General features: G+C 41.6%; 5 protein-coding genes and 1 pseudogene across 6 annotated transcripts in view; 1 reads left to right on the top strand and 5 right to left on the bottom strand.

The window, feature by feature from the left end:
- Positions 1-12,050: 12,050 nt before the first annotated feature.
- LOC115783571 (nicotinamide/nicotinic acid mononucleotide adenylyltransferase 1-like) lies at positions 12,051-21,706 on the bottom strand (annotated as a pseudogene).
- On the bottom strand, positions 15,887-21,030 carry LOC115783735 (nicotinamide/nicotinic acid mononucleotide adenylyltransferase 1-like). Of its 2 annotated transcripts, none has more exons than XM_030734703.1 (3): positions 20,587-21,030; positions 17,432-17,535; positions 15,887-16,795 (listed from the first exon to the last, which is right to left on the bottom strand). In XM_030734703.1, exon 3 carries the CDS (start codon positions 16,779-16,781, stop codon positions 16,395-16,397), a length of 387 nt encoding a protein of 128 aa, XP_030590563.1. In that variant the 5' UTR covers positions 16,782-16,795; positions 17,432-17,535; positions 20,587-21,030; the 3' UTR covers positions 15,887-16,394. The 2 variants fall into 2 exon arrangements, with proteins under 2 accessions (XP_030590563.1, XP_030590564.1); XM_030734704.1 differs by lacking the exon at positions 20,587-21,030 and adding an exon at positions 18,876-18,910.
- A 431-nt stretch (positions 21,707-22,137) lies between the features above and the next one.
- lzic (leucine zipper and CTNNBIP1 domain containing) lies at positions 22,138-25,251 on the top strand. The gene is made up of 7 exons (XM_030733715.1): positions 22,138-22,367; positions 22,624-22,748; positions 22,913-23,048; positions 23,174-23,272; positions 24,188-24,283; positions 24,440-24,521; positions 24,600-25,251. Exons 2-7 carry the CDS (start codon positions 22,648-22,650, stop codon positions 24,653-24,655), a joined length of 570 nt encoding a protein of 189 aa, XP_030589575.1. The 5' UTR covers positions 22,138-22,367; positions 22,624-22,647; the 3' UTR covers positions 24,656-25,251.
- Positions 25,252-27,415: 2,164 nt separating this feature from the next.
- Positions 27,416-66,564, bottom strand: clstn1 (calsyntenin 1). Its single transcript, XM_030732985.1, is given in 27 exon segments — positions 27,416-30,746; positions 30,748-30,864; positions 33,284-33,468; positions 33,996-34,131; positions 34,232-34,394; positions 34,602-34,636; positions 34,638-34,694; positions 34,696-34,772; positions 36,854-36,896; positions 36,898-36,972; positions 36,974-37,022; positions 37,024-37,064; positions 37,066-37,099; positions 38,290-38,438; positions 38,801-38,958; positions 39,953-40,003; positions 40,360-40,522; positions 40,650-40,771; positions 42,117-42,365; positions 42,483-42,668; positions 42,938-43,087; positions 43,824-44,032; positions 45,650-45,845; positions 47,423-47,452; positions 49,726-49,848; positions 65,939-66,257; positions 66,392-66,564. Coding segments are annotated over 26 exon segments (2,958 nt in total). The 5' UTR covers positions 66,021-66,257; positions 66,392-66,564; the 3' UTR covers positions 27,416-30,668.
- Positions 66,565-91,162: 24,598 nt separating this feature from the next.
- Positions 91,163-118,317, bottom strand: ctnnbip1 (catenin, beta interacting protein 1). Its single transcript, XM_030734808.1, is given in 5 exon segments — positions 91,163-95,049; positions 106,150-106,174; positions 106,176-106,241; positions 106,798-106,912; positions 118,183-118,317. Coding segments are annotated over 4 exon segments (246 nt in total). The 5' UTR covers positions 106,894-106,912; positions 118,183-118,317; the 3' UTR covers positions 91,163-94,990.
- Positions 118,318-120,840: 2,523 nt separating this feature from the next.
- pik3cd (phosphatidylinositol-4,5-bisphosphate 3-kinase, catalytic subunit delta) overlaps positions 120,841-122,238 on the bottom strand; it is an 18,675-nt gene continuing 17,277 nt past the window's right edge. Inside the window, 1 exon segment of the mRNA XM_030733347.1 lies at positions 120,841-122,238. This exon segment is cut by the window's right edge and continues 477 nt beyond it. The gene's annotated coding sequence lies outside the window, so the exon portion shown is untranslated.

Here is a 122,238-nt window from a genome sequence, read left to right as displayed (position 1 = left end):
GCAAACAATGGAGGCCCCACACACAGACTCTGTAGAGCTCAAAGCAGCCAGAGCGGCTGCCTTAGAATCCCTGTGCAGAGGAGACAGCAGGAGCAGATCAACCAGCTCCAGGAGCAGCTCCTCAAAGCTCAGAGGCAGCTTGAAGAGGAGGCTCCAAAACGTAAAGAAGAAGAACAAACAAGCCCGCTGTGAGATAGCAGAGCTTAAGCTAAGCTCTGCACCAATGAGGCCCTTCTTAAAGAAAATGATCACAAACCAAGAAGAGAAAGAGGCCATGTTACCATCCTAGATGGTCCAGAGACCCAAAGTGAGACACTGCGGGAGACTCTGGAGAGCCATCAAGAGAAGGAGGCCGGTGTTAAACTACAGGGTCCAGAGGAAATACCCAAAAAGAAAAAGAAGAAGCGTGGCTGGCTGCGTAGACTATTTACTTGTGTCAGTGCAGCGTCCTCATAATCTCCTACATAACCTCATTAAATACAACTCAATATCAAGAGCAAATAACATTCACTTTGCTCCCCCCGCGGTCACGGCAGATGGCTTGCCCTCCCTGAGCCTGGTATCTGTCCGAAGGTTTCTTCCTTATCAAAGGGAGTTTTTCCTTCCCACCGTCGCCACGTGCTGCTATAGGGGATCGTCTGATTGTTGGGGGTTCTCTTTGATTCATTCACTTTCATGTACAGTACCAGTCACCTTAGGACACACTCACCCATTGACATAAAAGGGTGAATGTGTGAAAACTTAATTGAATTAAAGATGGTTTGTAGGAGATTGAACGACAAAAGGAATTATTCATTGAATTAGGGAACATGTACAACCATAAATTGGACAACAAATTACAAAATAAAACAATTGGCTTTAAAACAAAAATCTGCATTGTGAAGACTTCTTTTTTTTTAAAGCATTTCAAATGTCAAATTACAGAAGCTTCAAAGCAGAAATAACTATGTTTAAAGTCTGCTTAAAAAAATGGTTTGTTTTTTTTTCTCTGTGGACGGTTTTCACTGCATTTGTTTTGTTGATGCCTTTTGGAGTATTTCAGTAGAATTACCAATCAAATAATATTCAGCCAACTCCACTTTACTGACTGCAAGGTGCCCAGGTCATCATCCCTCCACCACCGTGCTGGCAGTTGGTATGAGGTGTTTGTGCTGATACGTATGCTGTGTTTGGTTTCACCAAATGTGGTGCTGTGCCTTACGGCCAAACATCTGCACTTCCCTCTCCTCTCTCCAAAGGACGTTGTTCCAGAAGTCATATGGTTTCTCCTGGCAAACAGGCCAAAGCAGTCATTCTTGTTAGGTCTTTCTGTAATTGTGCTGTCACAAATATTAACAGCTATCATGCTAACTGAGGCCTGTAGAGTTTGAGATGTAGCTCTTGGGTTTTCTGAGGTTTCTCTGAGCATTGCACAGTCTTTTTATAATACTTTATTGTAAGTTTTTAAGGTTAAAAAAATTAAAAAAAACATAAACAATATATCAATATACCTTTCTCTTCCCAACCCAAAAATAAAAAAAAAAAAAAAGTATTTCCAGGAAAACAAGGCCATACCACGGTGATTGGACTGACAGCAATATAAAATGTACTATGTAGAGTCTAATAGAGGCACTAGCATAGTGCCCACATAAGTCAAATAAGGCTGCCAGATCTTAGCAAAGGTTTTATAATCGCTTCTAAGAGAGTAGGTAATCTTTTCGAATGGAACACAGCTATTCATCTCTGAAAACCACCTGGAAATATAGAGCTGGGAGTCAGACCTCCACGTATATAGCTATACACTTTCTGGCAACGCATAGAGCCAATTCCAGCAACTTCTGTTGACATTTTCTTAATTGTGTACCCAGATTTGTAAAGTCTCCTAATAAACCTACCTGAGGATCAAATGGAAATGACAGCCCTATAAGTTTTTGACATAATATCAGAGAAGTCCTGCCAGGAGGTGCTTACCTTTGTGCAGTTCCATGTGCTATGCAGGAATGAACCCACTTCAATGCCACATCTAAACATAGATGCAGCAACTCTGGTTTATATGTATGTATTTTATGTGGCGTAATGTAGGTTTGATGGAGAAAATTATAATGGGTCAACCTGTACCTACTATTAATGGTTACATTTAGACATTTTTGACATAATTCAGACCATAGTTCTGGATCAATTGCTACATGTAAGTCAGTCTTCCACCTCTCCCTTGACTTGTGTACCCTGGCTTTGAAGCAGCACACATTAAGACAGAATACGTCTTTGAAATAAAGTGAGGCAAGTTCCCTTCATAAAGCAGTTTCTCCAGGTCGCTTAAAGGAGGTAGGGCCATATTTGGACCCAAAGAAGTTTTGTCCAGTGAAATAGCTATGAGTCCATTCTGTTTCAAAGGTGTGCGAGGTGAAATAATGTTCTCTAGTCCAATAGCTTTGCGTGCTCTATGCCACATATTAATCAAATGAATTGAAACAGGGTTATCCGTTTTGTTAGCAATACTTGAGGGGGTCCATTTATAGAAAAAATGCGCAGGTGAACTTTCTTTAACATCATGTAGACTCATGCTAATCCAGGAGGGTACATTTTCTTTCTCAAAGTAAACGGGAACAAATCTCATTTGAGCAGCTAAATAATACTTTTCCAATTTAGGTAGCATTGCACAGTCTGAGCTTAGGGTGAATCTGTTGGGACATCCACTCCTGGGAAGATTGTGGCATCATGTTAACAGAGCTGAAAGCTTCAGAGCAACAAACTGCCAAAGCTTATACTTTTATAGAGGTGCTCACACTCACTGATCATCAGTTAATCAAGTGCATTTGATTACCCTCTTAAATTCCTGTGGAAACGGTCAAGATTGACTTAGTTTTTGGGACACAGTTGCTAAAATGATTTTCTGTAGCTGTCAGCATCATAAGATAATTACAGTTTAAATAGTTCAAATGTGTCGCTATTTTGAAAAAGGGTGTTAGAGAAAGAGTTTCATAAAAAAAGTTGAATTAGCTTTTGCACAAAGTACAGTTATTTTATAAGACATGCACTTAGTGTGGTTAGGTTAATTGGTGATTCTAAATTGTTCATAGGTGTGAATGTGAGTGCGAGTGGTTGTCTCTGTCTTTGTGTTGGCCCTGCAACATGCTGTCAAAGATGTCCAGGGTGTACCCTGCCTCTCACCCTATGAGAGCTGGGATAGGCTCCAGCCCCCCACGACCCTGCAAAGGATATGCAGAAGAAGATGGATGGATGGATGGATGGATGGATGGATGAGCTTCACTGGTTGTGTGGACTGACCATTGGTCTACAATTTCAAAATATTAGTCCAAAACCTGTGGTTCACCTCTTACATGCAGTCTAAGATTGGATGGACATCTTTAAAAGCGCCATATCTGACCGTTTGTGCAGGCTGGTGGGGGGAATGAGGCTGGCACATGCCGTGTTGCTTGGGAGATTCTTTGCCCGCCACCACAGGGTGTATGTCTGATCCACGATCTCCAGGATGTCACCTCTTCTGAAGCTCATGCCTGCGTGGGCGCAGGGGGTGGTCGGGTCCTGCTGAGGGCTGTAGTCGGTCATGGCCCGCACATAAAACTAACAAGCAAACAAAACAACATGTTTATAGAGTGTGTATACTTTTCAGAGGTTTGATTTACTGACCTGGGGCCGAGACGGCACCTCCCTCACCCTCCGCGGCTACACAGTCACAGAGAAAACACACAGATTACAAACACCATCTGCGCTTTATCATCATCATCATCATTATTTTTAATTAGACCTCTGACAGAGATTACACACAATACAGCCTTTTAATTAAACTCTACATGTTTTCTGCCCCCAAATTCACATTTAGGGACAAATAACACCAGTTTCCATTAATATAACCGTTATATGTGACCGGTTCTTGCCTTTGAGTCTCCTGCATCCATCACCATCGTGAGGCCGTGCCCCACTCTGCATGTGACTCTTTAGGTCACCTGAGGCAAGGTGTAAGTGCGTGGGAAGGTATGTCAAGACTGTATTGTAGGTGGCTGACTGCTGGTGTCGCAGGGGCAAAGCAGGAGAGATATTTTCTCCAGGTGCAGAAGTGGATCAATGAACTCACCACACACTGGGAAAGCTGACTGTGAGAGCTAAATATCTGCAACACATTTCCATTTGTTTTGCAATTTTCGAGTAGGGTCGTGCTTTAAAACTAGCTGCACAAGCTGATGAATGACCTCTTTTTAGTTTCAAAGAACCATGAGGGGTACTTCCCAAAATCTGACCTGCACGGGACAATCCGCTCAGTGTCTCTCAGTCGTGCTGGTTACCGTGATTACTGCAGAAGCACTGAACTAGTGTGACACGAATACTGCAATTTGAGTTTGGACTGCAAGCTCAAGTTGCAAATTGTATGTATCAGTGTACATTATAGTTGAAGAGTATCAGCAGAATTCCTTTTTGGGGGGGGTGGGGGGGGGTGCAGTGACTTTACTGGGCTGTCTGACACTGATGTGTGATGAATGGCACAACCTAGACCTTTGAGTTTATTAAGAATACACACAGACACACGTACACACAAAAGCAGTTTGCTTCGGCTTTACATGAGATTTATTTTTTCTTACATACATTTAACCTTCATTTATAGATGTTCTTACATGAAAGAGGAATTTACAAAAACAAAGTGCATGATGGACAGCACAAGCTGCACCTGTGTCTCATTTTTCTCATAGCTCTAAATATCTAAAAAAAAAAAAAAAAAACTTCTTTTTTCAGCCAGCTGAAAGGCAGTATAAACATTCTTGATGTTTATTGCAGAGACCAACACCAACAAGCTACAGAGCAGATAGACCAGTATCTGATAAAAGTATTGCAGCGATACCATCTTGTGGTGTAAATTCATACCCTGACAGGACAGAAGTTTCCACCTGGACTGAGTATTTCAGTGGCAGGGACGTTACCGGATGTAACTCTCAGTGTGGATTTTTTAGTCAGGGTTTTACAGTGATGGATCTACTACATAACGCCTTCTAAAGCAAGGCCTCCTCCAGATATCCAGCTCTTCATTCGTCTTCTCTTGTGTTTGAAACTTTCTTTAAAACCTGCTTGCAGACTTGCCCTTCGCAGAACAGCTCCTGAGGAGAAACCATCACAAAAAAATGAATAATTACATTTTTATTAAACATAAGTGATTAACACAAGTTTTAAAAAATGTTTTAACTTAGCATAAAAAGTAAGGAAATTTGTGATTGGTTGATTATTGTTTTGAGCTTCTGGTACACCAGATGCTGACAATTTTTTGTCAGCAGTTTTTTTTTGGCATACAAAACCTCCAGCACAGAGTTTACCTACTATGTACTTTCATTTCTTGCTTCTAGTGATTTCCACATATGACTGTCATGACTTTAATGATTTGCCTGTCAGATTGGCATAAAATGGAGGCTCTGAATACTAGAACACACAATCTTCATTTTGAAAAATCTTTTTGTCCCTGTGGGGTTTTGTGGTTTTGTGACTAATGACAAATACATTTCTAATTTCCAATGAGCAGTGCTTATTTTGCTCGCCATCCTTTGAAGTTGCAGATGGCATGTCCTGAGTGAATGCCCCTTGAAACCTGTCCTGTACAGACTTCCAGTTTGATTCTACACAATATAGCAAAGATCCCAAATGGATAGTGTTAAATAAACTTATATTCTCTTAAACTTGAAAGTTTTCTAAACTCCCATTGTTGCATCATGATAGATATTAATATGACAAAGAATCTGTCCAAATGTGGTTGGGCAAACAGAAGTTATTTTTATAGATGTAAAAAGAAAAGATGTTGAAGCTGAAGCATTTCTTGAAGTTTATGAGCTGCTTGTGTAAGCTTTCCTGAAGTTCTCTGGTAGAGATGGTCTTCCTATTGGCAATTTAGCATGTCCTACAAAATAAAAGACTATTATTTAAGTAGGTTTGTTGGAAGTTTTATTTTGAAAGAAAAACATATTCCCTGCCAAGTCTCTGACATTCCGTTTGCACTCAGTTGTGTTTGATGTGCCTCCATTCCATTTGCAAATGGAATGGAGATTCAAGTCACTGAACACATTAACCATCGTGATGTCATAATGCTCAGTCTATAAACAGGTGCATTCTGTTTGCTCAGTGTGCTTCAGAACTGTGAACCCTTGAAAGGAGGAACACACAACGAGCTGGCTGTGAAAGCAAACGCAAGAGACACGCAGAAAATGCAAGAAAGCACCAACTCCAGCATGCAAAGAACAAACCCTTCTCCAGAAGAAATCATGTCAATGGACATCGGCAGACCCATGACAAGAAGCATGTTCAAGAAGCTTCAAACTGCCAACTCAAACCCTGGAGAAATGAACCCTGGGCCAGGTGTAGGGACTCCATCGGGCGCTGTCGGGCACAAGGCAAGAAATGCGCAGTGGAACCCAAAGCCCAGGCAAAGAAACCCTGGACCCAGCAAAAAGACTTGGCATCATCAGGCCAATGCCAACTTGAGAACCAATGATGGCAGACCTCCCTGTAACGACAAAGAGGAGATCGCTAGCCTGAAAGCCCAACTGCAGCAGTCTCTGCACATGCAGCAAAGTAGTCACTACAAAATGGTAGCTGCAAACCACAAAGCTGCAAATTACAAGGCCCAGTTGGATTGGGTTAAGCTGCAGTTGAAATGCTGCAGAGAAAATGCTGAGAACACAATTCAAGTTCTCCAAGCACAGCTGGAAGAGGCTCGCAGGAACAGACCCGAGTCTTACACGGAGGAGAACTTCAGAGCTCAGCTGAGTGAAGCTCCTACCGAAGGCCCTGCTAAGACTCCCATGACTGGTGAACCGGATGTTTCCTGTGATGCACTGGAGGAACTGAGCAGCCACCATGCTGCAGAGCTGTGTGTGGAGGCTTCACCGCAAACAATGGAGGCCCCACACACAGACTCTGTAGAGCTCAAAGCAGCCAGAGCGGCTGCCTTAGAATCCCTGTGCAGGAGACAGCAGGAGCAGATCAACCAGCTCCAGGAGCAGCTCCTCAAATCTCAGAGGCAGCTTGAAGAGGAGGCTCCAAAACGTAAAGAAGAAGAACAACAAGCCCGCTGTGAGATAGCAGAGCTTAAAGCTAAGCTCTGCACCAATGAGGCCCTTCTTAAAGAAAATGATCAAAACCAAGAAGAGAAAGAGGCCCATGTTACCATCCTAGATGGTCCAGAGACCCAAAGTGAGACACTGCGGGAGACTCTGGAGAGCCATCAAGAGAAGGAGGCCGGTGTTAAACTACAGGGTCCAGAGGAAATACCCAAAAAGAAAAAGAAGAAGCGTGGCTGGCTGCGTAGACTATTTACTTGTGTCAGTGCAGCGTCCTCATAATCTCCTACATAACCTCATTAAATACAACTCAATATCAAGAGCAAATAACTATTCACTTTGCTCCCCCCAGCCGGTCACGGCAGATGGCTGCCCCTCCCTGAGCCTGGATCTGCCGAAGGTTTCTTCCTTATCAAAGGGAGTTTTTCCTTCCCACCGTCGCCACGTGCTTGCTCATAGGGGATCGTCTGATTGTTGGGGGTTTCTCTTTGATTCAATTCACTTTCATGTACAGTACCAGTCACCTGTATGACACACTCACCCATTGACATAAAAGGGTGAATGTGTGAAACTTAATTGAATTAAAGATGGTTTGTAGGAGATTGAATCGAACAAAAGGAATTATTCATTGAATTAGGGAACATGTCAACCATAAATTGGACCAACAAATTACAAAATAAAACAATTGGCTTTAAAACAAAAAATCTGCATTGTGAAGACTTCTTTTTTTTTTAAAGCATTTCAAATGTCAAATCACAGAAGCTTAAAAGCAGAAATAACTATGTTTAAAGTCTGCTTAAAAAATGGTTTTGTTTTTTTGCTCTGTGGACGGTTTTCACTGCATTTGTTTTGTTGATGCCTTTTGGAGTATTTCAGTAGAATTACCAATCAAATAATATTCAGCCAACTCCACTTTACTGACTGCAAGGTGCCCAGGTCATCATCCCTCCACCACCGTGCTGGCAGTTGGTATGAGGTGTTTGTGCTGATACGTATGCTGTGTTTGGTTTCACCAAATGTGGTGCTGTGCATTACGGCCAAACATCTGCACTTCCCTCTCCTCTCTCCAAAGGACGTTGTTCCAGAAGTCATATGGTTTCTCCTGGCAAACATGCCAAAGCAGTCATTCTTGTTAGGTCTTTCTGTAATTGTGCTGTCACAAATATTAACAGCTATCATGCTAACTGAGGCCTGTAGAGTTTGAGATGTAGCTCTTGGGTTTTCTGAGGTTTCTCTGAGCATTGCACAGTCTTTTTTATAATACTTTATTTGTAAGTTTTTAAGTTACAAAACATTAAAAAAACATAAACAATATATCAATATACATTTCTCTTCCCAACCCAAAAAGAAAAAAAAAAAAAAAAAGTATTTCCAGGAAAACAAGGCCATACCACGGTGATTGGACTGACAGCATTATAAAATGTACTATGTAGAGTCTAATAGAGGCACTAGCATAGTGCCCACATAAGTCAAATAAGGCTGCCAGATCTTAGCAAAGGTTTTATAATCGCTTCTAAGAGAGTAGGTAATCTTTTCGAATGGAACACAGCTATTCATCTCTGAAAACCACCTGGAAATATAGAGCTGGGAGTCAGACCTCCACGTAATAGCTATACACTTTCTGGCAACGCATAGAGCCAATTCCAGCAACTTCTGTTGACATTTTCTTAATTGTGTACCCAGATTTGTAAAGTCTCCTAATAAACATACCTGAGGATCAAATGGAAATGACAGCCCTATAAGTTTTGACATAATATCAGAGAAGTCCTGCCAGGAGGTGCTTACCTTTGTGCAGTTCCATGTGCTATGCAGGAATGAACCCACTTCAATGCCACATCTAAAACATAGATGCAGCAACTCTGGTTTATATGTATGTATTTTATTGTGGCGTAATGTAGGTTTGATGGAGAAAATTATAATGGGTCAACCTGTACCTACTATTAATGGTTACATTTAGACATTTTTGACATAATTCAGACCATAGTTCTGGATCAATTGCTACATGTAAGTCAGTCTTCCACCTCTCCCTTGACTTGTGTAACCCTGGCTTTGAAGCAGCACACATTAAGACAGAATACGTCTTTGAAATAAAGTGAGGCAAGTTCCCTTCATAAAGCAGTTTCTCCAGGTCGCTTAAAGGAGGTAGGGCCATATTTGGACCCAAAGAAGTTTTGTCCAGTGAAATAGCTATGAGTCCATTCTGTTTCAAAGGTGTGCGAGGTGAAATAATGTTCTCTAGTCCAATAGCTTTGCGTGCTCTATGCCACATATTAATCAAATGAATTGAAACAGGGTTATCCGTTTTGTTAGCAATACTTGTGGGGGTCCATTTATAGAAAAAATGCGCAGGTGAACTTTCTTTAACATCATGTAGACTCATGCTAATCCAGGAGGGTACATTTTCTTTCTCAAAGTAAACGGGAACAAATCTCATTTGAGCAGCTAAATAATACTTTTCCAATTTAGGTAGCATTGCACAGTCTGAGCTTAGGGTGAATCTGTTGGGACATCCACTCCTGGGAAGATTGTGGCATCATGTTAACAGAGCTCAAAGCTTCAGAGCAACAAACTGCTAAAGCTTATACTTTTATAGAGGTGCTCACACTCACTGATCATCAGTTAATCAAGTGCATTTGATTACCCTCTTAAATTCCTGTGGAAACGGTCAAGATTGACTTAGTTTTTGGGACACAGTTGCTAAAATGATTTTCTGTAGCTGTCAGCATCATAAGATAATTACAGTTTAAATAGTTCAAATGTGTCGCTATTTTGAAAAAGGGTGTTAGAGAAAGAGTTTCATAAAAAAAGTTGAATTAGCTTTTGCACAAAGTACAGTTATTTTATAAGACATGCACTTAGTGTGGTTAGGTTAATTGGTGATTCTAAATTGTTCATCGGTGTGAATGTGAGTGCGAGTGGTTGTCTCTGTCTTTGTGTTGGCCCTGCAACATGCTGTCAAAGATGTCCAGGGTGTACCCTGCCTCTCACCCTATGAGAGCTGGGATAGGCTCCAGCCCCCCACGACCCTGCAAAGGATATGCAGAAGAAGATGGATGGATGGATGGATGGACGGATGGATGGATGGATGAGCTTCACTGGTTGTGTGGACTGACCATTGGTCTACAATTTCAAAATATTAGTCCAAAACCTGTGGTTCACCTCTTACATGCAGTCTAAGATTGGATGGACATCTTTAAAAGCGCCATATCTGACCGTTTGTGCAGGCTGGTGGGGGGAATGAGGCTGGCACATGCCGTGTTGCTTGGGAGTTTCTTTGCCCGCCACCACAGGGTATATGTCTGATCCACGATCTCCAGGATGTCACCTCTTCTGAAGCTCATGCCTGCGTGGGCGCAGGGGGTGGTCGGGTCCTGCTGAGGGCTGTAGTCGGTCATGGCCCGCACATAAAACTAACAAGCAAACAAACAACATGTTTATAGAGTGTGTATACTTTTCAGAGGTTTGATTTACTGACCTGGGGCCGAGACGGCACCTCCCTCACCCTCCGCGGCTACACAGTCACAGAGAAACACACAGATTACAAACACCATCTGCGCTTTATCATCATCATCATTATTTTTATTAGACCTCTGACAGAGATTACACACAATACAGCCTTTTAATTAAACTCTACATGTTTTCTGCCCCCAAATTCACATTTAGGGACAAATAACACCAGTTTCCATTAATATAACCGTTATATGTGACCGGTTCTTGCCTTTGAGTCTCCTGCATCCATCACCATCGTGAGGCCGTGCCCCACTCTGCATGTGACTCTTTAGGTCACCTGAGGCAAGGTGTTGCGTGGGAAGGTATGTCAAGACTGTATTGTAGGTGGCTGACTGCTGGTGTCGCAGGTGCAAAGCAGGAGAGATATTTTCTCCAGGTGCAGAAGTGGATCAATGAACTCACCACACACTGGGAAAGCTGACTGTGAGAGCTAAATATCTGCAACACATTTCCATTTGTTTTGCAATTTTCGAGTAGGGTCGTGCTTTAAAACTAGCTGCACAAGCTGATGAATGACCTCTTTTAGTTTCAAAGAACCATGAGGGGTACTTCCCAAAATCTGACCTGCACGGGACAATCCGCTCAGTGTCTCTCAGTCGTGCTGGTTACCGTGATTACTGCAGAAGCACTGAACTAGTGTGACGCGAATACTGCAACTTGAGTTTGGACTGCAAGCTCAAGTTGCAAATTGTATGTATCAGTGTAAATTATAGTTGAAGAGTATCAGCAGAAGGGGCAGCACGGTGGCGTAGTGGTTAGCACTGCTGCCTCACAGTTAGAATACCATCTGGAAGGCCTGGGTTCGATTCCACCTTGGCCCAGGTCTCTCCCTCTCTCTGTGTGGAGTTTGCATGTTCTCCCCGTGCTTGCGTGGGTTTCCTCCAGGTACTCCGGTTTCCTCCCACATTCCAAAGACATGCACTTACTGGGGTTAGGTTAATTGGCTAATCTAAATTGCCCATAGGTGTGAATGAGAGCATGAATGTGAGTGTGAACGGTCGTCTGTCCCTCTGTGTTGGCCCTGCAACAGGCTGGCGACCTGTTCAGGGTGTACCCTGCCTCTCGCCCTATGACAGCTGGGATAGGCTCCAGCCCCCCCGCGACCCTTAACAGGATGTGCGGAAGCGAATGGATGGATGGATGGAGTATCAGCAGAATTGCTTTTTTTTGGGGTGGGGGTGGGGGGTGCAGTGACTTTACTGGGCTGTCTGACACTGATGTGTGATGAATGGCACAACCTAGACCTTTGAGTTTATTAAGAATACACACAGACACACGTACACACAAAAGCAGTTTGCTTCGGCTTTACATGAGATTTAGTTTTTCTTACATACATTTAACCTTCATTTATAGATGTTCTTACATGAAAGAGGAATTTACAGAAACAAAGTGCATGATGGACAGCACAAGCTGCACCTGTGTCTCATTTTTCTCATAGCTCTAAATATCTAAAAAAAAAAAAAAAACCCTTCTTTTGTCAGCCAGCTGAAAGGCAGTATAAACATTCTTGATGTTTACTGCAGAGGCCAACACCAACAAGCTACAGAGCAGATAGACCAGTATCTGATAAAAGTATTGCAGCGATACCATCTTGTGGTGTAAATTCATACCCTGACAGGACAGAAGTTTCCACCTGGACTGAGTATTTCAGTGGCAGGGACGTTACCGGATGTAACTCTCAGTGTGGATTTCTTAGTCAGGGTTTTACAGTGATGGATCTACTACATAACGCCTTCTAAAGCAAGGGCTCCTCCAGATATCCAGCTCTTCATTCGTCTTCTCTTGTGTTTGAAACTTTCTTAAAAACCTGCTTGCAGACTTGCCCTTCGCAGAACAGCTCCTGAGGAGAAACCATCACAAAAAAATGAATAATTACATTTTTATTAAACATAACTGATTAACACAAGTTTAAAAAACTGTTTTAACTTAGCATAAAAAGTAAGGAAATTTGTGTTTGGTTGATTATTTTGAGCTTCTGGTACACCAGATGCTGACAATCAGGCTTGTCATCATTGGAGGCAATCTCAGTGCAGACAGATACTGAGATGAGATTCTTCAGCCAGTGGCAGTCACATATCTCCACAGTCTGGGACCAAACTCCTCCAAGATGAAGAGAGCGGGGTTTATCAGAGACTACCTCCAGAATTTGGGAGTGGAGAGGATGGAGTGGCCTGCCTGCAGTCCTGACCTCAACCCCACTGAACACTTCTGGGATCAGCTTTGTTGGTGCTGGTCGTGCCAGAGTGACTAACGCAACAACAATGGCTGACATGTGACAGATGCTGGGTTAAGAATGGGATGCCATCCCACAGCAGTGTGTGACCAAGCAGGTGACCAGCACAAGCAGGAGGTGCCAGGCTGTTGTGGCCGTGTATGGTTCTGCCACATGCTGCTGAAGCCCTGTTTGTTGAATGAATAAAATGTTAAATTGCCAAAATGTCTTGTTAGATGACACCAAGCAAGAGTCAATAGCAGGATAAGCTGTTTGTCTCTGGCAGAGAAAATTTGGGAAATTTTTCATGGGAGCAACCCACAAATGCATTTTCCTTAGAAATGTGGCTCCATTTAAGGGGAAATAACCAGGCTTTCCAACGCTATAAGAGTTATCACCAAGAAGCATTGTTACAACAAAGAAATAATCAACCAAACACAAATTTCCTCACTTATATAGTTTTGTAATTCTGTGTATTATGTAGAACAAGTTCAATTAAAATGTCTGAATTTACAGTCTTACCAGATGAAGCTTGTCATCCTCAATCCAGTGAATCCATCCCCTGTTCTTCTTCTCTCCAATCTGTTCGCACACCAGTTTATTGCCCTCCCATCTCACGTGTGACTGCGCATGTAACAGAGAAGCAAAAGTGTAAATCACAATGCTGTGACAAAGGCTTTGTTCAGCATGCTTTATATGCAAAGTAGGTCACCTTATCCATAAAACCCTTGCAGGTATTATATTTATTATAACTTTAAACACACACACACTCCAGCCATTCCTATTCACCTTCATATGTCTGTTGTCCAGTCCCTTTGTAAACTCTTTAAATTCCTGGCCCACTTTGAAGGCAATCGTGTAGTTTCGGAAGGTGCTCATAGTTTTGATGATGAACTGGTCCCCGTGCTGCTCAATTACTTTCCTCAGCTTCAGATTCATAGCAATCTTTCGTAAGTAAGGGTTGATACCTGGAAAGGTAGAAAAGAGGCTCAGCTGAAGGTGCTGAGTACAAATCTAAATGACGCTCTCTCTCACACAGTCTGTGTAAATCATACACAGCACCACTGCAAAGGTTTTTTTTTCTACAAAGTGCATTTTGAATAATGTGAATGCACATACTGACATGGTTGAAGGACTTACCCAATGCAGTCATGTAGCCCTCAAAGTTGGTATTGCTAATTATCTCCCATATACCACAGAGGCTGGCAGGCATATTGATGGACTTGACGTTTTGTCCTTCTGAGAAGCGTGTAAGTGAAGGTGCTCCTCAACCTGTTGGTCAGATGCGGACTGCCGATAAGAGGCTGAGGCACTGATTTTTTATATGACGTGGAGATACAGAGGCAGGTGTGTCCTCCTGTCACCTGAGGATGAGGGAGCCAGACGTGTCAGACTGGTCCCACTGTGCAATCCACAATAGAGTTTTGAAAATTTGCCCCAGGCATCACACCTTTATGGCATGCACATACTAATGCTACATTTCATCCAGAAGCAGTGTGTGGATTTGCATGACTGCATTAAAGGAACTGAAGGATTTTTTTTTTAAAACTAAACTAAAGGTTTCCTAGAACTCACCTGTACAACAATGGATACACATTTATTCCCTTACAGTATATACAGCCATGTGACTCTGTGAAGTCCTGTGAAAAACTAAGCACACCCTCACTGCTTCCATACAAACTGGCTTAGGTTTGCACAGCTGAGATTAAAATGGAGATGTCTGGCCATAATGCGCAGTGCCATGTTTGGAGAAAACCAAAGACAGCATATCAGCAAAAACACCTCATACCAACTGTCAGCCACAGTGGTGGAGGCATGATTTGGGCTTGTTTTTCAGCCACAGGACTCGGGCACCTTGCAGACCATGAACTCCTCTGTATAACAAAGTATTCTAGAGTGTGAGGCCATCTGTCCAACAGCTAAAGCTTGGGTCATTCAACAAGACAATGATCCCAGGCGCACTAACAGCAAATCTACAACAGAATGGCTGCAAAAGAAAAGAATCAAGGTGCTGCAATGGCCCAGTCGAAGTCCAGACCTCAACCTGAATAAAATGCTGTGGCAGGACCTCGAGAGAGTTGTGCATAAGCAGCTGCCTGCAAGCCTCAATGAAGAAGAGTGCGCCAAAATTCCTTCACACCAATGGGAGTGTCTCCTAAAGTCATGCAGAAAGTGATTTCACGTTCTTGGTACTAAAGGTCGTTTTACAAGCTACTTTATCATGGAGTCATGTATAGAGTCTATTTATTTTTCATGACTGTAAATGTTACACAGATTTATACCCACTGCAATTAAAATAAATGACTCCCCTTTGTGCAGGGAGAGGGCTCATCCTCCGGGATGCTTAGTTCTATTTGCATACTATACTTTTTTTCCTGCACAGTCAGAGATATCTCAAATTTTTATTACATGTATTTATTTATCCTGTAGTGTAGCACTGCACTTTCCCTATGGGGATTAATAAGCGACATGTTCCCCAGATTTCTTTTTCATTTTTATCTGGTTAATGATGACCTAATTGATGTAATAGTTGTGTATAAGAAAAAGAGATTTTCCAGTTGTGCAAAGCTGGCTTGTGACATAAACAGAGTCAAACGGCTGCCATTTTTTATGAAGAGGCCCTACATAATCACGAGTGGAATGAGGTAAATAGTGACACTCACACATACGCTGGCATGCAGTATGGAAAGAATTGATGCAGCTCAAGTGAGAAGGAAAACAAAACGCATGCCGCTTGTTCAAATACCCGGGCCTTTTTATTTCTCCTTGCGTTGTGCGTAAACACCATACAGACAGGAGGAGCTTGGGATGCTTGCCAAAACCAACTCTGTTTGTCTATATTGGTAAAAAAGAATGCTGTTTTTGATGCATCTATAAAACATGACTCCAAAATAAAAGAAAATAATACTATTAATAATTAGATACCAATTCTGATACTAATAATATAATTAGTTATACCTTGATTTTAAAGCCCTGCTGTAATCACAAGTCTTTATTTGGCTGCTGTTTCTTATTTCAGTTGAAATCTAAAAGTGAGGATAAAAAAACCAAAGCTATGATTTTGTTGACTGGAGATGTTTAAGATTTCTTATCTGTGCGATAAAAGCAACAATGAATGTCTCACAAAGCGGAAAACAAACAGTGCTGTTTATTTCCACAAAAGTGCAAATCACACCTTTATTATCAAATCTGCAAAATCGAGTATGTTAAAGCACAGTGCCTGAGGAAGTGCATGGAGAAATAGAGCTCTAGGTACAAAAACATGCTGGCTGAGAGGAGTGCACTGAAGCCAGACATATAAAAAAAAAGGTAAAGTCTGGTTCAAGTAATTCACCATTCACCATATTTCACAGAACAATAAACATGTCTGTTCCTATTTCACAGTTAAATGTAGCTCCTTAGCTACACATTCATGTAAGCCCTCATCTCGATGATCTGCTGCTCAATTATTTTGTGTTCTTGTGTACTTTTCCACACACACGCAAACTAAACTACAGCAGAGTGAAACTGTTACTAAATCACTACACTCAACAATGTCAAGCACACCCATTCTCAGGAAATACCCTTTTTTTTTTTTAGGCACAATTGGAAGCTTAAAGTGAATTTCTGTTTTGTTTTAAATTCACAGTGAAATTTCCTCAGCTCGAAGAATCACCCGCGTATCTCTGGAGGGGTGCCAGAACCACGTCAGCATTTTTCTGCTCGCTTTCAGCGCTGTACAGATTGTGCTCTTTAATGTAGTGAATGACGCTGTCTGGCAGCAAGTATCTGACGCTTTGACCGCGACGCAGCGCCCGCCGCACGTGAGTGGCTGACATGTCGTTGGTCACCCATTCATGGACGATGTGGATGTTCTTGCGATACTTCCACAGCAGGTCCGATTGGTGGATGAACTTGTCCGGATTGCTGTCGCTGCGGGTGATGCAAACCAAACCGTGGCAGCCGACAATCTCGGCGATATCGTCCTGTTTCCACATGTTGGGAATGCCAAAGGATTCCAGGACATCGGCTCCGCACAGCAACATCAGCTGAGGGCCCTCTGAGCACAGAGAAAGAAGTTCACTGACTTTCTTTCAGCACACAGCAAGATTCAGCTAAGCCACACTGTGCACATGCACTCTGTAGTCTTTTTACAGGTCTTTTGTGGTTGTTTGTGTGTGTGTGTGTGTGTGTGTGTGTGGCTATTTCAACTGTGTCCACACCTATATTAGCTGCTAATAAGGACACACCCAAATGTCCAAATGGATTGTCAGTGGTCACGTTGTATTGCAGATCACTGCAGGGTTGAAGTTCTAATGAGTTTTGTGAGTCTGATTGTTAGTAAAGGGTATAATGCTTAATTTAATATAACACATTTAACACTTAAATGACATCTGAGGAAACTCTTAATGGAAACTAGTGCAACCTGATTGTAAGGCATTGTATGCACTTCACCTGCTCGCTTTTGCAATGCAGCTTCATAACACACGTTTTTCCCATCCCTCCTCTGGAGGCTCATCTTGTACTGTTAACGCCACACCTGAGCATCCACCCCTTAACCCATTTATCTCTTGTTAGTTAAGTTGCACACAGTAAAATCGTGACAACTAGACTTAAGCATGTCTGGTGTTGGGGATGGGAAAAGTTGCAGAATAATAGGGAGGTAAACAATCGCATATTTCCACACATGGCCTACCTCTGTTTTTTGTGATAATTCTCTTCTAAGCGTCTCTTTTTTGTGTACTTGATCGTGTCCACATCATCGATGCTTCTGCTGCAAGAAGTTCCTCATAATGATGCCTGTAAATTTACATAATGGCATAGAAAGAAAGCAGATTTTTAACATGCAAAAACCATGCTCAATGAAAACTGCATTTATAATTTGCTATCCAGGAAAATGACACTAATCAGCGTCACCAAATCCCATTCTTATTTTTTGCTAAATGAATTTTAATTCATTAACTGCTTTTGTAATTTGTGGACAACTTTCAGTGTTTTTGCTGACTGAGCTGATTGTGGAATATTTAGTAGTGAGGAAATTTCATGACTGGACTTGCTGCACAGGTGGCATCCTATCACGGTACCATGCTGGAATTCACTGAGCATTCTTTCACAAATGTTTGTAGAAGAAGTCTGTATGTCCAGGTGCTTAATTTTATACACCTGTGGCCATGGAAGTGACTGGAACACCTGAATTTAATGATCTGGATGGGTGAGTGAATACTTTTGGAAATATAGTGTATCTTTGTTTGAGAAGTATTCAGCAATTTAAACCAGTTAGTATCATAGCAGTGCAGGCTCTCACAGTCCTGCCTTGCATTTCTTCTTTTTCTTGCTGCCGCAGGAAAACAGATAAGAAAGATGAGACCCTGTAATTCTAAGCAATGCTTTCATTTGAGAAGTATAATGACTTTGAGAAGTATAATGACTTCTCAAATGAAATTAAGCCTGTGTGAGTTTAATTTTAAACCTTAACATTTAAATAAACACTCTATCGTGGATTTGATTTTGTTATCTTAAATATTATTTCGCCTAAAAAGGGATAAAAAGCTTTAAGACGGGCGCCTGGGTGGCTTAGTGGTGAAGCCGGCGACCACATATATATGCCGCATTGCGCTGCGGGCGGCGCGGGTTCACGTCCCGGCCTGTCGCCAATTTACCCGCGTGTCTTCCCCTGTATCTTTCCCCCATTTCCTGTCTCTCATCCCTGCTAGCAAAAGCCGCTGTGGCCAAAAATGCAAAAAAAAAAAAAAAAAAAGCTTTAAGACATGGAGTGAAAAATATGGAGTACATCACTCAGCATTAAACAGATTGTGATCCAGTGTAACTGCATGCTTTGTATGTAATAACAGTTCATACTGCATGATAAGCGTTATTTCAAGTCAAGAGAACGCACTAAGGTTACCAATAATTATCTACATCACAGGTAAATCATTATTTTAATTGTCAGCACTATTTGCAAAGGCAATGTTAAAATAAGAGAGGAAAAAGTGGGTGGCTTGAGGTGTGCCACTAATAAAGAAAACATCACAATGCAAGAAGCAGCAAATCTCAGTGTCTCCAAACAAGGAACTGTACTAGCCTTACCTACAGCATGCACAGGAACTCCCACTATCGAGACGTAAGAAATGTCAACTCACCGAACAACTTTAGCTGTCTCTACCCACTCTGCCTGCAAACTTTCCCAGGAATCCACTGTAATCCAGTCTGAACTTTCTGTAGCCAACCGGGTCATCTCCAGACGGTGGCAGGCTTCAATCAAGCCCTTTTTCTTATATGCATCACCCACTGGAGAGATGATTCCTCTCACCACCTTGTACTGACCTTATGCACAAAAGAAGACACGTGTTTTTAAATATTATATTTGAACTCTATTATTACTAGGGATGGCATGATACCACTTTTTTAGGTCCGATACCGATATTTTATCTGCCAATACGATACAAATCCGATCTTTAAAAAAAACAAACAAACAAACAAAAAAAAACTATTGATTTCAAATGCCTGGATACATTTTACATACGTCAGCAGTCTCACACACAACAAAATCAAAATCTTTTTGTTGTCCCACGTACAAGGCAGTGGCACCGAAGCTCTGGAACTGTTTACCACTCCAGCTCCATTTAGCTGACTCTGTGGAGTCTTAAAAAAACAGTTGAAAACCTTTCTGTTTAACCAGACTTTCTGTTAACTTTATTTTTATTCTTTTTCTTTTAATATGGTAATGTTAATATGTTTTTAACATGGTGTTTATCTGGGTTTTTTGATATTGTGTTTTAATTATTGTACAGTGCTTTGTAACTTTTTGTCTGTGAAAAGCACTAAATAAATAAACTTTACTTACTTACACCAATCACTCTATCACCTGAATCCTGTTGCTCCTATGTGAGAAGGTGATGCATTGGCTTATTATGCATTGGCTTATTATGCATTGGCTTATTATGCATTGGCTTATTATGCATTGGCTTTCTTCCGCTCCATCTGAGCTCACCGGCTCCGCCTCTTTGCGCTTGTGCAGACAGACTGCACGTAAATCAGCTGATTGCTGTTGTTGTCTTATTAGTGTTTATGTTGAAAAACTAGGGGCTGCGTAATCTTGTAATGCTTTATATTCACAAGCATTCTCCTAAATAGGTTTCTACCGCACTTCTATATTTAGTCACTAATCAGGGATTAAAGTATAAAAAATATTTTGACGGGGAAGGGGTCCTTCCGGTACCGGACAATCACTAGCTTGCTAGCTGTATGTCCGGGAGCTGAAGTAGAGAAAAAAATAACAGCTGACATTCTCAGCACAGCGAGCACAACACACAAACACGCAGAGAGCGGTGGAGGCAGAAAAAACATGTCAGCGATGATTGCTCAGTGTCAAAGGGAATCCGTCGCAGCGTCGGAGAACTGAGGGAGTTATTTCCTGATCCCCACTCCATTCCAGTAGGTGGCGGTAATGCAGCTCTAAGCTGGTTTGGTCAACCGTAGACCCACAAGAAGAAGACGACGGAGCACAGTAATGCACTAATGTGGGTCGGATCGGATCGGATTGTATTTTTTATTTCTTTCCGATATCCGATCCAGGAATTTAGGCCAGGATCGGACCGATACCGATACTGAATATCGGATCGGCGCATCCCTAATCATTACCAGTATTTTTTTTACAACGAGGGACTGTAGATTAAGCTTATTACAAGCTTGTAAAATCTAATGCATATGATTTTAACTACTAAACAACATATAAAGTACTTCAAATAAGTTCAGTAACAATACCTCACTTCAACAAAATGGAGAAAAGCTGAATTAAATCTTTGGTGGAAACATGAATCACTCAAAGATCTAATTTTCATGTCACCCAACCTGTGTCCTCCAGGTGATCCCGAGCCAGTTCAAACATCCTCAGGTGCATGTTGGTGATTGGGTTGAAGGACCCGCAAGCCAGCAGGACCACTCTGGTTGTACTTTGACCCTCCATGCCGCATACTGGAGCCAGGTTTGCACAAACAGCAGGAAAAGATGCGGGGACTGATTAGGACTTGGCTGATTGCTTTCAGGGGTCATCCCAGTGTGTGAGCTTAATTCAATGGAACTATAAACCTAAAGAAAACCGAAAAAAATATATCTATGCTATGTGCTTTAGCTTCATTAAACGTTAACATTAAAATATAAACAGCAGCTAACATTAGCTTTATCTGTAAGCACACAGCGCAAGCGTCCAATTACGTCCAGGATTCACGTGCGGAGACCATTAAACCGACAAACATGAACTCAGCTTATCTTAACAACAAATGACGCGCTTTTACTGTAATGTCAAATAATGTAGTCATTGTACTACCAGAAGAAACAGCGGCAGACAGCAGTTCCGTAATGCTTCCCACACTTCTTCTATGGGCGTCACGGACAGTGTTGCCAGATCCCGCGACAGAAACAAGCAACCAGCTCTATGAAAACAAGCCCAAAAGAAGCCCAACTGGCAACCCACAATATTGTGTAAAACTGAGGCCGCTTTTAAAACAGTATAGCCATATAGCAGTATAGCTCACTTCTTTGTTTTGTCATTGTGTTTTGGAGCAGTAAAACCCATGTTTCTTAGCCTCATAGAAGAGAAAGATGCAGTTTTTTTGTGTGTGCTTCTCGGTAGAATGGTGAGCACATATTTCACATTTGCAAAATCTGCAGAATGCCTTTGATACGTCTCCCATCAGGACCGCAGCTACTTTCAGAAGTGTATGCGGACACAATTCAGAGCAATTGTGACCCCCGTATGGGGGGGGGCAGGAGGAGGGGAGGTGAAGAAGCACAAAGGTGCCTAATTAACACCGTGCCTCTGTTATTGGTCATATCATATGCACAGCTGTTAAATACAGAAAATGCCGACTAGAGAAATAATTTCGCCGCATCGTTTTGGCGCCCCTATGCATTGCATATATAGTGGATAGTGCACACCCACTTTTTACGCCACTGTCTCCCATCTGAGCTCGGATCCATTCTTTAAGTGCGCTCTCTTTCTCCCAGTCTTCATTATATTTGTTCTATATTTTCCCCACTTACTGGAGCTCATTCTTACGCTGCCTCCTCACTCTGGGATGTTATGACTGTTTGTTTGGGTGTGCGCCAGTCAACTTATGCGTGAGCGATAAACAGGAAACGGGAGCTTGGAAGGGACAAACTACCTACCACTCGTCTTTTGCTTTATTATGGGACGCCGAGAGACAATCAAGGAGTTTCACTCGGAAAGAAAGTCAAGCCCAAATAAGCAACTTCACGTTCAAAAACAAGCCCAAAAAACCGCAACCCGCGACTCACGAGATTTGCAAGCGACTTTAGAAAAAAACAAGCCCAAAGTCGTTTATAATAAGCGGACTTGGCAACACTGCTCACGGACTACGCTAAAGATCAACTAATCCGATTGGACAGAATCGACGAGGAAGCCGTGAGCCGCGCCCGCACTGCTGGGGCTGCGTTCACAATCACAAAGCCCCTCAAATCGCAAACGTCTCGAGAAATAGTAAACTTGTTATAACCGTGTTTTTAAGTAGGTATTTTTTATTTCTATCGGTAAGGTCACTTTCTTTGATTCGTCCAGCGAATGCTAACATTTTTCTAAGACTGATTTGCGGTGGTTTACAAAGAAAGTCCCGGTAAGATGTTTTCTTTATGCACGCTAGCTGTTCAGCTAACAAAACAACTTGGACCCTTCGCTTTTACTTTACCGATCGCTTTATAATTAAAAAAAAAAAAAAAGAGACTGCCAGATCTGCTAAACTGATGTGTGTTTTTGGATTGTCTTCGACAGCTCTGCTCTCATCGACTTCAAATAGCATGTCAGGTCATCTTTGATTTATTTGTGGAGTACTTCAGCAACAAAGCCTAACACGATCTGTTGTGTGCTGCCAGTTCACTCCCTGTAGAAAACAGGAGATGGCCTCTCGAGGGAAAACAGAAACGAGCAAACTGAGGCAGAATATGGAGGAACAACTTGACAGATTAATGCAGCAGCTTCAGGACCTGGAGGAATGCAGGTGCAGTATAAGGAAATTCAATCCAGTCCTCTCGTGTGCGTTTTGAATATTAAAATCAGGCATGCTATAGGTGACAAGTAAGAAAGAGAAACATACCGTTTGGATGTGAATGGTGATTTATTCTTCTGTAGTGCTGTTGTGCCTCAGTTTTGCCTTTATTACAGAGAAGAACTGGATGAGGAAGAGTATGAAGAGACAAAGAAGGAAACTTTGGAGCAGCTGGGTGAATTCAATGACTCCTTAAAGAAAATAATGTCAGGAGACATGACACTTGTGGATGAACTCAGTGGGATGCAGCTGGTATGGACAATTAATGTGCTGCTACTGTGTATTAAGAGCGAGTTAAAGAGAGTGTAGCGTATTGAAGACGTAAATTGATGCCTTGTAAAACGTTAGAACGTTATGGATGTTTCTGTCTTCATCAGGCGATCCAGGCTGCCATCAGCCAAGCCTTCAAAACCCCAGAGGTCATACGGCTTTTTGCTAAGAAGCAGCCGGGACAGCTGAGAACCAGACTGGGAGAGGTTTGCAACATCAAAGACATTCACATACAGTTCTGGTCAGAAGTTTACATGCACTCATGAGCATGAATGTCATGGTAATTTGGGGCTTTTAATTATTTCAGCTGTGTCCACGTTTCATCCAGCTAGCTCTTGATTTAAGGTGACGTTGTAGAATTTGGAGGTAGTCCTCCTCCTTCATTATTCCATCTACTTTGTACCAATGGCAGCAAAACAGCCACGGAGCATGATGACAAGCTTGACAGCTGGTTCTCAAGTTTGAAAGCCTCGCCTTCACTCCTCCAGTCATAGCGCCTGTCATTGTGGCCCAATAGCTCAATTTTTGTCTTGTCTGACCATCAAAAGTTTCTCCAGAAGGCATTTGGCTCATCCATGTGGCCAGCTGCAAATTTTGATCCAGCTTGAAGGTGTCAGTTTTGTCCATGGCGACGTGAAACTTGCCTCTCTGTGGCCAGTGATGCTGGTGTTCCAGCAGTTTGCGGTTCATGGCAGGCTTGAGCCTTGGTGGTTCCTGGGCTGTTCCTGAACATCCTAACTAATATCCTTTCATCTGAGGGTGACAGTTTGGGTATTCTTCCAGAGCTTGGCAAAGTGGTGATATATCCAGAGTTGTTTGAACTGATTATGTTGGAATCTGCAGTTGTTTAGCAATTCATACTTGTGCGCCCAATTCTTGTTTTTTTTAAAGTCATTAAAGATGTGTGCTGTACAATCATTCCACCCTGGGAAAAGAACAGTTCAACGAAATCATTAAAGGCTCCAAATTACCATGATATTCATGCCTACGATGAGTGGGTGCAAACTTCCGACTACAAATGTATATTTGTTTAATGCAAGGCTGGAGATTTCAGTCACACCTCAAGTGTTTATCTGTGGATGCACTGGCTGGAAAATTGTGGTGTGTGACATTCTGTGCAGATGGATCGGGATGTGATGGTGGGAAAACTGTCGCGGGACGTGTACACGCAGCAGAAAATGGAAATCCTCACAGCCTTGAGAAAACTGGGGGAGAAGGTGAGGAGCACGGATGTTTTCCCACGGAGTCGGGGATGATTCAGCGGCTTGTGCTTTGTCTTCAAACTGCAGTGATTCATTTGTCATGTAGCTGTGACCGGCTGCTTCGAAATGCCTCAATCTTTCCCTTTAAGCATGTCGCAATTGTCTCGACAGCTCACTCCAGAAGACGAGACTTTCCTCACTGAAAATGCCACAGCTACCCTGAGCCAGTTTGAAAAAGTGACTGCAAACCCAGGTGAGCATAAAGAGGTTTTCACAAAATTAAAGATTTTCGCTCATATTTCTGTTGACCTTTGTTTGCCTTCCTTTTCAGGTTCCGAGGACAAAATAATGGCTTTAGCTAGCTCTGGTGTGAAAACCAAGTCCTAGCAGTTCTGCATTTTAAGTTTGTTTTTACATTTATTTTTAAGGAAAAAAAATGTGCCAACTGATCGTGGATTTTGTAAACAATCGGGGTGCTTTTAAGTGCTGCTGTAGATGCTAACACTTTTTAACAGTATTGTTTTATACTCGTCGGTCTTTGTAAATGTCTTATTCGTCCAGATTAAGTGTAAAAATGTATTATAGGTACGAGCGTGTGATTTGTGAACTACAGACAGGTGCATGAATGTAGAGGATGGTGCAGGCAGTTCATTATGATGTTGTGGTTTTTGTGCAGTGCTTCTTCTTGTTGTGTCCCCCAAACCTGAAAATTCAACAGTGCTGTTTTTAAGATGTTGATTTCCTGCACAGCAGCTGCAGCTGTTTTATTTCAGCTAAACTGAGCTGTCTGCGGGACTTTGGATAAAATAATAGAAACACCGCATGTGCCAAAACTACACAGTGATGTCCATCCATCCATCCAGCCATCCATTCTCTTCCGCTTATCCTGGTCAGGGTCGCGGGAGGTCTGGAGCCTGTCAACCCTATTTTTTGTTGTCTGTCTCTCTGTGTTGGCCCTGCAACAGGCTGGCGCAGGGCCAACACAGAGAGACAGACAACCATCCACACTCTCACTCACACCTTTGGGCAATTTAGTGTAGCCAATTAACCTAACCCCAGTAAGTGCATGTCTTTGGACTGTGGGAGGAAGCCAGGGTACCCGGAGAAAACCCACGCAGACACGGGGAGAACATGCAAACTCCACAGAGAGGCAGGCCTGGGTCAAGATGGAATCAAACACAGGTAGCATAGATGTTATGCTAACTGTGAGGCAGCAGTGCTAACCACTGCACCACCGTGCTACCCCCATAGTGATGTTGTATATGTATATATAGTGTGCACTCAGCAGGGGAAAAAGGTAGGGTTTACTTTTGTTTGATAGGCGTTAACAGCTCTCCGATAGAATCCTTAAACACAATTTCGAGCTCTTCAGGTGATCTGATCCGTCTCGATTAATAGTTACTTTGTAACCAATTTGCCGGTTGCATTTATTATCTGAATACATTTGTAAACCACTTCTGTCTGGTGCAGTCAGGTGAAATGCTCGTCGGTAAAACTTGACATGAATCTTTGACCATTGGTTGAAATTTGATAAGTCCACCGGTGGATTAGAGCGGCCGTCTTACGGTCTGTGGGGTTTTAAACAGCCAAAGAACAGGAGATCAGTTTACAGTATCGGCCTGCGCCGTTCACTGTGGACCTACAGAGGTCTCCGGGGTTGCACTGAAAAGAAAGATTCAACAGGATGAAATGAAAACACCTCCCCTGCCTCTATGATCACCAGCTCTGAGTGGCACTGATGTTTTACCACTATTAGCACCAGTCTCATTTTGGTGTTTCCATTATTTTATGAGTCCTATATGCATTTACTATCAAGTAATTCAAAATGACAGCTGTAATATCAAATTAAGTTTGATAGTTTTTACAACTCATCTAAGAGTGTAGAACCGAATGTCAGAATGTTTACAGCATTAATCTTGATATTCTTGCTACTTTTAATGTGAGTAAAAAGACAAATGACAACAGGCTTCATGTTTCATGTTTTCTGTCATATACACTCAGCTGCCTCTTTGTTAGTGAGCAGTTGAACAGGTGTACCTAACAAAAATATTGATCAGCCAATCACATGGCATGTAGACGTCACGACAACCTGCTGAAGTTTAAACCGAGCATCAGAATGAGGAAGAAAGGAGATTCGAGTGACATCGGATGTGGCGTGGTTGTTAGTTGCCTGATGATAAATGTTGCCTGGCCTGCTGCAACAGTTTGATGGCAAAGTCGGAATTTGGCAAAACAATATGAAAGCATGGCTCCAGTTGGGTGGTGTAATGGTACCCCTGTATGAACCACAGGATCTGCTGATGGCTGCTTCCAGCAGGATAACACCATGTCACACAGGTCAAATCATCTCAGTCTGGTCAGACTTGACAATGATGTCACTGTATTCAAATGAGGCCATTTGAGTACAGTGAAAGAGGAAATTTCCATCATGGATGTGTAGCCACCTAATCTGTAGCAGCAAAGCAGGCAATTCTGAAGGCAAAAGGGGCGGGGGGGGGGGGCAACCTGGTACTAGCAAGTTAAATCTAAAACTGTGTGGTGAGTATATATACTGTTACAGTCATGGATGCTCATATTAGACATGGCCTAAGGTTGAAATTGTGAGGTCAGCAAATATGCAGGTAATCCTTGTGAGCCAAAAGCTCAGGGTTCAAACTGCTCTGAAGGCTCAGTTCAGGCTTTTTTTTTTTTTTTTTTTTTTTTTTAAATCTTGACTCAGTAGGGCTTCACTTAAAATGGATATCCTAAATACGGTCTTCTCAGATACACAGCTCTGCCTCTAAGCACTGGAGCCACACCCACCTGCTATTCAAACCTTCTGTTTGTGAGGGGCAGCCAATAAGTACTGAGAAACGTACCTAAGTACTAAGGGCTTGGTATTATTGGTAGTACTACTATATGCACTTTGAACTGTTAATCATGTAAAGCTACCATAGTAGAGTCCAAAAAAAAAAGGTGCAGTCAAAAGTGAGCATAATAGATTCTAACTCTGCTGTGCATTTCATTGTTTAGGTTTTAGTTTTCACCACCAGAGGGCAGCAATGCTCAATATTTAAAAAAAAACTTTCTCCAGCACTCCCAGGGTGTGCACTTAGAACCATGTTTAGACTACAGAACACATTAGAGGAAAACAAGAGGAGACAGAAGTTATACCCCATTTCATCATCCTTTATTTTGTTTATGAGCAAGCATCAACTTCACTACATCTGCCTTTCAATTGGTAGAAAAGAGAGCAGCTCCAACAAGCACAAAGGAAGCATCCACCCGCTGAAAACACTGCCACCATCCATTTTGAGCAGATTTTAAAAGAAAGAAACAAAAAAAAAAATATATTTATATATATATCTGGAGTATCATGGATGTGTGAAACAGACAATCTGAGAATCAGTAGTGTATCACCTCCTTTCTCACTCCAGTCTCATAAGCCCATGTGGAACGTAGACACACTTGTGGTTCATGCAAAGTCAATTTCCCCACCCACCCTCCCTCCCTTTACTTAGTCTTAGTATTGTTACAGTATGGCTGCATTTCAGATTGTTAGGCAGTGACATTCTTTTTTTTTTTTCGTTTGTTTTAAACCAGACTTACACACAGCTCAGGGGCCCACCAGAAAGCATATACCCAGAAAACAGATGGTGGAGTCACTTTGGAGACTTCAGTGTGCGCTTATCAGTGACCCGTGGTACTGGACTTTTCAACTGTAGCTGAAATGTGGACATGAAGTGTTTGACATAATGAAACCGTGAGAATTTGGGCACCGACAGGCATATACTCGTGTGAATTTCATGCTGCCCTCAAAAAAAAATAAAAAAAATCATTTCTCAACAGCTCAAGCAACAGGACGCTGTTCAAAAATCACCTTCCACTATACACAAATAGGCCAGTATACTCACGTATGCTGCCAAAGCAAGATCATAATGTACTGTACAACTTTTAAAGGTGGATTCCGTCAATATGATTTTAGTACAATATCTATAGAAGATACAATATGGATCTACTTCCTCTACACATCAACAAGGACACGTGACATCTATGTAAAATGTTTTCACCTTTAAGAAAACTAGTTGGACTATTATTACGACAAACTGAGAGAAAACATATTCCCAGCTACAAAAAAAAAAAAAAAAAAATCTAGTGTTAAAAAAATTTAAAAAAAAAAAAAAAAACTGCCAAAATAAAAAGAGCATGAATAAGTGTGTTTGTTAGACCAGCTAATTGCGCTATGATCGGCAAAAGGCACTCCCATCTCAGCCGGCTCAGACCTGGCGCCCTTTTTTTTTTTTTTTTTTTTTTTTTTTCCTTAAATTTGTTTTTTTAAAACAAGCCAAAGTCATCATGGAAGGGAGACTGTTCACTACGTTTCAAATACACACCTATAAAATTAAAATGTATTCACTGAACTTAAAAAAAAAAAAAAAAAAATTAGAAGTCAAACTCTCAAAAATAGCCTGGAATCTTTCTACAAAATAAAAGCCTTGAATGTGTTTTTAAATCAATTTTGGCCTCTGAAAATAGATTTGCGCACAAAACACGAGAACTGCGAACCTTTTCTAATCCCGATAATGCCCCCAAATCTGGTCTTAATAACTGCAGGTTTGGGAAAGGTTTACATTTTACTTGGTACCCAAAAGCACGACTAATTCGTTCAGTGTGAAGGTACGTTTTTTATCTGGTCTGGTCAAAGATTATATACAACAGTTACGGACAACAGTGTCTGAGAGGAGATCGAGGTTGGACACATTTTCCCAATCGACCGTGTAAGCTTTATACTAACACCAGAAGGAAAATAAGTTTACCAAATGTAAACAAATATCTTTGAACAACTCTACAGTACAGTTTCATGTACAATAAAATCTAGTGGTCTGCTGCAAAAAAAAAAAAAAAAAAAAAAAAAATCATTTTAAGATTAAACAAGAAGATTCATTTTTAAAGTGTTTTCCTGCTGTAAGCCTCGCACTTCTACTACACAGCGATAGGCAAACAGTTTAAAAATGAACCTCACAGAGGCTATGTCTTATTTCAGGTTAAATAGCAGCGCCACGAAAAAGAAGAAACTTGCAACAAAGCAATCTTGAAAACGTTCACGTCTCGTTCTGAAAACATTGCCAGCAATTCAACGATCCGACCAGGATCCACTAAAGCTCAAACATTTTCTTTCAGTAGCTTGAAAGGGTTTTTTTCTCCTTGAAGCTTTTGTCAGCACAACGGGACCAGGGGGTAGGAACCAAAGGTTTTAAAGCTGCTGAGGAAATCTTTCTGCTTGTCCAAAATACACCGGCAGAAATTTTAGTACCCTTATGTTCAAGCTGAATGTCACCGCTGACCCGATCTTTGCGATTCCACGTGACACTTCTTGTTTCTCAAACAAAATTCCCTCTATACATCGAGATCCGCCGGGGATGAAATAACACTAAAGCCGGGAGCCGAGTGTTGCCACGTGTGCAAGCAAAGCGAAAGCGGGTATGAAGCCAAAACCATCAACTAGCCCCTCCGCCTACGAGAAAGCAAAAGAAATTTTTAAAAAGAAGCGACAAAATGGACACCACTTTGTCATGGAAACCTCTGCTTAAACAGTCCTGGGTTTCTCATCGTGAAGCAGACAGTTTGTACAAGCATGATGGAACAGCTTTTGCAGAAATTTGGCGGCATGCTGCGACAGCCTGCGTGACACAAATACTCTACATTACATCATTTTTAGATATTGGACCCCATTGATAGGTCTTCACTAACACATTGACTAATTACATGGTTTCATATTTACAAAAATCTTTAAAAAGCAATTTATTTCTCTACACATGACTTCCCCAAATGTCTTCATGCACTAAAAGAAAAGGCGAAAAAAAAAAAGAAAAGAAAAAAGAAAATGCAGTCTATTTGTTAAAAGCATCATTTTTGATTCACTGAACTACAAGTCAAGAAAACCCAAGTGGGAGCTAGTCGTTAGTGAACAATCTGAAAGCATTAGCAAAGAATATACATCAGGAAATCGATTATTCTCCTCTTGAAAGAGTGTGAGAGAAAACAAAGAGTGCAGGGTTTGGCTTCCTCACACAGTTCAAATGTAAGCCAGGTTTTCCTGGGAACGAAAATAATAAATAATAAAAAAAAAAACAAAACCAAAAATCAGCAATCCCGGTGATAACTACACTACACAGAGTACCACCACTAAGATAACAACAGGAAAACCTTGACCATATATACGCTGAAGGGACTTTATGTTTCTCCTTTTCTCTATTTTTTGATTTCCTTTTTTTTTTCTTTTAAGTTTTTACATCATGGCTCCTAGACAAGAAACTGCAGGGAGGGGTGTGTGCGTGTGTGTTTGTGTGTGATAAGCTGAGTGTATGAGTGAGTTTCTGATGTGTGTGTCAGAGGTTGTGATTGAGTAGTATTGTGTGTTTTAGTAGGTGAGGGTGGAGTCGTCCCACTCCAGCTGCTGCTGTCTGCTGGCCCCCTGCTGGTCCTCGGGCTCCCCGCCCCTCCTCGTCTTCGCTGCTCTCTGACTCCAGCGTCGTGATGTCATCTTCTTCCTCTCCGTCCTCGCTCTCCTCCTCCTCTTCCTCCTCCTCCTCGCTGCTGTGCTGGTCCTCGTATGTCTGCATTACAGACGAGAGAGAAAAGAAGCTGATTGTGATCTTTGCTACACAATTACTTAAATCAATATTAACTTATTATATATAATTGTGTATTAATTAATATTAACTTTGTATGGTGGTCACTCAAGTTGGGGGCTTTATTAAATACTGTCCTGTTTTAAATGCTTTTCAATTCAATTTTCAAATTAACACCACGAAATCACAACCAGAGTCGCCTCGAGGTGAAAAGTTTCAGGATGTAATTAGTTCTGTACATTTTGGACTCGTTTATTTTGTAAATTTGACTGCCTGAAGTGTTAGAACCCATGGACATCACCCAGTGCTGTGTTGCCTTCTTTGAGATGACCTTTACTGCAGACACCTTCAGTTGCTGCATGTTTGTGGGTCTCTCTGCATTCAGTTTAGTGACTGAAAAGCTGCACTAGTGGGTTGAGATCAGGTGACTAACTTGGCCGTTGCAGAATATCTTGCTTTGAGAAACTCTCGGGTTGCTTTTGCAGTATGGCCAGGCAGGTGCACTGTGCAGGCTCTTTAGACATTTTCCAGTCAAGTCTAATGTGCCCTTCTTATTCTTGAGTGTACCCAGTGGTTTACACCTTGCTGTAAACCCTCTGTATTTACAGTCATGAAGGCGTCTGGATTGTGGACTTTGACGATGACATGCCCGAACTCTTCAAGAGTTCTTGACTTGGTTGTGAAGTAGTTTTCTGAACCATGGAAATAATTCTGTCATCAATCCACTTCAGTTGTCTTCTGTGGTCTTTCAGGCCTTTTGGTGTTGCTGAGCATCAGTGCATTCATTCTTTTTAACAATGAACCGATTGTTGATTTGGGCACTCCTTAAGTTTTTGCTGTCTGGTCTCTTTGTCAGGTTTATTTATTGGGGGTTTCAGCCTAATGACGGCTCCACTAACTTGTGCTGACATCTCTGACAGTTCCAGTGAACAACAACTAAATGCAAGATCACCACTTGGAATCAGCTCCAGATCTTTTGTTTGCTTATTTGACATGGGAAAAAAAAGGGATCATGCCTCATCTGACCATGAAATGATCTGTCAGTCAATTGTCCAATAAAGACCATGTGTAAAAATGGCTACAATCCCTAAACAGTTAATCCAATACTTTGGTTAAATCCCTTGAATTAAAGCTGAAAGTCTGCACTTCAATCACATATTGGTTGATTTAAACATCCTCTGTGGTGATGCACAGAGGCAAGACTACAAAAATTATTGTACAGGATTTCCTAAGGAGGATGTAGTGTTTAGGACAACTAGCTGTTCTAATAAATATTGAAAAAAAAAAATCATGTAATACAAAACAGTGATACAGAGTCCACTTTTATGAATTTCAGATATTAGAATTATTTCAGATAAAACCCAGCAGTCACAGTGGTGGGCCTTTCAAAGTGAACTATCCTTCCATCCATCCATCCATCCATCCATATATAACTGAACTGTGTACATGAGTCCCATTAATCAACCTAAATGGATTGGGGTGCTCCTAATACACCTCAACTTAAATGGCAGTTGAACACATCAAGTGAAGAAAATGGGATCCTATTGTATACTGCTGCAATAAAACAGCGAGAGGGATTAATGCACATTATGTTTTGCCTTTGAGAAACGCTGCATTACCTCAACAATTACCTCCTACAAACCAAATCCTTCAATTAAAAAAAAAACTTTGAAAGAGCCATTTTCTGTTCTGTTTAATAGAACTGATGATACAAAAAAAAAAAATCAAATTCACTCTTTACAAATCCATATTCCATGTGTGGACTCTAAAAGAAGTACCACTGAAATCAGTTTTTCTGAATTATCACTGAAGCCTGTTAAGAGTTTGTATTTGATCAGTTGAGTTTCCAGTTGAGTCAAATGTGTAAAGTCTCAGTGCTTTTCGGTGGCAAACCACCTTCGTGATTTAGTCACCTGTAAATAGCAGCATTAAGACTTAGAACAAGCCAAACCCTGGTAGTTCAGATATGTGTTGCAAGGCCATTTTAACAAACAGTAAAGTAACAGTGAGGAATTAGATGACTCAGAAAGACGTGATTCTGTCTGCAAATATATTCAACCCACAAGCTGACTCATTTGCTTCATTTTGGGCTTGTGGGAAAAGAAGCTGCTTCCTCTTGTTTCATTCTTTTATTTCAATGAGGGAGGTGATGTGACTTACATATTTGTATTAAAATCTCTCTCCCGTCCCCATAAGGCTGTTAATTATGAGGGCTCAGATATAAAACTAGGGCACAGTTTTTAACATCACCCAGTTTGCATTAGCAGGCGAAAAGCTGTCTGGGTTGCAGCCTAACCAGCAGTGAAATTCTGTTAAACAGCTTTTCACTAGTTAATCACCATCAGATTTTGGTTTTTTTTATAAACTCATTTTGCTTCCCTGCAGACGCTCTGTGTGGTTTTACCTCCATGGGGTTTACAGTGATGGTGAGAGCTGAATCGTCCCAGTCCATCTCATTCTCCTTGCCATTTTCCTGGTCCCTCATGGTGCGCTGATGTGCAGCTCGGATGCGGAACACGCCCAGGATGATCATGAACACCAGGAAGCTGACGCACACCACAATGACGATGGTGGCAGCACTGGGAACCACTGCGGGGAGGCAACCACATCGGGAAAAACAGAGTCACAAGTTAGATGTAAACCAACACTTTCACCGTCTTATCTGGGGAGATGCAGGTGCCACAGGTGTATCACTGTTTTGGCTTCATGGTGTGCTCTCAGGGATCTATACACGCATGCTTTTGGCTGCTCTAGTTGTGTTTCTTTAAAAAGCTTAGCCCGTCTCCCGCCAACCTGCTCCACTTTCCTCCATATTAGCAGGAAGGGCCCTTCCTTGTGCAGTGGTGAGCTTAGTGAGGCAGTCGGCTTAGACTGCAGAAACTGGAAAATAAAAGGTTGTGCTCAGAGCACCACCTTCTGTACAGATGTCACCACCTGCGCTCAGAAGTAATCCTTAAACTTGATCTATTAAACAGACAAACTACCAGCGTTTCATACATTCCCCACATCTGGTTAGTAGATTATATCTCCTGATTCATATAAGAACTTTTTCTACAGCAACAATTAAGATGATTACTGGATTGACTATGACAATTTAGTATTACACATTTCAGCACCTGAGGCCTGATGAGCGTTGACCAAGTTGTGACCAGACAGATCCACAGAGGCATGATGGACGGGGTTAATGAAGTTGGGCTGCACCATGGCATGTTTGGCATGCTCCACGGGACTGGCTGTGTGGATTACATTAACCTGGAGAGGAAATAAAAACATAAACCACACGTGAAGTGCTGGAACGCAAGAGTGTTTAGTACCACCAGGACACGTTGGTCATTATTCTGTGTTACAAGACAAACGCTCAGCCATACTCGACATTAAAGTCATTGCTGATGTAGCGACCATGAGTTCAGAGCAGACCCAGTTTAAACTTCCTGTCAAAGAGAGCCTCGTGTGCCAGTTCTTATAACCGAATAAGTTGCAGGACCTGCTCCTAGTTGGCCATGGTGTTCACACCTAGAACACAGAGGGGGATTAAAATGTGTTACATGCTGTAGCTGGGTTGCATGTAGTAATGCATTTAAATGTTTTCAGCTTTCAGTTCTTTTTCCTTCTTCTTTAAGCTCCTAATTTCTGCCAAAACTATCACTACACTATCAGTTTTCCAGAAAACCAGGGCTATACGCTGTTTAAAGGGTTCCTCGCCGAGCACATTTGTCTGTACAGTGATGACGAGGCCCATGTTGGAGGAGCTCATCTCCCAAGCCGCGCTGCTGCAGCTGGGACATGTCCACTTCAAGGCTCTCGTGCTCCCCGTTTCAGCTCGTCACCCACCACAGTCACTTCACACGTGTCCAGGTTGTGCATGATTTCCTCTGACACCACCGTCTCTTGGACTGAAAGAATAAAAACGATTAAGGAGGAAGGTTCAGAGCACTCCTTTGAAATGCATTGGTTTGTTGTGCCTGTAATGTATTTTTGATGTTTGGGTTCATTCTGGGTACTAAACCTGAAACAAAGGATGAGAGAGAGAAAAAAAAATCCAATTTCTATATCAAAATATGAAACAGCACTTTAAAAGACAGGTTAGAGATCTGTTTATTTAGGGGGAAAAAAAAGATTTCTTACTGCATTCCTTATTTTTTCACTAATTGTCTTCTACTTTCTAAAAACTAGATACAGAGTTAGAGCAAAGGAACAAATATTAGTGATTTTGTTTCAGATTAATCAAAAAAAGAAACCTGTAATCTCAACAATGGGAGTAAGAGGGAAATGGCACAGAATTGAGTATGTAAATGAGTAAAGTACAGAGATTATAAAATATGCAATGATGCAGCTTGCTCATTAGAAATGCTGGCCAACAGTATATCCTGCGTCCAGCAGCTAAGAGTCCAATAAAACAAGTACAGCAGATTATCTATTTATTATTCTGCTGCTAATGTGCAAACCACACACAGGCATCTGTGATAGCTGTCCATCATGATCTACTGCGGCTCTTATACAGTCTGCATTCTCAGTTTGCTTATCAACAAATTAATATTCATGCACCTACTGCTTACACCGTTTGACTCTTTAAGCTCCCTTTTTAATGACTTAATTATCTACTGTGACATCTCTTGTTTGTGTATTGTGTAAGGTGGGGCAGGGTAATGCAGGTGATAGCAAGTGATCTCTGTAAGCCCTTTTGTCCCATATGGCCTGCTGCTCACCACAGGACATCATATCTTGTGGTAACTGTGTCAGCCTCCAGCGCATGTCTATTGTGTCTCCTCCTCTTAACTTACGTGCAAACCCAACAGATGGCACGGCTGGTCACTGACCCCTCCCATAAAGTAGTAAACAACTTAACCCTTCTCTCTCCCTCCTCTCGCTCTGTTTTTCCAATCCCTTCATCCCCCGAGCATAATCCTCCACATAAACTGCTACTGTATTTCTACCCAGATATCAGCTGTTTCTGCAGAATCATTCATTATCAGAGGTACAGACAGGTGACAATTTAAAGGAAAAATCTAATCAGTGAGTCTGTGTCCTGTGGGTGTGGCCACAGATTTAGATTCTGCTTGTCGTACGGGAGGGGAGGTATGTGCACACGCACAGCCGCAAGTGGCTGCAGCTCAGGAGATGAAGGGGGTTGTCTATGAATTGGAAGGTTGGCGGTTTGATCCCTAGCTCCTCCAGTCTGCATGTGCCCCAGACACCCCAACACAGAGTGCGAGTGTTCACACAGAAAGTGCTTAAAGGCTTAGACTAAAGCACTGCATAATTTTGTGAACGAGTCTTGTAGTAAAAAGCTAAGTATGAGCCCATTTACAATTTAAATTATTAAGTTATTTACAAGTTTATATTTGGCATCTTTTTTCTCACAAATTACAGAGGAATAAAATCAGCTGCTCTGCAGTGAGCCTCTAATCCTGCACATCAAACAACTCCACCATCTTAAACTGCAGCTGGTGACAGAAATCCTTGCTCTGCTCTGCAGCTTTAGCGTGCTCAGTGTAGCAGTACACAACCAGTTCTCCAACTGCTGCAGGTTTTTTGTTTGACCCTCCACCTCACAGCAGATCTCCAGGAGAAAGACTACAGTCATCAGCACGCTTTCCAAGATGGTGGAGTTGGATTCCATCCAACCGCCAGACGGGAAACTCACTGTGGAAGCAGCTACTTCATGTCGACCAACAAAACAGCAACCTGGCCAATGAAGCAGCTGGTGGGGAAAATAGGGCTAGCTGCTAAAATGAGCAGCAAAAAAGACTTGTGCAGCTGTTCATATATACAAGTGGCTGATCAATGGTTCAGATTTTTACTTTATCTACATCAAGGCAATGACTACTAAATAAGCAGCCATGTTTAAATTTCCAGTAGAAGAGAAAAATACTAACAATCCAGTAAAAAACACAAAGTTTAACTCCTATGTATATGCTAAATCCTTTTAGCATGATAAGAGGTTGCTTCAGAGTCCAGTGTGCACATCTCTTACCTGTAGGGTCATCGTCAGCTCCCTCTGCAGCTTCAGACTCTGTGTTCGGCCCTCACTTCTCGGGTGATGGTGCTCACAATGCGTAGCTCGGGGAACAGAGTCACTCCTTCCTGGCTCTCCAAATTCAGCTGCACTGCGGGCGAAGTGGTCAATGCCGCTCAGGCTGATTTGGGTTTTCTGGCTGCAGCACCATCACATAACCTTCAGCATCCTGGCACTGTTACACAGGACTCCTCATGGAAGCATGGGGGGAAGAGGGGAGAGGAAGAGGGCAGAAGGGAAGGGGGGGGGGGGTGGAAGAAAAGAAAAAAGAAAAGAGGAGAGAGAGAGAGAGAGAGAGAGAGAGAGCCCGAGAGAGAGGAGAGAGAGAGAGAGAAGAGGCCCGAGAGAGAGAGAGAGAGAGAGAGAGAGAGGCCCGAGGAGAGAGAGAGAGAGAGAGATAGAGAGAGAGGCCCGAGGAGAGAGAGAGAGAGATGAGAGAGAGAGAGGCCCGAGAGAGAGCGATAGAGGAGAGAGAGAGAGAGAGAGAGGCCCGAGAGAGAGAGATAGAGAGAGAGGCCCGAGATAGAGGAGAGAGAGAGAGAGAGAGAGAGATAGAGAGAGAGATAGAGAGAGAGAGAGAGAGAGATAGAGAGAGAGAGAGAGAGAGAGAGATAGATATAGAGATATATAGATATATATATATATATATATATATATATATATATATATATATATATATATATATATATATATATATATATATATATAGGAACACGAGCACATTCTACCTTTTCACTGGCATAAAATGTCACTTTCACTGCACGCGATTGCCACTTTACATAAAATTCTTATTCCAATTCTTCCCCATCAATTAGAAGAATTACCTATCGCATATTTTTTAAGAAAAAAAACCAACATAATTTTGGCCTGATTTTTCAGTCCTCAGTATAAAACTGGGCGCTGATGCACATTTGTGCATCAGCGCCCATTTAACAAATGTTTTAAAACGGCTTCACCAACTGGAAGAAATCTTGGACTAGGCTCAGAACAAACACGAGCGCCTTGATACATTCATTTCATACTGATGTATGAAATCAGTAAAAGTACTGCTGTTCTTATTGACTTTCCAGTGCTGCATACATCAAAGAGAATTAAAAAAAAAAGAACAGAAAAAAAAAGAAGCATACTGCTCTTCTGTCCGTCATTCTCAAGCACCAAAATACCTTGTGTTTACTCCCTTTGTTATGGGCATCAGGTAAAACTCTTGACCTCTATTTTACCTCAATAAACCATCCTTACATTTTAAGTAGCAACAGAAATGCTTTCTGAATGTCTATGAGGCAGAAAGGAGCTGCTTTATAAACAACACAGGGCAGCTGCTGCCAGCCAGCACATGAATTGAGAAGACAGAGGCCAAGCTGAGAAACTAAAAAGTACTTCTGGCTTCTACTTACTTGACGGTGGTGGAGATACTCAGGTGTCTGATGCCAGGGGTTGGGAACTGGCGGGAGTTTAAGTAGGAGATGTGCTGCATGACCTTGTCAAAGGCATCAATGTCGTCGCCTTCCACGGTCAGAGAGGACTGGTTGGGGTTGAATTCCACCTGAGAGAAGAAAACAGATGAAGGAATTATGAAAAAAAAAAAAATAATGTGACCTGTGACTGATACTGAGCTATAACTGAAACACATGACAAGCTAGTTCAAGTCATTGATCATGCATCACATACAATCCTTTCCAGCTTCAGTCCAGGAGAACCTGTTGAAACAATCCAATCAGCTAAAAATGTACCTTATCTGTTACTGCAGTGATAACTGAAAGCGTAAAGATTCCCTAAAAGTTCCAAGATTGGTTGAACTGACCACAGTTCATCCATTAAAGCAAGCTGTTGAAAGGAGTTCAAAGTAGATTTCCTCTTAACGTTAACAAATCTCAAGCTTTGCTATGACTGTTTTACCCTCCTCACCTTGACAGCTGAAGCTACTTCCTCAGGCAGCTGCACACCCAGTCCTTCTTTGCAGGTGTACAAACAGTCGATCACCTTCTTGTTCTCCAGCTTGCCAGAGCGGATAATCAGCCCTGCTAGGTTACCCCGGAAAAACTGAGCCATTCGAGCATTTCCACCTGGTTTCCAATATAAATACGAGGAGAGGACGACAATAACACAAACGCATAAAAGTTATTTAGGGGTACATTTCACAAGCTTCACCTTTTCGGAGCTGGAGATTCAAGCATGCTCTCTGAATGTACAAAGCTGGTGTGAATGGAGTTCATGCAAGTTAGTATGTGTGCCCTTGAAAGGCCCGAGGGCCAGAGAGCAAGACAGGCAAATGATGGATGAGTTTATACACGCCTGCGGCACATGCAACATTTGCAATAAAGGGGTGAACGGCTTAGTTACTGTGGGAAAAGAAATGGCATCAACAAAAAAAAAACAAAAAAAAACTCAAGAAGGGATTATGTAAGATAATGATGAATTAATCCTCTTCAGACACCTCATTTTCACAAAATAACCATCTTGAGGACTGCATAGTGCTCAGAATGCATGATCTGGAATTTGGAGCCTTAACATTTGGAGAGAGGTGCACCTCTGTCTTCCAGCTACATTATAATCAGTATTGGGCTGCACCACTGCAGAGTCAGCGACAAACTCTACATCTCAAGGTCGAGCATTCATCCAGTGATGTGTGCGTGCGCTGCTGCAGGTTTGTTATCTGATATGGAGGAGTTACTGCTTCCAACTTCAAGGTCATGCTCTGGGGAAAAAAAAAGCCTGCATGGCTAAAACGCTGCAGCTGGGTCAGACTCTTGTGCTTGTTGTGTGTCTATTTGTGTTCTGCTGGTGTATCAAATGGTGGTTTAAAAAAAAATAAAAAAATACTGCTTAGCTGTTGCAGAAAGAAGAGCAAATAAATGGGAGTCAGGTGCCACTGAATAACACTAAACTTCTCAATACTGCCTCATGCAGCAAGGAGTCATCAACAAAAACAAATTCTTTTTGTATCTAGAATGTATAAGAATCATTCTAGTCTTAAATGGTATGAGGATGCAATTAGCATGGTGGGACATTGTGGACACATGGACATATCTGAGGAGTAAAGGGAAAGACTTGGGCAACCTGAACTGTGCTCAGAGACTGTCTCAGTGTCATTGTCATGTCCTGAGTTTTCTGTAAAGGACAGAAACAAGAGAGCAGGAAGAGACAGGGAGGAAGGTTGAGGATCTGGAGGAGAGATTCAGATGCTACATATGAGGTCATGGTGCATTAATCTAACAAAGAGTTAATAGGTCGTTGGCTTAATATAAAATAATATTCGTGTATTTTACACAAGCTCACATTTAAACAAGAAAAGAAAATATCAAGTAGCATAAGTATAGTTTTAACAGCTTTCCAGTAAAAGACATCAAAATGTTATAAAAGCAGAGCATCAAACATACATAAGGACTCATATGCTTCAGTCTCAAAGGAAATTTATAAATTTTGTCATATAAGAGAGCTCTCAAATAGTCAGTTACACAGTTTACCTTGCCAGCAGGCACCAATGGTGAGCTGAGTTTCGATCTTGGAGGCGTGCATCGGGTAGTCCTCCGTAACCAGGAAGGGCTCAAAGGTGGTCCCATCCACAAATAGAGAAACAGTGGGGAATTCCACATTTAGCACGTAGTGATGCCACTCTTTGTCACACACCTATAAAGATGACAGCAGAAAGAATGAAAAGCTGAAATCTACGTTGTGCAATTTGATATTATTTTCTAATTTAATGTTCTGCCTCGTCCTGTACACTGGCACAAAGTTATTTTTGGAAGCAGCGGACCTGGTCAAGCTTCCAGTGAAACTCTGCGGGTTTGTAGTTCTCTGCCTCAGATGGGTCCTGGCGTAGGAGAAAGATCAGCCTGCAGTTGTGGACGTAGAGCGAGTAGTGGTGTCTGTTCATCTCTGCAGAGAAGAATATGACACGAGAGGTCAGGATGAGAAACACTTCACCAATATTGCCAGTTAACCATTTTTGGTACACTACCAAACATGAAGCAAATGACATTTGTAAAATATGAGGTTTCATTTAGTTAATACATTTTCAACTGTTTTGATTTACATTTTATACACTGCTCCAAATTTAGTTTCACAGGGTTCTGCAAAACTAAATACAATGTGAGATTCATTCCTCTGCTCCAGACTCTGTCGAGCGTAACTCATGACTGACCCATGATCTCATAGGTATGGGAGCTTCCTGTCCAGGCCACAGCCCTTCTGACATAATCCGCCTTATATAAGCAGTTGGACAGAAGCTGATGAGCTGCCTCCCTGTCACTGGCCACAGCAGAGACTTTACAGTCTATAAGATCCAGGATCTTGCGAGCACACAGAAAATTTACAAAATACTGACAAAAATGGAAAGGTCAGCGAGCGCTCGGCACGACGTGAGAAAGAAAATGTAAAAGGAAGCAAGGCTCCATGTGTTACACCACCAGCTGGGCACAAACGCTGATTGTAGACTGAAGTTCCAATAATAGGTTTTTTTGTTGCTGTCGTGTTTAAATCAGAAGATATCTTTTCAGACACCATCTGTGCACCAGTAATGAGTATGCCTGTCAGACTGTAGGTTTGACCTAGCCACCAGATATTTTAATGGCAGTTTTGAGATAAATGAGTCTATATACATGTATGAAACAAAGACACTATGACCTAAAAATGAAGAAAAATTCATTCTGAACTCTTCAAATCTTTTATATTACTACTACTACTACTACTACTAACCTATGCTACAGTACTGTTTGGCCCGATTATGCTGTTAGCAAACTGATACACTTAATCACATTAAGAAAATGGGGTGGTATCATTTATACACTAAAAACAGGTCAGTTTTGTTAGGTGGTTTCGAGGCGTGTATAATTGAACTCTTGTGAATATAAAAAAAGATGCTATTGAAATAAAAGAATAAGATGTTTTCATAAGGTGCTGTAGGTGCATAAAGGCTAAAAACAGGTTGCTTTAGCCTGTTACTAGGTGGTTGCCTGGCAATGTGATGGCATCATAATATCTGATTTAGATAAGAACCTTCAGGGGTCTATGATGCACCTGTGTGCCAAGTCTCATTGCTCTTGTACAGAGATTTTTGTGTATCATAGTAAAGCTAAATCTTCAACTAATGTGGCGTGATAGAAAGTTTTCATCTAGACAGTGAGTCCATTAGCTTTTATTTTTGTTTTTTTAAACAGCTGGATATTAGTTTAAGTGTGTTTATTTCATTCAGAATAAAATGTGACACTTCGAGGACTCCTACCTGTCTTGTCAGAGTTGCAGAGGATGGTCTCTTTCTCATGGGCCCCAGGGCCATGTCTCATCCACACAGAAATGGTGAAGGGGTCCTTCAGGCTGGTGCTCACCATACCATTAGGAACCTTGATGGCCTGGGTGCCGTTAAACTCAAACACCTGATCGCTGTCGTGCCCGTTGTCAGTGGGCAGCCCTACGGTCCAGTTGGTAGAGCTGCTGGGAGCAGGAAGGAGCTCCACAGTGCCAGAACTGGCTCCTAAAGAACAAAGATGGCAGCGTTAGCTCTATTTGGTTCTTGGATTTATCAAAATGCAAAACGAATAAAATTAACTCTAATTACAACTACTGACAATAACTATTTCCAGTTACTTACCACACAACTTATGCAGCGACTTCTCTGAGTAGGTGTCACGGTCACAGCCCTTTCCAATATGGTTGGTTTCCAGTTCAATACTGGCTCGGATAGAGGTGATTGGCTCATCACAAGTCTCCAAATGCATGCTGGGGAAAAGGGCCAAACTACCAGTGCCAGGCTCATATTCAATCCTCTTACTGAAGCCTGAAAAAGAAGGAGGGAGAGTAAAAAGGATGAAAAGGGTTCTTTAAGGTGGGCATTATGTACAGGCCTCTTTAATACTAATCACTCATTAAGAAATATTCCACTTCTTTTGAGTGTGATAAAGGCTTTATAGCTTAAAGGAGTTCAATTATCCTCCTGACAATGCAGCCTGTTTGGACTGCATCAATAGATCATTTATATTCAACACAAAAGGCACACCTTAACAGTGATGGCTGGCAAGCTACAACAAAAGAGGAGAGCTTTGATACCTTGCCAGCTGGGTTTGCAGGTGGGCTTGACGCTGATCTTGACCAGCACGTCCTCAGAGGCTCGGTTCTTCCCGCAGTCGTAGGCGGTCACAGTCAGTTTATACATGCGCTCTTTGCCGTAGCTCAGTTTTTCTGTGTTCTTGATGAAGCCTGAGCAAAGCAAGGGAAAAAAAATAGTTTAAATACCAGGACCACTCTTTGCTTAACTTCAAAGCTGCAGCTGTGCTAAAACTGGCAGAGGTATCTGTAAAATAAAAGTACAATATACTGACAGACAACTCTTAGGGCCACCTCATAATATTTTGACTTGATCTTTTCCTTGAGATGCTGTACTGAAAGTTAATTTTCAAAGTCTGTGTGTGTGTGTGTGTGTGTGTGTGTGTGTGTGTGTGTGTGTGTGTGTGTGTGTGTGTGTGTGTGTGTGTGTGTGTGTGTGTGTGTGTGTATAGAGTCTCACAATCAAAGTGAAAGAGATGGAATGTGCTGGATCGAGATCAGCTCCCATCTCGGGTTCTTTACGTTAAACATTAGCTGTCAAATTTAAACACAATCATTGCTCATCACTGACTGATCTCTTCACATTACCGCCTGACCAATATCCTCAGATTTTTTCCAAATCAGAACTACACATTATATTTGTTGGATGTTGAACACTGGATCTTTAAAATACTAATCACTGGCCAACTTGGTGACATTCACAGAAGGCCGTCATTGTCTTGCAAGCCGACAAGTTAGTGCTGAATTATGAATGACAGCCCTGCAGTGTCATCATTTAAACAAATCGAGGAACACTGTGATGCGTGCCAATGCACTCACGGCTCTGAAAACACTGCAGCGCATGCCTAAAACAGGCACAGAGACAAGGGTGCTACATGAACATCCTTACCATCCTTGTCGATGGTGAAGGGCACATCAGGGGTCACAATCTCGTAGTTGCAGATCTGGCTAAACTGGAACGAGCAGTCGGCATCAACTGCCTCCACCTTCAGGATGCTGTCGTATTTCTTTCCCTCGATAACGGTGGCTTTGTAGGATTTCTCCTTGAACACTGGAGAATACTCATTGATGTCGTTCACTTGGATGTGGACAGTGGCCCTGATAGGGACATATTTAAGTTGGATAGTCAATTTAAAACAAACCAAAAAAAAAAAAAAAAAAAAAAAAAAAAAAAAAACCACAGCAATTTTTTTTTTGATTTAATTATGAAAGACCGACAAAACAGAAGATATGAAAAGGATGATTACCATGATTGTCCTTTATTAAAGGATATATTACTGCAGATGGAAACAATCTTCTGTTGATAGTGGACCTGATTCAACAATATCATTTAGCCTACTGATTTTTGTTTTCCTGAAATAGGTTCAGCTCAGTTTTCTGTTGACAGACTAATCAAATAACTGTCTAATCACAGCCCTTATTCCATTCACCTTTTTGGGGGGAAATTTCAATTAAGAAGCTCCTTTCACTCCTCCTCACTCTCTGATTCATGAGGGGAAATCCCCACAATCCAGATGTGCATTCATGTCCCCAAACGTTCATGGATAATTACGCGGCTCATTCAGGAAAGGATTCCCCCAACAGTTCCCACAATCAGCATAAAGACTTAACAGAACATAGCTTTTGATTTTATGCTAAACCCACGTATCTACATTTACAGGTTTGTGCAGTTGCTCTGCTTTGCATTCATAAACTGTTGGAACAAATGCATCAGATCTGATGATGCATTTGATCCAAAACCAGAATTGCTCCCTTTTCTTATTTAGAGGAGACCTAAAATGTTCTTTTCTTCATACAATAGTCAATATTCATATACTGAATATAGCCAAAGTTTCACATAGTGGCATCAGGGTGATCCCTGTGAGCCAAAAGCTGAGGGCTTCAGACGGCTCTAAAGGCTCACTTTTTGACAGTTTTTTTTTTTTTTTTTAGTTTTATCTCAGTATGATGTCAATAAGAGTAAAAATACCTCAAATGGTCATGATAGGCACTTCTTTCTCACTGGCTGTGAGAAAGAAGAGCCTGAGTAATTTCTTCTTCAGACCTTCTGTTCATGAGAGGCAGCCAATCAGAAAAAAGGGAAAGGAGCTGCAGCTTGTTTCAGTTAAAAAAGAAAAAGGAGGCGCTGCAACAAGGATCACTAGGGAAAATTTTACTCAATGATCAATATATTGTTTTTCATTTAAAAAATGATCTCAAAGAAAATGCACTCATTAGTGCAAAACTAGGGCAGCACGGTGGCGTAGTGGTTAGCACTGCTGCCTCACAGTTAGAATACCATCTGGAAGGCCTGGGTTCGATTCCACCTTGGCCCAGGCCTCTCCTTCTCTCTGTGTGGAGTTTGCATGTTCTCCCCGTGCTTGCGTGGGTTTCCTCCGGGTACTCCGGTTTCCTCCCACATTCCAAAGACATGCACTTACTGGGGTTAGGTTAATTGGCTAATCTAAATTGCCCATAGGTGTGAATGAGAGCATGAATGTGAGTGTGAAAGGTTGTCTGTCCCTCTGTGTTGGCCCTGCAACAGGCTGGCGACCTGTTCAGGGTGTACCCTGCCTCTCGCCCTATGACAGCTGGGATAGGCTCCAGCCCCCCCGCGACCCTTAACAGGATGTGCGGAAGCGAATGGATGGATGGATAGTGCAAAACTTTTAAGTACAGCTGTCAAACTAAGCAGATTGGGTACAGAGATGACAGGGCTGGTAGGAGTTGACTCACTTGTGGGACTTCTTCATGTTGGCGCCATCAGGACCCTCTCCACAGTCATAGGCTTGGATGGTGAAGGTGTGCTCCTTCTGCAGCTCACAGTCCAGCTTGTCCTTTGCCCTGATAACCCCCTCTCCAGTGGACTTGTCCAGGACCACTGCCTCAAAGGGGACATTCTGCCCATGGATCCTGAAGCCGCAAATCTCACCTGAACACGTTAAGAGCCAAAAGAGAGCTTGCTCAGAATAACTGATGACCGCGGTGAAATTTACATTTCAAATTAAGCGATTAAGCAATTATTTTAACCACAAAACAAATAAATTCACGCCCAAAAAATAAAATAAAATAAAATCAGCCACAGGTTTTGGGAGCCAGGGAGTTGTAGATTGAGATGTGTGGTGTCTGTGGAGGAAGCCCATATGGGTGAGTAGTTGGGGGGGGCGTTGGAGAGGGTGGGTGACATTAAGTATCAGTACAGAGTGTATATTCCAAGCCACTTGAAAACATTGCATCCATCATGCAGGCAGAAACTGAAAAGAAAAAAAAATGTGGATAGGCATTTCACAGGAGTACTTAAGATATTAAAAATGTAAGTCATGAAACCTAGCTTAAAAAGTAAGCACATAGAGCACAGTATATGAAGAGATCATTTTCTTTATAAAGAATAAAAATTACAACCTATCTCATGAGTGAAACAATATATAGCACAAATAATAGGAATAAAAACAAAATTGAAATTCCTAACAATGGAGAGCATTGAGATAAGGTGATACAGCACCAATTCAGTCATCAAAACCCCAAAAGGTCTGTGAAAGAAAAAAAAAAAAAAAAAAAAGCCCAGACAACACTTATAAGATTTTGGCACAATTTAAGAAAAAAAGTCTTCCTGTGTAATTTTGCCTCTTACCCAAAACTACTGCAAAATGAACTGAAAATAAAACCATGAAATCATAGAGAACTAAACCAGTACAATAACAGTTCTCAAACAAAAAGTACTGGATGAGACCTGGGGTTAGAAATATCAACTTGCTTGACATCCACATCAAATGACAACTGCAGCCATGCTAATGGTAGAGATTAGTGGTGGAGAATTAAATCAAGAGATCCACTGAGGCAAAGATGCAATAACAGAAACTTTGCAGCAGAGAGTTTGCATTGGTTAACAATCTCAGCAATCTCATTTGAAGGCTTAAATGTCAGAAAGGTTCACAGGAGTCACTGGAATTGCACAGATAATAAAAGGTAATTAAGGGGCACGAAGAGCATGCTCAGTGCCTTTACGGCGGTTACACTTTGAGAAGGTTCAGCTTCTTAAAATACCAATTAGAGTTTCAATTTCTGCCCCAATTGCCATGTGTTAAGAGGTTATAAAATAATCCTACATGGACTTTTAAATTTGACTTGTGCAGAAAATTGCTTTAGCCTTTCCGCCTTTTGTAATTAAAATGACCGAATTGGACAAAATGGCAAAGTGACTGAGGACTCCTGTTTTTAAGCAGCTTCTATTTCCTGCTGACAGCTGAAAAACTGTTAGGGTCTGCAAACTGCAATGGATGTCTCATGCACAGATATTTCTAAGAACAGTCAGCCCCACATCACACTTTTCATCCAGCTGTTGGAACGGCAAAAAATTCAGGGTGAGAAAAACGCAAGGTCAAGAAAACCAAATGGGGAGTTTACAGAGCATGGCAGGAGTTTCTGTGTAAAAGTGTGGATGCTGTTTTTAGCGTTAGTGGGTTAATAGTAACAAGTAAGCACAAGGCAGAAGAAAGAGCCCAAGATCACCTTCTTCAGTGAGGGTCACCTCAAAACTCTCTACAAGGAAGGGAGACAAGATAAACCCAGATCAGTTGAGAGAAGAGTTAGAAGCTCAGAGACAACACACAGAGGACAGGAAGATAACATACGCTAGCTACAGGCTTACAAAACCTCTAGCAGAAAAAAAGCTGAAAATATTCAGAGTGGGGGAAAAAAGAAGTACTGACACAACATCCAATTACAACCAATAAAAATCTCACTTTTGCATAGCAACTGTGGACAGTCTGTCCTGTGACATTCTCATCTTACTTCTCAAAATATCATTTGCATTAATTTTTAATATATTTTATATTACAAACTTTAAATATATTCAGAGTAGTTTTGGAAACGCAAAATGATGAGGTCCTTTATTGCTTAGCTGACATTCTGAATCTCTTTCACAGGCTCCAGTGGGTTGGGGCCTTTGTTTTTAACCATGGACAATTAGAAATGGATTTCACATTAGGCGGGGTAAGCTGGTATGGCTGATAGATGGAGCTGCTCTAAAGTCCCACATACAGTAAGCACTGTGGCTGCTGAGTTTACCACACCTCTAATGACCAGCTCACATCAGGATTTTAGGATTTCCTTAGCTTTCCATTCATCTCACAGGCCTCTCAGTTCAGATCAGGTCAGCAGTCACAAGGATAGTTAAATATTTATCCCTGCCTGGTACTACATAAATATAGTGAATAATGTTCTCAATACGTACATACTCACGAAAGGTTAATATCCTAATCCGTTTGCAGAAACAAAATATTTCCTCCTGACACCTTGTCTATTGTCAGGGGATGAAATGAGCAGATCTGGTGGGTGGGCCATTCCTGCTTTGTGTTTCTCACTTCTGTTACAGCACAGTCATCCATGAACACTGAGCTTGTTTTCAAAGGCTTTGGTTTCAACCATTTGGGCTCCAATTACTCTGCCAATCCTGCAGAAAAAAATCAGCCTTACAGACACTAACTTATAAAAGAAACTTCTCGTTCATGGTGAACCTTAAGCTCTTCCGACTGATCTGACTTAAGAACCTTGGATTGGGCTTCTGAATGGCCTGCAGGTCAGCTTAAAGTGAACCCTGCTTATTGGCACAGAAGGACCGACTGAAAGGAGGCTGGCATGACAGACTAGGTCACCCCTGCTGCCACGTGAAGCCAGACTGCTTACTCGGTCTCAAAAGAGCAAGTTCACAGGGACACACAGTCCATTCGCAAAGCCCTGCTCATCAAAAAGAGGGCCCCAGCTGAAAGAAGCAGGACCCCCAAACTCTGCATTCAAAACAAATTTTTTGTGAAGGGAGACAAACATCATGCAGAGAATGGGCATACTATTCTAATCCTGGGTCTCCATCTTAAAAGCTGCCAAGCCAATCAGCTCTGGAGAAATTTCACATAACTTTGTTAACAGGATCACATTTGGCATCTCCTGTGGCGTGCACGTGGATGATAAAGCCTCACAGAAGTAATCTGTGATTAAAATAGTCATATAAAGTCTGGTGAGAGCACCAAGTGTGAAGAGAGCTGCAGACCAGAGATCACACAACTCATGTGATGTGAAACAGTGGGAAACCATTTCCAGTGCTCTGGTGCTTTGAATCATGGCCAAAGTCAATCCTGATGTGATTAAAAACCCCAGAGCTAATGCTGCCTTGGTACATAAAGCACACTAATTGTGCCTCTACTCTGGGAGAGGGGGAAAAAAATGAAAAAGTTTTTTGATCTGAATATCAAAAGACTCAGTCTGGAGGATATGCTAGCCAGCTGTATGTCAGTATGACAGGGAAGGCTTTAAGTGTGCTAGCAGAAGTTATTCGAGAGTGAACAGAGAATTTAGGTTTGACAGTTACTGTCTTCTTTCTTCACTACTGAGTCAGTGATGCGATTTGTATTTGAATGCATAGTTAGTCTAAGATTATAACCTGTGTCACAGAAATTATTAGGAGCAATTCATAAAGAGACACCCTGCAGGGAGTGAGACCTCCATTCATTAACCATGACATAGTGGTGATTTTTTTTTTCTTCTTCAAACCTTAAGTGCCGAGTTTCTTTCCATTTCATTTATTAAGAGCAATCTTTAATCTTTTAGCAAACGTACAGATCGATGCCTTTGAAGAGTCTATGAAATCTAAATAATCCCTGCAGTTTTTCCCCAATCCATAGCATTTTATACTGTCACAAAGCTCAAAAGGTCCAGGCCAATTAGTAGATGTTTTCCTTCATTTGGTGTGAAAAGACCAGAGAATAATTCCTGTTAAGGAACGGGGAGCAGCAGCAGCACTAAACGTTCTCCCTCACCTGCATAGCGCAGAGGAGCATCCTTGTCCAGCGCGATCAGAGGGGGGTCCAGAAGAACTTTGTCATCATTTTCTGTTACGATCCCGTGGTACGTTGTCTCGATCCATGGTTTGTGCTTATTAACTGTAAGAAAGTGAAAGTGAAATGTAAGTGTATATAATTGAGCTGCCAACTTGTTTTTCCTGTCACCAGCACTGAATAGCAAACGTTTTCGTGTGCGTTTAATGATCTCACTGCTAGCTCGACTTATCCCCGCCAGTGAAGCTTAAATACATTTTTAATGAGATTTTGGATGCTTTTAATGTTATTTTTAGAAACATTAGAAGCAACACACAAGAAAAGAACACGCACAACAGCAACTAGCAGCCATGAGCCATGAAGGAACAAGCACATGCATTGTTTATAGAAAGAAGTAGCAGGTCTAACATTTGTGTGCCTCCAAGCATGTGTATCAATCCTCGTACACTTTTCTCTCAGTTGCTCACTGAGAAGAAAAAAAAAAAAAAAAAAATGACATTCAGCTCATGGCACTTGAGATTTTGTACATAAGATTCACCTGCAAGACTTTCCTTTACAGTTTCCACACCGTTTCCAGACTCAGGGATAATAAAACAGCACTTTTGCATCCATCAGTAATAAAAACTCTGTATTGCACATCATTCTCAGTCTTCAATTTACAATGTACAGTGTTATAAGCAGGATCCACAGTTCATTCAGATGAGTTAATTTGTTCAGACAGTAGTAGCACAGGGGTGATAAAGACTTTCAGGCCAGTTTTTGGAGCAGCAGTCGAGCCGTTTACATCACTGTGTGCTCATCGGCCCGGGAAGAAGCCCAGCTGCAGACAGGACTCGGTTGTAGCTGGCGGCTGCAGTAAAAAGCTGCAGTGAGTGACATATTTGGGACAGTGCAGAAAACGGCACTGATTTTTTTTTTGGGGGGGGGGGGGGGGGGGGGGGGGTCAGCTGTCTTTCAGCCGTCTTTCAGCCAATATGCAAACACTTCCAAACGCGAGGGAGGACGATATTCCTGTGCTACTGATCTGCAAAGGTGATGCTGAACCTGGCTGACAGTACGCCATGGCGGACAGATACAGTCAGAGAGGCAACACAACACATAAATATGTCCAAATCACTGATGTGCTGCATTTTTTTGGAATCATAGCTGCGGTTCAGGCATAATATCACAATAAGAATATATTATATAACAGCTCTATTTTTTTTTTTTTAACTGTGTGACGATGCAGAGAAGAGATCCAGAGCTTGTTGAAATCTGTTCAGACATGCTGCCTCTGCCCAGACCAACCACAGTTCTTATTCAGATGGTAAATTTGAATATAAACAAACCATGCGTTCAATCTAATCCATGCCAACAATGAACTGCTTCAATAGCCTAAACAATCAATGGCAGGGAATCATCGATCACAGCATAATTAGGTGGCTCAAATATAGGAAATCATTCCAGTTATATAATATCTCGGATTAATGGTCTGTTTTAATTATCAATAAGAAAATAAAAACTGCCAGTGTTAATATAGGCAATTCCTTTTGGGTTTACTTATACAAATGCTACATAAGTTGTTAACAAAGCACACATGAAGTGACCTCAGGCGGCTGGAAATAAATGCTGGATGTAAGTGGGCTTTGTCTATGAGATTCAATTTTCTGAGATGAGACAAAAAGCAATAAAAGCAGATACAGACTTTCACCAAACAAGTTAAACATCAATTACCTGCTTCATGAGGTTTTTCCACTTTTAAAATCACACTACTGCAGGGAAGAGCTGCGGTGCTGAACTGCTTAAATAATAGCCTCTAAAAGCCTGGCTTGCTATTATAAGGCCCATTTTGTTAGAAGTTTACTGAGATCATTAGACACAAGCTGGATTTTAAGAAAAATAGTGGGAGGGGGTGCATTATCACTGTTTTGTATATGTGTGAGTACACACACATTTTGGCATGTTTAACAGGATATAAAAACTATGGCATTACATCAAACTGTAATTATAGGCAGATACTCACTTTGCCAGGGACGCTACTAAATTTTATTGGCAGTTATTCAAATATGTCTATAGTTCTGCATGATAATTTTTATATGAGGCATATTCTCCTTTAATTATCTTGATTACGAGCTCAAAATTAAAAAAATTAATTTCTAGTTGCCTGACACCAATGACAAGTCATTAAAAAAAAAAAAAAAAAAAAAAAAAAAAAAAGGCAAAAGGTTACATGAATAGAAATCTTCAATTCTACCAGCTTCATTCTTCACTGACCCGCGCATGCTTCATCCCACGTTTACCCAATTAACTGCACACTTTGATGCTTCCTGCACACAACATTCATTCAAAAGACAACACTGTTTTAACAAAGAGCAGTACAATTAATTACTGCCTCTGTCCTTCAAAATGTTCAACTATCTGCTGAAGATGCAGTTCATGTGTGTGTGTGTGTGTGTGCATGCGCGCACACACACACACACACACACACACACACACACACACACACGAACTGCATCTTTGTGTATTTTAAAGTTATACACCCAATATTGATAACTAATTGTTCCAGAAACTTTATGTTGCACTAAGTCAACATCTCAGAGGTATCTAATAGGAAGATTCCTGATGTCCTCCAAGACAGTCTGGGCTACAATAACATTATGAGCTTCGAATAGTAACCACACATGTAAACAGGAAACCCATGCAAGCATAAGCACATGATGTAGATGTTTTCAGATGACATTTGGTGACAGTCTGCCAAATCCAATTTCAGCAAAGCAGATAAATTGCATTTGTGTCATCACATAATTTAGTGTAATTCTCAGTCATTGCACAATTGATGAAAATGAATTACAAGCTACTTGCACGGGATTTGTACGACACATGCATCACAAAGCGTTTAGTGGTATTACCCAAAAATTGGTTCGATATCCTTACAGTCAAGGAATTTGCCACACTTCACCAAGCAAACATTTTCAAACATGACTTACAACTATCATCTATATTATACTGGCCGCAACATTAAATAACATTATGATATAGTTGATTTAAAAAAAAAAAACTAAACATGTCTGAACCATAGGGAATGTCACACTCAATTCTCATTCTTTTGACAAGAAAATGATGGAAGAAATATGCAAGAAAGATTCCCATCCAACCTCAAAATATCTGTCACAACAGAACATGAGTTTAAACACCACTGTAATATTAACTCAAGCATTTTATTTTACACGTGACTTTACATCAGAGCTTCAAATGAAGGCGTTGAATCATCCTTCCTGAGCGTCTTGTGACCTGAAGTGAGGTGGATGTCTTTAGACAGATTGCCAGGGCAGACTAGTACTATAATAATCTGCTTTAGCTTCCTCAGACTCGCAGTTACTGTTAGCTAGGTCACATGCGGCCCTCACATTTGTCCACGAGTCCTTTATGGCCTTCAGCTCCAAGGTGGGTTAAACTTGGACAGGCACTAAACGGCAAAAGGTCGCAGTATCCTCGAAGTTTCTGCAGGTTCATGCAAAACATCTCAATCTTACCAGAGCAAACTAAAAGAGATGAACCAACCTGAACACCTCTCAGATAGTGCCATTCATTGCTGGTTTAGTTAAGAATTATTGGCCCTAATCTATAAATCACTATGTCCATTAGCTTAATAATAAGGGGTTGAAGCATACAATTTTTCTACTGGCAACTATCTGCATAACAGCCTGCATTTGCAGATATATTTACATGGGTGTCCATGTTATGCATGCAGAGAGTGACCAAAAAGGAAAAAAAAAGAAAAATCCCTACTCCCCACATTTTCGCTTTCAATTTCAATTTAAGTGAAAAACAATCATGTAAGTGCTTGTTGTGGAAAAGAATGGACAAATGTGCCTATGAATGAAATGGTACCCAACCAGGTCTAGTTCTCAAATATGATATAGAACTGATGTTAGTTGTCAGATCAGAGTAACCACTGAAGATGGCTTGTCATTTAGCCACAGTTTTGCTGATGCTCTGAGAAAGAAGCAAATCTGGGATACACAAATATGCATAATGTAGCCCAACCGCAACTCATAGTTCCAGTGAGCCGTCTGTATTGCACTGTGCAGGATTTTATTATCAAGGAGACAAACCCCTGAGACAGCAAAGTAAAATGTCAGGTTTAACTCCTCCCTTCCCTTCAAGCAAAAAGAAAGCCGAGGAAGAAAAAATAAAAAAAAACGAAAAATCCACTCAGCAAATCTCAGACAGACAGACAGACAGGTGAACACTGAATCTTGCCATGTGATATTACAGTGTTCTGCTGGGCAACCTTGGGATTCCTAAAGATGGCTGATCTGTTTCACCTGCCCTCGTCAAAACTCTTTGCTGCCAACATCTTGGTGCCAGACACCACAGGACACCTCCAGAAGTCCTGTGAGAATACCCTGACTGGTTGGAGCCGTTTTGGCACAGACCTACACAATCTGATGTTGCAGCTTTTAGGTGTATTTGTCTGATCGTCCAACCAAATTGTATTACGCAACAACACATGGAACTGAGTTTGGAGCGTGCATTTTGTACAGCACAAAACTGTTCAAGCAACAATTAATAGAGAGAAAACAGACAGCACAGCTTTGACACGCTACCACCACCACCACTGCTACTCTACTGCTCTCAGAATCACAGCCCAAATCAAACAGACACCTCCCAAAAAAAAAAATTTTAAAAATCTAAAACATTATTTTATTTAAAGCAGGAAATTTAAGACTCCATAAAATTGCCAACAAAGCCCCTTTGACAAGATTATTTCACCAAGCCTGCAGCGACGGGTGAGAACATTTGTTTTGTCCTTTAACATTTGACACAGAGCGACATGCTCAAATATGAATAAATTCAGATGCAAAACTGTCATTTGTTCCATTTATCTCTTATAGTTACATATTCTTCCAATAAAATTTTACTTATAAAATATACTGATTACAGAGGGAAGAGGATGCGTTGTAAGGGAAGGACTAGCTGCTTAAGGAAGGAGACTGCAGGATGATTTAGGCTGGAATGAGATTAGAAGAAAGGGCTTTGAAACAAAGCAATCTGTTAGGGGCCTGCTGCTGCAGCACAGAGGATTTTTAGCCTGGAAGACTGCCATTTTCTTAATTTCACTTAATTAGAAAATGAATTCATCTAATACAGTGCATAAGCACAACCAGCACAATTAAAACCTGAAGACTCAGGTCTTCACACAAATCAAAGCAGATAATTCAACAGAAAGCTGGCACTCTCCTGTGAACGATTAACGTTAAACTGATAAACTGAACTAATCCAGTGTTGTTTAAGTAAACAAATAAAATGAACCAGAATTTTCTCTTTTTTTACATGTTGTGGATTAAAGCAGCTATATTAGCAGTTATATTAACCACCAATTAATCTTAATTGTAATTTATAAAACAAATATGCCCAAAATGACCACGTTAAATGACAGGTAAGAGATGTTGATCATGCTGGCACTATCAATTTAGCTGTAAATAAAGCTGCAATGCCCAATTTTTAAAGTTTCCTATAATTTTAAGCAAAGTAAACAAAATTTTAGCATTTGCTGACTGGTGATTCTGTACAAGTAATATTTATGTCATGGTCACCCTACACTAACTGCCCCAAGACATTGACAAAATGCTTTCCGGGTGGCAAAACTAATGCCAGGTTTCCATTAGTACCTACTCAGCGCAGATCAACTCAACTTGGCACGACTCGCCACGGTCTTGTTTTGTTTCCATTGCGGTTGAGTACCACCTCAGTGTGGGTGGAGTCGATACAGCAACGTGGGCAGTAGTCTCTTGACGTAATTTGTATGCAACTCAAAACACAACAATGGATGTGATAGAGACAAGCTAACATAGCTAAGGCCAGTTTACTATCGTCATCATGCATAAGTCCCAGTACAATGTTTGAATGGATGAAGGTTATCATTGTTAAGTATTAATATGTATGCTGTGTGTGCATTTCAAATGGCTCTCTTGTTGCAAAACTACCGCTGCAAACTGTCGGTCTGGGCATTCAACCAGTGCTTTGCGTGCCTCCATTTTCTTGCTGTCAGGTTTTAAAAATGGCACAGTTGATTCTGGTGAATGAGTCGCTCTCGTGACTCAACTAGTGACGACACTCCCTGGCCAATCAGTGGCATGCTGTTCTTCCACGTCATATTTTCGGATTGCATCAGATCGCTTGGAGGCCCGGCTGAGTGGGTACTAAAAAAAAAAAAAAAAAGTACCTGGTACCTGTTACTAATGGAAATGCCTACAAACCGCACCAAGTCGAGTTGAGCCGCACTGAGTAAGTACTGGAAAAGCGGCATTACTTCTCAAAAGGACGTTGACTAAAATCTCACGCAATGAAATCTAAAGAGGTCACAGCAATGTAGAACAAAGTTGTTTCACATCAAATCCACATTTAACTGTCTGCAAAATACTGCTTTTTTTAAAAGCACACTTCAAAAGGTAAAAGTAGGCAGAGCACAATAATTCTGTGAGGATCTGCCTCCATTTTCACTGCAACAGACTGAAAAAGAAACCATTTTTATGATGCCTTGAGAAACAAACAATGGGGATGGCGCATCATTAACCACATTGAATGTGTCATTTCTTTCTTTGGTGCAGCCTTATCAGCTAAAAGATGAACAGAAAAGGTAAAGCATTTTTAAACCACTGCGCACACATCCATATACTCACAGGTAAAGAGCAAAACCAGTTACTCACCATCCTATTTCTAGCACAAGGAAGTCTTTGTCCTCAATATAAATATTACATGGAAAGCTGGGCCATAAATACACAGACATATTAAACCAATCTTGGCCTTTAGCTATGTAATATATTCTATTCAGGCAATCTTATCCCCTGCCAGTAACCATGAATACAAATAAGTTCACAAAACACAAAGATATTTTTTAACAGCATCTAATTAAAAAAAAATTCTGTCAAAAGATTTAACCTACTTTATATTGTATCCAGCACCAAAATAACAATTATATATTCACAGGAAAAATAAAATTGTACAAGAAGCCTCTGAGCTGGATGAATGTACCAGAATCTGGGAACAAACACATATCAAGCTATTAACAAATGTGCACAGATGGCAGGCTACTGGACGCACTTCCAGCCCGGCAACACAGTGCTACGCAATCCTGTTACACAGCAAATAAAGCCGGTGACATTTAATCCTATAATGGGATGCATCTATTTCATTCAGTTGCAAGGTCGTGCAATGAGCGAGACATCAAGACGTCAACGAAACCTGGAGAAAACAAACCCCTGCCCCGTTGTCGCATACACGGAGAGGCGCACATGAAGCTACTTTTGGCTCACAAAGGGTCACCACAGTAAGTAGCTTCAGCTGTTTGAGTTGGCAGATTTTTTATGCCGGATGCCCTTCCTGACACAACCCCAAAGGGATCTTTGTCTCATCCCGGGATCGAACCTAGGATCTTTCACTTGTTAGGTAATATGTAAACCACTACACTATAGAGCCACTACAGAGAAGTGAGCGTGACAGTTTTTTTTTTTTATTTATTTATTTTATATTATATATTAAACAGTGTATGAGACAAAGATCCCTAAGATGCTCAAATGACAGGCATAACTCCAGAGATCAGCATCATTTGGGAGAATTGAAACACAGTTGACTTTGACACAGATGGACATGGATCAAGTACTTGATTTGACTGTGCTTGCCAAGCTGTGCTGTGGCATGTTATCAGCTCTGTGTCTCTGCCACCTGCACTGAGGGCTCTTGTGAAGCAGAAGGAGCATTTGAGGTTGCTGCTGTAAAATAAATTAGTTATCAGCAACTTTTTCTTCCCTCTCACTAAAGCCTATTGAGTTTTCAATTTTCATATACTATTAAAAAAATAAATTAACCAAATGCAGCCTTTAAATCTGGATAAGTAACCAATGCAGTCAGGACTAATGTTGAAACCATAACAAAGCTTATGGTGAGATAAAGATAGCCAAGGCTTATCCATCACAAAGAGAATTTGCAATGTTCTCACAAAAAGAGCACTCCTCTGTGATATAAAACCTTTTCTGTCTAGAGTGATTACCACTGCAACCTTTCTGCTTCCCTTGCAACTAATTTACCCAAAAGGACAATAAACAGTTTTCTATAATTAAGGCTTAATAAGGTTCTAGTAGATTTCCTCTAAAATATGATTAAAACAACATTATAAAACTTTAAAAAAATTTCTGTAATGGAACATATAAGAGTGTGACCCCACCACACATTTCTTTTGTGACCCTCAAAGAATGGGGTAACATATTGTCCATTCACTTTGACACAAAGACAAAGTCCCCATTATGGTTGCCTTGCTCTTTTATTGAAGCCTAACCTATACAGTTTGGCCTATTAACCGTGATGAAATACTTCCTGCGAGAATGTTAGAGCCACAATAGGTCCTGGTAATCCTGAGATTCAAAAGGCAGCCTTTACACTCACTCTCCATCTATGCCAGCACTGTGAATCCTCCTCATGGAGGGGGGGAATAAAATGTTTCGACACCCCCAACACAGACACTGCGTGGCAGTGACTCTGAGCCCACAACATATTTCCCGAAGAGAACGGTAAGGATAAAATCTAACTGCCGAACAGAATGAAAACATGGCTCACTTGTCCTCTCCCTGGAAGAACCAGAGAAAAATGCCACAGCTGTCCAGATTGTAGCTGCATGATAGCAACAGATGATCAGTCTGTAATTATCAGATCAAGCCTCATAATGCCTGGGAACCTCTGCGGGCGTGTTGTGTAACGATGATGCTGCAGTCACATGTGCGGCCTGTGACATTCACTGGAGGTCTGCTTCATCGATTTAGCTCACATTTTATATTCGACGGCCGGCAGCCTGCAAGATGAAATCCTGTTTGATTACATGCAAAAGCAGAGCTATGCTACACTCTAGACACGGCCAGTCACACCAGAGCAACACTTACGCTTTGTGTAGTAACAATTCAAGTGTTCATTTGTGCCTGTCAAATCCATGTAAGCATATGGAATTTTTTTTCATATTACACTGTTCATTAAAAAAAACAAAGAAGAAAATCCCAACACTACCATACCAGTTTCAAAGACAGTGGTTACAGTTTGATCAAATGCACTGAATAATGAGCCTTGTGTCAATGACTTGATTACCCAGACTTACAAATAAAATGAAATTAGCAGCAAAACGGCCCATTCAAAGGAACATAAGAGCCTGCGTGGTCTATGAGCAGAGTGTGTGTGCATTGTATGAGACTAAATAAAGCCTTGTTGTTGCCAGGTTGATCACATTTGTCCCATTAGCTGCAGGAGTAGCTGCACTGAGGAAAAAAAAGACAAGGAAGTGTGTGCACTGAGGCGATAGCCAGACCTTAAGGGGTTTTCATAGAAAGTCTATAAACTTCTGAAATGCTTTAAACAAACATTATTTTAACAGAAGACTATGCTGAATGCCCCAGCTATATCCACTGCCTCAGCATGTGAGGGCATATGCATTTAAACTATGTAAAATTATTCAATAATTCTGTGCTAGCCAGAAGAAAGGTTTACCTCATAGACAGGTGTGTCTTCACTGCAATTTAGATGACAACTTCAGGTCTTATTTAAGTCAGACAGTTAAATCGAGCAAAGACAAACAGAAGCTGCGGCCAAATAGCTTAAGGTATGCTTGCAAATCTGAGCCAAGGAATGACTTCAATTTAGTACTAGAAATAATCAATGAGCAATCTGCTCGTGGTCTGAAAAAGCAGGCACACTTCTCTGTTTGCCTTGCCTTACAAGCTCCTGAGCTTGTTGATGCAAGCCACTTCCATCACAGACTGGACTGCTCACAGAAGCTCCAAGACCCTTAAATGAAGCCCAGACTTCAGGGCCCCCCCTCCTCGCTCCCTAAACACCCTACTCACACAAGACAGCCTCTCAGTTTCCCTGCCAGGCAACAACATTTGTTTGTCCTCTATGCAGTCACAACCGCCCAACAGAGCGAACACACCCTGGACGACGCAGCGTTCCTCTGAAGAGGGGGTGGGGAGCCACAGGGCCTCGAACGCAACTCAATCACCTCTCTGTGCGAGCTGCACAAAAGGGGCCAATGAGAGTGAAAACGCAAGAGTGGGACAGACGAAACCCTAACCAGACACTCGAGTGAAGCTGACCTGTGGCAGGTGATATGCTCTCTGGTTACCTGCTTCCCAAGGAAACCATATCTTAATGAGAACACACCTAAATGCGAATAGCTCTGCAGGTTAATATTTTCACCTGGCAGTAATGATAGGAGGTAACACAGCCAGATAAGTTATTAAACTGAGTTAAACCCTGTACACTCGGGTTCTTATTACACTTTTTTTGGCTTAACAGAAATAACACAATAGGCTATTCATCACTGGCTATTACTTTAAGGCATTCAAAGCATTTGGTTTCACTTGTAACATTTTTATGAGGAAAAGGGATAATTTTATTACATTCTTGGATTCTTGGATAGTTTATTACAGTATTATTTTCAAGTGCAGAATAATGTAAAAAAAAAAGAGAAAAAAAAAATAAGGTAAATGAAAAAAAAAAAAAAAAAAAGACTTAGGCAGATTCACACGGACAAATAAATAGAAAAACACTTTCACACTGTTATTTTTATATCTCACGCAAAAGTTAACAACCAAAGGCTGACGGGAATACAGACTCCTTTCTTGGTGGCCGCCAACTTCCCAGTCATTTGTCCAGCTTAATATTCACAACTGAATGACCCAGTCTTGACAGTTCACTGACTCCTTTCAGCTCCCGAAGGCACCAATGAGAGAAAAGTCATCACAGAACCAAATTGAGTCCAGTATTGTCGTGACCTAAGTGGCAAGCTACCAAATGGAAATGCTTCTACATCTTAGCACGCTCAGGGGATTAACTCATACGCACATTCTTGAGGGGCTTGAGTCGCGATTCCATGAACAGTGACCGCACTGTGACGTGATCAGTCGAGATCCTGACCTCGGGGTCTAGCCAATAAAAGCCTTTTGTTCCTCAGAGATCTCTGAATAAATACTGAAAAATGTTACAAGGTAACAAGTATGACTGGAGCTTCTCTATAGGGCAAGCAAACTGTTATTTAGGGTAAGGGGGGGGCAACATGCTTCTTGTGAGTCTCCACAGAAGAAGCATTCAGTTTTAAAATCCAGCTTTGACGTCATGTTCACTGATCTCAATGAACACAATTTTAATGAAATCTGGTGTAGGGCCATAACCCAGATAATTAGGTTTAATTATGACTTGCACCATTTCTCACCTGGTGGCCAATCGGAAAGCAACTTGCGACCCTTAAATTCTGTGCCAAGAAGAAAGTGATGTATTTTCACCACATTGTACCCATTTATATCCAAAGAAATTTTCCACTATTTCAGGCTTTTCGATAATAACCCTACAATCTTCCTCAGATATTTAGCCAAGCCCATCATTCATTTTGGTTAGCACCGTTTCAGGTTTGAGGTGGGTTCACTCCAAAGACATGCTTGTTTAAATGTTGGTTATAAATTGGCTTTAAGCATGAAAGATCACCTCCCTCTGTTTTAGCTCTGTGCTGACCCATCTGTCCAGGGTGTACCCCACCTCTTGCCCTCTAGCCATATTTGCATGCGTAAAATTTTTTTCAATTTGAATAAAATTCAGATTAAAACTTCACTGTTTACATAGACCCTATATAAGGATATCTGATCGCGATGTGCATTTTACATGCATCAAGTGTTTGAACAGAATAAATCATTTTGCCATTTTGATAAAATGTTTGTGTTGGATAGAGACCGGTTTTGTTTCACTCCCCAACCCATCTGCCATCAGCTGCTGTAAAATACAGTACAGTGATGTATGGCTGATGTAACAGACATGCACAGTAAGAACAATCTCACTCCAAACATAAAAAATAAATAAATAAATGTTTACACGCACACCGATCTGATTAACGATTGGTGTAACCCACCTGTCCCAATCTGAAGTAAATGTTGATCCGAAGGAGCATGATCATGTCAGAATCTTTCAACTGGCATGTTTACATGAAGCATTTTTATTCCAGTCAGGCTTTTAACACAGTTACTTGTGCCCATGTAAACATGGCTACTGTTAGCTGCAACCTTGGACTGGATAAGCAGGTAAGAAGATGGATGACAGTTTTTTTGTAACAGACTTCCAATGTGCGGTGGGCATGGTATTTAACAGTGACTGCATTTGCTCTTGAACACAATGTAAAAACAATCAGTTTTGATGGCATGTGCACACAACTGGAAATAGAGAATAAAGGACTGCATTAGCCTTCACTTTTCCTTCTTCTGTTAATCCTGGTTCATTTAAAGAAAAAGTGATTTTGTCTTTAAATGAACCAGGATTTGGTGAAAGGTTATGCCACTAATGTATCTTAGTGACCATGAGTTTGCTTACCGGAACAAAATTCAAAACCATAATACTTCTTTAAAGAATTGGGGTGTTCTATCAGACAATAAAATTTAAAAGGCCACATCTGTATTATTATGAAGTTTCAGGAAAGCTGTGTGTTTTGGTTTTTGAGTTCTTTTTAGCAACTTCCACGTTCAACAACTGATAATGTTAAAGCCATCAATCTTTCATGTAACTCACTGACAGCAACGCCTCAGATCTTCATCTTGGTTACATCAGCTGATTGCGCCCTGGCATGTTCAAAATGAGAGATCATCTGTTAAATCTAAGAAGTACTTCTCTCACTACATCATCACACTTTTGGATCTTCATCTACTGCTACATTAAATTAGAAGTGAGAGTCGCAGAGTAACTGGTGACACAAAAGTATCACTGTATTTTAAGGATATGATAATGCCATGATGAACGATTTTGAGACACTCAATACATTACTAGTACAACTGCCTACAACACGTCCTAATATGTGGGCAATTAAAGACAAAAAACAAGGCAAAAATCAAGAGTGATGCATTTAATCAGTGCACTGGGGTGTCAGCATGTGTGCATATCTGTTATCATCAGCATTCAGTTTCAAGAATGTGAGAAATTAGATGTGCGATTTGTTATTTTTCCCCCTTTAATTTTCTTCTTCACTGCAACCTCAGTTCACTTTACCAGTCATTTGACAACCACCACCAGGAGCACTCATAAAGATGACTCCAGTAAGTCAAACTGTCAGGGGAACCTGTTTGGAGCTGCTCAATGTTTTATTAAAAGATTGACATTTGCACCTGATAATTGCATCTTAAGAGCAAACAATATGATATTGCCTTATCGATATTTTGTCCCAACCCTATATTTATTTGCATCATTTCCGAGACAAAAACGAGTCTATGAGACTGACCCTGAATGGCAGCATGCCACAGTGCTACTCGAGCTGCATGGAAGAGGCAAACAATGCAGTCACTGTCAGCTGTGTGGATCCCACATAGTTTCTGCTTGCCATAACACAGCAAGATGACATATGTCACACAGATCACTGTTAGCTTGAAGGCTTGAAATGGGCTCCAATGAGACGGTATGCAGCACACAGAAAATGTAAGCATATATATTTCTTCAGGGTCAGCCAGGTCACGAATGGCAGCCATCCATCACTTGGTTTGTGGGATGCTCTAATCCACTGGAATGAGGGGCCTTTCATAAGCCTGCCAAGCAGTTTCAAGCAATACAGGATTTTTTGAAGTGAGGCTTTTGTTTAACCATGAAAGAGTGCCTAATATGTGATTAGACAACATATAAAATGATTAGAAAACTGAGCAATCTATTGATGTAATAACTAATTAATAGATGGCTAATTACAATGTTAATGAAAATGAAGTATTCTTCCATCTAAACATGTGGCAATATTTCCCTGTATATAATAAAACAATATTTTAATTAGGTTGCCATAAGTAACCTTAGACCTGTGCCACACAACTCACCAATAATTTTCTTTGTAATAAATAATTTAACTGTAACTATTGATCGGTAGTAGGCTTCTGCAGCTAATGCAGTACTGGGAAGCTTGGGGGTGGGTGGGGGGTGACTTCAAAGAAGTCCCAGCCATGTGAGAAAAGCGCATATGTTAACTCCGCACCCCACAAAGCAGGGCATCTGATTTGTTCAACTAGAATTGCTTCATTCAATGATGAATGAGCCAGGAAACTTCCCAAGAGCCAGCCTCTTTTGTCTGTGTGCTCACAGAAGAAACACATGCATCCCAGAAAACCTAATGTTTTGACTCTGGAACATGGGAGACACCCAACCGCTGCTGGAAATAAATTACACGGGTGAGACCTTGAAAACAAACGACGTGTCTGTTAAGTCCTTTACTTCAGTAGCATTTCCTTGCTGGCAATATAATGAATCATATGGTCATAAGTGGAGCAAAAAGGCAATTTTTTAAACACATGCTGAATATGTGTGCCAGCCATGTTATTGGTAATAAATGTGAATTGTGGGTCAGTGTTTGTGAAGTCACCTGAATGTGCTAAGCCTTCTATCTCAGTTTCCATAGTGCTAATATTTGCTACCGCCTCAAAAATTGGAGAACAAGAACCACCACCCGAGGACTATTTGGCTTCCTCCTGTGCTGTGAGATGGCAGGTAATTGAGAAAAAAGAAAAAGGGATAAACAATAAGCAATGAAAACAGAATGCTGGAAGGGCAGAGTGGCAAAACTGATGCACAAAAACAAGCGAGTAATCTTTGGTTAACAAAAGATAAACCAACACCAAGCTGCTTGGTTCACGGGTTTTCTTTGCTGATAAGAGCAGGAAAGGCAGCAGGTGCACTTTGCACACACACACACACACACACACACTTTGGTAGATCATTAAAAGAAAGCCACACCAACACTACCCAGGACTAGGTGCTACAGGCCTTTTTCTTTTGATGGATGGAATAAGAAATTAAGTTACTGCTGTACAAGCGGTGCATTCTCAGCCTCTTAACTTGGAAACGGGGAAAAATATGGCTGGAATAACATAATGCCCCCCCCCTAAAAAAAAGCACACACACACACACACAACCTTGCAGACTTTTATGGAAACTGGTTTCTATTTCACTGTCTTTATTTTGATCACAATAACTGTAAAAGACAAAAGCATACGCTGGCTTCTACAGTACTGCCTGGGCACGCCGACATGGCCGGTGACTAACACGCACCTGCCTTTACACACCCTGCAACAGGAAGCTCACATTGTGTTGGGGAGGGTCTGGTGATTGTTAACCGAGCTTCACGCTGAAACACGGTGCATGGATTCCGCAGCCACGGTGGTCAGACTGGAGCCGCTGTAAAGGAGGTAGGTGGACCGCCCTGCAGCAAATGCCCATCGGTGACGTTGCAAGAGAAGAGAGCAGATGCACTTTCAGGTCTTGCACAGTTTCTGCACAAAAGTAGGCCCAGACCCACTGAGTGCTTTTTTTTCCCCCTCCTCTTTTTTTTTTTTATACTTTAAGCCCGTGATCACAGCCCATAAATTTTTTAAATATACCGACGAAAGAGGGACAGGGTGAAGAGGATCTGCAATGCGCAGCCAACCAAGCCACTCCATCCTGGTGCGGCCACGTTTGCCAAAACCCAAGTATTAAACCCACTAATGGAAAAACAGCCCTGCGTGGTTTAACAGGACTGAACATAAAAAAAGAGGGGGGTAAAGAAACATATCACCACTAGCCCTAATCCAGATGTACTCAAACGTATTTAAAAACAAGATTAGTACAGGGAGTGCCAGACACGGGCGAGTAAAAGGACAATATTACAAACCATGGAGAGGGTGAGGCGGATTTTTAATCCTAATAAAATGAGTGTGTGTCTGTGTGTGTAAAGAAGTGACTAGAAAAGACGAGCACCCAAAAATAGAATCGATGCAGATGACAGAAGGGGGTCGTTCACAACCTGGATATTATCTGATAAGATCAGTACACTTTGGGTACTGAGGAGAAAATGTTAAACAGGCAATAAGTGTAGTTAGACTACGATATGCAATGTTCTTTTGCTTTAGGCTGAACTAGACAAAAGAAAGCGGGATGCACTCGTTCACCGGCGGGATACTTCGCCACATCCATCCACAGGGCTCCGGGGAGCTGACAATCCCGGAGCAGGTTACTGGACACGCATCCCCTCAGGACCGCACAGCCCCTGCCTGCTAGCCCTCTCCTCTTTTTAACCTTCAACGTCCTGGCGCGACTACACGGCTTCGAAAATAAAATAAATTAAATAAAAGACCCTGTCTGACTCTGACACTCACAAGACACAACGGGATCTAAATCCCAGCTTAGTTACCTTTAGCTGCCTCCACCGCACATAATAGTCCGAGGACCAGTCCGACTGCGGATGCAAACTGCTTGTTCCCTCGGAACCGCATCCCGACTTCGAGTTCAACCGCGGCGAAGTCAAAGACAGCCTTCTTCTTCTTCCCTCGTCAGTCAGGCCGAGCGTTTCTCTCACAAGAAAAATTAAATCCAGAAGATGAGTGTCGGTTACCACGGTAGCTCTAAGATGGCCGTCGTCACCACCGCCGCTCCGCTATCCCCTTCAATCACCGCTCCTCTCGCAGTTTTGCAGCTTGAGGCATTCAGGGACTGTCGGAAATCTGCCAGATCTGTCCGGATGTACCAAAATACACAGACCTGATTCTTACTCGTGGTTGTACGCCCAGTGACACAGTTTATGTATTAAGTAACCACTTAATCACAATTTAAACACTATGGAAGGTGTGTGTTGAGATTTACTCACCCAGTATATCATTTAATTAACCTTCCCATATGAGAGCAAGGCTGTTTTAACTATTAGGAAAACCCATGCTGGCCAAAAGTATCCAGGTTGGGTAAATCTAATGTTTAAAGTGAATCAGAGGTTAGGCTGTATGTAGGGAAAGTGAAATAGTGTTGCAGGGAAGGCGGTTGGCTTTATCAGTTCCCATAGCACAGGGGTATTGAACTCCAGGCCTCGAGAGCTGGTGTCCTGCAGGTTTTAGATGTGTCTCTGCTTCAACACACCTGAGTCAAATATAGAAGTCATTAGCAGGACTCTGGAGAACTTGACTGCATACTGAGGAGGTAATTCAGCCATTTGATTCAGGTGTGTTGGATCAGGGACATATCTAAAACCTGCAGGACACTGGCTCTTGAGGCCTGGAGTTGAATACCCCTGTCATAGCAGGTAAACCCAACCATTTATGAGAAGTCGATTACTGTTTTATTTCTCAAACTTTTTATGATATTTTACACACTTTTTCCTAGTTTGTTATACATAATTTGCAAAAGATTTCTAGACATTCTCCCTAGCAAGCAAATGCGTTGTACATTTTAAATGCATCCACATTTAAACATCAGTCACTATCCAGCTAAGGCCATTTAGTTCAATAACTGTAACTGACATACACTAGGAGCGATTAGATACTGCTGGGAGTCTGATGAAACCTGATGTGTTGCATTTAATCTACTTTTGTTTGTTGTTTTCCAGCTCTAACCATCAGATCTCCAAATATCCAAAATCAGAGCTCAGAATGAGGAACTGAAGGCAGCATGTGTCCAATGATGGCCAGTGACGTCAATACTGTTATTGTGGGAGCATGCAGCTAGTTTAGCACGGGCGACTAAACTCTGAGACTGAGGTTCAGGGTCAGATGCTTTCCGGTGCTGTGTGGAGGTCTGTGGGGATAGCAGGCTTTAAGTTTAAAGTGCATGGCTTAATTAAACAGAGCACCGAACAGGTGACACTCAGGGGCCAACAAGGGCTGCTGTGTCTTGACAACTTGACAAATTTCCAGTTTAATTGTAAATTTGTGTTTGACCCATGTTCACACAGGCTGTTATCAGTACCTGCAGGTCTCAGTCCCCTGAGTTATCTCAAATGGTGCATAGATCCTCAGGATAGAGAGCCCTGCTGGCAGCGTGGAGACTAGATGCATAGTGCATGATACCTTAAGGCCCTGGATGGATAATCCAGACATGCTAAAATTGATATTTCAGCAACATGGCTGTACCAGAATGTGACAAAATGTGTGAAACTGTTTATGTGCTATGTGAAGCTACAAAGCTGTTTTAATCCTTTCAGTCCAGACAGGCATGATGGGAATTGTAAATCAAAAGTACATCCATGCATTCGTTTCACCCGGAGTCTATTCCACAGAGGGACTTTCAGAAAAGTCACTCTCTGTGAAAGAGGCTCGTACGGCATATTGATCATTTATGAGTTAACCACAGTCTTCACCCTGCTAACCAACCACACAGCAGTGTGCATAGCAATGTGAGAATAGCAATTCCTTGAATTGCAAATGTGGGTGGGGACTGCTATCTAATCAACACCCTCAGATATAGATAGCACCCCTAAGGAGAAGAGGATGCGATGCAATCAGAGAATTACTCTGGAGCATCTGCATTGCTAAATTTGCATCATACTGAGAACTTTGCTGTGGCTGCAACTCATGCAAATTCAGACTCATGTAGCTTTAATTGCTTTTCTTGCAAATCGGAAAGAACGGCAAAAGGTCAGCAGCCTGTAATGGAAACTCTTGCTGTGAAACGAGGAATCTTGTTACATTGCCATAGATTCTGATTTCAAAAACTGCCCCAAAAAATCATATATAAATGTTGGAAGAATAAAGGCCCACCATTAGACATCAGCAAAGCCACACTGACTACAGTATTCACTGGGAAACTGAAGATAATGGGCATAGTTGTGTGAGGCCGCAATTAAGTGATGGGTCCATAAACAGGGAACACTCTATAGACATCAGGGCCGCCGCAGAGCTGAAGCACAATGCCTGTTTGTTTCCAGTTTGGCAACACATGAAGTGGACGAGAGAAAGTGGACACCCCACACCACCCAGCACCACACACACACACACACACACACACACGCCTTCTCCCACAGATCCCCAGAAATCTGGAGGGAAGACAGAGTGGCTATTATCATTTCTTTAGGATACAATGACAGGAGGGCTTAGTGGATAGGTGTGAGACATCAACAAAAGCTCCAATAGGTGCAACTTCCTCGGGAGCATCTCACCCACTGTGAGAGAAAGGCTGCTCTTCAGGCATTTTCACAACTGCTGATGGTTTAATGTCTGCTGTCTGTACAGTTTGTCAGTTTTAGTGGTGGTTTAGGTTCGTAAGCAAAGCTTTCTCACCCTGCCTGTCACCCTCACGAATTTCCACATATGAGTGTTGGTAGGTGCCAGGTTTTCAACTTAGTCCAAGCAGTAAATTTTAGGGGGTTACTTTCAGTTTGCATTTTACAGGTTTCAGGATCTTCACAACAAGAAGATCCTGGGTTAGAATCAGCCTGCACGGATCCTGGCTGTTCTCCCCTTCTTCCCCCCTCAGTTCAAAGATATGCATGTTGGCTTAATGTGATTCTAATGTGATTCTAGTGACCATAGGTGTGAATGGCTGTTTGTCTCTCTGTGTATCCTGCTGTTTTCCTTGTGCAGCTGGACAAGAGGAAGAAAATGGATGGATGGAGTATCATAGGTCAAAAAAGGGAGTTAGTCTTTTAAAGAATTAGTGGTTGATTCATACTGGCATCTGGATATGGCTCTTTAGGGTTTGTATAGTACAGTGTAAAAGTCTTGCGCCACCCCTCATTTCTTTGTATTTTTCTTCCAAGCAGCCAGACCTTTTTGTAATTATCTAAGGTGGTCTTAAAAAATTGTTCTGCAGCCTTTCCGAAGATCTTTCAAAGTTTTCCTTTGAACACTGGCTGCTTTTTCACTCATTTTCAGTCCAGACCTTGTTCGTTTGTTAACCCACACAACACTGACTCACATAGGGTGTCCTATGAATCACTCAAGCATAAAAAAAGACACCTAACTCAAAGGACAAACCAGTGTTGTGTATACAGATAACACACAACTTGGCAGAGAACTGATTTTAAATTGTATCTTGAGGAACTTTGTTACTTGCAGACTGCCACAAAAACATATAATTTGCTCCCATTTCTTTAGTTGAATCTACCAAAAATGCCAAAGATAACACAGTTTGACAGGCATAAAATAGAATTTTTGCACCAACAAAGTGATTCACAAAGAGCCATTAGCTGAAAACTTGCCAAATCTGGGCATATTGTGCAGGGTGTCCTTAAAAAATTTGAGGACACTGGACAAGTGGAGGAGCAAAGAAGAGGCAGGCCTAAATGACTAACTGCAGCAGATGAGTGCTATCTGAAAGTGATGTCCTTAAGAAATAGGAAAAAAATACAGCAAGGGCCTGACACAGGACATGAGAGATGCCCTTCAGTTGATCCAGCTACTGTTCACTGAAGCCTCATCAGAAATGATCTCAGTGGATGGGTGGCTGTCAAGAAGCCAAGGATGCAAAACAGGGAGAAAAGGCTGAGATACATCACATTACACAAGAACTGGACTGAAAATCAGTGACAACAGGTCTTCTAGAATGATGAATCCACATTATTTTTTTTTAAAAATTCAAATTACTGCCAGTGGGTATGGAGGAACTTAGGAGAGAGGTACAACAATAAGTATTTACATCCATCTGTGAAACATGGTGGAGGCTCTGTCATGGAGCTGCATAATTCCATCAAAATTGATGGAATTATGAACACAGAGAAGTAACAACAGATTTTGATCCACCATGCAATACCATCTGGAAACCACAACAATGATTCCAAACATACTGCCAATGCAGTAAAAGCATATCTGGATAGAAAACCACACAATGGAACACCATCAGTTATGGATTAACCTCCCCAGAGCACAGACCTCAGCCTTACTGAAGCAGTGTGGGATCATCTTGACAGAAAACAAAACAAAATGCAGCCAACATCCAAAGAGAAGCTTTGAATGTCCTTCAAGAAGCCTGGTGAACTATTCCTGAAGACTACTGAAAGAAATTAAAAGAAAGCTGCCTCAGAGATTGCTGATTGCAATATCAAGCTTGTTAGAATTGTACATGAGGTATCCTATACAGAGCTGCAACAGCTGAATTATCAATTAGGTAATCAGCACAAAATCAAACACTAACTATTAGGTTAAGTGATTAAGGATTTAAATCAACTTCTAAAATGTAAGAATTTGCAGCTTTCCTCTTGTTTCTTGGCCAGACAAAAGGAAAATGTCAGCAGTTTTTCTTTTCATCCTGTGCATAGCTCCTCAGCGTGAAATAGAATATGAAATAATTATCCATCACAGAGACTGACCACACTTCTTCATCTTCCAGACAAAGATTTGGGGATCAGATACACTACATTGTGATCATGGTCGAAGGTCACGAACGCCTCACAGATGTTCACATTCTTCAAAAATCTTTCCACCTCAGTTGCCATCCTTCTGCCTGAGCTACACTCTCTGTCAACATGGACAGAGGGTGGACCCAGTGGGGGCTGAACATGTTCAGTCGCTGACCGTAGGAATCGCGCTATCACAAACGTTACTGCGGGCTGCAATCATGGTGGGCGGTTGGCAGCAAACAGAGCATGAAAAAGACTTGACTGCTACCATGGGAATCAAAGTGGCCGTGACCATTAAAGACCACAGCTTCTCAATATTCTCTTTCCTGTCTCATGTCTAGACTGCAGCCTGTGTCATTAAAGATCACATAGTTTTGGCTTTTCCTCCCAGGAGATGCAGGACTTCTATTATCTGTCCTACTTTTGCGATAACAGGCACCAACTTTACTGAGGGCAATTATTCAGAAAGTTAATTGTTTGGCGCAACAGAAACATTAAGTAATGACTTCTTTAGATGTGAATTTATATTAATGATGTGTACAGACCAAATTATTTGTTTTTGTTAGCATCTCTTTCACAAAGGAGCGCCACACTCTCGAAAGAGCATCCCAGCATTTAATTGGCCCGAGGAAAAGCTCAGCAAAGTTAATTCAGTGGATTAAAGCTCTGCATGCCAGTTTGCTTCAATCTTTTATTCACATTCACTTTCTATATCTGATTATCAAAAATATATCCCACAGAAGCTGAATTTGTGTCACCTCATACATTTATAATCCTCAATTTTCAGAGGACATTTTTGTTGAAAGATTCATTTTCTATAGTAAGGCTTTTTTCTGCTTCAGTACGGGTGTCTCCTTGACTTTGCTCATGATTGCAGTTTAAAAAAAAAAAAAAAATCCACGGCTAGGGAGAAATTAAATCTCACTTTAGGAGTTTGGGACGATATCAAGTTCTTCCAAAGGAAAATTTTAAAGCCGATGGGTCTGTATGTGCAGAGTCTGGCAACAAATCACACAAAGAACCTAAGCCATGCACCTTTAAGCTGCCTTTGCCATCTTATTCACACATTTTCCACAGGGAACGTTTAAAACATACCCCCAGTGACTGATTCCTCTCCACTTAAGAAGCTCTCATTTATCTTACAGCCTTGGGCTGTCACCTGTGGTCATTTATTAAACACAGGCTCTTCCTTTATGTGTGCAAACTCTGTCTACAAAATGCCCTGAAAATGCACGTGTCAGTGGTTCTTTTTTTTTTTTTTAAACTAATCCCACCCTCATTAATCAGGAGCCAGTACAATTCCTGTGAGCGCAGGAAGTTCACCTCGTGAGACGAGAAATTGCTGTATTTCTCTATTTGTTGTCTATTTCCACATTGATGCGATGCAGAATTCCAGCTGCCTATTTTCGTTTGGATGTGATATATTTAGCTTAATATGCATGCTGATCCAAACCTTATCAAGCACTTTAAAAATCATAATCTCGATATCCTTTGTCCCTCTGTGCTATGGTAGGTTTAGCAGAGCCTCGGGTCTCATTGTTACCGATTAAAGGCAGGGAGTGAGTGGGAATGTGGCAGATGGAGGCGTGATAACCTCTCACAGCACTTCAGTCCACTCCATAGGGTTCAAGGATCTGGCAAATTAAGCTTTCAGTCAGCACATTCAGGAATTTCCATGAGAGCAGCTGTATTTTAGTTTTATCACTGGTATCAGATGTCACGTGTTTGATTTGATTTGTGTCTTGAACACAGATCTAAAACAGAATTAAAATCATCTCTGTTAGCAACCCTCGTGTGTATGTGGTGGATTCCAGATGGGCTTCAGGTTGCTCAGAAGAGGGTGGGTGCAATGATTCTTATGGTATTGTTTTAGGACCTTCACCCCTGAACCCTACAGAAGTTCACCTCTGACACGCCATGGGGACTGTTCATAGTAGGTCACGCTGGTGTGAAACTCTCACCTCCTTGGCTTTATTGCCTCTGAGAGTTTAGGGAGGGGGCATTAACATGGGTGTCACAACAACTCCAATCATTCATCTGTGATAGGCAAGGTCTCCTGACTCCCTGGAGACTTCTATTTTAAGCTCTGAAAACTAGGACCCTGGGGATGACAGCTAATGAATATAGACACGCTGGACAATGCTCAGATTGTTCAAATGTAAATGAAGTACCAATGATTTCCAACCAGAGATACTAAAAATGCCAAGGTGGTGCTTAGAACTTTACTTATAAGGAGCAGAGTACTGGCTCAGCAAATAGAAAACATGGCTTGATTCAGCACTGGATGCCGTGGCAGTGCATAAAAAGCAGAATGCAAGGAGAGAAGTTGAAACAGTGGCAATAAGTGATGGAAAAATGGTTCACACAGATAATTAGAGCAGAAAATCATTAAAACGTGCTAGATTAATATCTTGAGCCTTGGGCCTTGAGACCTCCTGGAAACCCCTGGTTTCTAGGGAAAAATGTGTATTCCCCAGTGGGTTGGCAAGTGGTTGCTGGAGGTTGTTGGATGTTGCTGGGTTTGCAAAAAAGGTCACCATCTTCCGTAGAAATTACGGGCAACTGCGGCAATCTGCTAGCGACCAAAGCATTTGTAAGGTGGTTTTCGGTGCAGCGCCACATGCCTCTTTGTGACCAGTTTCACCTACGCGTGGGTGGGCTTTAGATAATCAATTTTACAGTGACTGGCAGTGACCTCCAGGAACCACTTACAAGCAGTTGGAGAATTCCCATGGCAACCAGATGGTTGCAAACTGGTCTGTAGGCCTGTGTGACTGGGGCTCAGACTCCTATGTTAAAATGTCCAATTTAACAGCATTTTTAAAAAGCATGTTTGGCACAAAAACGAGATAGCTTCTCTCTTCATAACAGTTATATTTCCACTCATCCAGCTGGACACTGTTAAGATTTAAAGTTAGCGGTGTGGCCACGTTGATTGACAGGTGGGCTGACACCGACTGTTAGGCTTCACCTCTGCCAATATGAATATGAACTGAACCATGTTTGTGAAGCTGGTGCTTTATGGAATGCTGACAAATAACAAGGGCTGTGCAAGAAGTTTGTGCTACAGATTTGGGGAGTGAAATTCTAGTATTTTATTGATCTGTTACTTAGAACTAATTACCTGGTTTGTGTACTGTATTCATACAGTTTATGGATGCAATTTGCCAACCGCGATAATGCAGCATTACAGCCTCTTGTTTAAACATGGTCACTTCTGGCTACAAAGAAAAAAAATGCATGGTGGCAGCCAATAAAGCTAACACTGAGCTTTAAAAATGTTGAGTCTACAAACATATGCAGTCTATAGTAAATCACTGGGAAAAGGTAGCTCAGAACAATCCAGTAGTGCAAACAGACTCCCATACACTTTTGTGTCTGAGGCCAACTTAAATTTTACTATATAACAGTCTCCAGTTTCAAACATAAAATTAGAAACCTCTATTTACAGCAACTCCATATTTAAGATGGTGCCTCTTTGTCACATAAATTTGACTAATGGAGATGGTGGCTCTGACAAAAAGACAGGAGGACGAGCTGGAGAGGATTAGAAATGGGTACATCAGAGGGACAGCTCAGGTTGAATCATTGGAGACAAAGTTAGAGAGGCAAGGCTGAGATGGTTTGGACATGTGCAGCGGAGGGACAGTGGATATACTGGACAAAAGGATGTTGAATATGGAGCTACCGGGCAGGAGGAAAAGAGGAAGACAACAGAAAAGGTTCATAGATGCAGTGAAGAGGGCTGGTGTGACTAAAGAGAATGCTAGGGATGATCTGCTGTGACAACCCCTAAAGAGAGAAGCCAAAAGAGGAAGAAGAAGAAGATCTAGCACCAAAACACTGCATATAAATGAAGCTTTGAAAGCCAGACAGTGTGCAAAACTCCATTTCCATCTTCATTACTAACAAAGTTAGCTGAAACTAATCATTTTCAGGCTTCAGCTAGTGGTAGTATCAATGAAAAGACCAAACTGACCTAAATCTGTTCATTTTGTCAGATATCATTTGCTTCACAATTAAAATATAAACCACTGAAATAAGAAACGAGGGTGATAAAGTGGCTCCTTTGACAGGCTGCAGACAGACTTCTCCCTTTTTAGCTGAACAAACATAATACTTGACACACACACACACACACACACACACACACACACACACACACACTGAATGTGTCCACCCACACACCGGATAAAGCTAATAACACAGACCTAAGAAACACTGCCCACCCATTTTAACAACCCCCAAGTTGAGACATGTCTGTGATTAAAATCTGTGTCCCTGTTTTTGTGTATCGGAAAATCTGCTGTCCAGACAGGGGAAGCGAGCAGTCTGCTCCCTCATTACCCTTGAAGGAGGCTCATATGGTGAGTGGGTTATATTAAAGCGGAGAAGGTTAAAAATGGCTCAGAGCCAGTGTGTGGTGCGCTCCATCATTTCTGACTGTGCAGTGTAGTGTGGAGCAATGCTGACCCAGAAGCTATAAAAAGGAGAAAAAAATCTGCTAAATTCAATTAATTCAACTAAGTTTAGAGAAAAATCTTACATAGTTCAAAAGAATGCAAAAATTTAAGAATACAAACTTCAGGTGTTTATCTAAGACCTAAATAGAGGTTTGGATTTTTTCCCCACCAACCTTTAAATTTAATTAAAGAGGAGAAATATTCTTTTAAATTGTGAATTTTGTGGGATCTAATGATAGTAATTTGACTGTCCCCCTTAAAACAGTGTTTGATGCCCTCCTGTGATATTTCGTTAGCGATGCCTGAGTTCATAAACACATTTAAAGCTGGTTTTAAGAAATTAAAGCAGATCCCGAGGACATATCAAGGTCTGTGCAGTCAGCCTGACTACACCGTGGCTGAGGTCCCATTATAGTGTTTGTGTCCTGCTCCCAAACCGCCCATAATTATGTTGTTAGTCTGCCATTAACTGAGATCAGCCATTATTAACTGACCGGGTCAGCACCGCAGAAGGGGAGCAATTGAAGTATTCCCAGGTCACACTCAAAGTCAGTTAATGCCCCCACCTGCTGAAAAAAAAAAAAAAAAAAAACCACAGCTCCTGGAAATGACTCTGAGCTTTAATACAGTGACAGATGATCCCCAGGCTCATGTTAAGATGTCCTTTAGGCTCTGTAACAAAGTCCCTGGCTAAGATTGTCAGAATCAACGCATCAGCACTGTGTGATGCTCGGAAAGGTGGAAAGCTGCTCCTAATGCACCCATTTTGTTAATTGGGTTCATTCATTATAAAGATTTTGTTGAGCTCTGCGTTTTCTTTACAAAAGTCTGTCTCTTGTCCAAGTTAAACAGCCAGTGATGCATTTACTGATTACACCGGGTGCGTCAATGCGACACATTGCACAGGGTAATCTCTGCACAACATACAAATTGGATTCTAGATAAGTGAGTGGGCTGGCTTACATGAGGCAAGCTCTGTCCACATCATTAAACACACTGCACATAACCTAGAAATCCTTTTAAGGTTGGTTTGAAGATTCATTCTGATGTGATCAACTATGATTGTAGACCAGATATTACATCTTCTCCTCGCATACAAAGTGCTGAAAGATCAAACCCAGTCATATCTTAACGTCCTCGTAGTGCCAAATTATTTCAAAAGAGCACTTCCTTCTCAGATTGCAGGTTTACTTCTGCTTCCTAGAGTTTCAAAAAGTACTACGAGAGGCAGAGCCTTCAGCTATCAGGCGTGGTGGAACCAGCTCAGTTTGAGTGCAGGAGTTAGACGCCCTTTCAGTTCTTATGTTTAGGGCTGGCTCAGGTGACCCTGAACCATCCCTCAGTCATGCTGCTACAGGCCCAGGTTGCTCTGATGCACCCATTAAGCTCTCTTTCACTTGCCATGCATTTATATGCCACTATTGCATGTCATTAACTTTGTGTCTACTCTCTCCTGTAGTTTGTCCTTTTTCCCTCTCCTTCCTCTCTGTCCTTGTGGATTTCTGCAGCTGTCTCTGAAGTACCATGTTCCTGATTTGCATGTTCTGCCAGTCTATGCTCTCTCTATGCTCTTCTTTACTCTCTCTCTATACCTTCCCCTCAACCAAACTGGTTAAGCATGGTTCTGAGATTTCAAAGGGAATTTTTTTTTCTGCACTGTCACCAAGTGCTTCCTTACAGGTTCCTTTGGTATGCACTAAGTGAATGCCACTGTGTGTTTAATGTCATGCATGAGTCAAGTGTTAGAGGCATGCTGCAGTATATTATTCAGCAATAACCATACATCACTGGCATATGCCAACTCAGGACTCATTCTTTGTGTATATACATTATACATATGTCTCTGTGTGTTACTAGAGCAGGATATACATTTTGCATGAATAAAGCTCAGGGTACACTGGTGTTAGCACTCCCAGTGACCTGATGGGATAATGAAGCAGCAGATTTTGTCAGCTGTAATGTTAAGAGAGGATTATTAATTGAAAGGACCTTCACGTTCTCATTTCGCATGACCTTTTAATTATTGATTTCCAGCTCACTAGGCCTCATCTCTTTCATTCCTCTCGTCTGTGTCACTGCCTCTCCCTTTCTCTTTGTGGCTCTTTTCCTTCCAACACAAAATCACTCATAGCAACCCAAACGCACATGCACACACGCACATTTCTCTCCCACTCGCTTCTCCCTCATGTGTTTCTCCCTGTCTTGTCTCCATATTAAAATACATCACTTCTGGCCGCTACCTGCAGTGTCAGCGGGTGGGGGTGGGGGGTTGGATGGGTGGATGGGTGGGTGGGTGGGGGGGGGGTGTGGATGGGTTGGTGGGTGATTAAGATAATTCATACCGGCCTGTCACTGGAGCTGGAGGTGAGTGAGCACACCTCTTCCCTCAAAAGACAGCCAGAAATGAGCCCAGCAGAGGACCTTAGAGGCATCAATAATCCAGCATCTCTCCTTGCGCTAACGACAGTCTCACACGGTCTCATTAAACACTGCACGCTCCTGGTGCTGGTGTACATTTGTACAGCTGGAGCTCAGATTGAGATAAATGGGAGCTCTCTCTCCCTGCAACACACCTAAGAGCGCACACCCCCTCAGTTATAGGTATCAGTGAATAATATTATTTTGGTCATATCCACTTAGTTCTCCGTGGAGATGGTGACACAAGCCTCTTGATGAGAAGCGATTCCTGTGAAGGGATGTCGGTTCGTGGAAAGCCTGCGATGTGTTTACACCCACATGAGATATATTTTAGAGCACCAGCCCAGTTCTCTGAGACACCCATGTAAACAGACTGTCACAGCTCTCACTGGAGCTCTGTTACCAAACCCACAAGGATGCATGCACACGCAGAAAAACACACAGTTATATTCCCAGTGACAAGTGCACAGTCATTCAGAAAAAAATGCACAGATACAGTATCTATGTCTTGATTTCGAGTTATTAATTAAAGCTTTTGATAAACCTTTATTGTTTTCCAGTCTCAATAAAGAGACTAAAGCTGCAACTGTTATAAAAACATAAAGGAGTTTCAATATGCTAACATGCTGAGCCCTATGAGAAAGCTTATGAAGAAGAGAACATGGGACCAGTTTTCCCTGTTCAGGATAGGATTACTGGGGCCCCGCCTTGGAGCCAGGCCTGGGGAGGGGGCTTTGAGGGAGAGTGCCGAGCAGCTGGGCCTTAGACTATAGGGTCAGGTGCTATGTGAGTCAGGTGCCAGTCACCTCTCTGATAGAGAAGAAGCCTGAGCTGGCATGACGTTGCGAGACACTGGCTAGACAGAGCTGGGCACACATCAATACATGACACATGCTCTGGAACAAGTCTCTTGGAGAGGGCTGGAATTCTCTTCCAATCTGGAGTTGCCCTCAATGGGAGATGGTGAGCAGGGGTGGGTATACTTGTATCCCCAGGTTCACTGCCCATACATTCCCAGTAGGATGAGAGGGTTGTTTTCCAGTGTCTTTCAGTCAGGGAAAGGGTCCCGACAATTGCACTTATGTGCTGAATGATAGTTCACTGTACCTGCCTTTTTGGAATCACGCTGTGAGGTGCTGGAGAGTGCCCCATCTGGTCCTACTGTGGGACTTCAACTTTCATATGGACAACAACAACAACAAGACCTAGAGGGTTGTAATTGGGAAGAACGGCCTGCACGATCTGAACTTGAGTGGTTCAGTGCCTTCTGTGTCAATCAGTTTGTCCACAGTGAATGACATATTTGAGCATAAGGGTGTTCGTAAGTGCACGTAACACCAGAACACATCTACCTCCAGCAAAACTTTGACAGTATTTCAAGAGAGAGTGGGGACATGGACTCTGAGTAGACCATGTCCTGCACCTCTTCTGGTGAGGCAGCTGTGGCTGGAAGGTAGTTGGTGCCTGTCATGGCAGTACTCCTTAAACCAGATGGTAGATACAGGAGATGAAGGCAGCAATCAATCTGATGAAGAGTCCAACTGGGCGTAGTTAGCTTGTGGAACTCCAGAGGCAACTAGCAGGCACGGAGAGGCCAAGTAGTAGGAGTTTGGTAAGCCATGGAGCCAGATTTTTGGTTGGCCTTGAAACAATCTTGGCAAACTTTCAGGCAACTCAGCAGGCAAAAGTGGTGCTTTAGTTGCACTGTGCACAGTGGGGATGGGCTGCTGACTAATCTGTTGATATAGTTATATCTATATCTGATGATATAGATATAACTATATCATCCTAACTATATCTATATCTGATGATATAGATATAGTTAGGATCTGTAAAGGAAGCAGAGTCTGGAGATGGGGGGGGGGTGGCTCGCCCATCACCGTGGGTGAGGTCACTGACTCCTCACTCCTCTGTGGCAGAGCGTCTGGAGTGGATGAAACTCTGCCTGAGTTTCTTGAAGCTCTGGATGTTGTTGGCCTGTATTGGCTGGCATGCCAGGCATCATCATATGGAAGTTGAGGATAATGCATCTGGATTGACAGAAGGGTGTGGTAGTTCCCCTTTTTAAGAAGACCAGAGAATGTGTTCCAACTTCAAGGGAATCGCACTTCTCAGCCTCCCTGAGAAGGTCTATGCCAGGATACTAAAGAGGAGAGTCCGTCATTACAAGAACCCCAGATTCAAGAGGAATAACACAGTTTTCATCCTGGCTATGGAATGCTGGACCAGCTCCTTTCAAGGATATTCAAAAGGTGCATGGCCCACCAGTCTACATGTACATAACTAAGACATACGACAACATCTTACTTACTGACAACATCCTAACATAACCACTGACCTACACATAAGCTTAAAATAGATGCTTTTTCTAGATTGAGTGCAATGCCCTAGCTTTGGCAGATTGTTATAGAAACACAAACTAACATGTATTCATTGCTGCCAGGCTGCTGCCAGAGTACTGACACTGTTCAAAACAGTCATTTACGTACGCACACCTCCAAAGGAGGCTCCCCACCCCATTTCTCCTCTTTGCATCACCCTCAGGATAATTCTGTCCCAGGTATTTTAGGAATCTGTCTCGGGATAAGACAATCTAGGGACAGCTGCTCTCTAATTTTAAGTGGAGGGCCCGGGGATACGGGTGTCACAGAGAGAACTGAGAGCCAGTGGATATTAAAGTCAGTAAGAAAGCTGCATGTTGCATGTGCATGGCAGAATATCATTGCACCAGCTTCTCTGACTACGATTCCCAAGGGACCCCTCACAAGGAGGTCAAGACCTGATCTAAGAACAAAGAGTGACACCCCCCCCCCCCCCCCCCCACACACACACACACACACAAACATAAGCATACACACACACACAAAAACAGTCAACTCATGATCCACTGTGACATTTCATTTGTTGTTGCCATGGCAGCAGCACCTGCAGATCCAATGAAAGCATACATAGTGACCCCCTCCCCCCAACGTCATGGGGGTATGATTAAAGGGTTTGTTTGCATGTGTGAGGTGAGCAAGGGGATTATTAAATGAGAAAATATATGATTTATGTCAACAAAGAAAAACCCTTATTTTGTGTGAGTTGGTTTATGCATGCGCCAGACCAGAAAATAATTAGCTGCAAATGTAGTCATCAGTCACTAATATCTGCATCATCATCTGATGCTAACAGGTGCTGCTGGTTGGAGCTGCTGCTGTATGTCAATTATGCTGTTGCATAAGATCCAGTTGGTTCATTACTGTGCATTAGCATCATGTCATTGATGTGCTGAATCAAAGCTGGTTCTTTTCCAATCATGCCAGGAATGCTTTCGGGAATTAGTATTGGCACATGCACTTCCAAATTCTTGGAAGTCATGCAGGACGTCAATAAGGCGCTCCAAAGTGTGTCCTTCAGCCAGAGGCTCGGAGAGCTGTAGAAACTGCAGGGCGCTGTTTTGCAGACGATCCCGACCTCTGCTGCCTGTGATGCAGGGCAGCGAGAAAGGAGTGAAAAATTTAAAAAACTGTGCTTTTTTTGTGACAGTGTGGAGCCTGCAGCTCAAAACGTAGCTCAAGCTTCGTGATGCTATTGATTCTTTGACAGATAGGTAAAATATGGGGGATTTCTTATAACTGTAATTTGTGGTGTTATCATTATTAGATTGTAATAATTTGTAAAAGGTGATAGTAGGTTTTTTTTGTCCATCTTCTTTGTGGGTAGCAGCAAAGTCACAAAAGATGGTGATTGCTGTAATTATGATGAGTTTTTTGATTACGTTTCTCAGCCGAAGCTGCTGCCTGTGGATTGCTCACTGTCACTGTAAAATGCTGAATCTGGGAAGAAGAGGTGCTCTTGTGCTAATGTTTTGAAACATGGTGTAGAAACAGAGAGATTGTGCTAGCTGACAAAGCAAATCTAAGGCAAGCCTGTTTCCAAGCATAGGACTGTTTGTTAATTACTGGGGCTTCAAGAAAAATTAAATGAAACAACTTATTTTTGCACCAGAGGTCCTGCAGCTTGTTATGAGGCGGGCATAATTCCACCGAGACAGTCTGTGTTGATTCCGACCTTATCACAGTTTATAGTTTGGCCATTTCTCAAAATTACTTCTTCTTTGACTCTCCTCAGATTAGTTTGACCTCTGGTCAGAACAAGTCCAGTAATATTTCTTCTGCAGTCAGCAGTGTGTGCTCCACCTGCACGGAGTTACTATGGGCTACCAACAAACCGTCATAGTGGCGTGATGGATGTCAGCTCTGCCAGCTCCTGCTGAGAGAGCTGAGTCATTTATCGCATTCCGAGCAGGCAGCAGGACGCTTCACCGGCTTCACTGCTCCGAATATTTACCTGGGGTCAAAATCCACAAATAGCTCAGCACATCACTCTTTATCCTGATTTGATGGTTTGTCATATTTAGCAGTTGCCTCAACAGTTTGTTCCAGTTTATAACCTTAGATTCAGCTGAGGGAAAAAGAATCTCAGCCTACAGACTCCATCATGTAGTGAAAGGAAAACAGAGTAATAAATACAGCTTTGAACTTGAGAGCTCAGAGTCTGTTTCATTAATCAATGCCAGAGCTGCTGCTGGCTGTTCATCTTTCCTTTCCTCCCCTGCCTCCTCGGGGGAGGAATCTTATCACTTTAACGTTTCAGCATTTTTACATTCCTCTCTCATTTGGTGAATTGAAATGAGAGAGGAAGTTTTGGAGAATTTTATGGAGTGCTCCATCCAATTCAGGGTCGTGGGGAGGGCCCGGAGCCGATCCCAGCCGTAACTGGATGAGAAGCAGAACAAAAGAAGCTTCCAGTATCTAAAAATGCAAAATTAAAAAAACGTCACATCAGACAAAGAGTTTGTTTTGTGAACTCCTGCTGAGCTTTCCTGTTTCAGACACAACTGCAGTTGGCTGCAGTGCTTGTATTGTTGTTGTTGTAGCTGGATCTTCTCTAAACACTGTCTAAGAATATGCTGGTCCTCCAGCAACAGTACCCTCACTCACTCAGGCTTATTTCAGTCAACATACTTGGGGCCTGATGGTACAGCCATAAACTGACACTGAGTTACAGACCTGTATTGATATTATAAGACTAGAGGGGAAACTTGTGCATATGATTCTTGAATAGTAATTATATTTATAGCCTTTGGTCTGTTTATAGTTTACTTATCCCAGATGTTGGGTCTAGATTTCCCTTTCGCCACCTGTTAAATTATGTCATCAGCGTCTAATAACGTGGAAACTATTAATAAACTATTAATAACCATGACAATTAGACTACCTTTTCAAATTTAATTCTAAGTTTTGGGTTTACTCTAGTTATGGTAAACAGACTTGACAGTTTAACACATGCAATATTTTATTCCCCGAGACACCCTTGTGAATTCTTTCCATAATATTCTCCTTTTCAATGTGTCATATGCAAAAACCAGAAATGACATCTCCATATATTTTGCCTACACACTGTAATGTGTACACGAAATAAATCTTACTCAGAGGAAGCACTGGAGTGGGAATCCTGGAGGTGGACAGGTATGATGATCCTGAGAGTATATTGTGGAAATAAGCTTCTGTCAAAATAATATCACAGCTAGAAAGAGCTCGAGCAGATGGTGGGAGTTGGTACGCCTTCGGGGGAGCGGTGCGCCGTAACGCTCAAACAGAGTGGAAGCTGTGGCTCTTTGTTGCCCCTGTTCGGTCTCTTATGGTCAGTGGTTGACCCCACAGCAACTCAGCGACCATATGGCCCAGTTTCAGAGTCACCAGGCACAGCAGGCATTTAGCATGGCACAGAAAAAGTATTTCTCACAGTGTTTCAGCTCTGTGCTAAAGAAATGCTTTTAAGCATGAAAAGGCATTTCAAGCCAAACAATACTGTCAGCAAAACAAATCAAGCCATAAAAATGCAACTGTGGTATTGAAACTGATAACAATATAACAATATAATAAGTATACTCTTACTGCTTCCACATGAAATATCAGTGAAAGTAGCAGCTGGGTGTACTTGATTAATTGATCATCGGCAAATGTGGCCACCCCTATAAAAGCAGAAGATGAGCTGTGGCTGTGGAAAGTGTGGACCCAGAATGCGGAGTCAGATGACCTGTTAAATAAATAAAAGTAAAGCTTTATTGAGGCTGTGGCAGGTAATCCATATGACTGGAGAAAAGTCCATTAATCCAAAATAGAGGCTGGGAGGAAATATACAAGGAAACAAAATAGTATGACACAAAAAGGAACTAAAGGCGAACTGAGGGCTTAAATACACACCAGGTAATCAGGGAGACAAGACTTCACCAGGGAACACAGCTGAAACTCACAGGGAAAAACGGGGGGGGGGGGGTGTTGCTGAAACAATGCCACAATCGTCACAGGAGTGGACATCTTTCCAAATTCACCCCAAGGTCAGACCGTGCAATGCTAAAAGAAATTGTAAAAAACCCAAGAGCTACATTTCAGACTCTACAGGCCTCAGTTAGCATGTTAAATGTTAAAGTTCATGACCGCACATTCTAGGAGAAAGCCTCCTCTCTCTAAATAGAACATGGCAGCATGGCTTAGGTTTGCAACAAGACTCCTGGAACAATGTCCTTTGGACAGACAAGACCAAGGTGGAAATGTTTGGCCATAATGCACAGCACCATGTTTGGAAAAAACCAAACACAGCTTATCAGCATAAAGACCTCACACCAACTGTCAGCTGTAGTGGTGGAGGGATGATAATTGGGCCTTTTTTGATCCCAAGCAACAGAATGGCTGAAAAAGAAAAGAAACAAGGTGCTGCAATGACCCAATTGAAGTCCAGACCTCAACCTGATTGAAATGCTGTGGCGGGACCTTAATAGCTGTGCTTAAATGAACGCAAACAAACCTCAATGAACTGAAGGCTGTAAAGCTGTAATGAAGAGTGGGCCAAAAATCCCTCCAGAATGATGTGAAAGGCTGATAAAGTCACACAGAAACCAATTATTTCAAGTTATTGCTGCTAAAGGTGTTTCCACAAGCTACTGAATCATGGGGTGTACTTAGTTTTTGACATGACTGCACATGAGCCCGAGGCAGAAGTATTAGTGGTGAGAAGTAATTCCTCTACTGTCACGGCTGAACCCAAATCCTCTAAAAGGACAGCAGTAAAAGTCGGTAGGTACTTTCAGTGGTTCCCTTTTTCCCTTAAGGGATCACCACAACGGAAGAATACTCATGTGTGGCTCACATTTTATGCCGGATGCCCTTCCTGATGAAATCCCTCTCATTTATCTGGGCTTCGGACTGGCACTAGGAGCACGCTGTCTTTTGATCCCAGAGGCTGGGGTTGCAAACTGGGGACCACCACACTGTGGATACACAAAAATATAGCAATAATATAATTCCTTTTTTAATGACCTCCTAAGACTCACTGACCTGTAAGGTTCAGCCACTGCAAATTTGAGCTGTGCAGCCAAAAATGATTCAGCTTTAGTCTGAATTCCAGTGGCGATCCAGCTGTCTCCAAATGCGCCAAACACATCTGAGTTTTGGTGATATTCCAACCAGGAACAACACAAATGAAAGAAAGCCTTTAAAAAAAAAAAAAAAAAAAAAAAGGCACAGTATGGTGAAGCTGAAGAAATATATAAGGTGTCTTTGGCAATTATGGATTCCATCATGATACAGTCTCACAGCATGGAAGAAGAGCAAGACCAGGAGTTTACAGCCATGCTGGCAAAGCTGAGAGGCTGTAAGCACATCTGTGTGTCCAAGTTATTGAGATTTTTAGTCATCCTCTGGATGTAGGAGGATCCGTTATTAACATAATAACTGTTAAAGATAACAGTTATTATGTTTAAATTAGTATTATATATTGTGTATTTATATCTGCAGCACCATCATAGTGCAACTAAGGATAGCAGCCAAGCTCTATTCATGTGTGGTAGGTTAGGTTAGTATACACTGATCATGAGCTGTGAGGAGCTCACACATTATTGAGCACTGAGTAGGCGCTCTGAAGAAAGTCATGACTCTAGTAAAACAAAAGCAGAATTGAGATAGTTTTGCTCCAAAGAAGATAGTTAACAGTCAGTCCTCAGCCCTGGTTGTCAGTTTTAAAGACTGCAAAATATGAACTCAAACCCAAACCCTGCATCCACATAAAGCTGCTTCAGTATTAAATTTGCATTAAATTGCAGCTAACTGGCTGTAAAAATTGCTGAGTCCTCACTAAGATCAGAAAAAGGAGAGATATCCGTCCAGTTCACAGATCTTTTCACTGGCTTCCTGTTTGTCAAATAGCTGGCATCTTTGCATCTTTGTGATTGGCTGACCTCTCAGGTCATGTAACAGGGCTGCTGCTGTCCCCACAGTGAAACTGAACAAGAAGAAGCAGCATTCTGTTTTATGCACTACTTATTATATATATATATAATCAGGCATGTAGCCTTTTTTGCTTGCCACTGCATTTTGTTAAATTAAACTTGGACCTATTTTTCCATATCTTGCGGTGCACTGTAACTACAAGGTAATTTTCATTCTTTTATTAACCTAATTCTATTTCAACTTTCATTTCATTTGACTCTTTTTTAAACTTGCCAGTTAAATTGTCTTTTATGTTGCATCGGATCTCTTTCATCTTGCCGAAATGTCTTTGAAGTCTCAGGAAAGCGCACTGTGCACAATACAAATAAACTTGCCTTGTATTTTCTCCATAAAAATATGCATTTCTGTATATAGCAGTCATCCTGCACACAAGCAGAAGAATGATCAAAGTTGTTTCATCAATAAAGCGCCTGATGCACAAAACTGGTTTTATTTCGCTTCGTGAAGACAGTGTGAGATGCTGCGAGTTGAAGGAACTGAGAGCAAATCTCATCTATTAGTCATGAGGTTTAGAGAGTGTGTATCTGCAGAGCTTTGTGTATGGCTGTGAGTGACTGTGCAGTGCTGCATTACTCCACGTGTGCCCTCTCTGCCTGCATGCCTTCCCTCCTCTTCTCTGGATTCTCTGGCTTTGCTCAATATGTTGAGTCACAAGGTGGGAAGGAGGGTCACCTCCCTCGCTCCTGAAGCTGCTACGCTTTCAACTCGTTTTTTGCTTTGAAGATGAAAGTTGGAGTTGATCGCATTCATTTGGCCTATAAAATTATATCCTTCCCCTCAAATGTATGGGGTGGAGCAATTTTAGTGCCGGTCAGAGAGTCATGTGGCTTCAAAGTTTCTTTTTAAAATAAAGTCTTACTTTCAATAATGCTGACTTTAAACTCTGTTAAAATTTTGAAAATGCTGTCAAGAGTCCCAGATCCCACTGTCACCGGAAAAAAAGAAGAAAGAATCAGCACTTATATTTTCAATTGCACACCGATCAGCTACAAAATTAAAGCAAGTGACAAAGTGAAGCAAATAACATTAATGTCCTTCATTCATTTGGTTGCACAGCCCCATGATGGCTATGGCTCTCCCCAATGGCAGTGGTCTCCCTAAGCCATGAGTCCAAACTGCTCAAAACATCAAAGGGGACCAACACCGCGTTGAACAGGAAGCTCTGTGGCTGAGAAGTTCTTATCTTATATAATCAATTCTTATAATTCATTTTTACATAAGTTAATTGATAAATACTGAACTCTTGGATGCCATAGACATTTTTCTTTTCTTTTCTTCCAGTTGTGTTTACAAAATTATTACATGCTGAAAACACTGATGTCACTCACAGACAAACTACTGGGCCCTACATTCATCTTCAGACCTTCACATTATCCCTAGCATCCACCTCTGTCACACCAACCCTCTGCATGTCCTCCTTCACTGCATCATGAATCTTCTCTGTGATCTTCCTTGTTTCCTCCTGCCTGGCATCTCCATATTAAGCATTCTTTGTCCAGTACATCCACTATCCTTCCTCTGCACAGGTTCAAACCATCTCACTCTTGCCTCTTTAACTTTGTCTCCAAACCGCTTCACTTTGTTCTGTCCACAGCATCCCTCCAACTGTCCAGGCTCTCTTCCACCTGCTGGCCACTCTCACTACAGATCATAATGTTGTCTGCAAGCACCATAGTCCATGGAGACTCCTGCCTGACCTCATTGGCTAACCTCTCCATCACCACTGCAAACAAGAAAGGATACAGAGACGATTCCTGATGCAATCCCACCTCCACCTTGAACCCATCTGTCACTCCTACTGCACACCTCACCACTGCCTCGCTGTCCCCATCCATGTCCTGCACCACCCTCACATACTTCTCTGCTACTCCTGACTTCCTCATGCAGTACCGCAGTTCCTCTCTTGGCAGCCTATTACATGCTTTCTCTAGATACACAGAGTGCAACTCCCTCTGACCTTCTCTGTACTTCTCCGTCAACACTCTCAAAGCAAACATCACATATGTAGTGCTCTTTCTCAGCATGAAGCCCTACTGCTGCTCGCTCATCATGATCATCATCCCTTATCTTAACCTAGCTTCAACAGCTCTTTCTCACGTCTCCATGGTATGGCTCATCAGCTTTATCCCTCTCTAGTTACTGCAGCTGTAGTGGTTTCAAATTTTAATTATATTGAGGGAATGCAAAATGGGTGACAAGACCAAAATTCAGCTGAACACACGCGGGGGATTTTGGAGACACGTGTTTGACAGCACTCTCTATTAGTATCAAAACAGGAGAAGAAGCAGCAGTAATATTACAATCTACTAAAAAGGGGAATTCAAGATATCCTGGAAGCTCACAGTGGACCTGCACATTTAAGACCATTTAAGGTGGGCTTGTTTGTCCTCGGTGGCTCTCATAGAGACATCACATTTTTTTTTTGAATACTGTGACATGTGCTGATTATTCTTGCTGGATTCGAACTGGAGGAAATTACTTAACTATAGGCTACCATCCACTTCTTGTGTAAAATTGTCACACCACCCATTTTGAATTAGGTGGGACAAAATGTCATTCCTTGCCCCCTCTGCGTGGTCTCTTTTTCATTTGTCTGTGCTGCGTTTAACCAACATTTAAATCAGGAGACTTGAATGTTGTGAACAGCCTTTCAATAAATGTAAAACTTGAGTAGAGCTGTGTGTAAATGCTGTGCAAAGATCCACAGAAACATTATGCCATGATCCACTGCTCGAAATTTGAAAAGCAGAAATTCACAAAGAAAAAGGCTTACACTGCAAACTTTGTGAACTGCATCACAATGTTTAGAGAAATTCCCAAATCCACTTGGAATAATCAGTTCTTTGCTTTTCACCTGAATGCCCAGTTCTCTTTATGTCCAAACATGGACAGATACACACTTATTTGCCATAAGCGTGTATCAGCGGAGAAATCGATCATCCGGTTTGAGAGGTTTTACGGCCCGTTGTTTATAATGTGACAATATAATGTGAGAAAAAAAAAACATCCTTTTTCATTTGCCACTGTAGAGTATCGTCAGACTTATTTACCGTTTCAAAGAACTTGAACTCACAAACACTAACGTGACTGTGCATCACGAAGTTTCAACTTTTCTTAAACAGCCGTCCTCAGTGTATGAACATCCTGATGCTCAGCGCTGCCACACACACACACGCACACACACACGCACGCATGCGCATGCAGTTGCATAACGCGAGGCGATGGTGCTGGTGGCAGTTATCAGCTGCTCGGTGCACAGATCGGCCGCTGCGCGCCGAGCTCTGGTCTGAGCTGCCTGACATCAGATAAACACGACGTCAGGGCTCACGTGTACAGTGAGAGTGGGAGCTTATGCTGCTGCTCTGACATGCTGGCAGATGAGAGCTCAGCTGGTCCCTGAGGTTCCCTCTATTTGTCTGAGAGGCTGTGTTAAAAATAACTGCATTTTTTTTTTTTTTTTTGCATTTGCATTTTTTTTCCCCACGTGAGTAAAATTAAATGCTCACAATTTGTACAATGATGTATAATTATTTCTTTTGTGTGTAATTTCAGACACAATAAACAACCAAAATCAGCAGTCGACCTGTGTAAGAAATTTTCAATATGCAAAATGAACAGTTATAATATGCACCCTTTTATCATACAGCTAGTCTGATCTCAAGACAGCTTTAATATAGCCTGATAATTTCAGGTAGGCTCTGATCCATGTATCTTGGTCCAGTAACATTGGTTGAAGGGAAGCTTTTAATACTCTGCAGCACCAAAGGTGTCCAACTTGCACAAGTGAGAAACTGAAGTTTTAATGGATGGAAATGACATCTACAGCTCGAAGCAGTGAATGAGCACAGAAAAACTGGCCAACACCTGGCTTGTTATTCCCACAGCTCATCTGCGAACAAAGGTATGGGAACAGTAAACAGATGTTCATCATTAGCACAGGAAAACGAGGGAATCCCTTCTCCAACTTGGTGACCAAGTAGCATTTCTGGTAATTTAAACATCTGCCTCAATTAAAACCCTACAGGGAAATGTACAATACTGTGGTTGGTTACTGCTAGATGATAAGCTAAATGACTGAGCATCAAAAGCTTATTTTCAGTTGGAAAGATGCCAGAGTAAAGTATGTCATTTCAAAGGGATGTTATAAGTTTTTATGGGTAAATCTAACAATTAAATGAAAGAAATCTCTTTAACCATGTTATTTGTCAGAAAATCCTATTAAAATATTCACTCCAGAAGGCACAAATACCAGCTACTGTCTGTGTCCACCACTCAAAGTCATATAATTAAGTTTAAATTGTTAAAAAAAGTTTTCTATATAGATATATTTTATATATCTTTTATATATATATATATATATATATATATATATAAATAACTGCCAATGCAAAGTGGGTGGGTCCTGAGATAAAGTTTTCTCAACTCTGAGGTGAGCAACAGCCAATGACAGTGAAGAATATCGATATGAGGGGGGTACAAAATACATTAGATGGTTACTTAGGCAAAAGCAACTAGCGTACCGTACTCAACCACTGTTGTCCTTAGTGTGTCTGTAACATAAGATAAACAAACCAAAAACATGTAGGCTACAAAACCAGAGTCACAGTGGTTTTAGGTCCATCTTTCAATCTCCTAAACAGAATTTATTACCGGTAAAACAATTGTGACCTCCAACACAATTAGGTTATTATCATTGTGTGCAAGTGTCAATAAGATCTCAACACTGTAGGAAAAGCGATTCGTGTGAATTGTGGTCAGGCGCCGGACGCCTCGTACAAAGTCATCGGTCCTTCAGCTGAACAAAGTACGCATAATAACGCCTCAGTTTTGATACCTCTGTCTTAAATTTTTAATTTAATCAAAAACACCCTCTTGTTTTTGTCTACAAACCACATTTTTTGGCTTATCAGCGGGAGCAAGGGTTCATTTGCTTCTTTGAAGCCAGATAAGCTGAACAAAACAGCCATGATTTGACCCTTATTATGACTCTCCAGGATGCCTTTGTTCCTCAGTTGTGGCCTCACCTGAAGACAAGTTTCTGTGAGCTTGTTCAACTTTAACATGAAAAAAAAAAGAGGGAAACGTTTTCACCGTTTAAAAGTTCTTTAATTGTTCAGTTGGTATAGGATTTGGAAGCATTGAGTCAAGACATGGTCAGCAGCCATACAAAACAAAACCCAACTTATTAACATGGACAGAGGGCAAAAAAAAAAAAAAAAAAAAAAAAAGCCCACACACACATGCGCACGCACACACATTAAAAAAAAAAAAAAAGGGGACAATTTAGCCATCGTCAGGTCATCACAGTAAAAAGAAACACAGTCCTAGTCTCAACTCAACAGCATGCTGAAAGTTCAATGGTGATTAGAAACAAACTGACATTCATTCACAACTCGAACAAAGGCTGCAGAACAACTCTGATAGGCAAAAAGTACAGTAAAACACCTCGGAGAAAAAAACAAACAATAAAAACAAAACAATGCATAGACTTAAAAAAAAGAAGAATGTTTCAAAATAAAAGTAAACAAAGACAAAATTCTTGTTGCCGGCAGGCAGCGTTGGCCTTTTACATTGCAATGATTGAGAACATTCAAATAGAAGTTATTGCCAACAAGATATAACACTTGGATAACACCCATACAAAAATTAGATTTTTTTTTTTTTGTCCAGAAACATTTTTAAAAGAGCTAGTAGCTTCCACAAACATCAAGAATGTACAAATGATGGTCATTGTGGCAAGGCTTCAAAGATCCTCGGCTGAATGAACATTAAAAGCCACAAGGCAGACATGCTCGGCTTCGAAACATTACAATTATTTTAAGTTATACAAGTTAACAAACTGTACTTAAACACATTTAATATTGAGCATTTCACTAGAAAAAACATGTCAGGTGTTATCAGCTGAGCTATTCCAGTTGAGTCAATTAACACAAGATTTTTTTTTTTTTTTTTAAATCACTGAAAGGATAAAAATGTGTTTACAAAGATTTTTTTTTGAAATCCACTGAACCAAACAGACTCTCTGTGCTAAATATCAAAATGTATTTTTTGCAAATATCCCACTGATAATAGTGCAAGAGATACAGTACAGTCAGAAATATACTCACAGGGATTTAGAAACGCACCGCTCGTATTACTCGGGGTGATTTTCAAAATTGATTTTGAAAGCCTGCCAGAGCAACAGGAAGAGGAAGGGTTTTTAAATTCTGTGAGCACCACACGCACTTCTTGTGTTTGGCGTCATGTCTTTAGTTACAGGTAGTTAAAAATTAGAGTTTGTGACTTTAGTGTGAGCAAAGAGCCACTGGTGGTGATGACGTTACAGAGTGACTCGTGGTACTGATTCTCTGTGTTTAATGATGTGTTTGAACAGCAGGGTGTCAATTTAATAAGCAATAAATTACAACTACAGTTTGTTTCCTTCTAAACTCTCAATTTTATCTTACAGCTTAAGAAAAAAAAAACAAAAAAAAAAAAACAAAGACAAACAATTGGCACACTTAATTCATGTTTCCTATTTTCCCAACTATCTGTACAATTAAAAAAAGTTTTACATGTCACAATAACCCAAAACCAGTATTTGGGGTGAATGTGCACCCCTGTGTTTCATGTTTGATGTGATTATGTCTGGTAGTGTCTTTAATTCATACTGTTTCCCTGGTGAGGAAAGCACTGTTTCGCTCTTTTACAGCCTGTGGGTCAAAATAAAGCAGCAGAAAGGACGAGTGGGGCCTCATTTATAAACCGGTTTATCGATTGCACAGAGAAATATACAGAGAAAAGTCTGCACCCTCAAGAACCAGCCTCACCTAAACGCAGGTTTCCAGTTAGATAGATCTCACCGGTCATGTCATGAGCTTGTTAACCCATGTAATCAAATATGACTGATTAATGACAGGCCTGCTGCGAGTGTTAATACACGCATCAATCAGCTGATCATATTAGTATTGCTACGTGTCAGACGGAAAATGTCGGTGATCTTGAGTCAAAATTGTCTTTGTTAACGTTTCTGGTTAAACTCTGGAGCTTGAAAAAGGCGACTGGACTTCTTTTTGTTTCTTGAAGACGTTTCACCTCTCATCCGAAAGGCTTCTTCAGTTCTCAACCAAATGGTGGAGAGACCCAGGTATTTAAACCCCTGTGGGCGTAGTCCCCTGGAGGTGGTTATGACCCTTTATTGATCATGTGCTTGAACACATGTGCCCACATGTGCCTATGACCTGGATAACTGAGAATCTACACAGACGTTTCTGGTTAAACTGATAAAAGGAAATCATGATCTGGAGTGTGGTTGATCTCCATAACCGTCCTGTGCCAACGCTGCACTTGATTTTCAGACTGCCCCTTTAACCACTTAAGGGTAGAACATAAACATTTAACATTTTTTTTATTTTTTTTAAATGCCACTGTAATGGAACTGTACATCCATAAGGACATTCAAGTGTGTATTAATGTGCAGTGTGTACCTGCTAAATTTAGAATCAGCACCTCAAACTCTGAGGCCATGGTTCTCAGCCAGAAAAGGGCAGAGTGCCCACTCCAGGATGGGAATGAATTGATGCCCCATGTGGAGGAGTATCTCAGGGTCTTGTTCCTGAGGGAGGGAAGAAGGGGTGATTGACACGTGGATTGTCTGTCGTGGTCAAGAAAGAGCGTAAAAGCACTCTTCCTCGGAAGAGTGAGCTGAGATTAAGAGATTGTGTGAGGAGCTCGGTCACCCGGGAGGAGCTCACAGTAGAACTGCTAACTCCTTCATATCCAAAGGAGCCACCTGAGGTGGTTCTGGTCACTGGGGGTCACAACGGTGACAAATGGTGCCTGTATGTCTTATAGTTAAGACATTTAGGGAATGTCCAACTAGGGGGAAACTTAAGGTGGGAGAGATTACATCTTCTCCGCTGGCTTGGGAAAGACTCAGTGTCCCTGTAGAAGAGTTGGAGGAAGCTGCTGTGGAGAGGGAGGTCTGAGCATCTCTGCTTAGAGTGCTGCCCCTGTGAGCCGGACCCAGATAAGTGGCAGAAAAAGAAAAGAATGGGTGGGTTGGGCATGGGTATTTGCCAAATGACATGAAGACCTACTTTATATTTTTTTATGTTTTTATACTAGCCTCCACTTAAGGGTGATCACAGGTGTTCATGTTAAGGAACATTTATGTCTCCTCAGAATTATAATTAATGTTTCTTTTTTTAAAATAATTTATGGGGTCTTAAAGCAGTACAACATATTTTACTTTGCTTCCAGTATGCTAACATCTGTATCGGTAGGGGAGACCATGCAGACATCTTTTTTTTTTGTTTGTTGCCTTTTTCATATTTATAAATGAGGCCCCGGGTGGACAGCATACAAAAGCCTTTAGAACACAACAGCTAAACCAAAAACAACTTCAGCCCAGTCGGGGTAAGCAGAAATAATCAAAATCTCTCTTAACGCAGTCATCAATCATCACTCTCACTGCTCGACCAAAACTATAATTCTCTGCTTCGGTCAGCCCACTGGTCAATTCTACCAGTGACAGCAGATGCAACATGAAACACTGCTAAAAAGTCTCAACACAAACAGAACGACACACATCCAAACCCTCCCTAAACACAAACAAAAACAAAAACAATGATAATCATCCACACAATCTGAGTGTTTTCACTGACTGCCTTGTTGCCAAAGCTTCAGCCTGCAGTGACCCGCTTGAGTGCATCTCATGGTAATGGTGTGCCGACTCGTATGAGGAGGAGTCGGGGTGGAAAAGGCCGGGTGGAGGGTGAGGCAGCCACCGCCGTGTCTCTTCCCTTCCTCTTCTGTCCCTCTCAGGCATCCTCTCCCCTCCTCTCCTGAGCTCATCAGGCGTCGTGTTTGCGGAATTTAAAGGTGGTGTGGATCACGTGCAGGGTGGGACTGGGGGGGTTGGGGTGGGACGAGGGGTGTGGGAGCCAGGGTCACTGCCGTCGATCCTCCGTCTCTGACCGTGAGAACGCCATCACCACATCCTCTGCACCTGAGAACCAACATGAGACACAAAGACAGAATTCAACTTGACACGTTTTTTTTTTATAGTTGCACCTGTGATGATTTAAGTATTTCTGACTGTGAAACCGCTTGCTTATTAGCTAACGACATGATTGACAAATCAGTACAAGAATACCACAGATAATTGTCCACTTTGACACCCAAAATGAGTGACTGAGTCCATAAACTGAGCAAGAAACTTTTTAGGTGTCAAGTTGGAAAGTCGTTTTCCTATAGACTTCTATAGGACCAGAAATCTTTTTTGCAACCACAGCTGTCGCCATCTAGTGGCCCTCAGACTGAATGCAGGTTTCTGCAGAGTCAATCACTACGGACCTCCAAACTTCATGTGGCCTTCAGATTAGCTCAAGAACAGTGCGTAGAGAGCTTCATGGAATGGGTTTCCACGGCTGAGCAGCTGCATCCAAGCCTTACATCACCAAGCGATTTCTCAACTTTGTGGGAACAGTTTGGGGATGGTCCCTTCCTGTTCCAACATGACTGTGCACCAGTGCACAAAGGAAGGACCATAAAGACATGGATGAGCGAGTTTGGTGTTGAAAAACTTGACTGGTGTGCACAGAGTCCTGACCTCAACCTGGTAGAACACCTTTGAGATGAATTAGAGCAGAGACTGTGAGCCAGAGCTTCTCCAACATCAGTGTCTGACCTCACAAATGTGCTTCTGGAAGAATGGTCAAAAATTCCATTAAACACTCCTTGTGGAAAGCCTTCCCAGAAGAGTTGACGCTGTTACAGCTGCAAAGGGTGGGCCGACGTCATATTAAACCCTCTGGATTAAGAATGGGATGTTACTCAATTTCACATATGTGTGAAGCCAGGCGAGCGAATACTTCTGGCGATATACAGTAGTTAGATCTACTCACACTACAGTTCTTTGCACATTACATGCACTACATGCATTCTGTTTTCCAGTTTGTGTTCTTGTAAGTATTTTATGTTCTTGTCCTGGAGTTCTTGTTCAATTGTTCAAAAAAGAAAGAAAAATTTTCAATTCCATCATGTGACAATACTGTGTGCAGTATCCTGTGTGTAACCCTGCTCCTGAAGGGTTACACAGTTAAGTTACTTTGTTACAGTTAAACTGAAGTGTTAAGCAGTTCCAGTGCTCAACAAATTTATTTGACCACCTGTCATAAAAACAAGAAAAGACAAATATTTTTAGAAATCTGTCAAAAACTGAATTAAAAATGATATTGTTCAGCAAATAAACTGAATTCATGTTTTTATATCCAGATTTGAGCCACTGGACTCTGAGAAATCAGGAATTAATCAGGCAGAACAGTCAACAACGAAAACTATTTTTTTCTGTTCAGGAATGAAACTAAATAGTTGTATTAAGGAATCTGAATAAAAAATAATGCACTTTACTATTTTTTTTTCTCCTTTTTTGTAAACACACAATAAATTTGAAAATTCATGGACAACAACAATAATTATACTTTAGCATTAAAAATACCATTTTGATTAAATTAACCATTACAGAAACCTTACACTGAGTGGTGGTCTAATAAATTTATTAACCCCTGTATGTTATTAAGTTACTTAAAATTTCCAGGAAAGCACTACTCAGGCTACTTCTGTGCTTACTTTTAACTTAGGCTGCGTCATTGTACAAATTACTGTGTCACTACTATTGCACTATAATGCTGCTGCTGGGACCTTGAGGCAATAGATACACACTTGGCATTAGATAGTATGTCATCAGTGACAGTAGCTCATTGGAAAAGAAGGATGGAAAATCCCCTTTGTTTTGTTTGCACTAATAAATGCTGCTGCCTGCAAGCACTGATAAAATGCTGTTCAGCATTTATTTTTCCTAGATGGTCAGAAATATCATTATTGTAATTTTTCTTGGAATACCATATATATATATATATATATATATATATATATATATATATATATATATATATATATATATATATATATATAAATAAAACCAAGAAATTACATGAGGGAAAGCCAAAAAGTAGCAGAGTGGGGGACTTGAAATTTCAGCTGTGTAAGTCAACTGGAAAAGGAACTTGATTTCCAGCTTCAGGAGATAAGGTGGAAAATAAACTGTTTACTTTTCTGACTAACAGGAAATGTATCATTGCCTTTGCTTTAAGGGATGCTCAAAGAAGGTGTAATTGTTCAACTATCTACAGAACCATACACACAGAAACACACTGTAAGCATTGTATACAGTAAGTTCCAGCTCCCACCTAGCATCAGGGTTTTAAATGAGGAACTCCTACCATTCACTTGTTTTCTGAAAGATAATACAAGCACTGCCATACAGAAATATTATTGGACTTTGCCCCAGCCTTGAAATATTTGTGAAGAGGCCTTGGGCACAGATTTTTGCAAGTTATCAGAAAAATTTAGCAGAGGCACAAAAACAAGGCTATTCTGTGGCATCCTCTGACCTATCTGCACATTGAAATCACTGGATCCCAGCAAGTCTGACACATGTTTTAAACTACCAAAACAAAATTTAGGTCAAAGTGTGAAGGCAGCCAAGTTTTCCACAGGTCCTTGGATCCTGTCAGTATCCTATAAATCCTGTCAGCTGTGACTATAAAGCCGGAGGGGAATACCCTGCCATGAAAATCCTTTTGGTGCATACAGGTAATTTCATCTATTGCCATATATATATATATCACCTGCTGTGGAAACCCCCCACCCCTCCCATCTAAAAATCACAGCACTCTGACTGGAGATACTGTAACACACCAAGTGGCTTGCTGATAGCAGCATCCTGCTCTGCAATGATAACATGTCTGAGGCTTCGGTACGCTCAATCTCCTCTGCTGTAGTACAAGGCAATACGTCTGCCTGTGAATAAACAGTACTAGAATCCAGCTGATGATATAATCCTTACCACTGTGTGTGTGGAGGGGAATATCTGTGTTTACAATACAATTTCCTTTATTCTTTCTGTGCTTCGTTTAATTTTACCAGGTTAATGAGGACTAACTGATAATTACAGCCTCATTTGTGTTGAGTCAACTAATGAATCCTGCCAGCTACACAAAAAGGACTTTCTCAACAAGAAATCCTTCATTAGTCTGCTGCCAACTGTGATTTGTTAAGTGATTTGGGCACACACCTGCTGAGACTGTTCTTCCTCTGGTAAGTGGATATACATTTTCCAGTTCTGTTCGCATAACATTAAATAGATACAATACACAAAGCTAATTTGGTGTCTCATATATCCAGCTGTTGTCTCGTGTAGGCCTCATTTATGGAAATACTTCTTTTATTTTGAGCACTTCAGTATTCAGTTTAAACAAAGAAGTAAATATTTAGTCGTGAAAAAGAAAGTATACCCTCTTTCATTCATGAAGTTATTGTTTAATTTCTCTGAGCATTGCATGGTCTGACCTTGGGGTGACTTTGCTGGGATGTCCACTCCTGTGAAGATTAACAACTTTTTAACTTTTTCTACTTCTCAATATAGATTGATGGACTCCAAATTGTTTGGAAATGACCTTAAAACCTTTTCCAGATTAATGGGCAGCAACAATTGCTTCTCTGCTCCTTGACATTGTTAACACACACGTGAATGCCGCAGACCAACAAACTGCTAAAATATCTGCTTTTATGAAGGTGCTCACACTTGATAGTTTTTCACACACTGCTTCTATATTTTGCCCTAATTTTGTTATTTATTTTGTTAAAGATATGTTATTTGTCATGTGTTGTTCATCTCAGATTTTATTTGAATAATTCTAAAACCAGCTGAGGACCAAATATTTTTTTAATGTCCCGATACATAAAAACCGTTCTTCACCTTCTTCCATTGTTCCATGGTCCAGTTCTGATGCTCATGTGTCCATCGTTGGCACTTTCAGTGGTGGTCAGGGGTCAGCATGAGCACCCTGACTGGTCTGCAGCTATGTAGCCCCATATACAGCAAACTGTGATTCACTGTGTATTCTGATCCTTTTCTATCAGAACCAGCATTAAAATTTTTTGGCAATCTGAGCTACAGTAGCTCGTCTGTTGGATTGGATCACACTGGCCAGCCTTTGCTCCCCAGGTGCACCAAAGACCCTTGGCGGCCCATGAACCTGTTGCTGGTTCGCCACCGTTCCTTCCTTGGACCACTTTTGATAGATACTGACCACTGCAGATCGGAAACACCCCACAAGCGCCGCAGTTTTGAAGATGCTCTGAGTCAGTCGTTTAGCCATCACAATTTTGGCCCTTGTTAAACTTGCTTAAAGCCTTAAACTTGCCCATTTTTCCTGCTGCTAACACATCAACTTTGAGGACAAACTGTTCACTTGCTCCCTAATATATCCCACCCACTAACAGGTGCCATGATGAAGAGATAATCAGTGTTATTCACTTCACATGTCAGCAGTTAAAATGTTATGTTTGATGGGTGTATGTGAAAAAAGCTAGCTGCAGATAATATCACCTGTATGGTGTGTGAGAACAGCTTATAAGACCCCACAAAGTCAGTTTCAGTCCAGTCTGCTAAATCCTTAAATAATAAAAAAAAAAAAAAAAAAAAAAAACTCAACAAGGAGAGCTGATGGAAAGGTGTAATAGTCTGCAGTACGCACGAGCATGTGATGATACAAAAACCATCTGATAAGCAAGATCTTATAAATCTCATTAACACCGAGCTCCACACCTTTTCAAAATGGTTGAGAAGAATTCCTATCAGCACCTCGTGCACGCCTGCTATAAAAAGCCTTTCTTCACTGCAGCCCTGAAGTGCGTGTTAGATTTAATTATTATGGAGATATGAAAGTAGGCCAGCGAGTGTGAGCTTTCACATGTATTTGGCACAAAGGTTGGACCCTCTTAATCAGACAGCACAGACCCTCCAAAAAAGCTGAATTTTGTTTTTAACTCGGCTATCGCTCTGGGAAAATAATTAGCATCTGTCTATAGCGCATTCAGGTCATCCTGGAGCTTGGTGAGATCAAGACTTTTGGGGGAGGGGGGGGGGTCTTTTAATATGAACTTTTAAGTTCTCCGTTTCATCGGCGCACACTGGCTTCCCAAAAGAGGCTACGGCAAAGAAAAAAGGCAAAAAACAGCACAGAGACGGGAGACTAGAGGCAGAGTGATTTAAAAAAAAAATCATCAGAAACATGCTGTTTGACTTCAGTTCATAACATAAACCTCATCTGCTCTGAGACACCACGTGGGGATAAATGGTGCTTGAAAAAGAGACAATTATGTAATACCACACAATGGGAAAGTCGACCTGACTTACACCTCTGCTGAATAGCACAGATCATGTTTTTGCACAGCAACGCGTGATAACACCCATTCATCAGAATGAACGCCTGTCTGCATTAGTGTGTGGATGTGTGATGGAGGTCATTACTGTGGAGCTGGCGGTTCAGAGGATGGAACTTGAGCAGAATTAACCAGTAGATATTTTCTCCAAATACATCCACAGATGGATGGACAGGCTTTATCTGAGCACTTTGCCCTGCCACAAATACACACACTCACACAGAATACACACACACACACACACTCACAAACAAGCTCTAGCCAACAAGATGGAAACGTCAGGTCCCTCAACGCTGTTGCCTAGCGACAGATAAAAATCAGACTGCATCACTGCTATTGCGGCCTATGAGCAAAAAGCTTTTGGCTTGTTTTGTTGCAGCTCTGAGTCCGGCCCCTTTCTCCTTCCTGCTCACCCACCCACCTCACACTGGCTCCCTCCGCGCCACGCACAAGCAGCACGGCTCCCGGTGGTGGATTATATGAAAGCAGCGACAACAAACGTGCTCAGCCCACTAAAAGAAACTAAATGAGAACATTAATGCATTCATCTGAACATATTTATAAGCAAACATCCTTTCTTCCCACTCTGAGAGACTACAAATCAAAATGTGGTTGCCTGAAATTAACTAAAATACAAACTAAGCTGCAGAGAAACCTCAGAGGAGAAGAAAACTGCGCATTAACCCAAAAGTTTGTTTAACGTCAGAGGCGCCAAGTTGTGTCCCGAAGGTGCTTCCAGCCTGTATAAACAGAGAAGCCTCTATAATGATGACTCTAGTGTAGCAATGAGGAAGCACCAACAACTCTTCAGGTCACAATCTGTGCAGGGTCATGTCAGGGGATAAAGGCGTGGGACACCCCCCCCCCCCCCCCCCCCCCCCCCCCCCCCAGCCCAACAACAGCAGGGGCGGGTTAAGAAGCATGACACGCGGCAGGGAAGAGTGTGTGTGTGGTCCAGCTCAAAATATTTAGCAAACACACAGGGTCAGCTTAGATCTCTGCACTTCTTACTACTTAGTACTAATTATATCAACAAAATTTTAAACTCTCATTTTAAACAAGGTAATAAAGCTCAGTTAACTTTGTGATTAATTACAGGTTTAAAAAATAGACTTTAGTAATATAAGCCTTTTTACTGGAACCTTTATAGATAGATTTAATCTGACTGATTGAACAGGCCATATTCAGGAGGTAAATTCTATTATAATGTTATTTTTCGGCAAAACAACAAAAAATTGTTTTGGCTGAAGACTTGGTTTCTTTTGCCAGTGAAACAGTGATCATAAAAGAAAAAATTGATAATTCAGGACAGAGCTGCTACAGAGCCATTCTCTCATACTTGTCTAACACACCTACTGGCACGTTTGGGACAGAGATACAAGGAGAAACTGGGGCAGATGTGGTACTTAATAAATCTGAGTGCTAGGCTCAGTCTCATGCTGCAGTGTGGAATCAGATGAAGCAAGAATCGATACGACTCTGGCCAAACCAAGAAGCCAAACAAAGCAGGCGGTGGGTGGGTGGGGGTGGGGGGTGGTTTGCTCTGTGCTCTAACCTGGTCTGAATATATTGATCAAACACGGCTGGAGTGAATGAATGAATGAATGAGACAGACAGAAAGAGATCAGAATATCAAACACTGGCTGCGTAATCAGCACCCCAGCCTGCCTTCAGCTGGCCCTTTAATGACACCTGCTCCAATCCTGCCAGTGCAGCACGTCACAACACCACCAAAGCCCAGAGGGAAGCTCAGCTTTCTTGGGACATCTGAGGTTGCCATGACAACCCCTCCTCCTCCACCTCTATTGTTGAGGCCCTGCGACATCCTTCTGGGAGGAATAAACTTCCCTCGTCAAATCAGAAAGGATAACAAGCCCCGAGACTGCTGCCTTTATGAGTGGTTTTGACAAACTGTATTGTTTAAAGTGACACGGTGCCAGTTACAGAAAGCGATGTGGATAAAAGAGTTAAAGAGGAAGAATAACAAGCCTGATTACAAAGAGAAAAAACTACTGCGTTTCACACATCGCGCGTCAGCTAGTGTGTCACCGAAGTCTCTGCATCGTAACATCTTAATTCACTTTAAATATGCAGTTATTGTTCAGGATTAGCCAAAAAGTGGTAATTAACACTGAAAGGGTGCCAAAAACACAAGCTTGACTTCATGAGCTCTCACTTCAGTTCCACACATGGTAACAGTATTTAGACATGGAATAAATCCTTCATTTTTCTATGCAGACAAAAACAGCTACATTAAGGCATCAAAAAAAAAAAAAAAAAAAAAAAAAAGCTCAGTGAAAAATGTCTCAGCTACAGAGCCTTCGGCAGAGAATTCCTCTTTGGCCTGATTAAAATTGCAAAACAAAATTCTGTATTTGCATGTATGGTAATCAGCCAATTAAAACTATCTGAAATGCAAATCCAGTGACCCATACTCTTATAAGAAATATGAGGAGCAGAAAGCTGATTTCTAGTGTTTTTTGGGGGGTTTTTTACTACAAGGAACAACCAGAATAACATCTGACAGCTGTGCAGAGTCTGAGAAAATGAGAGCAGGTGTGAACTACATTTCCACTCAATCCAATCAGGCATAAAGACTGAACACTTTTCTGCAGCACCTACAGAGTCATCTATCTATCAGAACTCGCTATAAGCAGACAGCAACACTAATTTTAACCATCAGCTGCATCAGTGCTGCTACACCTTTGGACATTTCTTGAAGACAAGCCCGACCTTGACCTGACTCAGAGTATGCCTTCATTACTCCACTGTGCGCGCAGCGCCCTCTAAGCACACAGCCACCCGATCAATGACACCATGTGTGACACTATTGCTCCACACTGACACCCCTCGAGGGGTGCTGGTATCAGAGCATCCTGCGTCAGCATAGTCATAAACCGGTCCCAGTTTAGAAAGTGTACCAGTATTGATGAGTGTCAGCTTTTCATCAATACTGGTGTGGTTTTCTCCAAGCTGCACATTACAAAGCAATCTACAAACTCAATGCAATGACGCTGTTGCACCAAAGGATAATAAAATAATTGTACAGACAGTAAACTCATCAGAATTCAATAAGCAGATTGAAAAAACTGGGACCTATAATTTGACATGATTATTGTGCTGGTATGAATAAAATCTTATTATCCCTATCCCTAAGTTGGGCCTCCTTTGGTTTTCCTAACAGCTCAAACGCCTTCCTAGTTAAAAAACAAAAAACAAAAAAACAATTCAATCCATGCTTTATAAGTCATTTTTCACCCAAATCCTATACATGTATGTGCATGGATTTAAGAGCTACTGCTCAAGTAACTCTCTTAAAATGTCAAACTAGTAAAAGTAGTACAAAGTGGATGATAATTAAAGCTGCAAACCTCTCAGCATCTGCTACAGAGATTGACCAGACGTGCACGAGCGCCGAAGAATAACAAGCAGGTCTTTTAATAATGCAGGATGAGAAAAACACAAACAGTCGTTGCCTGCTAAACTGCTGGACACACACTTGATGTGTGTCTGCCTGCTGCACCGTGCGATGGCCCCCTGGTACAGACAGTTCTGCTGGTTCATACAGCAGGATGAAGGAAAAGGTCTCCTGTCATCGTAATGAAGTGAGAGCAGTGCAAACTATCGAGTACAGCATGAGTCAAAACCTTTTGGTACAGATGTTGGGAATTTGTCTAGCAGTAGAAATACGCATTCAAATACAATCAACTGCAAATGCCCTTTCCTCAAACTGTATGAATAAAATTTGCATAATTACCTATATTTATCAGCTTGCTGTGTGACTCACAACCAGGCAATAAGATACTTCCTTTCATCTTTTTTCCTCCCCAATTACTAAGTCTAAATGAGATCAAATACTGGACTTTCTCTTCGCACCACTTGAAAAGATCCCAAGTGTGCTGATCCCTACATACCGCTGTCCTTCAGCACAGCGTTGAATATTTAAAACCGATTAACTGTCAGCAATCTCCATGATGCTTAATCACAATACCTTAGACATGCTGCGCACCACGAATTATTCATTGGCACACCAAGGAACTGGAAAGCTGCCAAATGACACTAAAAGTGTCCGTTTCTGTGATGTATAATGCATACTTGGAGCACCATATTCCTCCATAATTGATGAGACTCTTCCTAGCTTTATTGACAAAGCAAAGACTTTGCATGAAGTCAGAGGGAGCATAAACTGACAGCTAGTCTGTAGTTAAAAAGAAAAATGTCCATCATAAATTAATAACTTCAAATCAGTACTGATCTTACATTTGGATGCTGTAGTTTTAATAATATGACATGATCACACGTCCTGTCTGATGCAGTTTTTTATATTCTTCTTGAAATACAGCATAATAATGAAATATACAACATCAGTGACGCAGTGACCCATATTAAAAATTTAATGCCGCATCCCGCACTGCACAGTCAGGGTGTGATTACAAAATGTCAATATACTCGGCACAGCGCAGCACGTCACACCTTTTACCTGCATACTTGCCACCTTACATAATCACGGTCTAATCCTTTCAAGGCAGAAAATGTGATATATCTAAATTCAAACACGATTGTTTCCCTGCAGAGCAAGGGCGCAGACAAGGACACCTAACACTTCCCTGTGGGTGAAGCATCACAGCCAATTTTCCAGGCTTGAAGCTCCCCTGAGGAACCAATATCACGAAGGGCAAAGCAGGACCCGAGCCCCAGCAGGTTCACTGCAGGGGCAGAGCTGGGATCCTAGTTGATAGATGTGTTTTGGGCTGAGTCTACTCACACAAAACAATCAACAGTGCTGCTGCTTTTTGAGGTAACTGCAGTGCCTTTCCTTTTTTCCTTTGGTTAATTAGAGCGCCCTCAGGTGGATTTAGTGCCTGAGCACTGTAGAAGGATTTGGGAAAGCTCAACAGCACCCTCTCCTGTCCTGGCAAGGCTTGACTATCATATGCAAGGTTACATCTGAAATGAACAGTGATTTGCTTTGCAGAGAAAACATCAAAATATTCTCCATTACAAGAAGCAGAAGAGAAACTAGTGATGCGCTCATGCTGAGGATGAGTCACTTGGTTCAAGCCAATCGTGCTGTTTGAGTTGAGGTGTGAGTAACCTCACAGCGCTAGTGGGCTGCTGAGTCAGCCTCTGTGCACAGTCAGGGAACCAGTTTGGCTTGCTGGGGTGCAGGCTGTAAAGGATGATGCGTGTGGAGGGATTTTCCCTCGTTTTCAGTCACACTGACACAGACACAGTTTTTCTGTATGCGTGGTGTCTGTGGGCTAATGATTTACACATGATTCACAATAACTCACTGCCATAAACACACCTTTGCTTTGTATACATTTTTAAAAAAATGAAAATTACAACTATATTTATCTGAAAAATAAAAGTACAACAGGGTTTTTGAGCCTTTGGGGTTGAATCTGTTCATGACACTGTGTTACCTTACCTCTATGAATTTCCCTCTCATTCGATAAACCAAAATGTTAACTAATAATTCTGTCCTTGGGGTAAATTTGTGTTAATGCACACCTGAATGCTCCAGCAAACGGCCAAAATTTCTGCTTCTATAGACGTGCTCACATTTGCTGATGATTAGTTAATTGAGTGCATTTGATTAGCAGCAACTGGCTGCTTCTCACTCCCTGAATTTCTGTGGAAGCAGTAAGGGTGTGCTTCGTTTTCCACAGGGATGCATGAAACTCTGAGAAAACTCTTTTTCACATCACTGTATTCTGCAAAAGAAATGAACTTCCTCATAACAACTGTCTCAGCTAGATGACTGCACTTTTAAAACTGTGCGTGAGTGTGTCTCTGTTGCGTGTCACAGCCTTACCCTGGTCTATGTTGTGCTGTGGTAGCTTGGCTCATCTGACTGTGGACCACACCTGCGTAATTCCGGAGAAAAGCCTCTTCGCTCGGCGTAAGCTGGAGAGGGATAAACAAAGTGACTTTACAAATGACAAAACAAGTACAAACACATTAAAATACTGACCTTAAAGTTTAAGTCAAATATGCCTCTTCAACATGCCGATTACTGAACCAGAATAATTCTCCCAGAAGCAGCTATGAGGCATTTTAGATCCAAAATATTTGGACTTTAAAACGAACTAGTTCAAAGATTATTATTATTCATTAGCTTTCTTCTCTCTGTTCCTTGGCACACATCTCTGAACAAACACAAAGTCAAGCTTGACTCACTGAGGACTAGCTTTTATTATTGTTTCTTGGTAACCAAGCTAACAGCATTATAGGTGATGCCCTATGCAGACTGCTATGACTATAGCAGGTTTACTGGGACCAGATTTCAAGTAATTAAGATGTATGCCTTTTCTAATTAAAACAACAACCATAGTGTGCATGAGCTCAACAACAGGGATAAAAAAAATTAATTAAAAAAAAAAAACAACACACATCTTGTGAACCCCCAAATCTGAAATGTCAAATGAAAAAGGTTTGTAGTAAAAAGCTAGTGTCTACTTACATTTGATCCCATTTTCTTGAGCATGAGCAGGACCCGCACTTTCTGTTGGATGTACATGTCTTCAGGAGACTTTCCCGGGGCCTCCTCGCGGTTCATCCCCCCTGCTCCTGTGGCTCTGTACACACAAGCACATCAGCATTACACAAGACCTGAAAAAAATCTGTTGCACAAACACAGTGCTACTATAATATCTATACACTATACACTGGGTTTTTTCAGTGGCACAGTGTGACAAGAGCCAAGCTGATGGAGTGACACTCATCCATGATTAGATGATAATGATTAGACCATTTTAATGAGTATCGTTAGCAATTGTATTATTCTGTATGATGGCAGATATCACCAAGTTGTTCAACAACTACTCAAAAAAATGTGTTTTGATCTGAAGTCACAATTACAGACAAATACAACCTGACCAAACTATAGACACAAATATACTGATCTACTGGGATTTTCCCACACAACCATGTCGAGGGTTTGAAAAAGAGGAAGTATCCAGTGAGCGGCAGTTCTTGAGGAGAAAATACCTTACTGATGTCAGAGGTCAGAGGAGAATGGCCAGACTGCTTCAAACTAACACAAAAAGTAACTCAAGTAATCACTTGTTACAATCAAGGTATGTAGAAGAGCATCTCTGTAAGTGTAACATGCTGAACCTTGAAGCAGAAGGGCGACAGCGGCAGGAGACCGTAGTGGGAGCCACTCCTGTCTGCTAAGAACAGAAAACTGAAGGTACAATTCATACAGGCTGACCAAAGCTTGACAACAGAAGATTGGGAAAACACTGAAAAACACTGTGTGGTCTGATGTACTGTGTCTGCAAGAGAGTATAATCAAGGATTTTGGGCCACTTAGTACCAACTGAGCATCGTTTAAATGCTACATCCTACCTGAGCACTGGTGCTGGTCACGTCCATCATTTTATGACCACAGCGTGCCCATCTTCTGATGGCTGCTTCCAGCAGGATAACACCATATCACAAAAGGCAAATCATCTCAAACTGACTTCTTGAACATGACAATGAGTTCATAGTACCCAAATGGCCTCCACAGTCACACGGTCTAAATCCAACAGAGCAACTTTGGGATGTTGTTGAACCAAGAGGAGATCATGGATGTGCAGCTGACAAATCTGCAGCAACTGTCTGATGCTATCATGTCAATATGGACCAAAATCTCTGAGGAACATTTCCAGCACCTTGTTGAAAGAATTAAGGCAGTTCTGAATGCAAAAGAGGGTCCAACCCAGTATTAGCAAGGTGTAACTAATAAAGTGTCCAGTGAGTGTGTGCTGTAGAGGCTATCCTTCCTCAAAATAAAGGTTTTCAAAGTCTGTACTAACAAATTCAGCCTTTTTAAGAATAATATTGCTTAGTGTAAACTATGCTCCAAGTACAACAGTTTTCAGTGGATCTTTACAAGAAGCATTAGAGAGATGCGAAAAGCTGGAAAAGGCTACCAAGGCATTTCTAAAGACCTTGGTGTTCATCAATCTATAATAAGACAAAAAGTCTAAAAATGGTCCTAGGAATGGGTGCCACACAAAGATCACATAAGCAGAACTCCAGGGTTAACACCAACACACCTGCAAAAATGTATCTTGTGCCTTGCTAACATCTTTGAAACTGGTCGTTCAAAGGCTTCATAAACTTTCTCTTGCAACTATATGCATAAAATCCCAGTGGATGTCCACACCCAAGCAGTCTTGCCTACTTCCAGAATACTTATATAGTTAAAGTGCAGGTTTGACTCTTCACAGCGTCATTAATATTGCATGGCAGTTTTTACACAGAGCTCACCCCTGCCTGTTTCCATCTCTTATTCTCCATCTAACTACCTATTTTCACTGTCAGTCTGCAGAGATGCAAAAATACAGGCAAAGGGGGAGAAAACTGGGAGAGAGAAGAAGGTGATAAAAGGAGCTGCCAAAGCCAATGTGTGTGACAGGAAAAGGTTCTGCTGTGATATCACGCATACACCAAGGTCGGCTGCTGTCACATTAGATCTCTTCTACAATGCACCAACCAGGCAAAGCATGCAGATATCAAGCCTGAATTTAACTGACAAGGCTAAACATGCAGAAGAAACAATTCACACAAAAGAGCTAAATAAATCATTAAAAAAGGATACATTTTGTGTGGGGGGAAAAAAGATTTAGTAATAGAGAGAACATCAGCATGCATGTCAGGATTTGTTCTTCCCTGAAAATATTTCACAAGAGTCACAGTGACTATGATAGTTCTGGCAATTTATTTTGGCCTCTTATCTATACAAAGGACCACTAATGCATGTTGACAGGCCGTTTGATGTAGGGTTATATTTAATTGAAGAGCTGGCTTGCTGTTCCCCCTTTCCAGAGCCCTGGGGAAGGAGGATGAATGGGGTACCATAGGCCATTGGCTAACGTTTGCCACTGAGAGCATGTGGATTCACCCAGATCAGAGCAGCTGGAGACCACGCTTCTGGCTCTTTGTAATTATAGCAATCTTTGCTGGCTGTTTACTGCAAGCAGCTAGCACTTGTCGTCGTCTCCTTGTCAGCTAAAGAAAGTGGCAGGACGCTGAATGAGGAGCAGATAAATACATTAGTTATTCCCTTCAACCTGAGCATCAGGCGTTGCTTAATTGGAGAGCTGCTCCAGAAGACTCAAAGCAAGAAAGACATGAAAAGACTGAGAAGAGCTTGCCAGCATCAGCTCAGTTGCTCAGTAAACCTTCAGGTGATTGGCGGTGATCTTGTGTGAATTTATTCGGATTGGGGGGGGGGGGGTGATGGTGGAGGGTGCAGGAGAGATGTCAGCGTCTTCAGATCAGCAGCAGCGACACATTTGATCACTTCTCCGAGCACCTAACCTCAGACAAATGCAAGAGCCAAGACTCCCGGCAAAGAGACCTACCAGCAAGGAGACGAGCAGCATGAAGAATGAATGAAACTCAGGAGCTCCAAAGTGCTGCACACTGGGAATATGACAGTCACTGAATATGACAGAATAAAGAGTGGAGGATGGGGAGAGTGTCTGAAATGAAAAATTACACTAATTGTCAAAAAGCGTTGTCTTGAGATCTATGAAGACCAAAAACATCATAGAACAAAGACCCATCAATTGTCTGCCATATTTTGAGATATGACAATGTAATTTTTTTTTTTTTCTTCTGCTGGACTGATATTTTTCACATTCACCATCTGTATAAATAGGCCTACTGCTTTCATGACTGAGGCATTTCAGAGCCTCTGATGTTTCCTTTTGAAGTTTGAAAAACTGTCCATATTTAGCACCATGTCTTCTAAGCCTCGTGACTGTTTTGAGAGTTACCATTTATATTTTTAATCAGCCTGAAATGATTTTATTTTATCTCACATTCACAGCAATATCTGCTGTACGAAGAACAAACATACTGCAAAGTCCCATACGGGCGATCTCAGTAGAAATTAGAAACAATGTGGAAATGTAAATGAGGGTGATCAGAGATGTTTTTACATTATCATAATGTGTTTCAGTCACTTAAAAAGGAATCTTCTGTGGTTTTCATCCATTCTTCTTCTGGCTGGAAGACACCACAAGGATTAATTCATAGATGACTATTTTAGACAGCAGAGCAGCCAGAGAGAAGATAATTACAGCTCTGGTCCAAACTGAACTGCATTACTAAATGTACATCAGTGATTAACACTGTGAAGATGATTATGTATCAAGTAGTTTCACACATGCAATCCTACTGAACAAACTAACTTTCCAGCCATGTTTGTAATTCCCACTCAATAATCCACCTGCACTCTGTAGCTGCTCTCAGTGAAGGCTTCAACGGCTTTAATGCTGGAATACAAAATTATAAACCTACTTGGTTAGGTCCAGTTTGTGATGATTTCAAAGCATAAAATCAACAATAATAAAAAGAACACTAACTTTTGTCAGTGACTTCATGCACAATGCAGGAGACTTTAAATTATTACTAAGTGAGACGCGACCACCTTTAGCCTCTAACAGCATCGGCCTTTGAAAGGTCCATGGCAGGAAGGTCATTACAAATTTCCTGGAGAGCCTGCTGCAGCTTTTCTGTGGATTTAGTTTGTCTTCCCTCTTTATGTACTCTCAGACTGGCTCCATGATGCTGAGATCAGGGCTCTGAGGGGGCCACGCCATTTGTCGTTGGCTCTTCCTGTCCCTGAATACGACTGCATGTGTAGGATTGCTATCACACTGCTAAAATTAATTTGGGGGTCAATCAAGACCCCGCCCTTGTGATAGCTAAAAAAGCTGCAGATTGTTCTACTCTGGGTGCCCCAAACAGCTGAACATGCCCAGAAAAACACTAACAATATTGTCCAGGAGGCCTGGACGATGAGATGCACGAACCACCTCTACTGGCTCTTTTAAATGAAAAGGAGCAGTAGATGCACTCTGAGCTCCCTCTGGACATCTGAGCTCTTTACATGCTCTGTAAGACTGATGCCAGCCACCGCTACAGAGGAAACTCAATATGTCCGCTTGCATTTGCAATCTCATTCTTTCTGTCGCTATCCCAAACTCGTGGCCACAGCAGAGGAAATTAAAACTGGTAAATGGAATTTTTGGCTCCTGGACTGGCTTCTTCTTCACAGTCCAGTACAACACCTACATTTGCCACCAATTCAGATAAAACGCAGTTCCAAACCTTCAAGAACCTGCATTCTTCATGAATTGCCTGCAAGGCTTCATTCTTGCAGTGCTCTTAGCTCTTCAGTGAACCAACTACAACTCTATATTTAGAATTTTTTTTTTTTAAATTCCTGACTCCTCTCTCCAGAATGCTTGCTATTATTTTTCCATATATTTCCAAGGGGTCATTCATTCATTCTCACATCGGTTTTGCTTCCGTGTTGGAGGAACACCTCTTTGACCAGATTTTTCTATACTGCAAATGGGTGTACCGGAGCCTGACCATTTTCTGCTGGCTCTGAACTGTTGCCGCTGCTCACCAAAATCTTCTGATTTTGGAGGAAAGTCAGTGTATTTAGTTTTCTAAGCCAACCACGGTATCCTCAACATTTACAGTCCTCTACACTGCCCGTTTCTTTGTGATTCATCAGAAGACAACACACCTGGAAATATGCGTCTACTAAAAGTCTCAGTGTCAGCTTATTTTAGATGAAATGGTCACTTCTTTATCTTTTTTGGTAAAGCCAACTAAATAACTGATAACCTTCATTAGAATAAAAACAACATTTTTACTATTTGGTCATCCACTTGACAACATGCCTTCTAAGCTGATATTTTCAATGGGCACACGATGGTCGAAGATAAAAAAAAAAAAAAAAAAAAAAAAAAAAATCTGAATAATGATTCAATGTCAAAAAATACAGACAGAAAATCATTCGAGATGAATGAATATAAATATAGTTAGGGGTAGTGCTATTTGCTGCCTACTAGGATCACTCTAGCATTATTCTGGTGTGCTCTGCTGTGTAACATCTCAAATCCTTTCAAGGACCACAACAAGGATCCTGTCAGACTCCTTTGTGTGTGCCTGAGGTTAGGTTCTAGTGGTGGGCTGGCTCAAAGCTAATCCCGAGGGATATTCGGCAAGCCCCAGACACATACGGCTAATATTCCAGACATAATCAAAGGGTTTCTTTTGTGCTGATGTAGCTATAAGCCCCCCACCCCTCCACCCCACCCCTGTGCGCCTGTGTTGGGCTTTTGTCAGTGTTGTCTTGTTGGCCTGAGCTGAGACATCAGGTTCTCTGAGCTCCTCTAGGCAGCAGAGCTAAACAAAATCATCACTCAAACTAAACTAAAGAGTCTGAAATGAGGACGGCAGGCATTAAATCACTTTGTTGTCTACCTGATTGATTTTTAAGAGTTTCTACTTTTCTGTTTTCTTTTCTGGGAGTGGACACCCATTTTAACAATCGCTGTCAGTTCAGCCTTCTGTAATTTACGGCTTTTAAACTTTTAAATAACTAATGCAGTTATGCAGTATGGCGTGCTCAGATGCTACTGTTTGTTGCAGTCCAAATTCAACGGTCTTTGAGTAACGCTGCACTGCATCTGAAATCCCATGCTATGTGCTATATGCTCAGCTTATGTGCCATTGTCCAACATGCTTTTCTGTGAATAGTATGCATTTCTATGGACTCACTACTTAGTACATTCAACTCAGTGCTTAACTGTAGAGATGTGTTACCATGGCAACCCAACCTCGTTTAAGATGAACCAAGTAAAGATTAAGAAAATTTCAAAAGTATATTACGCCTAGCAAAGTGAAACCATATATTTAAACACTTCAAAGGAAGAGCTACTGACTTGGATCTCAGCCGCCTTAATCTCTGTATAGCAATGCCTTTTATGTGTGGGACACTTGATTTTGTGGGATATTTACGCTGGTATAGTGTCTGGCATAAATGTGGCACATTTACCATGATGGACATAAGTGGTCATTGTTAATTAAAGTGCACTGTCACATTTAAATAACATTAACATATTCACTAAGGAGCTCTTGGATAGCTCCTTGATCATTTCTGAAAAATTATCTGACTTCTTTCCCTCATTTCCAGTTATCAGGGTGCATCACAGATGATGGTTAACTTTAAACTGGAGATTGGTTTATACATGAACAAAAGCACTGAGACAGCATGGCACCATGTTACCGTCTGATACCCTGCCCTCATCACACATGGTAAGAGACTGAATATCTGAGTGCTGCAGTAAGTTGGACTAGAGCTGTGCCACATCATACCTTCCACGATATCAACGCCGTGCTTACAGTCAAAAACGCACGCAACAATAAGACAAGCCCAGACACATATTTGAAAGCAAAAGCCACATATCAGCCTTCAATGATTTAGTACCTATAAAGGGAGCTACTTCAATAACCTCCTAAGTAAACAAATGAGTGGCTAACTGCACTCCATATGACAGGAAAAGCAAACGGTGGATGGAAATGACTGATGCGGTTACATGGTGGAAAAGGAGGGCTTTGGTTAAAAACCCCAACCCAAAATAAAACATCCCAGCTAGAAAATATTTTTTAACTCCAGTTTTATCGTGTGACAATATTGTGCGGGCTGCTGAGGAGTTACAAGATTAAGTTACTTTAGTTACTGTTAAACTAAAGTGTTACGCAGTTATTTTATACTTTCCCTTAAAATTTCCAGGGAAAACACTATCCAGGTTACTTTTGTGCTTACATTTGACTTCTGCTGTGTCAGTGTGCATAATGCTGCGTCACTACTGTTGCACTGTAATGCTAATGCTGGCCCCTTGGTTCGGTAGATTCACACTTTTAAGTTGGTAGTCTGTCATCAACGACAGCAGCAGGAAGGCAAATGTCTTCATTTTGTTTGCACCAATAAATGCGACTTCCTGCAAGCATCGGTCAAACTTTATCGATGCTTTCCCCCATAAGACATATCATTGCGGCAAATTTCCTTTAAATATCAAAATAAAACTTTGAGGTTATATTGCCAACCTGAGTTCAACTGAGTTCAAGTAAAATGTTGGCATAAACACTTTTTCAGATGCCAGTTTGTATCATGTTATGATAAATGTGCAGAAAAAAATGTCATGTTAGACAGCACCGCATCACATCAAGTTCAGTGAGTTATTAATATGTTACTGTTACCAGTCTAATGGCCCTTTTATGTCATTTGCATGCATTCATTCAGTACTTTATACTAAACATTTAAATTGTTTTTTTTTTTTTAAATCTACCTCATATCCACGGCCAATTTAGAATCACCAATTAGCCTAATAGGTATATGCTTGGACTGTGGGAGTACCCAGAGGAAACCCCCACGGGCACAGGGTGAGCATGCAAACTTCATAGTAGAAGTAGAAACCTTCTAGCACACGACTGCACCACTGTGCAACCAACATTACATATATTTTTTTAATAAGGAGACAATTGCTGTTTTCACTAGTTTCTGCACGTAAAAACACCCAGAATGTGCTCATGTGCATAAAGCAGCAGGAAAGAGAGAACCTCTAAACATATATACACTATTGCTTTGTTTTTTTGCACCACAAAAGTGACATCATCAGTGTGTGTTTTCCCATGTAAGAGATGGAACATTATTTGTGTCATACTTGTCAAGATCCAAATTACAAGTAAAGAACTATTGCAAAATAACTGCTGTCCCCAATGTTTGCTAAAAGCAGTTAGAGTCCGAGCGCGCCAGCAAATGAGATTACGCTTGATTCAAATGTCACAGCAGTGGCACATCTCTTAAAGACCTTACACATTCAGTGCCACTTTAAAAATAGAGACAGTCTAATTGCTTGTGTGCCATTGCATGCTGAATATTGTGTGTAGAATTGCGATTGTGTGTTGGTGCCCATTAGTGTCTCTTGAAAAACATAAACTTCTCAAGACCATTCAGGACTCTGGCCTGGCCTAACAGTGCAATGAGGGTCTGCCGCCAGGGATTACAGCCTGCAATGTGATAGGTCTTCCATTTGCTGAGGTCAAGCAGGGCGGAGGCTGCCACGGCGCACCGGCCCAGTCGCGCATAGCTCGGTCCACTGTTACTGGCTCTGCAATCAGCTGCGCAATCACATGATGCACAACATCTGATTTACAAATCAAATTCCTCCAGCAGAAGTGAACTGCACAGGACTCTTGAGAGGTCAACGGCTTTAACGAGAGGGAAAAACTGAGAAGGTAAAATAACTTGAATTGAGTCACGGACTGTTGCAACACCCCAAGCAAATGTGTGAGAAACCTAAGTAAGCTCGGTGTGGCTGCCAGCTGAGCTGCCAACAACCTGGCCTGGTTCTGCAGAGCAGCTGTGCTACTGCAGGTACACACATTTACCAACGCACACACTTTTCTGCCCATGGTCACCCGGGTCATTACATGCATTCAGACTAGCTGACTGAAATTAGAACAGCACAATGTTCTTATTCAGCACTGCAGACTGGCAAATTTGTGGTCAGCTTTAGCACAATCTTATCAGTTGTGTGAATTTCTGACTGTCTAACACAATGGGGATGTCGAGTAACTGCGTACTGACAAAGATGATTAATTATAAAATAACAACATTGTGTGTAATTGTTCCTTTTTCTGCACTCGTGGTTACACCCACTCTCACCAACCCCTTGCACTTTTATTAGGGGTTTAATTAAATGACCAAAAACAGACATTCTGATTTTTTTTTCTCTGACTCATTAAGGGAAAATCTGATATTGTGACCACCACAACCTCTAAACAATGAAATCCACTTGACACCCAGGACCTCCTGTGTCATGTGGGACAGGGCAGATCGAGGTCCCGAAACAGCCAGCTGAAAGGCTCTGACCTGAACTTGGTGGCTGTCTGCATGCTGCCATCTCTTCACATGTACAATGTTGACAACAATGGCGTCAGTACTTGGAGACAATGGTGGTGAACTAGTTTGTGGAAACATGATTGATAAGTAGGTCATGTCTTGTTGTCACCATGTGAGGCATGAATTCAATCCTGCCGAACTGTACGAGCTTAATTCACAGCAGGGCTTCTCGATGTACTCAACTATCCTTCAGCTACTTCTGCACGTCTATCTCGGCTTCATTTTTCTCCTAGATGGTTCAGAATCTTATTTGCATTTAATTAAACTTCTACATTTGTGATGCCGCTTATTTTTCTCTCTCTCTCTTTTTTTTTTAGCAGAAACATTTTACAATAAAATTCACACGACTCGATACTGCGGTTTTGTCCTAATTCGATAAAGCCGTCTTTTTCCACAGACTGTGCTGGATGAAAATAATAAATCATCTGCTTTATGATCACAGAACATCTACGTTCGCTCGTCAGGATTCCTCAAAGGAATTGAAACAGAAGCCGCTGCCTAAAGCTGGTCCCTCAGGGGAGCGGCTGCAAGATTTTCAAAAGAACCAACGTCAAGGAAGGGCATTAAATTCCTATTTATATGATGGATGAGCTTAGAACAATAGAACAGACATGAGCATATCTCTTAATTTCCACAAAACAGAACCGAGAAAAAAAAACAACAACAACAAAAGGTACGTTTTTAACTATGATCCTTTAAAAGCAAAAAACACTTGATGGTCACTGGGTGTGTAAGCCACGAGTAGATGCAAACAGCTGTAGTGTTACAGTGTCAGACCACAACAGACTACTACGCAGCCTGGTTAATGCTGACAGGATGACAAGTGCTGTGCCAAACACAGAGCAAGCAGTCATGAGATAAGACAGCATTCCCTCCCAAACTCTTCTGGCAGGCAGCTGATGAGGTCCCCTCAGGGCTCAAGGAGGCTGAGCAGCCGCTAAAGAGGCGAGGAGGGAATGGGGGCCAGTGGTCCGAAACTCTCTGAGAAACTCAGACAGCTAGGAGAATGTGCAAACTAAGCCAGGCTTGACATTACTGCGGTCTGTGACTGGTATTCGTCAGGAGATTTCAGTGTGCTTGCCTATGTGGCCAAGCCACCAACACCCACACTCATCAATGCCCAGCTCCCAATAGGATGCCAGCTTTGCCACTCAAAGAATTTTCAGCTATGTGACAATGTATGGGGTGGAGGGCAGACATGGGTAAATGACGGAGTGGCACAATGCATCCATGGGTGGCACCCTCCAAAATTAGAAAACCGGTCTATTGAGTTATGCGATAAGGAAACTTGAAAATAATAAAGCGGTGAAGCTGCCTTTTTAAATAAACTCCAAACCTAAGCATTACCTTAGGGTGAATGGTGGTTGTTAGGTGAGTGAGACAAATGCAGCTTTGCATCATACATGTGCACTGTATGAAATGTTTGCTTGAGGGAAACAGACGGCAGGTTTGAAGTGGTTATTTGAGACGCGTTATGAACAATATTGTGAACACCATCACCGTGAGTACAAGTGATTCAAACTATAATCATTATCGCGGGTTATTTACGAGTCTTCTTAAGTCTTATTCAAAGACGAATAAAACATCGGAAATGCCTGAAGCCCGACCTGAAAGAAAAACAGCTGTTTGTCTAAGAGGTGGTACACATGGCCGTGGACGGGCTTCGTTGTCATGTTGCGGGACGCAGACTGTTCAAACTGTAGCAGCGCTCTCGCTAGCAGGCGGCGAGCCTCGGTCCATTTTTGATACAGATCTTAAGCTATATCCGTCACGGGAAAAATGTACGGACCACGCTGTTCTTTAACTTCCAAGTGGCCCTCGTTTTAATGTGAACACACGCTTCATTTAGAGCCCACCAAACCTGTGCTACCCACTGGCAAAGCGGGCAATGCTAACCAGCCGAGCTAGCTCGCTAGCATGCCCCAGACAAAAGCCTGAATGAAGTTCCTATGGGTGCAAACACCATCCAGGTACCGCTGCTCCGCCAGAGGTGCAAACGCTGGGACCGAAACACACGCGTCGTTCCTGAACCCTCCTGACAACGTTTCCCTCGTAAGAAAACGGGCGATTTGTGCTTACCCCTCCTGGTCCAGCTTTACTTTCTTCTGTGCTCTGTTTGAATGGTGTGTTGTTGTAGGAGGGCGTCCTGTTCCGGGGTCACATCCCTCCAGTCGGCAGAGCTACGGCGGACTGACTCAACGCAGCGATCCTCCCGCTGGCGCCTCAGTACCGCTACCGGCCGCGGGGGGCGCAACCGGCTCAGCGAACGCTGCACGCTCATCACCATCAGGGACGTCAAGCATGTGGCCCGGGGACCAGAGCCGGCTCGCTGGAAGGTCGGATGCGCCCCCCTGGAGGGGTTTGCATACAGTGAAATCATAGATGTCTTCATTTAAAATAAATAAATAAATGCTATCCAGGTGGTGCTGGTATTAATGCAAAGTAATGAAAATGTACAGAAGGCATTTCTAAAGCTCAATAAGGTAACTGAATATATATTTGTGTAGTTGTAATCATGTGCAATATTTATTTTATTTATTATTTTGTGTATGTGTGTGTGTGTGTGGGGGGGGGGGGGGGGGGGCTGTTATGGAGATTCTTTACTCCTTTGTTTTTCAATCCTACAATTATAATATAACAGGGAAAAATAACAAAATTGGACAGGACAGCAACAAAAAATGCATTTAAAGAAATCAAACAAACAAAAAAACCCTAACTTGGTTAAGACATTAGGAATGGGGAGATATGGGGAAGGTGAGTGTATCTGATGTGCAGTGGATAAGCTGCATGTGTGTATCTTTTGTTAGTTAAAATTGATATAAGTTTATAAATTATAAAACTTATACTCATGTAAAGAATATAGAGAATTGTAAGGATAATTAGCTTAAAAAAAAGAAAAAAGGAAACATGTGGGTCAAAGGTCCCTGGGCAGCTGTGTGGGAGGAAGGCCAAATCAGGTAGGGATTTTGTATTTAAATGAGACTCACAGTTGCACAGCTCTGAATCACCTCCAGCATGTGTAATATATATTTTTTAATAAGATATCACTGGCTGTTTAGCTTATTTTTTCTAAATGGATTGTTCATTGCATGCAAACGTTTTTACCTCACTTGAGGTCAAATTAAGTTTAACACCCCTGCAAAGCTCGCAGAATTCAGTTTTTGTTCCCTTTTGTAATGTAGCACTCCGTTTTGCTGCACTTTTAATTAATGTTCAAGGAAAAATATTTCTGTAAATTTTGTCAGATTTCATATTTTTTAGCTGAAAAAAGTTCAGGCTCTTACTTTTCAAAAAGACTGTTCTGCTATATGATGTAAAAATTGATACTGCTTTTTAGTCTTGTATGAACATATCCTGATACTGCTCTCAAATATTTCTATGAGATATGATCAAATATGAGAAGAAAACACCAAAAACAGTCATGGCTTTCTAAAGCTACTTAATACCGATAATCAGGCCAGACGTTTCTTCCACTGCAATATCTGTGACCAACATCTGTGCCAAAACAATACACAGCTGTAGACGCCATTTATTGGACTTTATCACATCTGCCAAAACCACTGTGCATAATCACAAATCAGTTTAATGCCACTTCCTCAAATATGAAAGCAAAACTAAGTCTGTTTCTAGAAAATAAAAGTGCTATTTTGCATTAAGAGATGATGAAACTAAATTTATTTTTGTAGAGATGTTGCAAACCAGAGTGACATATCCTAAAGAAAGGCTGGAGAAAAGAAAGTCCCTCAGACCTGCACATGAGGCTTGTGCTCTGAAATGCTCATGGATATTCAGGGAGAAATGGAAAATAGGGGTGACTTTGGTGGACTTTGGTTTTGTCCAATTAATCAGTCTATTTTAAGCTACAAAAACAGGCCTAACATTCAGTTGACAAGTGACTTGGATTTTAGAACGCTCTTTTGTTGCAAACTGTCCTTATGCTTTCTTCCCAAAAACAACTGAAGCATGTGGAATGCAGATAAAATGACAGGTCTACACCACATTTCTTGTTTATAGTACACTTTATCAGTTTTAGCTGCACACATCAAAATCAGGCCAGAGCCTCAACCTGATTCAGTTGACAAAATTCAAGAGTTACAACAATTAAAAAGGCAATATCAGTAGATTTTACAATTCGCAAAAGTAGCTCATGAATTCATTTTTCCTGCCTTAAAGAAGGAGTGCTTAGTTGAGCCCACACCGAAGGACACTGATGAGCCATGTTTAAGTCTGTTCCACAGTAAATCGCTCAGTAGCTTAAGGTACTTAAATCATCATGCTGTGTAATCTACACCTACACTTGCTCTCACTGTACAGAGACTCATACAAAAAAGTAGAGACCATTTTAACTGTTTTGCAAAAATAAAAAGGCTACAAAGAGGTCTTTCATTCAAGTGGGCCCTGTGGGACTGACAGCAGGACGTACAGCATGTAAAGTAATCTGAATACACCATAAAATAAAATCACACAGCACACGGGTTCACTTAAACAAATATCGTTTTCTACAACATCAGATACACTACAAGCATGAAATGTCCCTCATGGTACCTTGTACACCCATTCAAAAATGCAATAGAAATCACAGTTTAAGTGCATAATTTAAATATTACCCACAAACCTACACACACACACACACACACACACACACGCATGCACACACAGATGCACACACGCGCGCACACACACACACGCACGCACACACTCGCGCACACACTCATGCACACACTCACGCACACTCGCACACTTACGCACGCACGCATGTACGCACACACACACACGCACGCACGCACACACACACACACACGCACACACACACGTATGCACATGCACACACTGCATCTTCTGAGATCGCAGACATAGTCCAGGTTTACATTTTCACAGAGGGCACGAGTTCAGTACCGGATTTTGAGAAACACATCCACAAGTCTATGACTTATATGAATCTACAGATTGTCTTAATTGGGATGCACTGAAGGATTTTCTCCAAACAAATTAAATCTTTACCTGACAAAAAAAAAAAAACAAAAACAAAATGTGTAATTTTCCAGCTGCCAAATGCAGCTGTATCATTGAAACAAGAGAGAAATGCATGAAAATCAAAAATAAAACCGATAACACTCTCGTTGTGTGTGTTAAATATAAAGCTGGAGCCAGGAGAGAGTCTGCTTTGTTTAGCATAGAGAAAGCAAAACAGCTAGTCTCTCCAAAGGAAAAACAGCCTGCCCACCAGCACTTTTAAAGCTCACTAATTAACATGGACTGTGCACAGTGGTGTAGTGGTTAGCACTGTCACCTCAAAGAAATACGTTTCCCGGTCTGCTGGGGCCCATCTCTGTGGAGCTTGCATGTTCTCCTGTGTGTGTCCCTGTGTGGTTGTCGTCCTGCAGTCCAAAGATATGCTTGTGAGGTTAATCGATCATTTGAAACTGGCCATAGCTGTGTACGTGAGGAGGAATGGTACCCTGCCTCTTTCCCATGGCCAGCTAAGATAAGCTCCAGCCTCCCTGTGACCCTAAACTGGATAAGATTAGCATATCATACTCACTTCTCACTTAAGCTAAAAAGTAAGTGTAGTTCTTAAAATGAGACTAGCATTAGGCTGAAATCAGACTGCTCCTTTCTTTCGCCCAGGCTGCTGCCTGTGTACCATGTTTTCAAAATAAAAGTCCTACATTTTCTTATAATATACATTAAATTTTAAAATGCTTCATGTGTATTGGCACATACTGTACTTCAAGGCAACATTACACAAGAATGTTAGAGCAACAAAATGCATCACATCTTTGCAAAATATCTTTGATACTTGTTAAGTAGATACAAAAATTAAATAAAATACATTACTGGAAATATATACATATATATTAAAAAAAAAAAAACAAGACACATTTTGCAAAGAGACAGTTGAAATGAGAGGAAATGACACAGCTTCATAACAGCTATCAGGGGTTGTAAACCGTACGAAAGTCTTGAGGTGAAACTGCCGCCCTGTTGTTGTACTCTGGGGCTGAACAGAACCTCAAGTTATCATTAAGGTAGTTTGCAGCTTGCTCCCTGCTGAGTAATGCAGTTGGTGAGATGAACTTTCTGTTTCCGTGATTCATGACACTTTGCATGAGCAGGTGGTTTTCAAGTAGCAAT

The sequence above is a fragment of the Archocentrus centrarchus genome, chromosome 7, assembly GCF_007364275.1.
Source record: "Archocentrus centrarchus isolate MPI-CPG fArcCen1 chromosome 7, fArcCen1, whole genome shotgun sequence".
NCBI lineage: Eukaryota > Metazoa > Chordata > Actinopteri > Cichliformes > Cichlidae > Archocentrus > Archocentrus centrarchus.
Note: the sequence above shows the minus strand (reverse complement) of the source record. Positions and strands in the feature narration are given on the sequence as shown.

Coding starts and splice junctions, on each gene's coding strand:
- LOC115783735 (XM_030734703.1), bottom strand. CDS start 16,781: ATGTTGCTGTGCGGAGCCGATGTCCTGGAATCCTTTGGCATTCCCAAC.
- lzic (XM_030733715.1), top strand. CDS start 22,648: ATGGCCTCTCGAGGGAAAACAGAAACGAGCAAACTGAGGCAGAATATG. Junction 24,284..24,439: donor TGAGAAAACTGGGGGAGAAG/GTGAGGAGCACG, acceptor TTGTCTCGACAG/CTCACTCCAGAAGACGAGAC. Junction 24,522..24,599: donor AAAAGTGACTGCAAACCCAG/GTGAGCATAAAG, acceptor CTTCCTTTTCAG/GTTCCGAGGACAAAATAATG.